Source organism: Fistularia commersonii, chromosome 25 (assembly GCF_037954325.1).
Source record: "Fistularia commersonii isolate RoL2024-O1a breed Wild chromosome 25, RoL_Fcom_v1.0, whole genome shotgun sequence".
Classification (NCBI taxonomy): domain Eukaryota; kingdom Metazoa; phylum Chordata; class Actinopteri; order Syngnathiformes; family Fistulariidae; genus Fistularia; species Fistularia commersonii.
The window spans coordinates 8,065,252-8,188,280 of NC_141308.1; the positions used below are offsets into that span (position 1 = coordinate 8,065,252).

General features: G+C 41.9%; 5 protein-coding genes across 9 annotated transcripts; 2 read left to right on the top strand and 3 right to left on the bottom strand.

The window, feature by feature from the left end:
• The first annotated feature begins 36,558 nt into the window (after positions 1-36,558).
• LOC147219082 (cullin-3-like) lies at positions 36,559-42,910 on the top strand. Of its 4 annotated transcripts, none has more exons than XM_086172615.1 (16): positions 36,559-36,618; positions 37,447-37,632; positions 37,713-37,823; positions 38,275-38,435; positions 38,566-38,680; positions 38,764-38,992; positions 39,095-39,240; positions 39,823-39,999; positions 40,102-40,272; positions 40,394-40,501; positions 40,751-40,875; positions 40,973-41,071; positions 41,148-41,295; positions 41,705-41,891; positions 42,171-42,316; positions 42,488-42,910. In XM_086172615.1, the coding sequence occupies exons 1-16, from the start codon at positions 36,559-36,561 to the stop codon at positions 42,617-42,619; spliced, it is 2,301 nt and encodes a 766-aa protein (XP_086028741.1). In that variant the 3' UTR covers positions 42,620-42,910. The 4 variants fall into 4 exon arrangements, with proteins under 4 accessions (XP_086028741.1, XP_086028740.1, XP_086028742.1 ...); XM_086172614.1 differs by having other exon boundaries at positions 40,973-41,065; positions 41,139-41,295; XM_086172616.1 differs by having other exon boundaries at positions 40,973-41,055; positions 41,147-41,295.
• Positions 42,911-46,106: 3,196 nt separating this feature from the next.
• Positions 46,107-48,497, top strand: gadd45aa (growth arrest and DNA-damage-inducible, alpha, a). The gene is made up of 4 exons (XM_086172319.1): positions 46,107-46,278; positions 46,688-46,789; positions 46,930-47,152; positions 47,465-48,497. The coding sequence occupies exons 1-4, from the start codon at positions 46,229-46,231 to the stop codon at positions 47,576-47,578; spliced, it is 489 nt and encodes a 162-aa protein (XP_086028445.1). The 5' UTR covers positions 46,107-46,228; the 3' UTR covers positions 47,579-48,497.
• A 4,071-nt stretch (positions 48,498-52,568) lies between these two features.
• Positions 52,569-80,176, bottom strand: gng12a (guanine nucleotide binding protein (G protein), gamma 12a). Of its 2 annotated transcripts, XM_086172113.1 has the most exons (4): positions 79,812-80,176; positions 78,207-78,308; positions 53,892-53,999; positions 52,569-53,808 (listed from the first exon to the last, which is right to left on the bottom strand). In XM_086172113.1, exons 3-4 carry the CDS (start codon positions 53,982-53,984, stop codon positions 53,683-53,685), a joined length of 219 nt encoding a protein of 72 aa, XP_086028239.1. In that variant the 5' UTR covers positions 53,985-53,999; positions 78,207-78,308; positions 79,812-80,176; the 3' UTR covers positions 52,569-53,682. The 2 variants fall into 2 exon arrangements, with proteins under 2 accessions (XP_086028239.1, XP_086028238.1); XM_086172112.1 differs by lacking the exon at positions 78,207-78,308 and having other exon boundaries at positions 79,812-80,175.
• A 626-nt stretch (positions 80,177-80,802) lies between these two features.
• Positions 80,803-100,240, bottom strand: wls (Wnt ligand secretion mediator). The gene is made up of 12 exons (XM_086172748.1): positions 99,975-100,240; positions 96,125-96,397; positions 91,182-91,306; positions 90,387-90,548; positions 89,924-90,060; positions 85,448-85,616; positions 85,087-85,184; positions 84,938-85,001; positions 83,565-83,708; positions 83,340-83,423; positions 83,080-83,248; positions 80,803-81,738 (listed from the first exon to the last, which is right to left on the bottom strand). The coding sequence occupies exons 1-12, from the start codon at positions 100,078-100,080 to the stop codon at positions 81,629-81,631; spliced, it is 1,641 nt and encodes a 546-aa protein (XP_086028874.1). The 5' UTR covers positions 100,081-100,240; the 3' UTR covers positions 80,803-81,628.
• A 1,184-nt stretch (positions 100,241-101,424) lies between these two features.
• On the bottom strand, positions 101,425-118,555 carry scinlb (scinderin like b). Its single transcript, XM_086172553.1, has 17 exons — positions 118,450-118,555; positions 116,691-116,878; positions 115,711-115,865; positions 113,161-113,322; positions 112,415-112,564; positions 111,636-111,725; positions 111,160-111,292; positions 110,893-110,981; positions 110,538-110,753; positions 109,890-110,023; positions 109,630-109,720; positions 108,537-108,707; positions 108,035-108,209; positions 107,283-107,398; positions 106,955-107,032; positions 103,408-103,468; positions 101,425-102,206 (listed from the first exon to the last, which is right to left on the bottom strand). The coding sequence occupies exons 2-17, from the start codon at positions 116,869-116,871 to the stop codon at positions 102,046-102,048; spliced, it is 2,163 nt and encodes a 720-aa protein (XP_086028679.1). The 5' UTR covers positions 116,872-116,878; positions 118,450-118,555; the 3' UTR covers positions 101,425-102,045.
• Positions 118,556-123,029: the final 4,474 nt, after the last annotated feature.

A 123,029-nucleotide genomic window follows, 5' to 3' on the forward strand; every position in this document is an offset into this window, starting at 1 on the left:
CGACCTGTCAGTTTCCTCTAAAAGCTGAATAATTCCCTCCCTCTCCTTTCTTTTTCTCTCTCTCCATCCCGTGCTCTTTTTCTTCTCGCCCTCTTTTCTCCCTTGTCTCAATTCCTCTGTCTCAGTTCTTTTCCTTGCCTTCTCTCCTCACTTTCTCTCTCTGGCCCGGATCCCTCTGCACAAGGGGCCCCATTGTATAGTCTTAATCCAGAGGCAACACAGCTTTAGGGACATGCAGGGATAAAAGGCCCATCAAGCCCACAACTTTATGGGGGCAAATCTCTCCCTAATCCTTCGCTTTATCTAAACAAAAGCCCCTCTGCCTTAATCCACCTATGTGTTGAAAAAAAAAAACTGGAGAGTGACAGAGAGGGAGAAAGAAAAGGAGTGAGGGAGAGAGAGATTTTCGGAGGAAAAGAAATCTCACACACTAAAGAATTGAACAGGGAGCGACCATACAGGGAGGGCTAAAGCTTCCCGGAAGAGCTGAATCACGGAGAGAGACCCGCCGCAGCTGGAGGGACGACTCACGGGTTATTCACCTCCATACTGCACCTCAGACACACTTTGAGCTTTAAGCCTGTTCAAATGTTCACGGAGACACTTCCAGAAAGATGATCTGGCTGTCCATCTATCGAGAGCGGCGCCAAGGTCACGATGCTAAAATCAGAAAGTATGTGGAAAAGAATGAAACTTTCTGGCAAAAAAAGTGAGGGCGCATATCTGGAGATAAGTGACATATGCAGTCAGTTCCATCACCAAGCGCCGCGAACTGTAGGGGTTGACCCGGTTCGTTTTGCGCGTTAAATGGGAAATATCAATTTCAGGCTGTCAGCAGGTTTTCATTAGTGGTTTTGCCCTTGAATTGAGCTGATCAGAATTTGACTATAGTGGCAATAAATGTTCAAGCGTCATGAATCCCTTCTCCTGCTCCCAACTGATCCAAGAAAATCTCATATTGCATAAATATCCCATCTTAAGGACAGCATCTCCTCAATTCCTTTATTTGCTGGAGTCAAGGCGGCTGTGACTCGAGGCGTGGTTGTCGTTTGCATTTCTGAACGCTTTCAAAGCACAAAAGCAATTTACTTTGACTGGAAATCTTCTTTGAGAAATTGTAACATCTGGGAACATTCGAGGAAGGGAGACCAGATATTTACCCAGATGCTATTTTTTCGAAGTAGTTGTCATTTTTTGAAACGACTGGAAATTTTCAGCTAGCGTCATCGTCAAACCCCTCCGCGTAATCTCCGTGGATTACGTGATCTTGTGTTCTTCTGTTAATAAAGGCGCGGACCTGCTTCGATTCCTCCCTCCGTTAAAGCGATGGGTTCACGGGATGAACTCTTGACAAGGCTTCTGACAATGTTATTCCCTGTAAAACTTCTCTGCAAAGCCGGAATCCCTTCACTTCCTCCCACAACATGTCTTTGCCGTGGAAAATCCCACTATATCTGCTTCGCTGTGGACAGTCAGACCCTAATCTGGAGATGGATTTGAGAAACTTAGAGCTCTCGAGGTTTTAGTGAGAGCTCTGAGGGATAGATGGTGGTAATAAGTCGCACCTGCTCTTTGAGAGGTAAATATTAAAATTCTGAGACCTCATCCTATGCAATTGATGGGATTTGTCCAGGATTTTACATTTCGGTCGTTTTCCGTCATTCCTCAAAGTTTATCAAAAGCAAAAGCGTCACTCTTTCACTTTTAATTTTAGACACGTTCAGCATGATAATCACCTTGTTGCCTTCATTAACACTCTCAATCACAATCTCCTCCTTGGCTCCTCTCATTCCTAATAGAGCTAACAAAGCTAATGAAGTGAATAGTTGGGACAATTCACTCATTACAGCCAATTAAGACAATCCAATGCAATCCAACCAGGAGACAAGCAGAGTTGTCTTGGAAACCAGCCACCCAAACCAACGGCCCTCAGCGGAGTCAGCTAGTGTAGAGAAAGCTTTTGACTGGATTGAAGGAATTTTCCCTCTGGTGGTATCATTCGTAATACTTGAACCATTATAAGGCTGATCAGCAGTTGGCTGAGGGCATCTTTGTTTCCACCATGCAGGGATTACACCTGGCCTCAGGAGGGGGAAAATGTTTCCCAAAGAGGCAGGCAGACAGAGAAGGAGACGCAAGGCGGCCTCGATGCATTCCTTCACAATAAAGTATAAATCCTCTTCTTCACAGCGTATTACAGGAATGAACATAAGGGATTGTGTCATTGTTGCCCTATAATCTGGATCAAACTCCTTGTTTTACAAATGGCCCTCTTTAAAAAGCTCCTTCTTTTTGCATGGATCTATTTCTCTTCCCTTCATCCTGTATTAACCTGCTATTTCCTCATCAGCAGCCTTCCTTTTTTTTGTTCCTATTCGAGCCAGATATGAAGGTCGAGTATCATAAATAACAAGGAATCCGACGCAAAGGCACCTATTTGTTACCGCGTTGTACCAGGTGAACGTGTGGATGTGCTTAATTACACATAGTTTTATGGAAAGTGTGTTATTTGAGTTAGCAGTGATAGCATGCTCCATATTTGGCATGTCACCAAAAGAGATCATTCAAGCTGTCACTTACAGTATATGCTTGGATATTCTAATTTTCCAAATGCATTTCCATGTGTCCTTGCCCCCAAAAGCCAAGGATAATATCCTATCCTGCTCTGGAAGTGGCGATGGAGGCACTTTTTTCTGTTCGTTGAACAGGCAGCTGGCATGAAATAAACCCTTATAGAAATGCTGAAGCTGTCATCCTGCGCCTGTCCCATCTCGGGCATCTGACCACATTACATGGTTTTGTGATTACCAGTATTCTGAAGGCATCTCAATAGTGTTTTGCAACTCCATGAAAAAGTTGGTCATGAAATAATCTATATTGAATGAAAGGGTTGATCCTGAGTAAAAGTTGCCATCGATGAAAAATGATCATTGCAGCTGTGCTAATCACTGCTAATAATGGCCGAAATGTTAAAGTAACAGGCTCCTTAAATACTTTGAAATACCACCGACTGATGTACTGGCCTTGGTGTAGGTCAGAGGTTTCTGAGTGCTCCAACTACTTAATTCTGATTTGTTTGTTTGCCGGTTTGCTAGTTTTTGGACAAAATTGATATATTTTTAACTGCATTGCAGATTAGTATAGATTGACATTTTAATATTTGAGGATTAAAGAAACAAGCAAATAGTGAACAGGGCATTGAATTATGATATTGAATTGAATTATAAGTGCTTTTTCCCCGAAAATTCCAAATATGCCATTATTTTGTTTGACATAAATTAAGCAATTTTAAACCGTCCCTGCTGAAAAAATATGCTACCCAAAGATCAAAAGACTCTCCACCATCACCAGCTCAAGTCTGATCCCCCCCTGACTTCTCAGTGAGCCACCGCACCAGGGTTAAGACATCCACCGCAGTTGAGCCAGAGACCCCATTTGTGAACTTAAACAACATTCTATGCATGTAACATTAATATTTGATTTATTTGCTAAGTTTCTTTGGGAAAAACTGTAATATTATTGTTCACAAGACAATACTGTTATGCAGATGACACCCCCTATTACCAGTCAATGAAACCAAATGAGTGACTTAGTTTAATATAACATTCTGCAGATCTGAATCCCTGCATAAGTTCAATTTTTTTGCCGTTTCAAAAAGGCAACACCCAGAACCATGTTATTTAATTATATGCAAGGTGGCAGTTAATTTTAAGATACATCCTTTATGTGTTGCACAAAGTTTTAATAGTTTTAAAGTATTACAGTTATTACACATCCCAGCTGTCCATCTGAGTCAGACTTTGGCCATGTGTTTCCTGAGAGGTACTCATATGCGAGATGTATTGGCTTTTGTGCACCAACTCCCCTGTCAAATCCAGACTTGAATTTTAAATCCTTCTCACCTACAACGCTCTTTAGCTGTCAGGTACCATCATACATTTAAGTCCCTTGCTTCCCCATGAGAGCATGGTGATCCCAGAGTTCAGGCTTACTTTTGCTCCATAGAGTGTCTGTGCAGAATGGGAGGAAAAGTATTTTGAAATATGGCTGCGTTCATGAGGAACCTACCACCAGTGTGGTGGTCGGTTGTTGGTAAATCTTAGGATATTGGTGGTGACTGCCATGATCACTTCCCAATATTAATAAGGGATGCCGGATAGGGGACATTTCAAACTCCCAATGTAAAAGATGGGGTCTGTGGGAAACTATAAATATTAAATTAATTGAACTCAATTCAACTGATTTGATCAATTAAAAAAAAAAAACGAAGCAGAATTTTTAAAGATTGTGAATTGAGATAATAAGCAGTTTTATGGAATGCTCAAAAACCCATTTAATCAAAGTATTTTCATATTTTTACTGCCCTGAAATGGCTGGTTTTCTGCATTGGATGAACATTTAACATCCTGTTGAGATACCTATATACTAACAGACGGGTGTGAGGCCAGGCAGCAGGTCTGATTTCAGCCCCTGGCTTCTCCCTTGTTTTCCTCTTTCCTGCTCCTTGTTTGAATTTCTCCCCTGCTCTCCCGCCTCTGCCTCATCTGCTCTCTCCACCGCTTCTGAAAGGAACCTTGCTGGGCCCAACTGTCTGTGTAACAAGCTGGGCTGGATAGTCACAGTGGGGAATGTGTGTGTCAGACTGTTTACATTTGTGTACATGGGTTTGAAGTGAGAACTTGGTGTGCGCTTTTCTTATTTCAAAGGAGACACCCCAGGAAAGTGTACTTAAATCCTTATGATCTGATTGCACAGAGAAACACACACATGCACCTTTCAGTGATCTTCTAGTACTGCAGACGCAGGAGGTGAAGCCAGAAGCTTATGGATATGTTTGTTTACCTAATGGTCCTTGACATGATCAATTGATCAGTAGTGTAATTCACTGCCACATGAGCTCATTATATTTCTATTTAAATTGTAAATTGATTCGTTTTGAGTTTTTGCCTTTCATACAAACAGAGTGCGTACTGTAATTGTACATGTGAGTGAATGTGTGTTCATTGGCCCCGATGGAGTTCAAATGATACCCCAAAAGAAAATAATTAGATTTATATTTAGGTAACATGACAAAGCAAAGCCCTAACTTCTGTCATAGCTTTCTTTTTTTTCCCATAGCAGAGAAATAACCCATCGAACCAGGGGAATTTCAGTTAGTAATTGGTTGAAAAGTGGCCAGTTGGCTGGATGTTGTCAAAGGGTTGTCATCAAGGCAGACACACTAACACACACTCTCAAGAGAGGAGGGTGAGCTGATTCCAGTGTGTTAAAAGCCCGTGATTATGTGTTGCCTGGGAGATTATAGTGAACGATTACTGATGAAGAATTTAAACAGTGGGGAATGAACAGTCAAATTGAGCAGCAACAGGAGATTGCTAAGCTAAACGCTAATTGACACTATCACAGCTTTTGGTAAAGCGCTTTGCGCCGGAAAGCTGCATTTGGAATACATTCGGACACTTGGGGTCAGAATTTGAATTTACCCGCTCAACTTGTGCCCTGTTTTAAATTCATACTCCAATATATGGGAAAATTCACATTTTTACAGAGCCTTATACTGACAGATTTAAATATGATTTTATACATTTATATATATATATATGCATTTACCAAATAAAGGTGTAGGAGACCATTAGAATAGCTTACCAAAGGACTAGAAACCGTGAGGAACGGCTCCAGCAAAATCCTAACACCCTTGTTAAGAATGATCGTTTCACCTGAATGCAAGTGCCCTGAGCCTTATTTGGCCTGTGAGGAAACCATGACACTGGATTTGTGTTGTTTATTCCTGAAACATTCCACAGTCGAGAGACTGCTGTTAATCATCTACAGCCTTAACTGCAATGTAGTCAATAAACAATAATGGATGATGCTTTGCTCTAAAAAATGTCCAAGCTCAATATATTTGAAACTACCGTTGCCTATGGCTGTGACATCCCCTCATGTGCATGTGCAGGCGCAACAGCAGAGAACTAAAAAAAGACAAGCGTTTACAAGCACGAAACTTCTGGGGCATCATTATTGCACCGCTCCAAAGATACAGGGTTGGATCTGAAGGACAGTCATTTTAAAAAGTGTTGCAAACCAGTTTTATTAATGACAGCAGTTTCCAGGCTCTTGCCTAAATAAGGTGTGCATTCATTAGGTGTGTGTTCTGTGTCCTCATATGAGAGTAATTCTGACCCCATATACACTTAAATCAACAGATCCTACCCAGAATGGTTCAGATAACTTTTTACCAATACCATTATCAGTCATCATTTTTGGCCAAAACTCCAAACTGTTATTAAATGAGACCTAATGTGTTCTACTGTAGTATTGCATTAATGTTCCAGAGCAGCCAAATTTTGAAAGCAAATTTTTTTTGCATAGGTTTTTGAAACATGATTGATCATAGATAAGGAGCAGAATATAAATAAACTGCTGAATTCGGATCTTCTTCGGCACCTAGTGATAGAGCCGTTTGCATTTTCTCGTTGTTGGAAATGTGGAGTCTTGTATTGAAAAATATGTTAGCACTAGCTTATCAATATCTGTAACTTTTAGGCATGCAAAATGAATGTGAGCATTTTCCTCACTTTCCCTCAAAAATGGTGTTTACACTTTTCCCTGCTGTTTGAAAGTTGAAAAATAGTGAGATAATCAGAAATGGATAAACGTATACACGGATACATGGAAATATGAATAGCATAACCCTTTCCGTGACATCTCGGGGGATCCATTTGTTTTACTGGCTTGTTTGGCCATAATGGGCTTTATATGATGACTCTTCACCCCTGTCAGATTCCACCATGATCCACATCAACACACACATTCATCACGATCCAACACACACTCTCATGCACACACACACACACACACACACACGAGCTCCGATCAATGGTCATAAATTTGATCAGTGACAAGCCTGACACTTGCACCCACGAGGCCTCTGGTCACCCTGTTTTGTTGACCACTCCTAATGCAACACACACAGAAACAAGCACATCTTTCCCTCCCTCACTCCCCCCTTCCCCTGACACACTTGTCAAGAACCTCGTTGACCCCTGACCCCGCCCCACTTGGTGCTGTTATTGATTTTTCCTCCGACCCTCTCAATCTCGGATGAAGAAGGGTGAGAACGGGGGGAATTAGTCCTCATAGTCAGGTATAACGGAGGTGACGCTGAGGATGAAGGAGAGCGATCAATGCGCGCTGATGGTTGAGCTTGCAGCAGCAGAAACAACAGTCAGCCATGGAGAAAATCAAAAGGGCTGGAGGCAAGATGGGTGAGCCACTCTGATGGGGTGAGAGGCAGAGAACTGGCCATGCAGGGTGGAAGGAAAAGGGACTTGTTTAGTTTATTATGTCAAGAACGCTTGGAGATTTTTTACAACATTCTCTTGATGCTAAATAAAAGCAATGGTAAACGTGACTTACTTTTTGTATACAGGTTAGTATGTGGATGCTTATTCATTTTAGCGCTCCTAGCATTCTCCTGTATCCTTGTAGATGGTTACAAGTTAGTGTGTGTAGCCTTACCTGCTCACCTCAGCGTGTTTGTCACATTTTTAGTATATGTGGCATGTGTATGTGAAGTGAATTTGAAAAAGTGTCAAAGTCACGTTTTCTGAGATGCTATTAAGTATAGCCTAGAAAGTGACCGTACGTAGATGTGTGTCTTGAAGGCCATCCGTGATACAGGATGCAAGCTTATCTGAAAGGATTTTTCCGTTTGGATGACACATTCCTCCTCTTTGTTTTTTCAAGTCACAATCAGTAAACATATGACTTGGACTTTTACTTGAAATGCACACGCGCGTGCGGTGAATAAGTGGTAAGCAAAAAGCTTTTCAAGCAACCATTTGTCCCTTTTCAACACAGCTTGCAATAATCCATTCTCACTCCTCCACTCCACCGCCGCCTCCTCATGGATCAAGTTAGAGATTTCACAGCAGTGTTTGGAGGTGACACACTTAAACATAATCTTTTTTTTTTCTTATTTAATTTCCCACCATCCTCTCAGCTGATTCTCTTCCTGTCACATTAGACGCAGCTGAGAGACTGATTTGGCTTCCGTAATCTCTTCTTGCTCCCCCCCTCCTACTTAAAGAAACCTCGAAACATCATAAGGAGATTATTTTATTCGTAATTGATTGAGTGGCTCCTCACCTCAGACCAAGATACTTCAAAGTGTCTGAATTAAGACTTGGGATGGGGAGATGGAGCCAGGGAGGGCTGTGAAGGCGATGTGCCTCCATGAGGCCGGGGTCGTGCGGCTGAGCCTCTTTGGCTGGCAAATAAGAGATGAATCTGATCCTGTGATGGCAGCTAATTGGCTAAAGGAAAGACATGTCGGTCAGGCGAACATTTAGATGAGGCCCCTCAGCCTTTTCAGATTGGTGTTCAGGCTTCAAAATGGGTCACTAAGGCTGCTAAGGACCAAGAAGTTTATAAACTCAAGTCACCTCTCTGCAACTTTTTGTTTCAGAGTTGTTGGGCGGGTTTTTTGCACATAGTTGGATTCTACTAAGAAATGGTCACTGACTTTCTTAACAAGAAGTGAGGTGACTGATACCACTCTATGTTCTATATGATAACATATATGATAACATATAACAAAAATGAAGATGAAATGTCATATTTGTGAAGAAATAGGAGTTTAAGAATAGCTGCTTCTCAGCCCGGAGAGTTCTTTCCAGACTTTCTTTGTTACATTTCGATACATTTCTTTATGTATATTGTAGCAAGTCACAAATGTCGGGGTTTATGTTGATGCATGTTTTCTGTGTGATTTGGGGGTTGCTGGTAATTTTGTGTGTGTGGTTTGGGATGCAATGAATTCCGGGTTTTTTTACCTGGCATTGAGCGGGAACACTTAGTTGTATTGCAGGCTTGTGTGGCGTGGCTGTGGCCGACAACAGCTATTGTTCTTTAAACAGATGTTTTACCGTCACACGGGTGTTTCCCTGACTAAAACGCTACAATATATAAGAGCTTGTCTTATGCTTGACAGAATCATAGAGACAGTTACACCCGTGCTTGATGCTAAGATACGCAACTAGCGACTGCAGATTCATATGTGAGAGGGAAGCTGAGAGCGTTCTCCTATCCTGAGAAGAATAACACATGCATTTCTACTTATTTCGGGAGAAAAACCCACATTTACAAATTCTATACAAGTAAGATTATTAGAATTCTCATGCAGTCCAACAGCATTTGGAGTTGATCATTTTTTCCTTCTGAGTGTTGGCTTGTGTAATTGATCCATTTTTTTCATAGTTTTAAGGTTAAAAAAGGTCTTGCAAACATCCCACATTTTTGTGGAATATGTTATGTGCTTTTTGTGGGATATTTCAATATTTTGTGGTGTAAACCTCAAATGTGATCCTTTAAAAGCAATATGATTTAGCGCCGCATTAAAACAACAAAGGGAATCAGGTGTTCATGTACTGAATGCTGAGTGATTTTGCAGATTGAACACTTTTTTAATAACCGTGAAGTCTTCATGTCGGTGTCATCCTGGAAGGGATGTAGAGTTTCATGCCCTGCAATTTTCATTTGCACATCTGAAAAAGCTCTGTTTTTTGCCCAGAAAGGTCCAGGTTCAGGTCTATGGCTGTAATTTCTACCCCTTCTTATTGAATATTGAGTGCATTTTCTGTCCGCAGGCAGGCTTCACAGAGACCTGCATAGACCCTCTATTGCATTTAAATGCTTGATCTGGCTAAATTCTTCGTTTCTGGGCATTTCAGCTCACACCGTCCTGCAGCCATCAAGCCCTTCCTCGGCGTAAGAGCTACTGCTGGCTCGTTTCCTGCAACCCTCAAAGTATGAGGTTCAATATGATCATGGGGCTCCTTATCAGGGCAGCGCTCCGATCCCATATGATCACTTATACGGAGTCTGGGGCAAAATCTTTGGGTCCTGAAAGAGAGGATGAGAGGGAGAGTTTCCACATTCGGAATTTCACATTTTCGCCTTAAATCACCCATCTCTGTCTAATTTTCCTTATATCTCGCCTTTTCTCTCCTTTCTTTTTCTCCCATTTTCATTCCTCCTCTACTCATCCTTTTGTCCCGCCATGTCCCCCATTCCTCACTATCAGTCCTGACCCAAGGCTGATCTTAATCCTCTTACCTCACGGCTCCATTACCCACTTCAGCCATTTTTGCATACACACCAAAGAAAAAGGGGGCTCCTGTGTCTTTCTCAAACCCCCCATAGCTCAGTCACCCAATCTCTGCCAAATATAGATCCCCAAACCCCCTACCTCATATTTCTCATTGTATATGATTTCTTTTTTTTTTTTTAATCAGGTGAGGGCGTTTCTAAATCTAAGGAGACAATTTCATGGGGCCTGACGCTTTGGCGGGAGGGGGGGGGGAGGTTTTTCGTGCCCTTTTGCGTTCCTGCGGCGCCCCATCCTTCCACCCGACTGATAAAGGTGTGGGCCAGTTCCCAGACGAGTGTGGCGGAGCAGCAAGTTATCCCCTGGTTTGTGGTGTTTTTAATCTCTAAATGCCACTTATTGTTCCCTCACTGCCGGTAGGAAAATGCAAATGCCATTGTATTGTGCCCGTTCTCCGTCAAGTAATTTACAGCATTGTTGCTAATAAAATAAGCGAACAAGTCGTCATCCTTCGGGCAGTCGCTTTATTTACATGATATATGCTTTTTTTTTTTTCTGTTATTTGTAATCCATCACACTAGCTATCACCCATCCAATCCAACAGAGCATTTATGATCTCTTCTTTTTCTCCCCTCTCCTTCCTCTCTAATTTACTGCATCTCTCCCGAGGGAGAGATTAACCCTTAATCCCCTGATGGCTCATGGTTAATTGATATGATTTAACTATTACATGGCTCTGTGTGGAGCCACATGGCTTCCTTAGGGTGCTGGGAAACCTCCACCTTCCCTCACCGCCTCCCCCTGCAAGCCTTAGCGCTGTTTTCTTTGCTGCCCCCCCCCCTCCCCGCTGAACTCTTTCATCCCCAATGTTGTTGTGCCTCCCCTTTCCCTCCCCTGTGTCCCCTCATCTGTTCTCCCCCGAGGACCCTCCCTCTTACCCAAATATTTCAGCACGCCGGGAGTTTGTCCACGCCACAAGACCAGAAGTTCAAATGAAACCGACTGGCTTAATCGCCTCTGGGCAGTGTGAAATGTACATAGTGTGTGGTGCGATTTACGTTTATGAGATGCAAAAAAAAAAAAAAGATAAAACACCATCTTTACCACAAGAAACATGTCATTGCACCCGATGTAGTGTGTGGATTTAGTACAGTTGATTTTATAATTATTTATGTTTAGGGGTTCATCTCAGGGACAATAACTTCATGTTGACACAACAAAAAAAAAAAAAAAAAAATCCAGGACTTCAAGATTTGTTTGCAAATTGATTGGTTTCCCCTTGTCATATCTTGTGTTTTTTATTATGCATAGAATTTGTGCCACCTTCATCTTCAGTCTTTCTCATTAGAGAATTTTTCTAATTTCCTCATTAATGAATTTATCACATACAGTATCTGAGAAGCTGTGGTGTAAAAAAGTCATGCAGCCCAAAAATGAAACCACAGTGTATCTCAGGCTGGATTTACGACCGAACCAGTGGAAAATCTCTGGATTCCCAGGCATTTCTCACTACAAATCCGGCGATTAGTGTTTATCTGCGTTGCTCATAATCTCCAAATCTTGTTTGTCACACAGTGGGATGAAGGCACGAGGAGCTTCTTTGAGGTTTTGATATTTATTAACTTTTCACACACGTTTGTGCCGCTCCAAATAATTTCTAATCCAAGGAGAAACAGACTTTCATTAGTGTTTGTTACAATTTATTATGTTCAGTATCAGTGTAACATGTGGCTTTTCAGCTGGAACACATCCATCTTTGGCGAGAGCTGCACTGATATGTCATGATCTGAGTTGTCTGAGGTGGGGAAATGTGTGCCAGTGAGTGTGCATGTGTCTGTGGGGGAAATTTTATTTGACACCCTTACATTCCTCATATACATCCTCCTGCCTCTAAACCCGTGCAGAGTGTGCTGACTCTATTATCGGTCCAGTGCTGAAATGTTACACCCCGACTGCAAAGACGTAACATGAATATCCTTTTGCTTCATCCACTTCTTCCCGTCCGTCTCCGGCGGCCCGTTTGTCTTTTTTTTTGCCCCATATCTCTCACTCTCCAGCCTCTCGTTTTATATACATAACCATTCCACCAGTGTCTGACTCATGCATTCACTCACACACACACGCGCGCACACATCCTTGCCTACCGCCACTGAAACCTGAGAGTGTGTCGGCGAAATCACCGTCATATTTCTCATATTGATGGAACATTCTGCCCGATCCTGAAAACATAATAAATAGAAGGCCGCACTGTCTGCTCTCGGGTTCGGCACGTATTTGTAAAGTGATTGCGGGCTTTTTTTTTTCCGCCCCACAGCTCAAATCTAAACATCCTCGCTTTCATTTCTAAACATTCAAGAATTACGAGCATCAAAAGTAAATGGTTAGCCTGAAAAAAGATAAATAAAAAATTAATTCCACTGCAAAGAAAAAGATTTATATCCGCGGAAGTCCGTGTGTGAGATCAAGTATCCTCAAAGGAAAACTTTGCGTCCATACTATAGAACATATACCATACTTTTCTAAGTGTGTTTCATACAGACACACATATTAGCCTTTTTTCAAGAAGTGTAACTGAAGCATGAAGGTCCTATAAGGAACAATGTGTTTCTTCGTTTCTGTGTGGAGATTTTGTGTCAGCTGAGGACTGAGCAGCGTTTTCATCAGGTGGTGAAGGAACATGTCATCAGGGGGATGGAGGTGTTTTGGGCCGGGGAAGCTAATGGGGGGCTAAGACAGTATCGCTGTGTGTTTGCGTTTGTGTGTAGTCGGAACTGTGCGCGCAGGCATTGCCCCCCAGTTTACCTTTTGGCTCACCTTAACGTCTTCATCCACTCGTCTTTCTTCTGCCCTGCTTCTCGAAGAGCCTGTAAGTCACTGAGGTATTTCCACAGCAGTGTGTCAGTGTTAATATTTACTCTGATCTCACGGTTGGACAGGGGTGATCCTCCTCGACGCCCAAGGTACACCTTTCTTACCTTGTCTGCCCTGGTTGTGACCCGGAATGCCACAACTGCACTCACACTCTTGCCAGTTTATTAGTTATACGTGGATAAAAACAATGTAGTTATCATCTCTGACTTTCCCCTCATGACAATTATGAAGCAGGCTTTTATGGATTCTGTTTTCTCAAAGGGCATTTTGAAGGCATTGATTCGTAATCAATTTGGAAAAACATGCTGAATTGTGATCCTAAATATTTGAAGACTGACATTTAATGGATGTAAGGAAAATAACACTGACAACTGCTGCACTCAGTTTGTAAATTCAAAGTTCTGATGATGCACATAGTACAACTTTGTTATATTTATATGGTTAATTGGAGCCACTTCCTAATTTGATGCTCAGTCGACCAGCGGAAACTTGAACGCTAATCTGGTCACTCAGCATGCACAGTTTTAAGGCCCTGAAACATACTACTGAACTACAACTATAACTAATGATTAGCATTACTATTGCACCTCTTCTTTTACAATTCCAAACAAGTTATTACTAAGTGTGCAGTGCCACATTCAGAAGAACATCCTGCAGAAATCCAATTTCTTAGTAATAAAAAAAAAAGAAGTTTGGCATGTTCATCTGCTTTTAGATCCAGGCTGTGTCTTTTCAGAGCCAGTAGCACGGTGTCTGGTAAAAACAAACAGCTTGCTTTTCCTTGTAAAACAAATAAAGATATTTTGCATGTCATTTAATTTGTTTTGTTTTTTTAATGGTTCCTTTTCCATTCCTACCCCTGAATTTTGCTCATCTCATTTTGGTTTAGTTCTCTGTGGTTCAGTTTGACAGTCTTATTATCTATTAATGAAACCGTAGCATCTTTGCAACTCAAATTCTGAATCCTATAATTTCCACAAATACTCAAGAGCAGAAATGAGCAAATGAGTAGAAATGAGCAAATAAATCAGAGATGGTCCTCTCCATGCACCCTAACTGCAAAAAAAAAGATATATATATATATATATATATATATATATATATATGTGTGTGTGTGTGTGTTTGTGTTAGTATATATATCAATATATATAACATTTACATAGCATTTGTAATAATCCATATTAAACCATAAATATTCATATTGCTCTTCCTTGAACTTCATTTTCAAACACCTACTTATCTATACATTTTTTCTAACTATGTATTCGGGTCCATATTGCATTTAAGTCTCCTTTTTACAGATATTATACCGAGGACAATAAACGCCGACCTCAAAACCTCCCCCGAAGCATTCTGTATCTTGAGCCCTCCTCCCAAAAAAGCCCTTTCAGGCTGGGACTTTAATTCCACTGCAGTGCCTCGAGTTCACAGAGGCAGAATGGTCAGCCGGATCATTTGGCCTCTTATCCAGCCTGGGCGAAAAACACAGCATTGTATCGCCGGCACTGTGAGTGGAGCGGATAGAGCGGTGGAGCAGGTTACTCGAAAGGGCTGATTTTGTTATGTTTACCTGTTTTTAACGAACAGTAGGTTGCTTTATAAATTAAAATGCTGGAGCAGATTGTTTGTGCCGGTGTGAACACACAAAGTACTGCAGTATACAACAGAAATTGGCAGTAATATCACCTCAAAAGGACCTTAAAGAAAGCAAGGACCCACCGGAACGTCCTCACTTGTAGTTTAAAATTAGTCGCCAAATCGATAAGACACAGAGGAAGAGAGAGATTTAGGAAGTGGATAATCTTCTACAGGTAAACTGAAGATGTGTCACTTCCTTTATTTGAAACAACAATGCATCATGGGATAATTGCGGCGACTGCTCTCGCAGGAAGTCGCGGGTTGTTGTGTTTTAGGATCTTTTTTTTTTTTTTTTTTTATGTATAATGTTGCTCCCTCTTCATTCACGTTCCCTGTGTGTGTGTGTGTGTGTGTGACTGTGTATTCTGTGTGATGTCGGCGTGTTTAGCTTTTCAAAGCGCCGTCTCCATGGAGCTGAGTCGTCTCGGTCAAACCTCGGGGTCACGGGGTCGCGAACCCCTGGTAAACTTCAAGCTGCTGCCACCCCAGCAGGAGAGGCCCGGTCGGTCTCTCGGGCGGCTCAGCTGCAGATCAACCGGAGTGCTCTGCCAAACACCAGCGGACCCACTCAGAGAGAGGAAACCCACTGCAGTACAAAGGAATTAACATCACACCTTGGAGGGAGGGTTTTACTCTCAGACCAGAACAAGGGTAAAGTGCCAAGGAATGGCTTAAAAGTAAAAGTGAGAAGACTCTAATAGTACTATAAAAGTTTTTTCTTTCTTTTTTTTTTATGTCTTTCATTCCAGTCAAACCCCCAGAAGGAGTTTAATAGCGATTTATCTAACTTCGATTATGTCTCACGTTATATCAGTTTCATTGTTTTCCTTGCTATCACAGCAGACTATCAGGCTCTTAATTGGCCTCCGGCAACAATTTGACAGTCGATAGACCAACAGCCTCCATTAAACACCTATTTCACTTCCATTAGCTATTAAGAGGGAAACTGAAAACAATCAGCTGACTGAGTCTGACTGCTGATTGAGAACAATGATGATTTAGTTAAACAGAAAATCCAATGCCCACCGCTCTCAGCCCTGCGATCAGCACAGAAAAATACCTTATCCAGTCAATCCTACAGGAAAAAAAAAAGAGAAAAGCTGGCTCATTTTCTTTATCCCCAAAGCAGGATAACAGCCCGCGTTAGGGGAATATCCACGCCTGCCAATTGCGGTAATGGCCCCTAATTCCAAATTAATTCAGTCTAAATGAACTGTCAGAGGGAGATTGATTTGTTGGAGCTCCTGTCTTGATGAGCGCTGTCATGGGAGGGGGTGATTAGGCACCGAGGCCTGCGCCGCTCTCTCCCGGAGCCCGAGGCGAGTTTATTTTATTTTTTTTATTTTTCAGCAGACCTGAGCGGTGGCAACTGCGGCTCTGTGAGATGACAGGTAGAGGGGGACGCGTGGCCACCTGGGGGGGACGAGGTCCACCGAGCGGGAGAAATAAAATTTTTCTGAAATTAACCGAACGATCCGATGCTTAGGGGGAGGTTGATGAGGGTGCGGGATTTGTATAGAGGGTGGACTTCCGGTTTCCGGGAAAAAAAAAAAAAGAAAAAAAAAAGAAAGAAACGGCAGCGTTTTCAGTCATTTCCATAGTTACGCCGTTTTATGTTTCCTCTCTAAATTGAATTCCAGCTTCTCCAGCACCAAAAAGTTCATACTGCATATAGTTTCAGGCTTTTTTGTGTGAAGACAACCTTATTAATAGGCTCTCTTCAAAGTTAATTAGCTGTGGAAAGGAGGCCAGGGGCAGTGGCGTTTCTATCCCGGGGGACTTTGGTATCCCTGCTGATTCCGGGGCTAGGCTAATTATTTCCCAATAACCTTACTTACTGGCCATGCTCCCTCCTCTGGGCCTGAGCCTAACAAGCGTCACCCTGCGAGTCGAGAGGCTGTTCTGCTTGGAAGTTTTGAGCTGCCCGCCTCCCTGCATGGCTGCCACCTCGGAGATGATTTTCCTCCTCTTCCTCCTTCTGAGAGTTCAGAAGCTCTGCGGCACCCAACACGCGGAGGCGAGAGGGCGGTGGCTTTCTAAAGGCGCTGCTGTTTGATGTTGAAAATTAAATTCCTTCAAATTCGCCATTAACGCTATTACTTAAAGTATTGGACACACTCCTAAGTATCCCAATGGCATTATGTCTGCTGTCATTAAGTTTGCCCTCTCCTGTAGCTCTCCCCGCAAATATCAATATCAAAATAATCTAAATAGTTAACCTTATTACCCTGTTTATTTACTTTCTTATTTATATACTCCCCCCTCACACCCAAAGTAGAATAGTCTGCTCTCATATACTGCACATGTGAATAAATATGGCCCACATATTTATTTGGAGGGCTGAAAAGCTGTTTATCATGCAAAGAGGGAACATCAGAGGCTGAGAGGGGAGGTGGCTAAAATGGGCTCAGCTATTAGAACGGATATTAGAATATATTAGAATATTGGAAATTTAATTTGAACTTACATGATCCCTTGACATAGTTGGAGATGAAAGGGGAGGAAAGAACTTGGAAAAAAAAAACAACGTCCAGATCGGAGATTGGCTCTCTGGTGTGAAAGTGTGTTATACAGGTAAAAGTGACAATATTTATTGAAATATATCTTCTTTTTGACCAGAAAAGTCACAAAGAGAGACAAAAAAAACGATAAATCAATATACATATGATTTTTTTTAACGGGGCTGGGCACAGTGGCTCTCTGGTTAAACTTTGATATCAACTTTTCATAAATTTCATAGTTTTAATTTGTGATACATCATTTGACATCCAGACAGAGATCAACAACTAATCCTATGAGTGTTACTCCGCAGAGAAAATAATTATAATACAACCGTCAAACAGTCAAGAAAAGACCCTAACTCACAATTACCAAGGATTTGCAATCCAAAATAGCTAAACAAGTACCGTAAAAGAGAGTATCAAAAAAATTGGAGAAAAACATTTTGAATACTTTATTTAATCCAACAAATGAAACAATTAAAAGGTCAAGACTGTGATTCTCTGACGGACTCTTTTAATATAAACATTTTCTCTCTTTCCCAAGCGTTCAAGTGAAGCTTGAATCAAACTGCTCCTCATGCTGTAGACATTTATTTGTATTCATGACATGATCTCCAGCACAAACGATATCATATTTATTGATTTTGCTAAACAGATGTCTGAATATCATATTTTCTCCATTGATCCCTTCCTGATTTCCCCCATAGCTATACTATCAATTATTTCATTTGTTTGTGTGTACAGACCTTCGCCAGGGTGTTTTTCTTATTTGCTCATAACGCATTAATCCCCCTTTAAATCTGTGCCACCACAATCCCCACTAAGCACGTGGCCGGCGGCCGGCACTCTGCCCCAACAGACCGCCATCACTGACGTTAAGAAACATGTTTTTCTTCCTCATTGATACCGATCATAACAGATTAAAACTGAATTTTCTTCATAATAACCGACGGTCGCATGACACTTATCTTTCTAAGTTGTTTGTTTTTTCTTTCCCAACTTGTCAGCTTGCAGCTTTGCAACATCCACCGGATGTTTGTCGGGTAAGAAAAATATCTGTTTGACATGAGATGCCACTTTGTTGTTCTTGTAATCTGTTTGCCACGAAAAGTATAATTCTTAGATCAACCATACGGCTTAAAGCGAGATGAAAGTTGAATATTGTGGAACTTAAGGGGAATGTAGCAGATATCTCGAATAACACAAAACATTCAAATCACATGGCTATCAATGTCAGCACACAGTATTTGCATGGATTCCAAATATGCGCAAAAAAGAAACAAGCTGTCTTTGGGTGAGTTTATAATCACACAATACATATTTTATTTTTTTATTTTTTCATTGACTGATCGGCTTGTTTTATCAGCCGTTGCCTGTAAATGCATATAAGCAACTTTTGTCTGTTTCAACATGATGCAGGACAAGCATTTGTTCTTGAGAAAAACAGAAACAGTAGATCCTACAGAAGAAAAAAAAGAAAGAAATATTAGAGGTGATTGTGCATTATCTCTGCAGGAGACAAAAAATGTGTTTGGTTTCACTGTCACATGTTGAAAAATAAAAGCCGACACACGGGATGAAGATTCTTCTCTTTCTTTTCTATAATTTATCTCCTCAAAGGCTCTCATTGTCCTCCGTTAATGTACCCGGGGCCATAATAGAACTCCGGCATCTCATTTCCCTGATGGACTTCCACTCTGCCCCACACCGCTGTCCACACACTCATTAACAACTTTACTCCTCCTGTTGCCCCGAGCAACCCGTGCACTGGATGGATAGCTGGCTACGGCATCATCCCCTAGTCAAATGCAGTCAAGTCAATTTTATTCATGCGTTTTGATATCAGAAGTAGAAAAGATAATACACACAATCCTTCAACCTGAACCTCTGCTGACACATTATTGTTAGACATCACAATATACTCTTCAGACTTACATGGCAAAATAAAGTAAAGGAATACTCTAAATGGTATTCTAAATGGTATTTATGATTTTTGGCGCAGAGAAAGCTAAAAGAAATTATAGGAAAATTACAATGGAGTCAGAAAACAAGGCATACCTGGGGCTCAATGGCGCCCCCAGTGGTCAGAGATGATATTGCACACCAACGCAGAATGATTTATGGTCCAAGACAATGTAACAATATTAAGACAGAAAAAAATTATTTTAAAAAGCCAAAAATTAATTACAGCTACTACAGTCCTCAAATTACCTTCATTTACTTTGTGAATTATGTAAAAGTCAGGGCAACACGGTGGCGTAGTGGTTAGCGTGTCGGCCTCACAGCCCAAAGGATCCTGGTTTGATTTCGACGCATGTTCTCGATGCATGTTCTCCCCGTGTCCACATGGGTTTCCTCCAGGTTCTCCGGTTTCCCCCCACATGCAGGTTAAGTTCCCCCAATAATTGGGAAAATTGCCCAGAATGAATGAGTGAGTGAATGGTTGTTTGTCTATATATGTGGCCCTGCAATTGCCTGGCAACCAGTCCAGGGTGTACCCCACCTCTCGCCCTATGACAGCTGGGACAGGCTCCGGCATCCCCTGCCACCCTGAGTGCAGGATAAGTGGCAGAAGATGGGTGGATGGATGTAAAAATTACTTCTTTTTTTTTTTATCAAATCATCATTTTATGTTAAAAAGGTGACAGTGAAATTAGAAATAAATACATCAATGGACTTCACTTCATAAAAATGAATTAGGCTTTTTTACAATCATGGAAATGCACACAAAATGCAAGAACCCAAGCACAGTAACATCGACCACACACACACACACACACACACACACACACACACACACACACACACACATACAAGACAGGTAAATGGAAACAAGAAAGCACGAGAGTGCGAACTCTTTTGTCATCGTCTTTCTCTCCCTCTCCTCAGCCGTTTTTATACCTTCACCTCCTGCACGGAAACAATCTGACTTATCTCTCGATGCTGCCGTTCTCATTCCCTTGTTTTTTCCTAATGCACCCGAGAAACTCTGAGCTATTCCGCTTTCAGCATGTTCTTTGATCGATACGGAGTGGGGCTTTCTGACTGCATACGTTCTACACCTTGGCAGCTTAGCTTATCAATACTATTTAAATTCTCCTTATAGCCCCAAACAAGCCACTGCATTATTTAGCAGGCCTAGAGTCAATTGCACATTATCTACACCACATTAACAAGTAAATGGCCTTCGTGTGGAATCTGTCTTACAGTAGCGGTTGAACAATGTGGCCTCGAGCATCTTTGTCACAGCGGACGGTCAATATAAAGGGTTTAGGGTCCGAATCCAATGTGTAGATCTCCTTATTGGTCTCTAACTTATATGACATGTTCTTAATTCAAGTGTAAGACAGAGGGAAAGCCGGCTGCTTTTAGAGCAAAAACTAGTTAAAAAAACTTCAGAGTGAAGCTGTTAAAGAGAAGAAATGCAGATTAGATTTGTCCAATCTAAAGCAGCTGTAATGTGCCTGGAGATGTGGGCGAGGATGGGCTACAATAAAAGCCGGGGGTTTCATTTAGTGTGGAAATGTTTTCCCATCTCCTGAGTTGAAAGGGGAAGTATTCATTAAGGAATAAATCAAATGAGCCGTGACTGCCACAAGGTTGCAGTAGAAATTCAGTAGAAATTCAATTTGTATTCAATTTTTATAAACAGCCACGAGCAAGGAGGTGATAATTCAAACAAGTTGTTTTTTTTTTCGCCAACACCGTAGCTGTGTGCGACTTGTTATTTAAAAGACCCGTGTGTGTTGCGCATGTACACGACATCCATTTGTGCAGTTATGTTCAGCAACGTTTGGCTGAAAAATAATGATGCCTCATAGTTATTTGTAATAATTACTTCACAGGTATTGCTTTAACTCTAAACTCATTCAGGTTTAGCAAAACTGATGTTGTTCCATTAATACAAGGTGAGCAAGTTTCATTTTTGGGGGTGATCGTTTAATAATGGCAGTAAGTACGTGGGCCGGCAAATTCTATCTGTGAATTATTAAATTATAAACTGCTCACGTGAAAGTCACGCAAATCTTTTGGAGGAAACAAACCTAAAACACAGATATAGGACCGGGATTTAGGTGTAAACTAAGATTTAGGTCATGAATATTCAGTCCAACAGTCTAAAAATACTTGATAAATATGTCAAAAGTGAAAATATTTAGATCTTCGTCAGGGCGAGAGGATCAGAATGCAGTATTATTCACATGGTATTGCATAAACACTCACTCACACACACACACACACATCAGATACACACTAATCACCCCGCATCTTCTAATCCAAACATGCCGTGTCAGATGACCTCCGTCTAGTAACAGCCTGCACTCGGTGTCTGGAGCGGTGAGGAGCAGATAGGCACGCTTCGGGGTTTAAACCCTGGACTCGAGTTTATTTCATGCAAAATAAAAGAATGAAAGAATAGTAAAATGGGGAGACGATTGCAAAGGAGAGACATTTGATAGAGCGGTACATCCTTTAAGATTTTGTCAGTGGTGTTTTTAAAACAGACTCATATGTCTGTGTGTTTTGTAGTTTGAATAACTGAAAAAAAAAAAAAAGATCTTGGTTTTGAGTTTTTAATTTCTAAGAGGTTGGTGTGAAAACTTGTGTGTATCTCAAATACATCAATGGTTCAGTGTTTTGATGATTCCATCGTGTTAATGTGCGAATTCAAGGATTGAACTAAAATAGATCGTATTCAAAGCCCAGAAAGTGTCGTTTTTAAAATCGCCTTCAATTCTGGTCGAAAGAAACCTATCCGCCTTAGTCACTCCTCAACCCCCTCCGCCACCTTCATTGTAGTTTAAAAACTTGTGAATGCACGACTCCTTTGTTTCAGTTCGTCCTCCAAACCCGCTTCTCTCCTCAAAGAATTTCTGTTCAGGAGAAAGAAAAAAAGACAAACAAACATATTTAGAGCAGACAGAAGAGAGAAGCGATGACAGATTGAAAGAGGATGAGTTCTCCGCTGTGCCGAGGAGGCTGCCAAAATCCATTACCTAAGTGTTCTTTATCTTTTCCATATGCTTTTGTTGTCTAATCTATCTCTGCAAATCCTGGATTCACAAAACAAACAAATGGATCAGTCCCGTCGCTCTCGGCAGCCAGGGGGCAAACACCAAAGAGGCAGCGCTGCCTAGTGGCCGGGGCCAGCGGTGCAAGGGGGGGGGGGAATGTGGAAAAACGTCTGGAACGGAAGGGTGAACGTGGGGAATCTGAGCATAAGAGGAGGGATGATGGAGAAGATAATCACACAGCGGTTGGAGGAATTCAAGGACTGGAGACGGAGACGTTATAACTACATTCTGCTCTGTCAGATCCTCTGCTTTGGCCCTCGCATCCTTGATCCTCTCAGCTTTTACCCCCGCCACCCCACCCCGTCCGCCCCCCCGCCCCCTTCCCCTGCACTCTTCTTTTAAGGAGGATTGGAGTTTATTCCAGACAATCCACCCCGGTTCAGGAAGTGGAACGAGAGGGACTCAGGGAAATGCGGGATCATGGACAGACTTCCGAGGGGGAAAATCGTATCACAATAGTGCCGGGACCGCTATCAGATTTAAGTGAAAGGGGCTGGGGTTTGTGGCTCGAGCTCAGTGGTAAACTTGAGATCTTCGGGGGGGGGGAGAGGAGGGGTGGGCTGATTACTGAGATGGGGAAGAGAATAAGGAAGGGGAGCTTTTCGGGCCTTCGAGGGGCCGTCGGAAGTTTCTGGCAGCTCCGCGCCTTTCGACAAATGTGCCATCTTGACCGGCACGGTGGCCTTGTGTGAGTCTCTCCAATACAGAAACTGTAAGTTTCAAAACCAAATAGTCTTCCGGTTTGACCGTGAAACCAGGCCAGTGAGATACTGGCAAAGATCTCGTTCCATGGAGACACGTCCGGCAGTAGAGATGATTGTCTATCAGTTGTCTGGTGTGTGACTGTGCTTTTTGACACAATACGTCGGTGGTGCGACAGTAACCCCTACGGTTTGCGTAACTATGTAGTACATTATATAACTTCCGTGCATCTTGTCCAAACATGCACAGAGAACACTGAGAACTTCAACTTTGACCCTACCTGACTCAGGTCTGAACTGCAATGACATCCAGTCTTGAAACCTCCCCCATGAATCATCATTGGTAAAAAAAAAAAAAAAAAAAAAAAAAAAACTTAATTTGATGCGAGCCATCACATTTAATAACACTGGGATATAATGATGCAATTTAACTACACATCCTCCAACCAGATTGTAAAATCGGCGTATTTCGTCCAGGGTCCTTATAAAAGCTTGTTGCTACATCACACTGTGTGTTTGGTTTAATAGTTAATTAGCCGCTGATTAAGAAAGATAACATTTGATAATCTGATTTTCAGACCGATTTATATATTGGTGAGAGCCGGTAACACGCTGTCCCTAAACTCTAAGTATTCAAGTCACAACTTGGATGTCTACATATATCCTGATATGTTTCTTTTTAAATATCATGCACTACAGCGATCCGTAATAAAATGAGGTCACATGACGAACATAGGGGCCCTGAGTTATCAGGGAGGTTGACATGCATGTTTTATTAGATTTATTGAGGGTTTTTTTCTCAAGTAGGAGGTCGTGGTCGACCCCCTACCATTCTTTCATGCTTCAACCCTCCTCAAACCCCGTTCATGCCGTAGGCTAAACCAGCTAGTGATCGGCCTAGACCATTAAGCAGCAGCGGCGGCGGTGGCGGCGGGCAGTGGGAAGCAGGCAGCAGCCGCAGTGACGGTGGCGGCGGCGGCGGCGGCGGCGGCGGCGGCCCTGCTGTGTGAACAAACATCCCTAATCACAGTTTCTCAAAGGCTCCTAATGAGTCTCTGCTAATTAGGCTTCTCTCACTGTGTCAATCTTTTCCCTCCCCGCTCCATCAGCACAACCTCATTTGTCTGCTATAGATTAGTGTGTGTGTGTGCATGTGTGTGTGTGTGTGTGTGTTGTAAATATTTTACAACCACATCTTGTGAGTATAGTGACATTGCGGGGTGACATGAAGTGATGTTGTGATAAAAAGACTGTTTTTGATATTTTAATTACCATGTCCACTGTACTGGAGGAGGCGGATGTTTGTTGTCTGGTGTCATTGCTGGTGTTTGACATGACGGCCATTACTTGTGTTGAATGTATACAGCAGCCGAAACCTGGCTTTAACCTAAAAATCAACCCGGACATGAAGCCGACTCAAAGCCCGCGTGCATCCGCCAGACCCTCCAGCCCGTGCGTCTGGTGCAGGAACTTCATCTGGACATTTTCAGCTCAAATAGGTCATCGGTGCCCTCCTTCCTCTCGGCAGAACGAAGGCTTCCAGCAGCAATCAGCAGACTCCATAACCCCCAGATTCATATTCAGCCGGAACAATACAAATCCTGGCCAGGAGACACTTGCAAGGGAGACCTCATTATCTGCCAACCTGTGAACCGTGCGTGTGTGTGTGTATGTATGTGTGTGCGCGCGATCTCAAAGGATAAGTTTGGAGATGAAGATGATTCGCCCCAGGCTTCCGTTGACCAGCCTCTCAACTTTTTTGTATCTCATCTGTTCTTTTCTTTGTTTGAGAGACGTTTTTTAACATAAACCAGCTTTAAATAGGGCTGAGCGGGGGACATTTCTCAACCGAAATCCGAACCAAGAACTCAGTTACAGGATTATGAAAATATCCACGGACAGCGGGGAACGTTTACTCGCTCCCAAGTGTTTAGAAAAATTATTTTAAATTTGTCATTTCTTACCCTTTTACAGATAAAAAGAGTATTCAAAAACTCAGTTATTCACACATGACTTTTGTGTTTCTAAGCGCAGACTCCCCAGCCAGGAGAGTCATTAGATGATAGAAACGCCATTTCTTGTTTCTCCCGGTAGCCAGTGAAGGTGTCGACAAAAATCTGTCTGAAATCTAAAGGATTTAACTCGGAGGTCTTTTCTGCGGGGTGTGATTTGTCATATCGCCACCGACCACGGTCATTGATAGGTGACCTGCCAAGCCGTGGGTGGAAACCACACTCACCTCAGCGCGCACGAAGCCTCGCCACGGCGTCTCCTTTGAGGAGAGCCACAAATGGCTTGTTGAGCCGCCATGGGGTCGGGCCTCGGGCCCGGTCGGACCCATACCTCATATGGCATTGATCAGCTAAGAGCTAAGTGTGGCCCAGAGCCCTTCTTCGTCCCTTCCTCCGTCATCTCCCTCTCTCCCCGCTCCTGATCCCGTAATGTTATAACCGTACTCGTGTCAGCCGGGTAATTATCATTGATCTGCGGCCGCAGACGGTAATTCATCCCCGCTAACTGAGCTCTGTGCTTCGTCACGGCTCGCCCGCCCCGACTTCGCCACGACCCGAGCAAACACTCATCGCCACGAGATTTGACCCCAGCCCGATTTTGTTTTACTTTACCGCAGAATCATCATCGGACACCGCGTTGAGTATTTAACGTGTCTTAATTAGCGAAGGTGAAATCTTACATCCAGGTTAACTGAAGAACCGACATGATGACCTTTGCTGACCTCAGCCAGATTTTCACCGGGACTTGTTTGGCCTCATCGGTTCACTTTATTAAAGAGATTCATCAGGCTCCGCTTAAGGCTCCACAGCCATTTATCATAATAATCCTTCAAAGTGTAAATGCTCTAACAAGTACAGTCGGAAGCGCTGGTTTTATTCAGGGGTAGAAAACAGGGAGGATAGTGGCCGGCCCCTAAATTCTGCCCGCTGATGGATCTGGAAAAATTGTAGCTCAACGCTATCATACAGCATCCTGACATTTTCATCCCACTTACCTGCCGGTACACACTAGCAGAAAGTTCATCATCGTGGAAAAGAGTCTAGATGGTGTCACATCATAACAAATTAGGCGGACAGGGCAACAGGGCAGCAGATTGGTGCATTCATCACGGGAGAAATAGATCATGTCAGCCTTGTCTGTTCTGTTGCTGCTCTGGGCCTGAAGAGAGCGCGGCCAAGGCACTACATCAAATACAAGTGTAGGAAATGGGGCCTTTATGACAAGTAATGGGTTTTATTGAGTAGAAGATGAGAATGTTTGAGGTATTTCAGGAAAGCCCAGTGCACTTTCTGCCTGGTTATATTCTCCCTGATTACTGCGGTGCGCAAGATCCATTATATTTGCTCTATGCACTTTAACCTTTGCATGTTCTGACAAATAGTTGAGTCTACATGTCTATAGTGGTATTTGGCAGTTTGGTAACTAAGATCAATAATAATAATAATAATGATAATAATAATAATAATAATAATAATAATAATAATAATAATAATAATAATAATAATAATGATAATAATAATGATAATAATAATATAGTACTAAATATTATTGTTGTTGTTGATTGGTCTGAAAAATATCTAAAAGTGTTAAAAATGTTCCCAAAACTCAAAGTGACATCCTCCTGTGACGGTTTGATGAAAGATTTGAAATCTAAGTGTTTAGAAAAGGAAAAAAATAATAATTTTAAAGGGTAGGGTATGACTTGATTATGATTTTCTGGTGATGTAGTTATGAGCTGATAATTATTGAATTCACCAGTTGAGCCCTAATTTTAATCATTTGTTTTTATCTAAAATGTCTTTTCAGTTCATCCACGAGCGGAGAAAGTCCCCGCCGTCATCCCCCCCCCCCCGCAAAAAAAAAAATCGCGGTTCCATAATGGCATCACGGGGTCTCCGTATCCTTTTGTAAAACACGGCTGACAAATTCAGTTTTTGTAACCTCAGCAGGGTTCAGCGGCCACGTTCGCTTGACTGTGAGAGAGGAAGAGACGCGGCGAGGAAGAGTGACAGGCAATCATTTCTCTGTGCGAGCGGCAGAGCGGGCAGGCGAGCAGATGAAAGCCCATTTTCCTCTGATTAAGTCCTCTGAAAATATTCCATTTGTCAGTGCCAGGGCCGCTGAGACAGGCCCAGGCCCGCGCAGCCAGCCGACTGTATCTGTTGACTATGTAGCCTCTGCGATTTACATCGCTCACTGACAACATCATCATTTCCTCCCCTAATGTCCCCCTTCGCCGCTGTCCACACCTCCCCTCCATCCCTCCTTCCTCCGGTCCTTCCGCAGTCGCAGACGCTTCTCCCTCCTTCGCTCCTCTCCTCTCATCCCATCCTCTACCACCCTGTTCCCCCTCCCTTCTGCCCCCCTAACAGCCTATTTTTGTTTGATCTGCCCTCATTGCAAGGTTGAGTGCTACCAAAGAGGGGAGAGCAAAGAGGGACCTGGCTCTGTCTCCGTCATAGTCATTTTCAATGTCATAAATTTCAATTTCCAATCTTTTCGACCCTGTTTTTCCCTGCTCCTGTTCCTCAACCCCCCCACCCCCCCACCCACCTCCTCTCGCGGTGCACCATCATGGGAATTTGTCAATTCTGTTTCCCTGTGTCTTTTTTCCTCTCGCTCCGACTCCCCCCTCTCCAAACACGTATTGGCTATTATCCTGTCTCACGTCTTCCCAGACTTCTGCCACACAGAATGCAATTTTACCGCGGCCGCATCCGTGATGAGATCCAAATGAAAGATCGTTAACATTTACTTCGCAAAGGAATGGAGCTGTGTCTCCTATTTTGAATATCGTCCCCATTCACTTGTCAGCGAGTGAGATGCTCCCTCTCCTACCGCATCAGGTGAAGGCTGATGATTACAATTTTTCTTCACCCCCCCCCACATTCGCCGGGCGCGTGTGTGCACGGCGCGCTTTGCTCGTACGTGTCGTCGCTCCGTCACAGCTTTCCAGGAAACCCGACAGGCATACAAGCATATTTGCTCTTCTTGTCTTCAGTTAGTCTTTAACTTTGAGACAGTGATGGGCGCAGGTGAAGCGGATGTGATTGCTGCGGTGTCAGGGAAGACGGAGCGGCGCCATTAGCGGCGCCCGGGTCAGGCCTTCTGACAACTCCGGGACAGAATGATGAAGTTCAGTTACTGACAGCGCTGTGGACCACGCTTTGCCTCGTGGAAGACTCACACTCATATCAAACTTTTTCAAATGACAACACAAGACAGGTTGTTGCGTAACCCAGTTAGAAGTAGTATATCACTTGAAATAAAATCATAACAGGCCAAATGTTGGATTTTATTTATGGTACCGCAGGTTTTCTGTCGCTAGGTGAGAGGCGGATTCTCCCCGGACGGGTCGCGACAGGACGCAGACGTACAAGCATTCAGCCTCTCATTCACACTTCTGGGTAATTCGGGGTCTCCGGAAACTGGAATTCCATGCAGACGCGGGAAGAACTCGCAAACTCGGCACTGAAAAGCCCCTCGTATCAAACCGGGTAGTTTCTATCCATGATACAGATGCGCTAACTTTTCCATAACAGATTATAAAATGAACAGATTCCGTGTTGCTGTGTTGTGTTTCTATTACACACTCAGCTTGTGGAATAATCATCTAGCTAATTGAATTTTATTTACGATTTTGCCGCAACAGTGACAAGACATTTTGAAACACACGGTGACAACAGGAGTAACCTGCCATCACCAATCATTGTCGCTAGTTGATCAAAATTCTTTTACAGATGTCCATTTTTTTTAAAAGTGTTTCAATACTTTCATGTAGGGGTTGCAGTTGTGTGTTTGGGACACACAACTGAATATAGAGTGTCTTTTATTCATGCACCCTTTGCTACGTTTAATATTCCAGGATACCAATTTTACAAATCCAACTCAAAGGGTTGAATCTGTGCGACAAAACACACATTATCACAATATAAGATATGACAATATCAGCAGATAACATTTCAACTGACTGTTTTCTATGCTTTTTTTTTTTTTTTTTAGTAAATGAATCACAAAAAAGTGAATAGAAGCTGGAACTTCAACGTGTTGCGGTTAGACTGTCTCTGCTGCTTCAGACGGCATTACACCGCAGTTTAATGCTGCTTTAAAGAGGAGCGAGTACACATTAATAAACAAACAGTACAAGTGATTTAATAGACAGAACATTGGTTTCGATGGAGAGAGAGAGAGAGAGAGAGGGAGAGAGAAAGCAACAATAAAGTTGGGAAATGTAATTTGGGAATTAATCAGCATTCATTAGCCCACAGGGTCTCCTTCTCTCGTCTCTCCATCTCGCCGCTTAATGTTTCCTCTCTCATCTCGCCATCACGGGCAGCCCGCTCACTGCTCACCCGAGCGTTGCCCATCTGCCTGCTGTCTCACCAGCTCGCTCTCTAACCAAACTTTACCTCCTACCTGACACGCTCCCCCTCATTAGCATCACATTAGCATTTCATTATCGCGGTATCAATCTAATTCCGGTACGACTGCTCTGCTCCTCGTGTGATTTTTTTTTTTTTTTTTTTTCCGGAAACCTCTTGCGTTGTGAACTGTGCTCTTGAACTTGAAGCAACAGACATTTGTTAAGGAGGTGAAAAAAAAAAGGTTTGGCTGAGTTTAATGGATTTTTTGAGTAATCATAAGCAACTGTTTTAGTCTATAAAGCTCTGTGTTTTTGCATGTTTCAAAAAGATGACCATCAACATGCTTTCATAAGAGCCTTTTTTTTAACACGTGCAACGTGAAGCGACATAGACGGGTGTAGGATTTCACCAGAAGGACAAACCTGCTAAAGTGTGTTATGACAATGTCACTAACCTCACATTTCATGCCGATGAAGCTTGAATGGAGTCAAATTCATTTCCATGTCTTGTCTGGAAAGACGCAGTAATTAGCCAGGTGAGCAGAGCGGGCCGGGGTCACGCTCCGGCAATTAAAGAAGTGACAGCCCCATTCAGCAGTGACAGGTCTAGACACACACACACACACACACACACACACACACACACTCACACACACACACACAGATATATGTCCCCAACATCCATGTTATGACTACTGTCTCTTGACAAGCTTATTAATATTAAATAACTGGATGTTTTTTAATCTTTTTTTTTTTTGGACTTTTTGAAATTAAATGTTTTTATGAGGAGATACCAGCTGATCACTTCTCGGTAGTAAAGAGAATCCAGTTTTAAAGTTGCATTACTGGCTTTTCTCGGTGGGACTGGCGACGGTTGATGATGAGGGACGGAAAATTGAAACGATGATGATACTGTTGTTTTCGGTAACCGCTGTAAAAGTCCGGCACAAATGTGTATTTGTGGAAATCATCTGTCATTGAACTGATCACAACTGGCATGTTTGTTCTTAATCATCATTTCTCACATTACACTGCCCCAAAATGACACACACACACACACACACACACACACATACACACTCGAAAGCCACACCTTTGTGCAGAGTTCATCTGTGCAGCTGTGTGTTATTGTGTTGGTGACATTATAGAAGAAGGGTGCACTCTCCCTTTGTCTCTCATCATTGCCACCTGAAAAGCACATGTGTGCGTGCGTGCGTGCATGTGTGTGCGTGTCCGTGCATGTGTTTGATAGTGTGAGGTGGAATATGGCGTCAGGCAGTTATAAATGGCCATCATTTCCCAAACCACTCTGTTCTCCATTGTGGAGCGCATGTCGCCGCAGGGCGGGTGGGAGTTGATGTGTGTGTGAGTGTGGGAGGATGTAAGGGTGTGTGAGGGGGTAGCGGAGGAAGGGAAGGGGGCTCGGAGTCCCATTGGAAAACTATGACAGCGGAGAAGCGGAGACGCGCCACTCGGTCGTCTGAAAAGCCGTGCTGAAATTTGTGTGTCGACACAGAGACAATTGTATGACGGTAAGACATGAAACGCAGGAAGCCGTGTTCGAAACCTGATGTCAACATCTGGTGCACATCTGCTGATGGAGGTGTGTTGAAGAAACTGTTATGTATTCCTTAATTTTATTGAATCTTATTATCCTTTTGGGAATTATAAATCAGAAGGTGCCGCCGTTGCTCCCAAGTGAACGTGGCTCATGGTTCCCTCACCATGGTTTGGACGAGGCCAAGTTGACCTCACAAAATAACAGCGGTCCTCAGAAGGGCGGCGCAATGTTTTCTCTTCTGTGTTTGCATCTACATATTCAATTATTTGCGATGAAAACAAAAACATTCAAGAGCATCTTTGTCAGCTGCTTATCCTGATATCCATTTAAAGGTACGAAGCCCCCCCCCCCCCCCCCCCCCCCCCGTTGCTCTCGATCCTCCACTCGTGTTAATGGTTCATTTCAAGTGTTAAACCTCGTCGTGCACAAAGCCCACTAAACCTCCAGCCATATTTGTCTTTTGTTTTATTGTTATCTTCCTCTTTTCCACCGACTTCCCTCGGAACCCGGTCCAGCATCCGTTCACTTTACTCCTTTAACTTAAGAGTCTTTGGTTAATGGTGTTATGTTTTCGTTGGCAGTCATAAAGTTGCGGATTTAAAACTGTTAATGATTTCTGGCATCCCGCACCGACCACGGGCTCATATTATCCTCTTTTCTTTTAAAGCAGTTTGGTCTCACTGAAAGTCCAACCATTGTCTTATTTTGAGCTTTAAAAAAGAACCGAGTGAAAGATAAACACTTCGACCAGGATTGTCCGGTGATTTCGACTTATGTCAGCGGATGTGATCGTCAGAGATTTCCAGAGCCGCTGTCCTCGTAGGCACAGAATACGCAGCGGACTCTCAATGACTTTTTCACAAATACTTTTGTTTTCTAAAAGTACGGCATCTCCGTTTATCATCCAGACATGTTTGAATTACACACAGCTCGAATCCACTGTCAGTCTTGGACGTGACCCGCACGTACTTTTCCTCTGGTGGAAGACGAAAACCTTCTGGGATGGTCCTTGAAGACTAACCCAGTAATGATCACGATATTTAACACTAATAAAGCACCCAATGGGAAGTTTAAACTGTCTTCGCTCAACATTCCCGATATTTTTCTGTCAGCCATAATTCTCTCTTCTGTTAGCCGAAGTACATTTGGGCAAGAGTAGCACCAGTTGGCACACACTTTGTGTGTAAGTGTGACGAAGACGCTAATTTAGTGTGGATCATTTGTTTGGACGGTTCTGTTTACCTCATAATTCCAAATTTCATGCTAATTTTTGCTGTTTTCTTTAATATCAAAAGTTCTTAAATTCAAAAATATGTGACTTGACAGATCTATAGATCCATGAAAGTTAACGGTTGAAAATGCTTTTACAAAGAGTGAAAACTCTCCTTCCGCTATGATAGATTCAGATTCTACATCCCAACTCTGCGGTCATTCGGACATTTTCCGTTGTAAACCCCCCCCTCCCGCCCTTTTCTGTTCTCAGAAACACCATCATCTAACAACACTCCGTCTTTCCCTCGTCATCACAGAAAAGATTGGAAAATTACACGGCAAAACGGCAGGGGACTAAGTGTGTACACCCGCTACTATATATTACAAATATTAAAAATGCCCTCCACCCGGGCCTTTTTTTTTTTTTCTTTTCAACCGCGGGGGCTGGTTTGGTTTTCATAGAAGAGACAAGTGAGGGGAAGAAAAAGGGGGAGCCGTTTAAGGGGGGAAACGGACGGTGTTTGACAGGAGGCCTTTCTAAATCCCACAGTCATCCATCATAAGTGGCGTTTGCGCACTCGGAAGGTCTGATAATAGCCTTTTGCATTTTCACACCTCCTGGATTTGGTCGGAAGGAGAGAGGTGAGGAGGCTGGGACGGAGGAGGCACACCTTCATTCATTCCCCCCCTTTTTTTTTTTTCCTCTCCCTAGCCCATCATCATCACGGCACTCTCGCTCCTTCAAGGCCGCCTCTCCTCTGTCCTCCTACATTTTGGGGGAAAATCACTCTCTGAATTGGAAAAGAGACCCTGGGGCCACCGGCGCACTTGCCCGTGTTTTTTTTTTTTTTTTTTCTCTCTGCCTCTACTTTTTCTTCTTCTTCTTCTTCTTCCTCCTCTTCTTTAGATAATTGACTCCGGGTTGCCTGGTAATTCATCGCCTGCGTATAATTCATCAGTAGAAAAGAAGCTGACGACCTCAGACCATACACACACACACACACACACACACAAACACACGTCACACCTTCAACCTCTTGCGCGAGCGCCCCGTGCATATGCATGCACACACACACACACACACACACATGAAAGAACCCCCCCTTCCCATCCCATCCCATCCCACCCCCTGCCTTCTCCACCTGCCCCAGAGGAGCCGGGAGCTCGGAATGAGAAGAGGGAGCAAGCGGCAAGTTAGCGGATGAAAAAAAAAAAAAACCCTGAGATGATAGATGGGGCGCATTGTGGCATTATGAATGAATTATACCTCCCAAATACCTTGAGCAGTGCAGACTGTCAGCCGGTATCTATACTAATCTGGGAGGAAATATAGCTGCTCCCACATTAAAGGGGGGCAGCCAAGAACCGGGCCGCACAATTAATTGAGCATCCGGGCCATTAGAGAGAAACATTACATCATCATCCGCGGGCATTTATCACCGCTGACCAGCATCCCAATGCCACCTCTCCCTCTCCTCTTCCTCGGCTGTTGCCCCGTCCTCCGACAGATTAGGATTATCGTGACAAGACAAAGGTGTCTGTTGTCTTTTTATTTTTTCCCCGTCGAATGCCCGCCGCATTCATCATGGTTGTCACGACGTCTTAAAGCGTTAAGCTTTCACACCTTGCCCTCCGCCCCTCCTCCTCCTCCTCCTCCTTGCAGAGAGGAATATTGTTTTATTCTTATTCTTTATTTACTTAAAAGAACCCCCTTGATAAACTTCAGGCTGTTCATTTCAGATTTTCGTCTATGGAGTAGATTTAAAGTATATACATATTATACCATCATCCCTCACCCTCCACCCTTGAGTGGTTTATCGGGGATGGGATTCGGAGATAGATCTGGTGAAGAGTTAGGGACTATCTGACAGGAAGAGGATGTGCTAGAGATAAAAATCTAAACAGCCTTTTTTATGCTTACAGATACTCCTGCATGGTGGAGCCCTGAGCTGAAACCCACTTTTCCAGTACATGTTACATCATACCTGGAGGATTTGGAAGGGCCAGATATGTGCAGCCTCGGCCACAGGGATTCAACCTTGTGTTGAAAATGATACACGACCTCATTATTATATCCTCTAATTTATATTCAAGTACTTAGAGATTGCATCTAAAACAAATGTAAATGGGTTTTTAAGGGATCACTGTGTTTATACCTGTGGCACAGTGAAGGCTTTGGAAAGGATCACTTGATCTGAACCTTCAGTTTTAAGCACAATCATCAACATCATTATTTTTTTGAAGTCCATGTTTTGTTTTATTGTGACTCCAAGTCTTTTGACAAGAAAATATTTCAACGCTTGAGTAGAAGGTCAGCTCTGATATGGGACATGTATTGCCCTCTGCGGGCCATGAGCAGCAACTGCATCAGATTCAATAAAAGGCTTCAGAATGCTTCCCCTCTGAGAAAGAAAATGAAGGTTTCACAAGAGATTGGCAGCACCTACAGAGTCTGCGGTGGATTAAATTTGAGGTATCCTGGAATCGCTCGGGGGCAAAAGGGGAGTCTAGTGACAATATAAAACCAGAGTCTATGTATACTTTGATAGAAGCAGACGTTGGATGATTGATTTCATTGTTGAAAATTCAAAAAAAAAAAACACTGTTCTCTGAGTCACTTAACACTAACTTTCTGGGTCTGGACAGGTGAAAAGATAAATCGCCTGAAGTCAGCAAAGTAAGATGATGTTAAATGTACCTCTTGTGTCACATTGCATTGGTTGGATGGTCTTACTGCTGGAGGGCAGTGTGATTCTGGAGCTCAGTGGTCGGGGCAGAGTGAACTTAAGACTGGAGGTTCTTGGAAAACAGTGAGTTTTATTTTATTTTATTTTACATCCACCTCACAGCAGGAAGGTCAATTCGATTCCAAACTGGAATCAAGTCCAAAGTTGAACGTTCTCCCCGTCTCTCTGTGGGTTTTTCTCCTGGTTCCCTGGTTTCTTCCATGGCCCAAAAACATCCAGGAGGTTCTTTGGAGACTCTAACTCGCCCATGGAATGTGAATAAGAGAGCGAATGGTCGTATGTCTCTAAAGGTGGGCCTGTGATCATCCGATCAATTTTCAGCATTGCTTACACGAACGTCATAAACTGGACATCAGCGAGTGTAATTGTCTTTCACACATGCAAGTTCGGATCAGGTTTCAGCCAATTTGGTCAGATTGGTTTGGCAGTAATTGGTCTTTAACAACCTGTGTTATCACCGTATCAGCATGGTTGATGCAAGAGATCTCCCCCCAGTGGATCCCCGGCCGGGCAAGTCCGTGATTAGATTAAAACCTTGAGAGGGCAACCCCAGTCCAAATCTAAATTCTAGAAGATGGAAGTGGCAGAAGATGGATGATTGGTTGCGTTGTTGTCCAATTTTGTCCAAAAACTAATTCTTCTCGATCCCAATCAGTCTTTCATTGAAATCATCCAGTGAAAGAACACACTCCACACTTTCACCCTGTGATGAAAAGGTCTTGATGGATGAGTTCAGATGACTGTCCAATCGTCAATTTGCCCGTTATCGCTTGTTCTTTGCATTTCAACCCTTCTCTTCTCCTGGTTCTGTCTAAAACTGCCTCACTCCCCCTGAACCATCCCACTGCACTGATTTCAAATGACCCGCATTTGATCGCTTCCATTGTTAAATTTGATGCCAGAATGTGCTGGAAACCTCCAGTCTTAATGTTTATGAAGTGCAGACAGAATATGAATATTGCTATATACCTGTCGTGAGCCAACTCTCTCAGTGCTAAAGCGACAACATGGCAGATTTCGACTTCGGCCAAACGCAACGGAATAATAAGGGGCTACGTGTGCAGCACCTTTTGCCCATGTGAGGTTTCTACAATCTGTTGGTGACCACATAGCTGAGGTCACAGGGGGAAGGGGGGGTCACGATACACTATGAAAGGGGAAGCTATAATGACTTAATAGGAAAGAAGGCATGGAACTGTGGAGTCATATATAGGAGGCGGCTCGGCGGATGTGATGTCACATAGGGACCATAGTTTCACAAAGACAAAGGTGATGTCAAAGATGTAAGTGAGAGGTCACGGAGGCGGCAACGCAGCTTCTTGTACAAACTGTCGTCAAACATCACCGGTGAGGAACAACCCGAATGCCAACAGCCACAAATCCTCCCAGAAGAAGGAAGAGAGGAACAAGGGCGCCGCCTGTCCATGGACACCAGCTGACAGAAGGTCATTGAGAAGAAGAAGACCAAGTTCAGGGAGAGTTGAAAATGATATAAAGGAGATTCATCTGTTCAGTGGTACCGGTGAAAGTCCATAGATGCCAACTGTCCTGAAATCTGGCAAAAGAAGGAGAAACATCTGTGCAGCTCACCTTGGACCTCGGAGGCGAGCAGCTGAGTCAGAAGACGCGCCAACAGCTGGTTTAGAAATTTGATTCGAAGTTACAAAAACCGACCCTTTACGCTGCTTTTCTTTGCAAAGGAAGAGAACCGATAACTGCCATCACTTTAGTCGCTCAGTTCACTAAAAAGCAACACTTGTAACCCATCATGTCCAACCTCAAGGGCAGAAAAAAGAAGGACACCAAGATGAGGATACGCGCCTTTCCGGTGAGTGTTTGACATAAAGGTGCTGCAAGTCAAAGGACAAAGAAATGTCAGGCAAAGTTAAAGTGAAAGGTCCTCTGCCAATACTTTCTTACTTTATTCATAAATTTCAAATCAATAGCCATGTTTCTCTTAACTCCTGCTTAAAATAGAGACACACACAGTCTGTAACTTATCCTTATGATATTTTAAACGCTTTCCTCAACGGATTTGATTATCGTATTAAATTCTCTAATCTTCCTATTCCTGATTATTAATATATAATTTCTCTGATGTAAATAACAATAGGACGACTTGTATAAAATTGGTGACAACAGCAAATTAGAGCCAACAGAAAGTTATATCTCTACCTATACTGCCACTGTTTATCATCAAGTCGCCGATGAAAGTTTGTTATCAAACACAAATGATTCAAAAGAAAATATATTTTTGCTTCCTGTGGTTCAAAAATCAAAATTGATTGAACAATATAGCCCGGGACTTGTGTTTCAAGATTCAAGATTCAAAGATTCATCGTGTTTATTGTCACGTGTACAGTCTGGAAAAATATTTTCCTGTACAATGAAATTCTTACTTATCCGTCCATAGTGAAGACAGATAAGTAGTGATAAATAATATACAGTAAGCATACCCTTGTAACTAGATAAAAACAGTGCAGGGAAATGTAAACAATATATGCTTTGCAGTGAATTATGCATCTTTTTTAGAAGTAGGGGTTGCACATTACTTTATGACACAAAGAAATCGTCTTTTCCGGCACATACCACATACTATGCGGCTTAAAAATGGAAAAAAAAGGTGAAAATCTCCCGCTTTTCCACCATTTCTTAGACAACCATGAAGAGGTACGTCAACAACATCTGGGATCCCCTGAAAACCGCCATCCAGGACATGAAGAGGAAAAACAGCAGCGGCCCGAGCTTCGAGGAACTGCACAGGACTGCCGACGCCATGCTGCTCCGCAAGCATGGCGAGAAGCTCTACACCGAGGCCATCACAGAGCACATCATCAACAAAGTAAACAGAAGTTCTGATTTTGTCCCCGGATACAAATGCAATTTGAAAATGTAACATTGACGGTCTATTTCTATTTACAGGTACGAGAAGAAGTCCTGAACTCTTTTAATAAGAACTTCTTGCAAACACTGAATCGGACCTGGAATGATCATCAGACAGCCATGGTGAGCAAACTGCTTTTACATTTTGCAGTCCAGTGCTGTTTTATTTGTCTGGGGTGTGTATTGTTTTGTTTTGTAACTGATAGCATCACTTTACGCTTTATTAATTTACGCTTTATTTTTGTCGGTTTGTGGATTAAAAATGTAGAATATGCCAAAAGTCGAGCAACTGTGAAGCCCTTCAGGAGACAAATGTTCTGCCGTTGCGTTTGTCAAAATCAGAATACAAAATTAGAAAGACCACACATTATTTTTAATATAAATGTAAACCATGTGTTGTTTTATTTCTCTCTGACCCGGTCTGCTGGCATGGTCTGCTGGTCATTTTTGGGTCGGTTCCAGTTCACCTTTGAGCCCTTTAGACCTTGGAAATTCTTTAAATTTGCTTAAAAGTGCCACAAAGCCCTCGAAAAAGAAACAGTTTTGGATCACAGCTTTTCAGCTAGCATTTTTATCCCATCCTCCTCTTGCATAATTTAAGGGCCGGGTCTACGTTCAGCGCAACAACGTGGAGAACGTGTACAACCTGGGCCTCATCATCTTCAGAGACCAGGTGGTGCGATACGGCTGCATCCGAGAGCACTTAAGAAAGACGCTGCTGGACATGATCGCACGAGAGAGGATGGGAGAGGCGATAGACAGGTGTGAAGGAGTACTGCTAGGCTTCTCTGATGAAACCGATTACCAACTAGCCTGATCAGCGGGATAACATAAATATGTGCATTTTTAGGGTGCACTTGTGAAAGGTGATTTGTTACATTATCCTCTTTAGACAGGCCATCAGGAGCACCTGCCAGATGCTGATGATTCTGGGCTTGGATGGCAGGGCTGTGTATGTGGAAGACTTTGAGGGTCCTTTCTTGGAAATGTCGGCTGAATTCTTCCGGGTGAGTCTGCGGTAAGGTGTCTTTGTAACCACGGCGCTCCCTGAAAACAAATAAAAACAACTTTACGGTGTCTGCTGCCATAGATGGAGAGCCAAAAGTTTCTTGCGGAAAACAGCGCCGGCGTCTACATTAAAAAGGTGGAGGCCAGAATCAATGAGGAGATCGAGCGAGCGCTGAACTGCCTGGACAAGTCGACCGAGGAGCCCATCGTCAAGGTGGTGGAGACGGAGTTCATCTCTAAACACATGAGGACAGTTGTGGAGATGGAGGCCTCTGGCCTCATCTACATGCTCAAGAATGGCATGACAGAAGGTAAAGACGGATGTTCCACTCTGAATTTAGTTGGTCTTACACTAACTTTGCAGGCAGTTGAAGTTCACCTGAAATTAATTCTTCCCCATGTTTCTCTCTCAGACCTGGCGAGCATGTATCGGCTGTTTAGCCGTGTTCCCAGCGGCCTGAAAACTATGTGTGAGTGTATGAGCTCTTACCTTAGGGACCAGGTCAAGGTGCTTGTGTCAGAGGAAGGAGAAGCCAAAAACCCCATCAACTATATCCAGGTATGTAGGCTCAACAATGAGTCCAATCGGAACACCGTGGCTGGAATAAAATATAATGTACTTGGCATTATACAGAAATCTTCTCCAAGGTTCTGTTGTTTTTGTATAATGTTCAGCGGTGAATCTGTAAAGTTACATTTTACAACACTGAAAGCGTTGACAGTCATCACATAAGATTGTGTTGTCATAACTAACCCTGTCTCAATACACAACCGAGACATGAATGAATCCATAATAATAATAATAATAATAAAACTAAGATGGTTTAATGTTTTTACATTATTTTGAGAGGGTCATTGTAACCCTTGATTAGCTCTTTGTAAATCTGTGTCTTCATCATTAGTTTTTGATTAACACACACACACACCTATTGAGAGACACACAGGCTAGTTCATAGCAATACAGTGTGGTATTTATTTAGTATACTTATTTTGTATATTAAAGGATATTTTTGTACTGTCCAGCTGAACTGCCAGTTCCAACACTACAAAAACCCATATGAAAATTAATCTGAGAAAGGTGGTGTTTTGCCTGTTTAACTTTTTTCTAACTCCTTTTCGATTTGTCTTCCTAACATAACAGGGCTGGTTAGACCTGAAGCCACAGTTTGAGCGTGCCCTCGTCGAGTCCTTTGGCAACGACACACTGTTTAAGCAAACAATAACCGGAGATTTTGAATATTTCTTCTACCTCAATCCCCGCTCACCAGAGTACCTTTCCATCTTCATTGATGATAAGCTCCAGAGGGGAGTCAAGGGGGTATGTGGTTGCTTAGACAGGAATTCTTCATATCCGTTATTCGGGAATATTTTTTTAACCGTTCATCGGTTTATCTTTTTCCTCAATGATTCCTTCGATCAGTCGACGGAAGAGGAGGTCAAGGCGATCCTTGACAAGGCGATGACTTTGTTTAGGTTTATGCAAGATAAGGATGTGTTTGAAAGATACTACAAGCGGCATCTGGGCCGCAGGCTGCTCAGCAACAGGAATGTCTTGGACAACTTGGAGAAGCATATGATCTCCAAGCTGAAGGTAAAAGAACTAGTAGGGTATAGGATCCGATGCAGGATCTCCTGATGTGCTGATGTGTCGTTTAACCCTTTGAAAACCCCATCATCCAAGTTGATCTGTTGTTTTTTCTTCGTCCTCACAGGTGGAACGCGGCTGTCAGTTCACCTCAAAACTGGAAGGGATGTTTCGAGACATGAGCATCTCCAGCGCCATTATGGACGAATTCAGACAACACATGCAGTCCACAATGGTGAGTGGCACGTCTCATTCGAAAACAAAACACCACACATCCCTCACATAATACCAGCCGAACAAAACAACTTAACAAATAAAAATTGATATCATGTCTTTATTCTTGTCAAATCTCTCTCACATCAACGGAACCTGATTTTCTTCCCTTGAAAAAGTATCATTGGTATCATTCAAGTATCTGTTGCTGTATGCTGGATTGGTAAGACTGGATGTTGGAAATATTTTGAAACATTTGCATCTTTATCAGGCATATCTAAGTGGCGTGGACCTCACGGTACGAGTGCTCACTTCAAATTACTGGCCCGTGCAGTCGGTGACGCCCAAATGCACCATTCCCCCGTCTCCCAGACACGCCTATGAGGTCTTCCAGAGGTGGTGCTCTTGACCCCTTTACTGTGCATTTGAGAAGTACTTTGCATTTCTTTGTGTACAGTCTGAGGAACTGTATGTCCTGGCTTTCACTCTGCAGGTTTTACCTGGCAAAGCACAGTGGAAGGCAGCTCACACTGCAGCACCACATGGGCAGTGCAGACCTACATGCAACCTTCTATGACAACGTGAGCATAAAATACCGTATTCAAAATAGTATGTGTTGTTACTGTATAACGTACATGTCTCAATCGTCTTACCGCCTCGTCTTTGTGCTTGGTTGTCCAGGGCGTCGGCTCCCAAAAGGGCCGCGGCGGTGCCCATGTGTTTGGCTCTGACACCCGTAAGCACGTACTGCACGTCTCCACATTCCAGATGACTATCCTCATGCTCTTCAACACCAAAGAAAAATGCACATTTGAGGTGGGAACTAAGCGTAGCACCTTCACCTCATCCCTCTTTTGAATAGGTAGTAGAATAGTAGTAACAGAAAAAAAAAACACAGTTGGGTTTTGGGTGCAGTGTAATAATTAACACATCATTTGCTTGCTTCAGGATTTACATTGTGGTTTGGTTACTACTGTTACTGTGTAGTGGATGTTTTTTCCATGGATAATATAACAATAACTCGCCAAATATGACAAAAACTGACAATAAGCCAGTGATGACTAGATTATTTCCCTTTATAACATTAACAGTGGAAGAATTACACGTGTTTTGCATCACAAAATTGGCTTGAGCGAGTCGGTCCTGATTTTCACGTGCATGAATTCAATTTTGGAATGAGCAGTGTTGTCTTTATTCGTATCCATTCTCATGTGTCTCTTCTTAGGAGATTCAGCAAAAGACTGATATTCCAGAGCGGGAGTTAGTTCAAGTCCTGCAGTCTTTGGCCTGCGGGAGGCCAACACAAAGAGTTCTCACCAAAGAGCTCAAGTCCAAGGACGCCGAAAACGGCCACGTGTTTACAGTCAACGATCAGTTCACATCCAAACTTTACAGAGTCAAAATTCCAACCGGTGCGTAACATTCGTCTCGCTGTTCACCGCTCATGTCCTGAGCCTCTGTTGGCTCAGTATCTATCCGGTGTTTATTCTCTCCTCCTCTTTAGAAAAAAATGAACCTTTCACATAAGATTTAGTAAAGTATGTACCATGAGTCCAACAACCCAGCCTTTTCATGTTTGCTCATGTGGAATGAATGCCCCCTCTTTTGCCAAAATGCTTGTAAGAATCATCATAAATGTGTGTCCTATCTTTTTGTAAATCATCAGGTTATTTTCTGACTTCTTCTTACAGTTGTTGTTAAACAAGGAAAATCAGATCTCGTGAGGGAAGAAACATGGCAGAAAGTGGACGACAACAGGAACCTCGAGATCGAGGCGGCAATTGTGCGAATCATGAAGTCAAGAAAGAGGATGCATCACAACCTCCTGGTGGCAGAGGTAAGAGATGATGACTATTTGAATTCAACCATCCACCGTTGAACCCAGAATTTCTTGGTAACTTCGCTACTCTGTAGAGAAATGTCTTGTAGGAGTAATGAAACATTAGCTGAATATTTGCATGCTCAAAATGTGCTTTATATACTTTCCATTCTGCGACTTTGTCCTCAGGTGACTCAGCAGCTGCGTGCACGCTTTCTTCCGAGCCCCAGGATAATCAAAATGCGCATAGAAGGACTGATAGAAAGAGAATACTTGGCAAGAACACAGAGGGATTGTAATACGTACACCTACATTGCATAGAGGGAACAGTCGAGAGGTGGATGGGACCGGAAGAAGGAGTGTAGGAGTGATTGTTTTCTTACGAAGGGTTCTAAAGATGAAACTTAAGTATACACATTCATGGTGAAATAAAATATCCAAAGAAAACAAAGCCTATAAAATTGACATGATTTCCTTATCAGGCCTTATCAGATCCCCATTCTCTGTAAGATAACCTGAGTGGATTTAGTTTCTGAGAAGAAAACACTTTTACAGAGAATACCGGAGTTAAAAAGAAATATGCTGCTTTTTCCCCTCGCTGTTGCTGTTTGAACACAGTATGAATGTTAAATAAAATCAAAACAAATATAGCTATGCTTTCCTAATGAAAAAAACGTCTGATTTCCAAACATATTGTACTCACTCACAGGTTTATATTCAAGCCTTGGTCGGAAAATGTTTTGTATTTGCATCGTTGACATCCTCCAATTTCTCCTGTTTGTCAATACTAGGCTGAATGTGGAATTAAATTGAAATGGCAATACAAGCTAATGCTAAGGTCAGAATATGAAGATAAAAATGTGCCTTCTCCCTTTAACATAGTTAAAGTATTACAATGGAGGAATTGGGAGAATTTCTATTGATTTATCTTTTTATTGGCTTTGTGTAATATTTCCTTCTCAATTGCTCGACAAACTTCTGTGGATGTGTGCATACCGTCATCTGCTGGCTTCAAGAAGAAACTGCAGAAATATTGCCAGCGTACAGGACTGTATATCAGAAAATTAGAATATTGTGGTAAAGTTCTTTATCTTCTGTAATGCAATTAAAAACACAAAAATGACTTTCATGATATTCTAATATTTTGAGATAGGATTTTTGAGTTTTCTTAAGATGTATGCCGTAATCAGTAATATTAAAATAATAAAAGGCTTGCAATATTTCAGTTGAGTTGTGATGAATCCAGACTGTATGACATTTTTGTTTTTGTAATTGCATTACAGAAGATAAAGAACTTTATTAAAATATTCTAATTTTCTGAGACAGTCCTGCAGAATTTGCACTACATTCAAATAAATATGACAATCGATACAACTTCTCGAAGGACATTCACTGTTCATTTGTTATTTCTTACTTACAATTCTGGGATTAGTTGTATGGCTCTCATGGTGATGTTTACAGAAATTGAATCTCAGCTGGGAAAATGAATGCGCTCAGATAACCTGGAAAATGGGACACTGGTGCACCTTTGTGGCTGAAACGAGTATTACAACACCAAAGAACACCACAAAAAATAAATTCAATAAACACAGCCGAAAAATAAAAGCTACGGAAATACGTGGAAATTCAGCTTGTCTTTAAATATGCTGATTACATGTAAACCAAATGTTCTAACCGTTATTTAACAACTTTTCCTGCAACGAATCAACAGTTTTATAAAATTGAATATTGAGAATCCTGGTGAAACGTAAATAAAGCAACATGTGGTGGTGACACCTACAGGAGGGTCTTTGAAAGCAAAATTCTTATATTGCATCAATTACATGTATTCAATTGTAGGGACAAATTATTGTATTTCTAAAAAAGGGAACAAACTCATGTGGAGTATGGTTGCCATCATCCAACTAAGTAGAGTTCATAAAAGTGAGTTTTAAAAAAGCAAGATTAACTTTGATCCCCATAGGAGAAATTCCTTTGTCACAGTTACATCAAAAAAAGAAAGAAATATGAATATAAAATATGAATAGAAATAGAAAGGAAGAAGACAGACGATAGCAGGACAAAAAAAAAAATCCACAAATAAATAGACTACAACATCAGGGATGACAATGGGCAACATCAAGAAACAGTGAGGGTGAAAAATACACAACTGGAACTAAACAATATAAATAGAGTGACAAAAATAAATGCCAATGAATAAAATAAAGAAAAATAGGCAGGATGTGTGCAGGCTGGGACAAACAATGAGAAGAGAGACAGCAGTGTTAGGACATGACATGAATGGGTGAGGTAGTGAATTGAGAAGGGTAGTGAGATTGTGGAATTGCGGAAGAAGCACAGTCGCAATCGGGCCTGTCAAAGCTGTGCGGCCTCCAGACTGCTGCATAGAAGTATTAACTATCTACTTCAATGAAACACACAATGCATGATACATAAAATGATTTTCATACATGTGGCCTGTTCATGACCTGCAGCCAAAAGTTTTGAGCAGTGTTCCTCTGCATCCACAGAGGGGAAGCATAACGCCACATTGCCTCTGCAGCAGGCCTCCTCGCACACCTGGCAGGTGATGTCATGTCTTTTTCTTTGAACAACTTTCCAAAGATGTGGTCATTTGTCTTCAGCGGTTCCTTGAGTGCGTGCATCAAATGTGGGAGAAATATGTCATCTACATACCACAAGTGATGTTAAAATACTTTTTGGATTACCGTCTGCTTAAAATAAGCTTTTTTTTTCCAGAAAATCCAAAAACTAGGTCATATATTGAAAAATGAGTTGATTTAGGCAACCAAAAGTCTTTTTTTGTCTAAAATGACTTACGGAATTATTTTTAAAAAGGTGACCATATGATTTATCACCTCTAATCCTACTTTCAGTCATCATTTATGTTGCTTTAGCTCAATCGAGCACTTTGTTTATCACGTCAGCAGATTCAATATTTCACTGATTCCCTTTTTTTTTTACTATCACTGAGTCATTATGTATCAGGTCTCGAGGAAGACCAAAGAGAAGATTTATGGACGTAGTGAGAGAGGATATGAAGGTAGCTGGTGTGGGGGAGGATGATACAGCGAATAGGGTTAGATGGAGAAAGTTGACTCCCTAACGGGAAAAGCCGAAAGAAGAAGAAGAAGAAGGAGAAGAAGAAGAAGAAGAAGAAGAAGAAGAGTCATTATGTATCTACCTCCCAATTTTGAGTCAGCATTTGTGTTGTTAAATCTATATTTTTTCATATCATCGCTGGATTTACTCTTTGACGGGTTATTTCTTTTGATTCTGACTGAATCTGAGGTTTGTTTACATCCAGCAGGTGAACTTATGATGCTGCTATTTTGAATTTTGAACAGATGGTCCTGCTGCTCCGTCTCGCGCGCGGTATCCGAACCCCCCGCGGACCAATCAGAGGGCAGCTTTCCCCCTCGCGCTTACAGGAGCGTCCCGTTGCTATGCAGCTGTCCGGATCGCCTCAGTCACAAACTTGGCTGCGAAGTGCGCAGGACTATCGGGACTCAAGTAAGTATTATTTTGGGGAAATCTTTTCATTTGGCCGTTTTGTGCAACTTCAAACAACAAACACCTGAGGTACACTCTCATCTGGCCGCCCATGGGACTACATATAAAAGTTGGGATTTCTCCGAAGTGTCCGGGGGAGTGCAGTTACGGTAGCAACTCGGCCGGGGGGGACGGACACGCCCGCCGGTCGCCGTCCGCCCAATCCCATCAAGTGAGCCGCGCCGGAGAATGAGGGCAGGCACCAATAACCGGAGCTATGCAAATGTCCTCCTGACTCGCATTGTGCCGGACGGATTTATAGTGAAGCTGCCAGATGAAGCCGTCAGTTGCAGCGCAGAGACAAGAGTCGAGTGTGACGTCGAGGAGACACCTGGATCACTTTACCGGCGCTTCGCTCCAAAGCTGGACTTGGATTTTATGTACAACATGACATTTGAGGAAATAAGTGGGGACTATTCTCAAGAAAGGTAACCAAAGTGGCAAAACGACGATGGCTTTTCGAGTGACAACTAGCACGGGAAATGTTCCCCCTAATCGATAATGATTATCGATGCGCGATGGAGGTGCACGCTAACCAGCGGGCTGCAGCGGCTGTTGAAACGGTCGCGAGACATAACACTTTCCACGATAGCTTGCTAATTGAACGGAACGTTGCTCGCTTATTAGGAATAACTTTTACTTGAAATATTCAACATTCTCAGATGCCCCTCTTTAAAATGATTTCTACTCAAGGAGTAATAACTCACCGTCTTGCCGTTGTTTTGTTTTGTTCAAGGCAAAATGTTCGACTGTTAGCTAACGTTAGCTTAACAAAAGAGGACTTTCCTTAGTTTGCTAACAGTTTGGTGTTACCTGTGTGTTCCCTCCCGGCTGCAGAATGGATACAGTGGCGAAAGCTTTGGAAGAAGTCCTCACTTCTGCTTTACCACAGGGCTGTATAACTGTGGGGGTGTACGAGGCAGCCAAGTCACTTAACGTGTAAGTATACCGGCTTCTCCGCGACACATGACCCTAACATCTGCTCCGCATCTCTAAGCCAATAGTGATCAGCTGCACGATACGTACCGGTCTTTATTGATAACTAAAAGCCTCTTTTTCTTTTGGTCTCCCCCCTTCAGAGACCCCGATAACGTGGTTTTATGCATCCTGGCTACTGACGACGAAGACGTAAAAGATGTGGCCCTGCAGATCCACTTCACCCTCATCCAGGCTTTTTGCTGCGAGAATGACATCAACATCCTGAGAGTCAACAACACCCGGCGCCTGGCAGAAATACTGGGTGGAGGAGCTGGAAAACAGACCGGGGGAGAACCTATGGACCTTCACTGTGTGCTGGTCACTGTAAGTGTCTGTTTTACAAGTCCACATATATTTTATTCCCAGGCGACGTTTTTCCCCAAACGTTTTCACGTTGAAATGTCATAAAAGAGGTTGCGGTGTTTGCACATTGGTGAAACTAATGGAGCCTGTCCTTACTTGTTCTTGTGCATTTGGTAAACATGTATCTGGCTCCTCCCTCGTATGACTTCTGAAGAATTTTAGAGGAAAGGAGATATCTTGTACTTGCATACTTTGGGGCTGTGTAATTGAAGTGCAATGGGGTTGACCACATGTGTTTTCCTATCATTTATCCTCTTTTCATTTACATTTCAGAGCCCCCATTCATCATTGTGGAAAGACCCAGCTCTGAGCAAAGTGAACCGCTTCTGCAGAGAGAGCCGCTGTATGGACCAATGGGTACCCATCATCAACCTCCCTGAGCGATGAAGTTTTTTGCAGCATAAAATCTGTGAAAGGACTTTTATCTGCACAGGAATGGACATAGAACCGCTGGGAGATCAAGTTCCAAAGCTCAGCTGAGGTTAAAAAAAGACCCCGCTGTCTATGCAGGATGTGTTAAAAAGAGAGAAAAAAAGCTGGGTGGGGATGGATTTCCACTTGGGCAGGCTTGTTTGGAGTTGCGTCTGTCAGTTTTGGCAACCGAATGACATGGAGGCACTTGTATCGTTGTGAGATGGATATTCAAAGAAAGCATGTTTGCTTTTTCCTGTGAAGCCGGACACTGTACAGATGGATTATATCATGTGTTTGTTTGGTAAAGCCTCTGTGACGTACCAGAGAAGTGGGGAGAAACCAGAAAATGGAGCTGTTGAGTGGACCAAGGCCTCGGCCTCTCTGCAGAAACAAAGCACTTGTGAAACACTGGACCTTTGCAATTTCACTTATTTGATTTAAATTGTTAATATTGACGTTCCTATTGTCATAATTTAAGAAGGGAAGGGCTAGACATCCAGTGAAGACATTGTGTGTATTTAGTATTTCCGATGCCAGCTGGTTTTTTGCCACAAGTAAAAATGTTCATTTGTTACAATTTAAGTTATTTCAATGATATTTAAGTGTATTTATGTTTCATTTTTTTACATTAACTATTTGCAAATTCTAAACACAAGACACATGTGTATTGTTGTCAATAAAAAAAAAAAAAAAAAAAAAAAAAGGTATTTTTTTGGATCCAAAACTACATGTGTTTTCGTTTTTCATTTCTGGAAAAATGGCAAAGCAGATCTGAATCCTGACCTTTAGCACGCGGTTGTAAAGAGGAGTCACGTGCAGATCACGGGGGTCATGTTGGCCTCTGTGGCCCCGGTGCCATCTCTGAGCTGAAGAGAACAATAATCCTCAGCTCTCTCTCTCTCTCTCTCTTTTTCTCTCTCTCTCTCTCTCTCTCTCTCTCCGCTCAGGCTTCTGCCTCAGTCAGCAGGACCATGTTCATTCATCCAAACCATTTCCCTTTTCACCATTTCTCTGCGATTTGTAGGCGAGTTTAGTTTGCATTTCCAACTGCTGACTTCCTGAAAAGGGCATGTGACCACTGCTGCAAATCGGTAAAAAAAAAAGCAGGACGAGGAGGAACCGCTCAATCCAGAACCACTCTGCGGCATCGAGTGGGACGCGCGCCGTCCCCGGGACCGACGGGCATGGGGTGGCTCACTGCAGGGCACATGATTGAAACTCCTCGGAAAACTGACACAGAGGCACGCAGGCCGTTGTGCAAGGCGAGCTCAACTGCCTCCCCCTTTTCCTGCCTCCCATGCAGGTTATCTGGCCAGTGTAAAGCCGCCGGCACCGTCACAGGGTTGATGCAAGGCCGGCAAACCCCTCTGCAAAGTGCGGCGTCACAATCACATGGAGTTGAAGGTTGCCTTGTGCAATCCAGTTCGAGTTTTCATCATGACATCATTAAACAGTTACTAGAAAAAAACTTTCCTCAGTGAAGGCTCTCACCGGGGTTTTTTCAGTCTCTCATTCGCAACAAATAACTGAGTGAAATATTTGCTCTGGTTTCTTCTACGCTGATCATCTTAGCTAATAAACAAATCAAAATCCTTAACAGGAAAAGCAGGTTTGAAACAAAAGTGAACAAGGAGAAAGAATTGTCTTACACTGACAAACAATTCGTCCATTCCCTTTCAAAACAGCGTGATACAGTCTCGCTTTTTAAAGTGCAGGGTGTAACTGGTCTTATTCTGTCCTGGTAAAAGAAGCAATTCACCCAAAAAAAGACAGTATACATGTCCCTGCTCTTTAGTGTCATTTATCCACTCAGGTCATTTTAGTAAGACTCTCCCGCAGCTACGAATTAAGAACCTTATTGACGCCTGGCTTCCCCCGAATGCAATTGAGGTGGGTGACGTTCTCACCGCGGGACTGGGAGCACCCAAAATACTCATGAACTTTCCAGAAAAACCTTCTGGGCCCGGTTGCTCGCGATTCTCAGCCCACCTTCTGATGAGCAGTTTCATGTAAATGGGTGTCGGTCAATTGAATTGAAATAGTTCCTCGTGCTCACAGCGTGCTCCAGCACGTGGTTTCCGGAAAGAGACTGCTGCCAAATCTAGCACAGGGATGGCAAACGGAAGGCTATTACTGGGGGGTGGGAAGCCTTTAAGACCAGTAAGTTAAATAAACATGTATTGATGATTAAAATACACTCCTGAACAACTGATTGGAGTAAGTATTCTGAGTTATCCCCCAGGTTGCAGAAGGTTGCATGGTTTCAGTTGGCAGTGTGTGAAAGGTTGTCTGGCAGGAGTGCAGGGTGTGACTTGGACTGAAGTAATGTGGAATCATTGCGGTGGACGGGGGGAAAAAAAAAAAAGGTTATTTAAACTGAAGCAGCAGAGCGCTGATGTGAGTGTGGTCATTCCACTTTGGCCTTTCCCGTGAAGTCGGTCAAATAAATCAAAAACAAGAAAAGAAAACTGAACTTTGGCCATTGTTGTTGCTTAAACTGCGGTGCTCTGCGTTGTAGGTCAGAGTTCATGTGCAGCTTTATCTTTACGTTTCTAAAATAGTCAAGAATCTGGTCTTGATAAGTCACTCTGCACTTTGAATTGTTCTATACGGTGTAAACTAGTGGCATGTTGCATAAGCACATTCTGCCGAGCATAGAAACCCTATCACGCTACCCCCCGCTCCCCGTGCCAAAGTTTAAGAAGGCGAGGATTCCTGATCATTGCTCTCAGCTGATATAAAAATTCCTGCACCTGGGTGAGGTCCGGAATACAATACAAAACAAAGTGCAAAATCACTATAAATATGAGATACACTTATTGCTTCATGTTTGTTTAAATGAGATGCACATTCAGTTTTGTGCAGAAGTTGTGGATATGCAAATGCAGAGAAAAAAAGCCACAGAATTTTCAGCCACAAGGTGCAACAGGAAGCTGTGAATATGCAAAATGGGAGAACGAGCATCGAATTTTCAGCCACGGGGTACAAAATCCAAATCCTTTTTGTAAAACAGAAAAACAAGAGTATGTGGCAAGCTCGGGTAAATCCCAGCCTAGTTTGTGAGAATAATCCACCTCAAGATATTTTACTCCCTGCATTGGAGGGACTGCAGCCACATGGAAAACCCCTGGATTTACAGCTGCATTTGAATGACATCATAATATGGCAGATTTTGGTTTTCAGTGTAAAATAAGACACTGCGATTGAAATCGGGCCGCTGAATGATGCAAACTTTTTTTTAGCATAATCTCTTAAAGTTCTAAAATGAGATGTTAATTCCCGTGTGCCATTAACTGAAACGCTATCACGTTTTTTTTTTTTTTTTCTTTTTTTGACAGTTTGTTTTTTCAAGCATGAGGGCCAACTAGGGGAAGACAGCTGCCACTGCGGCCCACTCTGTCAGCCCACACACTCCCGCCCTGCCCTGTCCTCCCTCCCTCCCCTGCCTCTCCCCCACATCAGCACATTCCAACACACTGACACTGTAACTGCCAGGGCCGGCCCTCGTATAGCGGCTCGCGGTCAGCGTGCCAGTGTGCGCGCCGACAGGCTGCCGTGTCCTTGACGGCCTTTTTGGGGACAGCCGTATGCAAAGCCAACATCCACGCTGCTGCATTCTGTGGAAGTGCAACCTGGTAGTTTGTGTGGAGAGGAAGGGGTTTGTTTTAACCGGACGATGCAATGCTTACTCACCCGCTTCTCTCTGTAATAGTTTTACATCTTTCTGAGAAAGTTATTCGAGATAGCATTAGAAACACCAGGTGATTTTATTTTCACATCTGAGCTGTCAAGATGGAGTTTGCTATTTTTATTTATTACAATAGGTGACAATAAGCATTTTTCGCCAAGTATTCTTACCCATTGTGTGCAGCTGAATAAGCCGTTTAACCCCCAGCTGGCCAGAAGCAAGGTCAGAGAGACCCGAGCGGCCACCAACTGAGAATGAAAACAGACTCCCAGGCAAAGCAGATATTTTCCCAAAATAGTAACACTACTCTCTAAGAGGGGGGAAATCAGGGTTTGGGCCTTTCTATATTTTGCTCTCATGCTCTCTGGTTTCTGACAGCCATGGTGAGAAGTCTGAGGTCTCTCCTCTCCCGAGTTAGATATATTTAACTGCCAGGCCTGGAACTAATGGCAGGAAACGGCCCAACACACACACTGTGGTATGTCAGCGGTGCCAGGATCCATCGGGACTCCATAAGAGCCGAGGCAGACTGCAGTTTCTGCAGTGAGAGTCAAATGCATGTCGACGTCAACACCACCTCTGATCCTCTGACTGTGCAGCACAACACATCTTTATTGAGATATTAGTACAGTATTGTACCGGAGGGATGCTTCACTTAATTCATCTTTGTTAAGTCTTCATACAAAGGTTGGTATATTAATAAAGACATTTATCAAAATTTTGACAGTTAAATTAAATTCTATCAATGGTAAAATAAGGCTTTTACAAAGTTGCCGGACGGACAGATATTACGTCATGGCAGTGGTAAATTTCAACATTTCCTTAGAAGGCTTACAGAAATCATTTATTGCAAGTAAGAAGTGACTGTTAGCGACAATTTAAAAAAAAAAAAAAAAAAAAAAAAAAACAGATCTTGCTGCTTTGAAGACCTGAAAGTACCTTTGGAGAAGGTGACAATACCTACACTGCTGAAAAGCGGAGCACCACCATGTGAACATGTTTCACAAGCCACGTGGAGACAAAAAGATGGCACGATATTGTTACAAATCACTTTCATCCTGCCGGTAAAAACATTTGATAGAAACATATATTTTATTTTTTTCTTTTCCTCAGAGAAACTACTCCCAACTATGTGTTCTTCAAAATACAAGGCAAATGTAAGTAAGGCTTTAGAGTGTAAGAACATTTACTTTAAACCATCCATTCTGCGTGCGTTAAACTTTACCGAAGCGGACATGTCACCCCCCCCCCCCCCCCGCCCTCCACCCACCACCTTTTCCGGCAAATCACAGGACATGTTAGAGGACTGAGAACTTCCAAAGAACGGCACAGACGAAAGTTAACAATCAGCTTTCTGAGAGAGGTCTTGGGAAGAGTGGTTTTAACACAAATGTACCAATAACACTTCTTGACAATACTTTGCACGATCTCTTGACTAAGACTACGTTAACAGCTGACGGACATGCTTTTGTGCAGTGTCCTAAAAACAGCGTACCACAGTTCGATTTCTCAAAAGGAATGGCTAAAATAAGCTAGGCGATTTCTGAGCCTACGGCTCCGGTTTGGTTTGGTCCCCGCAGAGAATATCACCGCTGCACGGAGTCGGCCTGCTGATAACACCACCTGCTTTGGTGACTGACCGACGGGAGAAGCGCGATTCACCCGCACCCTCGACCCAAAGCAAAGCATAGGTGGCGTTAGATTTACAAAAAAAAACATGCTTTGATGGAAGTCTGGGAATTATGTTTCGGCAAAAATTGCTGGATGAATGATGGAGCTTTAAGACCGGCTGCAGGGTATTTAAACATCACAACAACTTTAGAGTCTGACCTAAATGAGAACCCTGGGCTGTTAACTTGGTGATCGGAAAAGGACATCATTCGGAAAAGCCAGTAAGAACTAATAAGAGATGCAGGTTTCCGTCTTCGGACAAATTTTAGGGATGGGTGAAACCTCTGCTGCGTGAGTTTGCTTGAATCAAATCGAGCTGAGAATAACAGTCACTGCCGAATGGAGTACAGACGTCTGTTTAGGTGCTTGCAAACAGTATCCCGACCTCTTAGAAGCAACAAAGTACGGCGTCACAACTTGTGCGGCCAAAGTCTGGTTAGTGGTCATAGCTCGGACTGGACGGTGGCACGGCCCCGACGAACAGTTTCAGTGGCAACAGAAACGATTTCTATTCTAACAAACAGACTTTTACGAAAATCACGGTCGGATTGCTGATTTTTTTTTTTTTTCTTTTTCTAACAGAACAGATAAACACACGGTAACGGCACGACCAAAGTCCAACCCTTGCTCCTCCTGACAAAAAAGAAAACAGCAACATTAATAAGCAAAAAAAAAAAAAACAAAACAACATAACCCCCTAAAGGCTAAGTGGCATCCACTACAATATAGTGCAAGGTTTTTTGTCTTTGAAAGGATTGTCTGAGGCGGGGACGCCCATGAGGAGAGGATCGTTCCTGGCGTGTTCATTGCAGTAATTCATTAGATCTGCAGAGGCCTTGGAGACCTGGACGGACAAAGAGAAAGAGAAGTTTAGCCGGGATGCTTCGGCATGTTCTCTTGCAGAGTCGGCGGCCGCCTGTGCCTCACCTTTATCCTCTCAATACTGGCCTCTATTCTCAGCTGCTGCACTGTCCGTCGGGCGTGAGCGATGTTATTGGAGCTGTGAGTCTTCGAAGACATCCTGGGCAATCAACACTGCACGAGGGGGAGGGGGAAGCTTTCATTAGCACAACGCGTCGATACAATTCCACATATTAAACAAAATCATGACAGAGTTGAAAGAAGTCAGAGAAACATGCATTTCAAATCTCGTTTTTAATACACAAATGGAGAGACAACTGGAAATGTGAGAGAGTGAAATTTTGTGCAATTCCACCCCCAGGACTCACTAAGACTTTCTGGTTTGGAAAGATACAGCTCAAGTTTACAGCAGTCTGAAGGCCTGAGCCGGAAGACACGCTATGTTGAGTAATCATTTGAACATTAATTGTCTTGTTATTGATAAGTCAGACGAGTGACTCACTGCTCTGACTCCTTCGACACAGGTTTTAGGAAATCCTTTGTTAGATGTGAAAGTAAATGGTGATTAATATAATACATAATACAAACAGAGGAAAATCTACTGTTGTTTTACCCAATTTGCTAATCAAGGTTGACTAATTTCTTTTTTTTTTTTATAATAGATGGAAAAGTTGTCTACCAGCACGAACCATGTCTGCCGGTTGTTTTCTACATGCTGCAGATGGGACTGCAGTTGAATGTGTAATGTTAACAACCTCTACTCTTTACTTCCTCTTACCCTCGTTGTTCCCAAAAGTGACGTCAGCTACTGCTAGCCATGCTCAGGCCATAAACACACTTGCCATGCGTGCAGGATACACAACGCATTTATGAGGGGAAGAGTTTACTTGCATTTGGAATGATCTGGTTTGTTTATGCTTGGTTTGAGAGGTCAAAAGTGGAGCCTTGATGCAGTGTGGCGATATGTGGGTAAAATATAATGCTGCACTGTTCATGCTGTGTGTGCACAGAGCGATAAAGGCCCCACGACGGCTGAGAACCTCACACTGCCGGTTCAAACCCAGAACCTGCAGTGAAGCCCTCGGTGTTGAAAAGTACGCAGCCGAACGGCTGACAGCTGGAAGCTGCAGCAGAGCTTCGGATTTGCATTCCAAACTCCTGAAAATCATTTACAGGCTGGATGGGAACAAGCCCGGGCACGCTCTGCAGTCCACGTGGGAGTCCCAATGTCATCCCCCCACACCTTCCTACTTCTCCAAATTTTTTAATATGAAAACCAAAAATGAGGAAGCCTCTCGGAAGTGAGGCGAAATGTCTTCTAGGGGAGAAATCCAAGTCCAGTTGCTAAGAAAATATTTCAAGCAGAAAGAAACCAGAAATACTCGGTTTGGTTCCTTTGTACACTTCTGCAACATGTGTCATCATGAGAGACACCTTCTATTTCACTGAAACCTTTTCCTCGAGTGCAAATTTCTCGGAAGTTTGTTGAGAAACCAACAAGTTGACATTCATTTCAATGATTTCAGTTCATCCGCTGGAACTGTGGAACATTCTTTCCTGGCTGCATACTGTAATTGTGACATCCGTAGAGCGACTGATTAAAGAGTTTGAAAGATAAGCGATCATTCCAAATCAGAAAGCAACTTAGAAAGCTGAAATGTTATTGAGAATAGGAGGGAGACATGAAAGTACAGACAGTAAATGAGTATTTCCTATTTATTCATAAAGGCAAAGCACCACTTTTGACAAAGGTCAGAAAATCCTTTCATCCACATACGATGAGTGAAGGAATCCCCTCTATGGGCCTCCAGACGCAATGAGTAAATGTTGCTTTTCTGTTTCTTTTTTTTCAGAAACTCTTTGAAATGAGTAGGAGTTGGCGTTGCTTCGTTTTTAGTAGGAGAATTGTGTTCCTAGTACATGTAAAAATAGAAATACTTAAAAAAAAAGGAAAATGTCAACAGAAAGTCGGTGGCTTGCAGATATTCCAGGTTCCGTTTGATGCTACTTGTCTTATCCCGAATGTACGGTCTAGTTGAAGCGGACTTTTATGAAAAGGATGCCGTTTTCTGAATATGGAACCTACAATTTTGAAAGCTGTTCAACTCCAAATATCTATCAGAGGTTTGCAGAAATTTTAATAAATCATTAGAACCAGAAGCATTGTAAGACACAGTCAGTGTACTTCAGTAATGAAAATAAAAAATATTTGGGTTTGAAATGCATGGAAAAGATTAATAACGCTGCGTTTCACGTCATGACATTGACGGCCGGATCTGTCCCGCATAATGCTCAACTCTCTGAGCTGGCTTATCAGGCTAGTCTTCATTTTTGCACCGAATCCTGTGTGACAAACACTTATCTTAAGAGTAACTCAGTACGACACTTAGGTACTGATCTGCATTCAAATGCCTTTCTCAGCAACTGACACCGGGAAAAAAAAAAAAAAAAAAAGTTAAAGTCCAAGCAATTCCTAACACGGGGGTACACAAAAAAGCACAAGACATGAAGCTGCTGACTCAAATGCAACTATGAAAATAACAGAGAATTTGGAAATAGGCTTCATGCAGGGGAAACAACGGGGCAGGAAGGAGAATTAGGCCTGCAGGTTGTTTCAGAAAATGTTATCTGTTTAAAAATGAAGGGATAACAATCTGTGACTGGATGTGAACTTAAGCTTCCCAGCTGACTGTTAATATCAACTAATGCTCATCCAACATCATTATGCCCGGCAAAAAACAAAACAGACTGAAAAAAAAAAAAAAAGAAAAATCACACCGTATTGGGTGCAGTGAAGTAGAGAAACTGGGTTCTTGAATGTGAACTGCCATAGAAAACAAAAGTGTAAAAATGTATCGTAGCTCCGAGTTGACAGGCACGTTTATGAATATTTCTGTGTTGTATTTGGGGGAGTTTGCATCGATGTGTATATGGAAATGGTTTCCAGCCGGAGTCGCTAGTTCTGTGCTTGCCTGTGATTTGTAAACTGTGTTTTTAGTCTCTCATAGACAAATATTACAGGGTATCGAGTCACATCTAATTCTGCCACTGGGGCATGATGTCGTAATATCGGTTGTGATATTTTGGGTATCTGCCTGAAAGCCTTAATTTTTGTCTTAGACTCTCAGACTTCTTCTGATGCAATTCTCTTAAATGTATGCGCAAAAACACAAAAAAAGAAAAAAAAAAGCTTGGCGTCAAGCATCACAAATAAGAAAGTTAAACCATGCCAAAAAAGCCAAAAATTCCATCACAAAAACCTCTGCAGCTGTACTCTTAAAGCAACTAAAGAGAGAATTAATAGTCCTGTGCTCTCTGGCGCCCTAAGATCAGTTCAGCCAGCATGTGAAAGTGCGGTAAGACTTTTTAGGGCTTAACTCCCAGCAGCGACTGGGAGGCGACTCGTGCAGGCGAGCCAACTGTGTCATGTCAACCGAGCCGTACGGCTTCTGTGATGTGATGCCAGCTACTACCAGCACGACCCATCTTACAGAAACTCCACGGGAGGACCGCTGTGTGTGCCAGTGACTACGTGCTGCATCAGCATCCACATGTATGTTGGACCTTTTTTTTTTTTTGTCTAAAAAAAAAAAAAAAAAGGAAAATTTACCTCAAAGGATCATAAACAGACCACCCCCTTTCAGCCCACCCTATCACAACACACACACACACACACACACACACACACAGCCAGGACCACCAGAGCTGCGCGGCTCCACTGCCGTGCTGTACCTTGCACACACAGACTCACCCACACACATGCAATTCATCAGCACGCTGGTTCAAAGTGCCAAGAAAGGGGAACCATTATGACTCAGTGGCATTAACACCGACTCTCCGAGATGAAAAAGTGTGCGTTAGATCAGGCACCAGAGAAGTCTCTTAAATTCACTGCTGAGGAATACAAGCGACATCCATTGAAGTCTTAAAGAAGAGCCACTCCTGTCAACTGTACAGTATGTGTGGTCTCTCTGGTGTGTGTCATGAGCCTTTTAGAGCAGGGCAGCTTTTGTAATGAAATTACACCAACTGGCTTTGGTCATGAGTATTGCAGGCTGCATTTCAGACTTGACTGACAAAGTTGAAAGGAGAGGGGCCAAACCCAGGGTTTATATTGTCTTTACTTTGAATAGTTTTCTATTTGACGTTGCAGTTTTTGAGATCAAACTGATGTACTTCTGAAGATACCTTCATCCTCCTCCATGACTGAGTCACCTTGGGACAGGGTTGGAGGAAAAACAATGAGCAGCTTAATGTTTTTCAACCTGGGCTACTAACATTTCAATTAATATTGACAATATGGTATTAAAAATATGACGGAAGTTGAGAATGCAAAACACTGATGCATGTATCCCCATTTTTAATGGTTTCGACTCTGATCGGTGGATAAATGAATGGATTGAGTGAGTCCTGTCGCCTGTTTATTGATCTCCACAGAAGAACCAATAGGTATGAAGATCCACTGTCGTGAAAGTCACATTTCCAGAGCTCACTACAAAAAAAAAGTAAAAATTCACCCCCATTGAATTCTGTGTGCCAAATAAATGACACAAAAGCCTAGATTTCTTGCATTTTATCCTAAAAATATGTATGGATGAGCATGTAATGTGTTAAGTAGTAGAGAAAAGCATATTGATTAATAACCATAAATAAATATTTTTTCTAACTTATCAGAACCTTATGACTCATAGTGTCACTGATTATATTGTTTATAGTTGTACAAATTTGCAATTCTCAAGTCAACTATTTGTGAACACACAAAGTATACTGATGATTAGTTTGACTGGAAGTGCTGTATACTATGATTTAATATGCAATGTATAAATTTGCATGGACAAGGAAAGTAATAGAAAAGTGACAGAACATGTTTGTGCCAACACAGCAGCTCAGCATATTCACATTAATAATGTGGGAGTCGTTTAAAATGGGATGGATAGAACTTGGTGACACAGCAGTTTCACGGTGAATGAAAGCCAGATATCCCACACACGCTGCAGATTTACAGGATCATGCAGAAAATATTACTTCATTATCCACTGAAATACCACTGAGCGTTCACATTTTACTGCCTCTGTAACTTCTGGGGATCCAGTTTAAAAAAAAAACAAAAACTAAAAACTCATTGGATTTGACTTGATGCCCAGTTGATGAGTGAAGAACAGTGAGAAGTGGAAAGACGATATTTGGAGTCTAGACAGATGTCTGCTGCTTTGAACAAAGGGGAGTTCAAAGACCTGGGTCCCTGCCACAAACTAATATACTGGTTTTCCCTTGTGTATACACACGCACACACACACACACACACACACACACACACACGCACGCCCGCGCACACCCGCCCACGCCCACACTATCGTTTCTCTTACGTCCACCCCCATGCCTGTGATCCCTCTGTCTGCAAGCAGGAGTTGCCCGGTCTGCAGGCAGGGCTAAGAGCAGCCTTCTGATACTCTCTGCTGCCGCCAGTCAGCACTCTTCCAGCTGAAGAAGAACACATCTCCTCCTTCAGAGTGACCTCGCATTGTGTTTTCTGTCTTTCTGGGTTTTTTTCCAGATCAGATCAGTGCCATGGTGCAGTCCTGCTTTTCTAAAACAAACACTGCACTCACCTGGTTACCCTGTTTATCAAACTCAATAATACTCAGTCATCAGTCCTGTTGCTGAGGGATTGTGTTTACGAGCCAGAGGGAGGTGGTTGAGGGCAGGGGGAGGGGAGTTGCTGCTGCTGCTGAATTTCTCAGTGTGTGAGACAGATAGACTGGTTCAAATTGTGAGAACCGCCAGACTGACATCACATTTTTCCCACAAGAAAAAAGAAAGCAGTTCCTGTCAGCAGCCGATTTTTTTGGCCGTTGCTTTCGTGCAGTAAACGCTGGAAATATCATCTGTACGTTGGAAAATATGGAGCAATTTGACTGGAAGACCCGCAAAGGAGTCACATTAAACATTTAAAAGCATTTTGCTTTTTTCTCAAAACACTTCAGCATGTCTAAATCTTTGCACTGCATACCGAGACGCAACCCGCCCCTCCTTACTGTCAGCATACACATTTGCACAATACTGAATTTGCCATGCGTACTTCTCAGGTATTGTCTGCACAAAAAAAAAAAAAAAAAAGCTGTCTACGATGACAGTGGTAAAGGCGATGTACACAAGGACGGGTTTATCAGTTGCACACAGTAAAGAGCAGACAGCTGAGCGAAGCAAAAACCTAGATCATGTTGTGGTTTAGGGGGAGCTATGGTGGCAAGAGCTGCAGCACCACCCAGAGTGGCAGGTATGGCTGCTGAGATAAGTGAAGCTGACAGGACCCCACCCAGGCCGATGGCTGCACATCTAGAACAAAGGAATACTGGGAAATACAGTGCTCTCCACGCCACTTTGCAAGAATGCTTTATTGTGATCGGCTGAAGGTATCCATTATACCTATGTAAGCAAACATTTCCTGGAAAAGTTGGAAGGGCTGGAAAGGTTAATGGAAAGTAGTCCTGGTTAAACATGCGGGAAAGCAAATAACACAACTCTGTTATTTCTGCATCACTATGAATAACCTTCAGTTTAACATAAACCTCAATACAGTAAGTTGCCAGAACATGGCAAACTGCATGTCTGTAAGTTCTGACTGTGCCTCAAAAAAAAAAAACAATTCAGCATATTGTGACACAGGAGCACAGTGTCTAGACACGAGACTAGTCTAGACTCATTTCTAAATCCTAGATTCATGTGTAACTACTCAAAGCTCATTCCTCTCCAAATAAACTATGAATGATGCCTTGTTTTACCTGGACCTCAGACTCAAGGGTTGACAATTTTGGTGCAAGTATTATAAGTCATCCTAATTTATTATGACCTCAGTCAGGGTTAGTCAAGATTGGGAGATTATCTTCCTGGGCCAAGTAGCCTCTCCTCTTTCACTTTTATGGCCCCAATGCTGTATGACAAGCACTTATTACTGTACAAGTACACTCAGCAGCCAGAACTCGATGCATGCTGCATTTGTACATGCAAAGCTACTTCATGGTGATCATTTTCTGCTCTATGTGTGTGTCGAATTATCCCAGGCATGGCTGTTAACGATAGGCTTGTGAGAAAGAGACAGTCATATTGAGTTAAGCCACGAAGCTCTACAAATCAAATCTGATTTAATGCATTTTAATAATACAAGAAGTGAAAATCAATATGTGGCAGTCACACTATCATTGCATGCATCCACAAATTAATCCATGTGCAGGGAGCACTGCAGAAGCTTTTCATTGTGTACATTTTACAGCACAGAGGGCTGTAAACTAGATCAGGGGGTGTTTAAACCCACAACTACTTCAAATTGTATAAAGCAGCAAAGCAAACATCAGCTCAATGAATTTGTAGTTTGGTTTCTAAGAAACTCATGCATAACTGTATTGTCCAAACAGTGGTGTTACTTCCGTGTTTACTCGACCTCCACTGTATGTACTTTGTGCAAGTGTGTGTGTATGCATGCGTGCATGCAAGGAGGGGATTTCGAGTGACTTTCCTAGGAGCAGCAATACTGACCTTATTAAGTCCATAACCTACCTGCACGTTTGAGTAATTCATATCTTTGACAGCCTTTTTACACATGCGGTTACACACTGCAGCGAAGCAGCAGCTGACAGTGGCAGTTACAATAAAAAATTTATAAATAAAAAATAAATAAATAAACAACAACAAAAAACACTCCTAGGGTGAAACGGCCCAGAACAGCGGTGTCAAACTAATTTTATCTCAGACGCCACATGGTGGAATCTCTATTCTCAAGTGGGCCGGATGGGTGACTTGAAAAAAGGTAGCTCATTTTTATGCTTTGCAAAATAATCCCGCAAGATGGATCCCGCCCCCGAACTGTTAATCCGTCCCGCGGAGTTTGACACTTGTGGTCTAGAATGATCATTTCCAAGCCTGACCTTAAATCAAGTGCACTCTACAACAAGAGAAAGAAAGAGAGAAACAAAACTGCATGTCACGTTAGATAAGGGAAGCACATCAGGGAGATTGTCAACCACAGGAGCTAATCAGTGTTCTTAACATGGTGATACTCTGAACAGAGCCCACTGCAGGGACTGGTACTACTACACTTACAAGGAAGAGTATGTGTGTCAGGGTCTCTGACTTCCTGACATAATGGCAGATAACTGCGATAGCACAAGACGCAAGCAACACTCTGGTATGTAGGCCTTACACTGAGGAGCAGTTTGAATGGTAAAAATATAGAAAAAAAAAGTCTACCTGCGTAGGAGAGAGTTGTAGAAGAGAGTCCCTTTTTGAAAACCTGAATTACCAGAGAGAATGGATTAACGGTCAGATGCTTTTGCAGACAAATTAAGAGTGTGATTTACAACAACCAGCAATCTGTCCTTGACTTACTGTATCTGTCCTTACACAGTGTGGACCTGGGTGGTAAAATATGGCTCCTGAACTGCTGAGTGGGACATTTCGGGCTAGCAGGGTCAGCCATGCTGTTGGGCTATTGTTGAAATTGCAAAGAATCTGTTGTGTAATCCTAACTGTGGGTGCAGCGTGGTTAAAGTGGGGCTGTAGTGTAAGTCTCCTGTAGGTGTGATGGATTCCTAAAGCTTGTGTAGAGATGAGTCAGCTTTAGAACCCAACAGTATAACCCTGAACACCGAGGGGCAGCCATGTTTCCAGGTGTATCGAGTGGAGTTTAGTGAAGACACTGGCGGACAAATAACCAAAACAAAACGATATTTTGCCATGGTTTTAAAAAAAATGTTTCGATAATAATACCGGATATTCCTTTTCCTCTGCCTCTCAAAATCAGGGATTTTCGGCATTTATCAGCATAATATAAGTATCAATATATATCTATATATTACGTAAATAAATTATTCTTATGACCTTTGCAGAAAGAGAGAAAAATAGCTTTGTACAGATGAAATAGACATAGATAAAACAGAAGCATCAAACAAAAAAGTATTTTACATGAAAATCAGATGAATCACAAATGTACGCACAAGGAACATTGAGCGAGAGACAAAACAATAAAAACAGAGAGCACAGAACAAAGGGTGACGACAATCATTGGCTGTTGATGCAACTGTCGACGCCGCTGCTTGCATTCTTTCCACTAAAGGCGCCAGCAAATGAGCCAATTCTGTGAGGGGCTTTTTTTGATGTTCAACAAATACTCAAAAATGTCTTCCAGCTTTACAACCAGCATTGCAGGACTTCTGAGTAGAGGGGAAAAAGGAAAAAAAAAGAGAAACAGCACAAAGTGCAGTCAGCACCCTGGTGATATCATTAGCTGCTAGAGTATGTACCTAAAAATAGCCAGCAGGTCCATGTTTTGCTGGCTACCGTGGAGTTGGTGTCAGCTTAGAATGGCAGTGGCTAACTATTACCAAGCTGAATGTCAGCTGGATATCATCCAAATTATCAAGGTCTGTGTAGTTTCCACAGAGGATCCTCAGAGTGGAGTCTCTGGTTCCCCAGTAAAGAGTCATTATCAAGCCCTGAGTGCCCAAAACAAACATGGCCCTATGGCAGATAATGCCCTTAAGACGTCACTGCAGACGCACAGAGGGTGACATGCAGGAGACACAGGCGGCCCAGGTGGAGAGGCTGCCAGGCAGCATCTCTCTGCACTGCCCTCAACAAACAAATGGCATTGTTGTCCAAAACTGCACAAAAGAAAGCTTTGCACAAACTGCGTGGAGTTTGCTGGAAATGGATGCACGGAAGGACTGAATGATGGAACAGAGAATTATAGTAAGAGACGTGTGTCTGCGACGGAGGGGAGATAAGAGCTTGTGTGTGTGTGTGAGGGAGGGCATTCAGCAAGCGAGAGCAGGCTGTGCAGCTGTGTGTATGTTGCATTTGGTCTCATGCCAAGAATCTACTGTCGGCGACAGGAACGCCATAAAACTTAAAGCTATTGTGAGTCCTTTGCCTTTCGCCCCGGTCCCTCTTGCTTGTGAAAGCTACTATTCATGACGAAGGCAGAGAGATACTACACAATAGATCTCAATCTCTGGCCTAGAGCTGCCCTGCCTATATGGAACAATAAACAAACGAATTCAGTCTTTCCAGTCTCCACCCAACAGTGTGTCTGACTGCGTGTACGTTAGTAGTCAGCGAAGGTGGATCTGAGAGGGCCAAAGGTCTGCAGTGTTGCCCCTCCTCCCCTGGTGGCGATGATGTAGGGAGGGCTAAACACCGCGCATGGCCGGAATAACTCATAATGGCTTCAGACGTCACAGGGCTCATTAGAAAACAACGTAAAGGTTGTAAAGAGGAGCTTGTGTGCAAGTAAAGAGGAAATGGGATTAGTCACACAGTGATATCAGTGGTGGTTGAGTTCGGTTAATGGATACATATTTGCATGTGACTTTTCATGATACTATGTTAGAAATAAATAGCAAGCAATATATTTGTCAAAATAGAGCATGTTTGACACTCTGCGTGTTGTGTCCTAGAGTATTCCATGAGAAAGCCTCCCTCCCGTGACGGATGGTCTCACACTACGGTAGTCAAGAGAAAGCAAAACACCACACCGGGAACAATAAATTCTGTCAGGAAACCCAGAGAAGCAACCAATCTTGTCAAACAGGACAAAGGAGAAAATGCAGGTTGCGTGATTTCCTCTGTCGGGACGAGCGGAGAGGCCCGTGGAAACAAAAAGACAGATACTGGTGCTTTTTCCACATGCTCCAAAAAACAGAAACATTTTTAAAGTCACTTCCTGCTTTCATTACAAGGTATTTTCACTCTTAATATACCCAATCATAATTTTCACAAGGCATTGAATGACTGTCCCAATGAACTGGGTGGATAAATGATTCTGCAGCAAAAGCTGAAAGGTTCTCAAATCCCAACACCGACTTTTTTTTTTTTTTGAAGATTTGCTGGTATGTTTTTGGTCAGTCTCCTTTATTCAAATGTATAATGCAAATCCTGCCGGAGCATATTTTTGAACATCGACAGTTAAACTCAGATGCTCCTCCAGCAAATGTTGTAGTTGTGACCACAAGAAAAGGAATAGAAGAGAAAAAGAAAAAACTATCATTCAGATGACGTGCATGTGGAGAGAGAAAGTCATCTTCGGGGTGGCATATTGGTCAACCAAACCCTAAACTGTGCAACAGGAGGTGGGTGTCTGACGACGTTTGCACCAACCACCTCAAAGATTAACTGTGAGTCAAGTCTTTAAATGCACACATCCAAACGCAACACACACATATGGAGTTTGTGCCGCCCCGCACACAATTGCTGCACACAAGGGCTTTCCATGAACTTTGTAGAGATAAAGGGGGGAAATACTAGTGAACCTGTGTGCCTGATGTGGCAAATCAAGGGTTCAAAAAAGATTAAAGACTAAATAACAGTGTTTGTCCGATGCCTCGCCGATTCGTATTTTCACAGTTCTACAACATAAAGGGGTTTGCTACATGTGTGACATGGGCAGGGAAAACCCTGAAACAATAAAATCTAGCATGATGCGTCATGGATGCATCATACATTAATCCTCCCTCCAAAAAACAATAAGATACATTGTCAGTCCTGACATTGGTAATAGAAGTGTGATTTGAAAATATGTACAATATGATAACTACAATGAACAAAATAAATAAAATATGTAAAAGATGGCGCAAACAAGTGTGTGCATCCAAATTACAGGGTTTTTAAAAACTTGTGCTGGAGAAATCTTAATTCAGTGTTTAGACACCATCATCTCATTAAATCAGTTGATGTTTGAAAAGCTAATATTGTAAGAGTAGAATTTATTTGTCTACAAAGTGTTGATCTTTGTCAATTGCGGTCAGGGTTCACCAAGTATGTCGTGTCAGTGTGGATATCATTTTATGTCCAGAGTCTGACAGATTTCTCTTCTTGTGTGTGATCTCTGCACTTTGACACAGGGGGAGAAAGGGCTGCAGACAGACAGGGATCAGAGTGCAGGGGACACAGGATACCCGAAACATTAGGCACCTTCAACCGGGAGAACTTGGGCCCTGTATCACCATTTCAAGTCATAAAGTACCGCAAAGACAGCATCAATCCATTGTGATAAATGGGGGTACACTCACAAGATGCCATACTTTCATGCCCTGTTCGGTTCCTATTGTCATACAGATTTGCAATACTGAAAAAGACACCAAAAAACAGAATTGCTATTTCTTGAGCGCGAGGACAACATGGGATATCTTGAGAGCTGTGAGGGCCGGAAGAAAAGGACCATTCCCATGCCTTTATCTACAGAACTGCCTGGATGTAGCACAGCACCCGATGATCAGAATTAACTGCACAGGAGAAGAGACATTTCTGAACAAACAAGGACAGGAATGACAAGCATGTGGATAAGAGACAGATTACTGCACATGACTACTCAAGACAAGCTGCATGAGAAAATGCATTGTACAGCAATTATTACTTTGACACGCACACTTCACAAAAAGAGGAACATGTTTGTGGAAAGAATCTGAGAGCATGATGTCTTTTCTCACAAGATCAAGTTGGATAAATACGACTGAGTCAGTCTGACAAATGCACTTTCATGACATTTATATGGATTAGTGAAACTTGTAAACAGCAGAGTACTATTAGAGTTAATGACTGCTGTTGGATCTCCATTCCAGACTGACACAAGCAGGTCAAGCACCTACTGCGTGTGTTCAAAAGGCCCTGAAAGTGACTTCTGACAAGCAAAGGTCTCTCTGGACAGAGCCAAAGCAGAGAGCACAATGACTGGGGTGTTGAAACTGAAGTGAAAGGCCTAACCTTTGAATCCCACTGTAAGACACAATCAAGTAATAAGTCTGCATGATGAACTAGAGGAGGAGGTAGAAAAATAGAATTAGAATGGAAAATTTAATGACCTGAATCATTTCAGGGACTACTTTTATTTTCATCCTTCTGTCATGTAATTTGAATGGAAAAAAGGAACTATTTGCGTGTGCGCTTACCATTATTTCATGTATTTTTATCTTTTCCACAGACAATCTAACCAGTGACAGGGTTCACCCTATGTTGAGAACTTATTTCCAGGACATTTTCAGCAACAGCCTACCTCTTTTATAACCAACATTATTTTCCTCTAGGCTTTTTTTCCAAAACTAATTTTCAAGTAATTTCTTCTTTATTATGAGGGAATCTGCTGACAACTTTTCTTACAAGCTCTCTCTTGTTTAGATGCAGCAGTAAACTCAATTCAACTGACTTGATATTAAAATGCATATATCAGTTTCATGATAGAAATAGCCCTTTCATGTTTTCATCCAGAACACTGTGACCACAGAGACTTGCTTCACTCTTGGTTTTGGGACTTGAAAACAGAAGTACGTTTCAATCCCATTTTCAAGAAAAGACATCATTTCCCAGGACATTGGTTTTTCTCTCACCTTCTGTTTTTCTTGACTGAGGAAAAAAAAACTTCCGGAAAGCATTGGTAACCATGATTTTGCAGAGAGGCTGCAAACAGCCAATAGCCACAATAAGAGATAGTTTTATGAATTATGGATTACTTTCTTGAATAAAATACTTAATTCATAAAATGCCTGAAGATGGGGATGAATTTCAAAGCAGTATCCTAACATCCCAGAGGAGTGCTTGCTTTATTTTGACCAATAGCCTGAGACCCAAAGATAAGGAAATAAGGAAACCCGCATTATCAAATAAGTAAATAAGTAAATAAATGAATGATGCTCCACTTGAGGCATTAAGTGTGACTGCAGCACAAGGTCACGTTGAACTTTGTGTTTGTGTCTGCGGGTGCGCAGCAAGTGTTCTAGACTGTCTTAGAGCTGAGACCACAAATCAGACCGAATCAAATTAAAGCAGCTCATATAAATCGACTGGGTGTGCTTACAGGACAGCAGGGCATTAAGTTCAAATACATCAAGGGTCAGACTCACTCTCACACACACACATTAACATACACACAGCCAGATTAGACTTAGAACTCAGGTCAACATACACACACACACACACACACACACACACACACACACACACACACATTCACACAGCATGGTCTAACAGACTATTAATCAAGGGAACACATAAATAGCTGCACCTCCTTTCAACCACTGGAACTCTGTTCATCTAACCATTTCAAAGAGGAGGAAGAGGCTCACACTGTGGGTCACAACAAGGCCACTTCCTCTGCAGCCCACCCTAAACCCTTTCAAAAATGATGATGCCTCCTCCTCATGCTCCTCGTCGCCGGTTACTTCCCCCTCTCCATATTGACTATCCTTGTCTTAGCCAAGTGGGTCACAAGGTGAACATGAATCACCCACGTGAGAAGCTGTGTATGTATCGAGGGGGCCATGTGTGGTTAATTTGCACTGCATGAATATATTCCTCGCCGTAGTTTGATTATTACCAAATAAACAAATATTAAGCTTGTATACACTAATGCCAAAAAAAAATTATTCTGACACCTTGTGAGGGAGTAAAAGCAAGACTTCTCTTAAAAATATTAAGTCTTGAACATGCAGAAATGTTATCTTTTACCCCCAATTTAAGCTGGTATAAAATGCTTGTATTGCAGATCCTGTAGCTGATTATGCATGCCTTGTGAAAAAAATAAAAAGATCCAGCACAATCAGATAACTGTTTAGATTTCAAATTAGAGGGCTGAGCAAAGGGAACATTGCCTTTTTGTTGTAGTTCATGAGGTAATTTCACAGGGAGTCACTGTATATGAACATTTTCTGGACAAAATGTGATGCCTTGTTCTGCAGGACACCAGACAACAATAAAGGACTATAACTCACGATCCAACAAAGCCTCCAAGCTCTTTAAAAATTGATGCATCTGAGTGTGAATGAGACACCTGACTGAGGCGTCGCTGTGCACGAGCAGAGAGGGTGCCACTCTGTTTCTCTTGACATCTGCTCTTGCTAGTTGTTACAAAAACCTAGTGTGACCTCAGACAAAAAAAATTCAAGCCCAAAGTCTTTAAGGCATCAAAAAAAGGGTGTAGTTTTGTCTTTCATGCCCAGCGAAGACACTTGCTGATGTGTTCGTCCTAAGACACAGGTGTGAAGCTCTTCTGCAGGGTCATGATGAGGCCACGGCCTAAAAGTACCCCTCCCTCCCTATACACAAACCACCACACACACACACACACAGCACACAACAGCCTTTGTTTGGGCAGCCAGCGAACCTTCCCGTAGTCTCACTCATAAAGGGCAAGGAGACAACGCACATGTACACACAAATACAAGACACAGAACTTTGTTTGTCATACTTTGATGAATCTTGACTCCCTCCAAGCCCTGCAGTTCAGTGCACAAGAACATGCATGATGTATGATGATGCATTCAGCACCTGCAGACATGTTACAGTTGAAAGGAAATCTCAACTTTTTCCCTTTTCTTACCTGTAGGACAGGAAAATGTTTATCACTGGCTGGACTCTTTCCAAACCCACCAGGATATTCCCATATTTGGCTATTGCCTCATGCCTTTTATGTCAGGAAATAACATAAGTGAGGAGAGTCGTGTCCTCACAAAAGGTGCCTTCCTGTGTGTGGGAGAGGGAGTGGTGCTTTATTACACTTTGCATAGTCCAACTGCGAAAGGGAATGGCTTCATAACCGTTAAAGAAAAAAAGAAAAAAATGTTACTGGAATGTGGATGAGCCAGGAAACACTGCGATAATGTGCTGAGATATTTTTAACACAGCAAGGAGGGAAAACGACTAGGCAAAGAGTCCTTTATAGTTCATTATCTTGTGGTTTTCTGCACTTAAAAAGTACTATCATAGTTGATCCAAACACCTTATTTCTGAAAATAATCTACTTTAAAGGTTTTCAATATGAAAGCATGTACAAATTTATTCACAGCATTATTTCAATGTTTAAGGTCTGCTTATTGTGCAAGAAACTCCATGTCTGGCACTACAGAGCCCTTGCAGTAAATATCTTAATAGTAAAGGCACACACACACACACACAGCCTGAGTTGCTATGCAAAACTAAAAAACAAAAATGAAAAACTGATTCGAGTCACACAACCAGCATCCCCGACACACACTCTCTGGTAACAGGATGCCTGTTTCAGACAGACACACACTCATACTCTGTCTCTTGAAAATAGTGAGAATGGGCTGAGTACAATGGGAAAGTTTTAATGGAAGCTTATGGTGGCACCACCTGGACATGCCACAATGACAGATGGTGTATTTTTGTGCTGTGTGAGAGAGATTGAGTGTTAACAAGAGGGAGGGAGACAGGCTGACAACCGCAGTCGGTCTCCTAAGAAGAGCAGTCGCGGCGCACCATCGTGTGGCCAAAAGATGTAACTGAACATTTTAAATGAACAAAAAATCTTTTGACTTTGAAAATCTAAGGTATGAGTGGAGAATCCTTGTCATCAGGTGTAATTGTCCTCTATTTGATATTGCTTATTTCTACTACATCTCTCATCTTACTGGTAAAATAAAATGTACAATACATTATTATCAAATCCAACATGAGAGTGTGGGCCTGTTTTAGAGGCTGACATCAAATTATGTAAAAAAGAATTACATAAAAACCCCAATGACTCAAATAACAGCCCATAAAAATGTGCTTGAAGGCTGCTGCTCTATGAGAGACACTTTGTTCGTAAAAAAATTGCTGCTGGGTGTTTAGACACTGCGCTGATATTACCACCATGGAGGAAACAGCAGACCACATGCAGAGCTGTGCGCTTGTACTATTGAAACTTTTCATTCTTGCATTTCTGGGAAGCTGTCAAAAGGTGTTTTGTCATGGTTATGTTGCAAGCAGGAATGAAACTGCATCCTTAAAGCCAGCTTCAAATGTGATCTATTTTCCTGTGGACCTTACCACTTCAAGTAAACTTTTAATAAACAGAGATGTCTGAATGTTGGCAGTATTAAACACAGACCTTGATGGTATATCAAAAAAAAACTCAGAAGACTTTTCATGGAGTCAGGACTTTTTGTACAGGACAAAATTTGATCAGGATAAGGCCACAGACAATGAACAGCACTCACATACTTGAGGTTATGGATGACCTGGGCGCATTTATCAGCCATCACAACAGTGCATTATGTATACCCTCCACTAAAACCTTTCAAGTCAATGAGACGAGGGAAAAGAAAAAGAAACACAACAACTCCATCATCGGGGAAATAGAGATTAGTGTATTGTAATCCATTTACAATAAACTGTACCTACTGGTAATTCCTCAAACTGACTAAGTAAACAAAGAAATGAATGAAGAAATAAATACAGGCACGTCTCCCAAGCCTGGAATTCACCCAGGATTACATTACAAAGTTAAAACACCCCAACATTTCAAAACAAAATACCATCTATACACTTTCGAATCCTCGGGGGTGAAAGTAAACATAACAAAACATGTTGAATACTCAAAAGCATAGGAGATATTTTGGTTTTCTTTGACATTACCAAACATCCCCTCTGATAATGCAGAGTCAGACGAAGCTGGGAAAACACAAATCAAACTCACTCCCAACGTCATAAACAAGATCATCAGGAACAAGCAGAAAATAGAAGTTCACAAAAATAAATAAACCAATTAATAAAAAGAACAGGGGGAATAGGGAGTCACAGGATTTATTGGTTTTTCTGCATAGTGCTCATTTTTAGGAAATAAGTATACCAAAAGAAAATATAAAACGTTAATCATTAATTTGTAAGCGATCAGACCCATATCTCCTGTCAGGCTGTACTCAGTAGAAGCATAAATAGTCCACTAGATGGCACTTCAACATTCCACCTCTTAGAAGACCTAGACCTCAACACATTTCTGAAAAAGTGGGCGTCCATGGCAGACATCAGTAAGTCTGAAAAAAATGAAGTCAATATTAACCCCTGAAACCTCCAAAACATTCATTTAGGTAGAAATAATAATCTGGTGCTCATCTTGCAGAAAGAAAATGGAGACATCATATTAGAAATACAGACACCCTGAAATAAGGGAACTTGTGGAAAAAACAACCGAAGGATAAACTCTCAACAACCTCAGAGAACATGACTCTTTACTGGTGAATGATCGACTTGAACATTCAGCAACTGTAACATTCACTTCAAATGCAATAATAAATCAGGAAAATGATCTTGGAATGGAAAACAACAATTCAACTATGAAAAGGCTTTTGAGGGAAAGATGTGTATTTGACCAAGTTTCAAAAGCCATGGGTATCAAACATTAAGCTATGTGTATCAGGCTAATATACACCAGACAATAAACCAGACATTAAAGTTATAAATAACTAGCTCAGTGACAGAGATCGAGCCAGCATAAGTAAGATCAAAGATCAGACAGAAACACTATTCAGTGCAGAAGAATTCCACAAAGTTCTGGAACTGATACCCCCAGTCATCTCGTCTTTTTTCACAAGATGACGTGAGACGTGATAGAAACTGGCAAAACTCCATCACTTCTGAACCCTATCAATATTGCAGCTATATTGAAAGAAGAAAAAAGACCCAGCCATCAAGCAATGCAAAGAGGGAAATAAGCAGCAAAAATGTCGATGCTATAATACAAATGATTACTCCTTTAATTTATATTGCTCAAAGGAATGCAGACATAGAATGATAAACACAATAAACTTAATCCGATCCGTCAAAAACAAAGTAGAATCAATAAGTAATCACTTGGCACAGTCACTTGGAAGGCTCAATTGCTTCTGAACATAAATATAAATTCAGAAGATCGTTCAACATTTGGGTCAAAACATCATCAAGGGCACCAGCAGTCCACCCTACTCACATTTTGGCCATAAAATCCCTTGACTATCCATGCAAAAACAAATACTGAAAATGTAACAGAAGAACATACAACCTGGAAAAACACATACATTAATTAATTCATACACTTCTTTTATTTCTGTTGGAAGCATTTATAATGCAAATACAGCATCTTTCACATTGACCATCTACAAAGTGCTATGTGGGGAAAATCAGCAGCAACTTATCTTGAATGACAGAACGTAGAATCCCTGCATGTGACAGTCTGAAGAGAACAGCAAGTCTAATAATAGATTTCAATGTGTCACTACTCATCTATAAATAACTTTTGCGTTCTCTCTTCTATTCTCACTGATTTACACACAATTCCCTTGTCTATCAACCAGTGACAACAAACAAAAACACACTTTATATACTTTCAACATTCGGCTATCTATCCTCCTATTGATAGCCACTTGGTCTGATCTTTTTTTGGTGGATGAATAATTTGACTTCTTGAGTATCACAAATGGACCTAACAATTTCCACAAGTTTTTGAGTGAGACATTAAAATGTGCATGTTATGCAGCCATTTAATCCATGGTTAAGAGGAAATAGCAACAGCAGAGAAAGAAGTCGTTTGTGACAAGACCAGAAAAGGTTTTGCTTTTAATCTGATAAGGATAATGGCGGGCAAAGACTGAAAGATAAACTGAGCAGTCAAGTAAATGTTTCAGGACTTTCTAGAAACAGTAGCGCTTTTGAACTTTCATGTCAGTTAAATTTAATCTTTGTTGAAGACAGCCAATGATCAATTTCATTCACATTTTTCTGAAAGATAGTTTTCTCTATTGTAGACGAGGATATTGTGAAAATGACACTTTCAATGCTGCACTCAACATCACATTGACATATAAGTATTTTTTGACAGAAAAAACAAAGAATCAGTGGCCTTCAATTTAAAGTTTATTTTATAGCTAAAACTTGTTTGGTTATTGTCATTTGCAACGACCAAATAATGATTAACGAATGCACATTATGTAATCTATAAAACAAAGAAAAAAGCACTGGTGTTCTTCATTTTGTGAAGTGAACCCTAACTTGTAACTGACTTTATACCAAAGTCAAGGGGTGGAGGGAAAATGTAATTGCAAAGAGGAGGACAGTCATTCTAGGATATGCAGTACATCGTGCAGGGTGTGATGACCAAAGTGTCCCAATTTAACAACCACATTCACTGATGACGTTAACTTAAGGCCACCACTTGTACATCAGAGTAAAAAAAAATCGCCATGTTTGTAGTGTGGAAAAAAAAAAAAAAAAAGACCTTTTACACCCTTTTTGGTGAAGAATATAAGCCACAAGCTTGACCTTTGACCCTGTTTCAGTGCACTTAACAGAGAGAACATTAATCAGGGGACATAATTGAATGAGATATTTTTTGCTAGTAATTTCTAGGAATTTTCCAGGGATTTTCCATGACAGCAAAGGGACTGATAGTTTTCCAGGTTTTCCCAATTTTGTCTATGGTAACCTTGTTAATGAATGCAGTTGGAAGCTGTTCATATGTGAAAGATCCCATCCCTGCGCCGCATCTCATGTAGTACCGCTGCATCACAGTGAGGGATTTCAATCTTCGGTTTATACTCAAAACACACCTGTCTTAACTGCTTCCTTCTGTTTATCCAATCTCAGTGGAGAATGCCCTGACAGCCGAGTCCTACAGACAAAGCCGGAAGACAAGAAACTTGGAATAAAAAAGGTAATGACTATTTTTACACACAATGCACTACAATTGGCTCGAAAAGAAAGAAACTGAGAACTCTGTTTTACGAATACAATTTTCCTGAATACCTTGACTAGGATAGTGCAATTTCTAACTGAGCCATAATAATCGCTTTAACTCAGTGTAGAATTATTTGTATGCATTGCAAACATGAAGCACTACTATAAATACTGTAATGTTGCACTGGGGTTTTCGCCACATCTGTTAATATGTGGATTGGTTCCTCGCTTAATGATACATATTTCTAGCTTTCAGTTTGTTTATGGAGGATTATACTGAGGATTTTTCTGTTTATGCAAATGAATAAAAAACATTGGTACTATACTGAAGATAACACTTGATTTGATTAAAATCCCAGAATCAGAACTACAATTTGTATTTACAACTGGAGTCATTCTCAGCATGTATAGGTGCAACTAGAAAAAAAAAAAAAATTTCTCCATTACCAAGATGGGGGATGTGTGTCCAAAATGTTCTCTCAATACATAGATCACGATGTACAAATTGTTCTACAAATTTGAGACACTATTTCAAATAAGCATAATATACTGCTGCCCTTTTCTGACCAACAAAAACAACTGCAGCACGGCTTCCTCTCCTTGATCTGGGGTTGGGTGGGATACCTCCTTCTGCTTTGTATTTACACAGTCACTCTCCACCGCCATGTGGTTTGGGGAGAAGTTTACCTCAAAGCTTTTCTACCAGATAGTCTTACTAACATAAATGTTCCATCCAAGTGAATATGGATTTTAGTGTTTTACATCACTATAAAAAAGAACAAATTAAGCCACTTGGTACCAGGAAGCCTCTGCCGAGCATGTGAAGGCTTAAAGAGAGCTGGTGTTCAACAGTTGGGGGTTTTGAGCTGCTGGTTCGACTTAGAAAAAAAATAACTGATATGAATCCGAACAAATGAAAAGACATCACCTCATACACCTTGTGGGTTCCGCAGCATCTGCCACTTCAAATCAACCAACTTTTTGTTAACCCGAATGCAACTATGAAGAAAAATGAAGACCATTATCTCTGTTAATGAAAGATGAATGAGGAATTGAATAAGGCTTTATAATTTGGTTTCGCCACCCACTGGAGTTCGAGCTTCTCATTGTTTCCTTAGAGACACAAGTTCTGCCTTCTCTCTGTCAGCTGTCTCTAACAGTCGCTCACCTTGACAAACATAACGTTGAAAAATTGTGACCAGTCTCAAGTAGAGATTAATAAATAACTAAATGTCAGGGGAAGCAGACAGAAACTGTAACATGGCTCTAGGAATCAGGGACCGGAGGTCATTCTTTCCTTTCTTACCCATCTGAGATGGTTGCTATGACAACACTTCAAGAATAGTCTCTGTAAATCTGAGGGGGATATATGATTAGTGCAAGTACCTTACTTCCTGACAACCATGGTAAAAAAAAACATCTTTCAATTGGGATTTAACTGTATCGTAACCTTTCATGCGCTGTTGTTTACGAGTAATTCTCAGATTAAGGACTCCCGTTGCAGAAAACACTACACTTGAAAATGCTTTTGCTTCAGAGCAGATATCTTGCTGAAATGGTTTCTTCTAAGCAAGAAAAAGTTCAAGTAATGTTTGGTATTTCATGAAAGCAAGTAATTCAGTTGGCAAACCAACATATGGGTGTGACTGTATATCCGCAATGTCACCACCATTCCTCTCAGTACATCTGCTCCTGGGTAGGGAGGAATTCAAGCAAAAACCAACCACTGTAGGCTGAGCCTTGTGACTACCAACAAAAACAATGTGGAGCGTATATACACACACACACACACACACACACGCGCGCGCGCTCAAACACACACGTACTCACATGCACAAAGGGCCTATGGGAGGGACATTGCTTCTTTGCAAACCACAAGAATCATAGCTGTTTTCTGTGAGAAGAGAGAATTAACACTTTTCTCTATTATATGTTTTGAATAAAACAAAAAGCACCAAAATGGCAGTTAATGAAATTGAGTAATTAAAAACTGTCCTTAGTTTAAATAAATGAATGAATGAACGAGTGAATTAATGAAATGGAAGCTGTACCTCAGCCTCTCAATCTACCAAAACATGGACCACCTACAGGTTTGCCTTCAAAGGGTAAGGCACAAATTTTCAAATCATGATTTCTTTTTTGCTTTTAGAAATATTACAAGCAGCTTCAGGGATAATTTTTTTTCTGTGCACCCTCCCAGCCTTTTGCAGAGCTTGACTTGCAGAACCCTGTGTTTTGCCCATAGCTTGTCTTACATTAGTCATATCTTTGAGCACTTTTTGCCCTTACATTCCAGTAACTGCCTTCTAGCCCCAGGTAAAGCGCATTATAAAAACTTGGACAGGACTGTATTTAAAGGTAAATTAAATGTGCACAACACCCAAACCTATTAAAAATGTTTTCATCTCCTTTAAAGCACTTTACACAAGATGTATTCCCAGCTACTGGGATTTATGTTGTTCTTTTCTAATGCGATACTTCTAAATCCATAAATACATTAATGAAAAGAGGACAGGCAATTGGAGCAAAGAGCACGACTAAATACATCATATCTTGTGTTGTATTGAAATATTAATGGAGAAAGCCGTCTCCACAAATTATGAAACTTAAATGCAGTGTTTTTCAATCATATGAAAAAAACTGTGGTAATTACATAAAAGAGAGAGTGATCACACACATTATCAGAGTGTCAACAACAAACAGACGGTGGCAGATCATCAGAATCATTTTGTGATCATTTTACTAAATCTCCTATTAGCCAGGTCATACAGCTGGGCTTTATTAACTTAATAATTGTGATATCATGTGAGTATGGATCAAGAAAAGCGGAAAATGATCAAGCAAAAAACACTTTTGATATTGACATTTCAACAAATTAATGAAACAGACAAGAATAATGGTTTCTCCTTTAAGGAGCATGAACTGTCCTGTATGGGAAATTTTGCACGCAAAAATAAACAATCAGCAGTCGACCAGGGCAAAGGTCTGATGACATGATATTGATCATTTAATGCACTCTTAATTTATGTTGAGTCAGAAAAAATTCTGAAAGAATAATGAGTGTTTTCTGTGCAAACAAACGTGTTTTTGTGATTATTTAGCAGTGGTTTATTAATTCAATTAAATTACATTATAAAGATCCACAGTATATCAACACTACTGCTTCAGACTGAGTCTGTATTCCTGAAATACAAGGGTGAACTGCAGCCCTCAGCTATGCAATAATCACAATTAAAGGTTATACACTTTCTCCAACTATAGGTGGATCAGGAATTTGGTAATTCTTTCTTTTGTTTACTTGTGGGTCTGATTACTGCTGGAGTCAATAATCAAATGACAACATAGGGTAAAGTTTAATAATAATATACCCATGTGTATGACAATTGTCTGATCCCAATGATGTACTTCAGACTTTTTGTTTCATCTTGTGAAATTTGATGCAGATAATTTTTTGGATGATTAAATGAGTGCCTGCAAGTTTATTGCCGGGACTTGTCATAGAATGTTATTTTTTGTGTGTTATTATTAGACACACATATGTGGAAAAACTGATTTGAATTAAAAGTGCTTGTTAGCACAACTTATATATTGCCTGCCCCAAAAGCTGTCAGCAAACAATTTTCGAATATATCTCACTGTGAGGACTAATTAGTCAAGTTGTAAACTCTGTAACTATGGACGTTTTGGGTGGTCAGTCCCTTTCATGAAAATCATGAGGAGTTAACATGAATCCTGGATCCATCCTGTGATCCACATCTGCTCCAACATGTAATGTTATTTTCATTTGGCCCATATTCCATGAGAATCAGTTCACACTTTTTTTGTGTAATCCTGCTGTAAGGCAACGTAAGAAGCTGTAACGAGGACACAAGCTTCTTGTTCGAGGTAACAAAAAATACAAAGACAGACCTGCAGGAGGGGGATCCACAGCTCTATGAGGAAATAGATCCCAGCAGATGACGCTCACTCAGACGGCAGTAATGGCTGTGTCCTCCTCCCGCATCAAACAGTCTGTTTGTCAAAAAGACAGAGCAGCCCCATCTAGTCAGGCAGCATTCTGTCAGGAGATGCACGCAGCTTCCAGAAGAGCCAGTTAACAGATAAGGTATTAAGGCATTGGCTACAGCTGCGTGTGCCGACTTAAGGCATTGGCTACAGCTGCGTGTGCCGACTCCCACATGACCCGAACAGTTCACCCACTGTTCCACAACTCATACGGAGACAGGGGAAGGAGATCAAATGGATCCTCCCCTCGACTACAAGCCGCACAGGGGAGTTCCCTTCAAACTAATCCTTTCATTAAACAAGTCAGTGTTGCCATCTCAATTTACATGCAACACACGTCACGTTAAATCCTGCCAGAAATCCAGGCGAACCTATTCACATGTCCAAATGAAACCCACGGTCAAAAAAGCCAGTGGACTAGAGAAAGGTAACAAGTTTAAAATAACAATCTCCTCGAGGCATTCTCAATGAAGAGACAGCAAATAACTGAAAACAAAATAAAATATCTTTCCGAAGAATGTTTATGCCAAGACAGGGGGCTAGTGTTTGTTCTGAGAAATTGCACCAGACAGCCTTATGACCAGAAATGACAGCATCAGACAAGGCTGCTCTTATTTTCTGTTTGTAATAAAACAGAAATAAGGAATCTTCCGGAACCGGTATTAAGGTTATAAGCGTACACGTGCTTTTTTTTCTCACCATCTATACATTGGTGTGTCTTCATCTTCAAATTTGTGGCACCCTGCCCCACCCACTGGTGTCTGTCATAAAACTGTCTTTCATTATAAAACAAAAATCCGCCTTAAACACTCGTATGTGTGTGTGTGTGTGTGTGTGTCTGTGTGTGTGAAGACAGGAAGTGTGTGTGATCCTGAGCCTCCAGTGTGTGCAATGCAGCCCACTCATGTTGAGGAGAGGCTTGGATGGGGGTGAATGGGGTACTAATGAGTTGGCCTTATCAATTGTCCGCCTGTCCTCTGTCCTCCTAATGGCTGCGGATCATCAACAGAACTGCTGATGATCCATGTCAACATCTCAGCCTCTTTCCAGTGCGGGGCCTCCACAAGGTTTAAAATGTAGTCGTTTCACATTTGGACTATAATAGCAAAAATGACAACGAATACTGCGAACAAAACAAAACAAAAATGTTGAGGGAAGCGGCGGATAGTTTCCTGCATAAGTGATCTGTTCGGGAACAATCAACCCAAAATAAGTCATCATGTGGCGGGCACAGTAGGTGGGGCCTGGAGGGGCATAAGGCCGAGGAACCCCGCACTTTACCTCCAACTAACACCTGTTGAACGAGCAAAACTTGCATTCCTACGTCCGCGCCGGCGGCTTTTCTCTCTCATAGCGAAATGTTGCCGGATGACGGTACGCGTCGCGTTAAAAGCAGGGCAGGGGTTTGGACGCGTCTCACGGTAACGTTACGGGAGCGCAGCAACTGTTGCTCCGGGAAGGTTGGGGGGGAGGGGGGTCCGAGAACGTCGGCAGCCGCGGGAGTCTTACCTGGCCTGGGCAACGAATAGGTTGAGAGGTGTCTCCTTTCACTGGAGCCGAGCTGTATCCGTCAACAGACTGGGAGGAGACCTTTCCCTCGGCGCAATGTCACAACTAACGTGTTTACAACACACACCGTGAAAAACCACTTCGACTATCATTACATGAATCACACGGTCGACTCGGGAGCTGCCGAGTTCACTTTCCGCTTCAGTATTGAAGGGTCTTTCACTTTTTTTCGCCTCCTAATACGACCGGTATCCACCTCTTCTTCCCCTTTCCTTCTCCGCTTGGACGCTCAGCGACAACACCCGAATTTTGACGGGAGAAAAGGCGGACCAGGCGAAACATTTGCGAAGGGCTCGCCGCGGCAAGCTAGCTGCTGCCAAACACACTGCTTCCTGTTGGGATTTTCAAAATAAGATGCTTGTTTCGCCTCTTTCTCGCGAGTAGCTGTTAAAATGTATGGAAATGTGAGTTCCCTCAGTCCGAAAGCGAAGATTTGAAATGACAAAAATAAAAATTCTTTAAACATCGATATATAGCTTCGTTGAAAATAATGTTTCATATGTTCAGTGCATATTTATAGTATTCTCGTGGCGGCGAGAAAAAAAGGGATTCTCGTGGCGGAAACTGTTTTTAAATGTGACAGTTTACGGAGTTTTCACACATTCAAGTTGACTTATGAAAGCACAGCCATTCACACGAACTGCAACGAGAGTCAAGACCTCTGTAATGTGTATACGGTATATAAAAATAAAGATTACCGTTATAAACTACAATTTTTGACCACATTTCCCTTTACATTCGAGTCAGCAAGACGGACGATGAAATGAAGGGTGTTGTTCCACTGGGCGCCGTGTGGGGGCGCTCTTGCTTCAGGAGCTCCTTAACGCAGACCACAGACCGAATCTGGATCGCTTTTTAAGCATTTACAACAAATTAGTGACGTGATGACAAAACAGACGGGGGGATATGTTGGAAAGAATCAAAATACAAACTGTATTAAGAATGTTTTATTTAAATTAAAATAAAAAAACAAATTAACAAACAAACAAAAAACCCAATAGTGTAATAGACTACCATCAACCCTCTGTTAACATTGATAATTTGATGCATATACTCTTCAGAAGTCGTAAATAAGCATTTTATAAAAAATAGATATTGACATTGTAACAATGAAACTACAGTATGCACTTTCTTAAGTGGATATGTGTCTGTACATTTACCCCAATAGTAAAAAACAAACAAAAACAAAAACAACTCCACTACTTAAAGACTAACCGTGTGCCACATGGTCTACATTTCTATGGAAGAATATGTATTTGTGACAGGTTCTAAGGCGTTTACTTTGAGTATAACGATTAAAATTTTTTTTACCATGTCCAAAAAACCCTGCTATTCATCTACTTCATGTTGCTCAGATTTCCACATATGGCAGTTGCTAGTTGTGACTTTCTATCAACACATCATTGAACCAGTCGTTAGGATTCTGATATGGTGGCGAAACTGTTGTGTAAAAACTCAAACCCAACATTGTGTATATAAAGTATGTAACAGTAAATCAAAACTGAAATGAAAAGGACTGATAAGAGTGTGGCTAATATTGAGCAATCCAGGACACAATAGGGACTCAGGGGACAAGTTGGCACAGAAAAAGGCCGCAGAGCTGAGGATATGAAGCTGGGAGGAGGGCACTGGAGGGTTCATGCAAAGGGGATTGTTGATGCAGTTTTGGAGAAAAGCTTTTTAGAATACAAATGTTAGGAAGGGGGGTCAGTGGAGCAGTAGGTATTTGAGGGAAGTTCTCAATAACAGTGGGAAATCTACTCCTGTGCCTCTTTGCCGGTCATTTTGTAGATCTCTGTGGGGCCGTCTACATGGGTGATGGTGGTGGTCAGCTGGATGTCCTCTCCACTGTTTGCTCCAGCATCCCCTGTGAAAACAGAACGCTTTATCAACACTGCCTTTTGGGGTGACAGGAATACAAGACTGGCAGCCTGTTCCTGCTGAAAATATGCTGTATCACAACAGGGCTAGGGTGAATTTCTCCAACATAAATACTTTCAGCTCATTGCAAACTGAAGTGAAGGGCTGATAAGATTAAACAGAAACTTGGAAATATACCTCTTTCCCATTAAAACATTTCATGTGCTGCAGAGAAAGCTTCCAGAACTTCAAACTCACTTTCTCTCTGCATGACCCTGAAGTCGGCTGATGGATGGTTTTCATTACTTCTATGCCCGCCCTCCCCCATCCTCTGCTGCCCCTTCCTTTCCATCTGGAAGGATGCCTGGCAAGCCATTAGAATCACCCTCGCTGGCCAAAGAGACCCCTCTTTCACCTGGGAATCTGGGTCCTTCTCAACCCTTCAAGTCTTACTCCAAAAACAACCTTGAGATGAATAGGCAGTTTTATAGGAAAAGACAGACTAATGCTCTCCACTACAATGAGATGTGAGCTGCGAGGACCCCAATACAATGTGGCCAAGCTCAATCACTACATATGACAAAATGATGTCACTGTACTACCTCCTTTTTTTTTTTTTAAGTCCACCACTCTTTTTCCAACATGACAAACAAGTCTTACAGGACCTGTCCCTACAAACTGAGTTGCAATCCAAGCAGGCTGAAAAGTGAACCATACTGAGTCCTGATGTATTATGACTCTTTGAATAAAACCCCAAAATATTTTTGAACCCATAACTTACATTTCACAACTGCTACGCAATAGTCTTAAAGCCTTAAACACAGGGTGTTGAGAATTGCGTCACAACAATCACAAACACATCGAACAAATCAAATCTAAAAGACCAATGGCCCTAACCATTCAAATAAATATAAGGCAGAACTGGTTCTACAAATATTTTCTGCACCAATATTGCTAACCAATTGCTTCAGTTAAAGTTGTAATGACAGGTTTGGAGAACCATCTCAAGTCGCTCTGAGATTCTTATTCTGTTTCTATATATACTATAGAATACTTCAATTTTCATTATACTCGATGCCTACCTTGGATTTCTCATTGCACCAATTTCTTGTGTTTTCATTTTGTGTGCTTGATTTGGTTCTTGTTACCACATTCTCCGAAGTGACTTAACCACTACCATAGATTAGAGATGATTTGTTGTCAATGGACAATATGTTGGAGAGATACCAACTTTTAATGAATTATGCATGAAGAAGATTTTCACAGAAGGGTCTGTCCTCATTGTATGTCAGAATGATAAATGAGTGCCACTTTCATATTTCATTAATGGGCAGAAATTAGTAGTTACCAGTGATGCATTGAGCGCTTGACTGGTCGTCTCCATATCGTTTGTGAGATGGGGCATAGAGGAACATGATGGCGAATACATACAGGTTCCACATGCCATAGATACCAGTGAAGAAGGCACTGTTCACCTGCACGGTGTGGTCTCCCCAGTGCCAGTGACCCTCATTCACCTGGACATTTAAAGACAGCAATAAGTGATTTGTGTTTTTAGAGAGTCATGCATGAGAACAATGAATACATTTATGGCTTTATGAAACTTACCTGACTAATGATAAAGAAGATGACTGTCATAGCAGCACAAGTCAGTGTGACCAGCATGAGAAATTTAAACCTGAAAATCAGACCCTAAAGAGCAATGAGAAGAACAGTGAAGAATTAGCAAAAATAAAAAAAAAATAAAAAAACAACAATGATTATAAATATTTGATTGTAGCAGCTTTGAATTGAGAGATGCTTATATAACATTGACAAATTAAACTCAATGACCTCATAGTGAAGGCGCCTGGCCTTGGACATGGCAGGCAGTGAAGTCCTTTTACCACTGATGTTTCGGAACACTTGAAAAACCATGAAGCAGAGGAAGAGGAAGTAGAGACAGGCACAGATCCCTGCCACAATTATGAATGCCATCTGAACAAATGGCCAGTCAAGGACAAAACAAAATATTAGCTTCACTCAAAAGAGTGATCTGGCAGCAGAGCAATGTTGTGTTCTGACATAATGCAGTTACTCACAATGCTGGTTTCTAGTTTCCAACTGGTGTGTTAAAAATATTGCACTTAAAACTGCCTGACAAATGCTCAAGGTTAGCAAATTGATTGACAAATCTAAATCTAAGATAAGAAACACATTACGATCAGTGAATTTACTATAAAAATGTTAGGTTATTTATGTGACTGGTTTATAAAACATTTACTTCAGTTGATGGAACAGCAGAAAGTTGTCAGTGGGCCTCATAAAGATTTGATGAGTCTGGTTATAGACACTGTGGTAAATGTCTTAGAACTCTGAGTTTCACTTTTCCTTCTGTGGGAAAGGACAACTAGAGAAGCAATGTAAGAAAATACAGAGGGGGAAAAGTGGGTTCTTTTTGCACTTATTCTTAAAGAGTTCTAATGAAGAACACAAAGCTAGGGGTACTCACAAAAAAGGCAATGCTCACATATGGTATTCCTGAATCATTTCTAATTTTATCGATGAAGACAACAGTATTCAGCTCAGAGAATCTGTTTTTCAGCACACAGAAACTCTGAAATCAACACCTGCATGATCATGTGCTGAACTAAAAACACAATTTAGCACTTAAAGATTTTTTACACTTTACTTACGGCTGGATACTATTTAAATGCAAATGGTATAAAACAGCCTTAGCCAGATTAAGAAAAATAAATAAATCATTATTTAAATGTATCATGATCATATTTGCCAGACCTCAACTAAGGGTGGTCTTGCTCTGATTGTATCCTGAGTAAGTGTAAACTAACTCCATACAACTTGCTGCTGTTCTTCTCTTTGCATCAATGTGACCAAAGGCATTATTGGGCCTTTCCCATATGAAAAGTTAAAAATGTAAAATGTACATAATTTCTGCCCATTAATGTCAAAAAAACTACATTTTCAGGCACTGGCAATCACAAGCTTTAGAAAATAGATAATAAAGTCTGAGAAAAACAACAATCTATTGAAAATTCTTAGCATAAACACAACAGGTAAGACCTGTTTATCTCCCAAAATAAATGATGTCAGATACAGATCACATTTCAATATTAAGTGATAAGTATATTTGATTTATGCCTAAAGGTGCGATAGGGTGTCCTGTTTCTATTGTTCTCACTCAGTGACATATTCAAAAAGGATACAGCCAGCTCAGTTCCAATATCCGACGCCCAGATGCTATAGAAGGGGTTTTTTAATTGGACACCCCTGGTGAAAAATAAAGAAAATAAATAAATAAAGTTACACATTGCAGTAACTATTTATGAATAACAAAATACATCATGGAATTTACCTTTCACACATGTCAAAGATAAACAAACAGAAGGAACCAAAAACAATGGGTCCGACTTGTTTCCAATACACTGAGAAACGATTCCTCTCCATCTGGTCCTGTCAGACAGACAAAGGAAGGATGACAATTTACGAAGTGTAACATTTGTTCATAAATTGCAAAATCTTTTATGAAAATTGTTGGGACCAAGTTTTTTTTCTCACAGGCAATTTATTGTGAATGCTAGTAAAACACCAAAAACATGATGTGAAATGGGTCGATCAAATGCACATTTACATACTTTGGAAATACAGCTGTAGATGAAAATTTTATGTATTTTTTTTTTTTTGTGTAATCAACTAGATATAGTCATATGTTGTACCATGAGGTGCTCCCCACAGAAGATGATCCAGAAGGACAGCAACGTGGAATAGAAGATGCCCTGCCTGATGTCCCCAAAAAGCAGCATCCAGGTCCAGTTAAATCCAATAGAGAACCACTCCACTGGGATGTTAATAAATGTCATGGAGATGCCCAATGCCAAGATAACCCTGAAGGATCAAAATATTTTTTAAGACAAAAAAAAAAAAAGACATGTTTTGAAGCAATTTTAGAATAAAATGTGTCAGTAACAGCTGAGAGTGGCAGGAATAAAAATCTATAACCATGTCTTCATGAAAACAATAAGCATTTTTTTGTTTGTTTTTTTTAAGATCATGTTTAAACAGTGTAAAATTACTAAACCCTGGTAGTTCAGCACTGTCAATGTTACCATTGATTGCCAAAAGAATGAACAACATCCTGTCCTGAAAACTTCAAAATAGCATTTAAGAAAGTCATTTGGGATCAATTGAAAAGTGTTATGTTAGTAACTTTCTTTTTGGTATTTTCTTGAAGATGTTTCACCTATTATCCATGAGACAGAACTGAAGAAGTCTCAGGGTGAGAATTGAAAAAATATGCAAGTCCAGTTGCCAAGATAAGTTTTGGCACTACTCAGTTGGGGTAAGAAATTGAGTCAGACTTGAGTCATTTTTTCAGGTAAATGAGGAGGCACCCTGTTTAAATACTATTCCACACCAGCCTGAGTTTTTAGTACGGGGACCTTTAATGCATTTGTCAGTCTGCAAAATGTATGTACTACATACTTTAGCATTTATCAACATGACTAGCAAAGCAAATTTAGATCAGTTAGCTTACAAAAATCTGACAAACCAGGAGATCATCTTCCTGGTGTCTAAACAGGCCTCTGCATGCCACCCACAGATGAAAGACAATCATAAACACAGTGAAGAGGGCAAAACAGAACCACAGAGTGCAAGACAGACAGAAGAGAAGTATTCAGTAACCTGTGCAAGTATTAGAGATGCATGTGTGGCTGTTTCAAAGTGTGAATGTACTTTTAGGCACATATGGGCTTCCCTTAGGCACTTCCTACTACAGTGGGGAGAACAAGTATTTGATTCACTGCTGATTTTTCAGCTTTTCTCACTTGCAAAGCATATAGAGGTATGTAATTATTATCATAAGTACTCTTCAATTGTGAGTGACAGAATCTTAAACAAATATCCAGAAAAACAAATTGTATGGTTTTTATGTTATCAATTTTATTTTTATTGCATGACATAAGTCTTTGATGTCAGAAAAACAGAACTTAATATTTGGTACAGAAACCTTTGTAAAAGTTAGAGATCAGACGTTTCCTGTCGTTCTTGACCAGGTTTGCACACTGCAGCAGGAGTTTTGGGCCCGCTCCTCCATACAGATTTTCTCCACATCCTTTAGGTTTCAGGGCAGTCACTGGGCAATATGCACTTTTAGCTCTCTCCAAAGATTTTCTATTGGGTTCAGATCTGGAGACTGGCTAGGCCACTCTAGGACCTTAAAATGCTTCTTACAGAGCCACTCCTTAGTTGCCCTGGCTGTATGTTTCGGGTCGTCGTGCTGGAAGACCCAGCCACGACCCATCTTCAAGGCTATTACTGATGTAAGGAGATTGCTGGCATAGATCCTGCGATACATGGCCCCATCCATCCTCCCCACCATACAGTGCAGTCGTACTGTCCCCTTTGCAGAAAGGCATTCCCAAACAATGTTGTTTCTACCTCCATGCTTCGCAGTTGGGATGGTGTTCTTGGGGTTGTACTCATCCTTCTTCTTCCTCCAATTAGGCAAGTGGAGTTCAGACCAAAAAGCTCAATTTTTGACTTATCAGACCACATGACCTGCTTCAATTCACCCTCTGGATCATCCAAATGGTCATTGGCAAACTTCAGACGGGCCTAGACATGTGCTGGCTTGAGCAATCCTGCGTGAGCTGCAGGATTTTAATCCATGACAGTGAAGTGTGTTACTAATGGCTTTCTTTTGAGACTGTGGCCCCAGCTCTCTTCAGGTCATTGACCAGGTCCAGCCTTGTAGTTCTGGGCTGATCCCTCACCTTCCTCATGATCATTGATGCCTCGTAAGGTGAGATCTTGCATGGAGACCGAGCCCCCGACCACGAGAGATTAATCTTCTCACCAAGCTGCTTGCCTATTGTCCTGTAGCCCATACCAGCCTTGTGTATGTCTACAATTTTATCGCTGATGGCCTTACACAGCTCTCTAGTCTTGGCCATTGTGGAGAGGTTGGAGTTTGTTTGATTGAGTGTGTGGACAGGTGTCTTCGAGTTCAAACTGGTGCAGTTAATACAAGTAATGAGCGGACAAAGGAGGGCTTCTTAAAGAAGAACTAATAGGTCTGTGAGAAACGCAATAACATACATTCAATGTGTATGTTTTACATTGCGTCCCTCACAGTTGAAGAGTGCCTATGATAAAAATTACAGAACTCTACATGCTTTGCAAGTGGGAAAGTTGAAAAATCAGCAGTGCATCAAATACTTGTTCTCCCCACTGTGTATAAAAGGGAGTAAAGATGGCAGCGTTATCATGGTTGGGACAATATTCCCTCAGCAGTAATGTAACACTAATGAATTCCCAGTATAAACATAGCATTTTTAACAATTCTAGCCGAGTTGGTAAGATTATTCCAACTCAGTGTCTTTGGTATACAAAGTACATATTGTTGCTCTCAGAGGTTCCTCTTTTCATGGAAGTGATTGTCTACTTTGAACTTTCATTCAGGGCGAAGCAGTGTTTTAAAATCCCCCTAAATGGACCAAAAGTGGGGAAAAGGCAATAAATTGACCTGAGGGCGGGACCAGTTTTTCAAAGTATTACAAGTAATGCAATACAGCTTCTAAATAATTGAATTTCAGCCAGCTTGAGCAAACAGAGCGAAACCACACTTGGATGGTATGCAAAGAATGTTTCCCGAGCAAACCGATGAACAGGAGAGCTGAGGCTTTAATCTGTGTGAGTGAGTGTCTCTGTGAAATCAAAGTACTTTGTATGAAAAGGAGTTGAGTTAATGAGAAAGCGGTCCCCACAGTATACCTTAACAGAAAGATATACTTTAATGAGGCATTTACAAGACCCACTGATGGTCTGTGATGGCTAACTAAAATGTACAAAGATACAGAGCCATTGTTAATGATTCATTTACAGCAGCTCTTTTGTAGCATGATTAACATGTTAGCTGAAAATGTTTGCACACCCACCCTCTCTCTCCTGGGTCAGATGGGTTTCTCAGTAGGCTGGCTGGAAAAACTGATGATGTTAATCAACACAATTTGATGCATTTTATGAATTTTGCCATAATGAAAAGTTCTCACTCACACACATCACTTTCAGAGGAAATCTGAGGTTTACCATTAATATACCTCAGTGGGGCTAGCATTACAGGGAACCCTGGTAAAGCTTTTACAGCATGAAAAAAAAAAAAAATCCGCCGCTGTCCACAAATAGGGTACGAGTCGTACTTCCTGAGAGCCTGCTGGTCATCTGGGAATAAGAGCCTTGAGCCGGAAAAGACAGAGCGAAGGGGAGAGACAGTCTGTGTGTGTTGTTGTAGCTAGTTGGTGTGTATGTACTGTATGTGTCTGTGCAGCATGTGTCGCTTGAGTGCTGGCTTGCAGATTTTGTAACGTGTTTCACGCTTCGCTGGGCTCTTCCTGCAGCGCAGAATGCTGCCTCTTACTGATCTGTCTTCCCAGCACGGCAGGGGGTTAGACAAACACTAAGCTCTGAGCATACCATTCTAAATATCCACTTGAGGCAGAACTACCTATATTTGCATTTCAAATATTAGTTTAGCTTATGTCTCCTGCTTTGATGGGCTAGAATAAACTATTACAGATGTTAACATATCTGTAACCATTAATTTAATAAGCTCGCTGAACTGAAGAAGAGAATAAAGGATGAGAGAGGTATAGAATTAAAGGCAGAGAAAGGTTGTTGTTATTTTAGTAGTTTATCTAATATGTCACAGGTATACTGGACTGGCGTCATGGAGGGTAGAGAGCTGTTAAACAGATCGAACAAAACGTGCATCAAGAAGCCCGGTCACATGCACACTTTCCTGTTTCTAGTATTAGTGGCTTTTGACTTGACAGCTTACATCCCATTTATTATGTGCTTTAAATTCAATTAAGGATTATTATAGCTCCTCAGACAGTTAATGAACATCACTGTCTGATCTCAGTGACCTTCAATGCACTCGGTTAGCATGACCTACTTGTACGTTTCATTCATTGTTAATATGTGCTTTCACCCAATAGACAACCTGATGCCAAGGTCCCAGAGCTTTTGATGAAACCACAGTAGGTTCTGGGTATAGTTAGGAGGTACATTTTTTTGAGATGAAGACTTGTTCTCAAGAATTGTGATGACAAATCTGAGCAGTTTGCTTAAAAGAATGATCAATATTGTCACAGTACAGCAACACAGCAATTCAAAGAAAGATGCAGCCTTACTTCTCTAGCAGCACAGGGGGTCTGCTCATGAGAGTGATGCGCCTCCAATACCAGATCATGATGATAAGAATGCTGGGTGTCAGGAATGTCTTCATGGCAAACCAGACTTGCGTAAATCCTCCATTCTGGTGGATGCTCTTTCAAGACAATCAAAAAGTCATTTATATATTTATGATCCAATATTAGGCTCAATAACATAGCGTAAAGTAAACCTTAAATAATTTCTGTGCCTCTCTTTTGAATAATGGCAGCTGAGGTAACTGGCTGTTACAGAATAGTTACTGTTCTAAAATTTGTTAAAAAAAAAAAAAAAATCAGCCAAAGATGAGTGTCCAAAAATCAAACACCCGTCAACTTTATTCTTACACACTGTCACGCTTGATAGAAACACTCAGCTAGTGTAGAGGTAAGTTTCAGCTTCAAATGTACAGCAACAGGAGCAATATCAAAAATGTCCACTTACTGTCACTTGTATGTCTTTGATTTCTCCAATTCCAACGTTGATCTTCTTGCGCTCGTTAACCGGTAGACGGAGGTTGAGGAGGTAGTACTTATGAGCAACACTGCCTATCTCCATGAAGGGCATCGGTTCACAATCGTAATTACGGCCCTCATTATCGATGGTCTGGAGAACATGTATGTACTGCTCAGTTTAACAGTATGGACACAAGCTTTAGGCAGCCACAACAGTTCCTGTCTCAAACACAACTGGCCATGAACACAATGAATTAATACAAAAACGTTTGATGCAAAACCTTGAGCATTGGTGAGTTCTTCTGGAAATCTTCTAGTCTTGGCAACTGGACTTGAATTTCTTCACTTCAAGATGTTTCACCCCTCATCAGAGAGGCTCCTTCAGTTCTTCAAAACCCTTCAAGAGAAGACGTTCAAGTCCAGTTGCCAAGACAAGAAGATTTCGACGAGAATTCACCATGACCAAGAATTTACCATGACCTGGACGACTGAGAACCTCCAGACATTGAGCAATGGTATTGATCACCAGATGTAACAAGAGGATTAATGTCTGATTGAAATTACTAATTGAATATTTGTAGCTCATCATGTAGAAAGAATAAAAAGGCAACTTCATATAGCTTCATAAAACAAAGAGATTTGCATATATAAATGATTTCCTTTACAACAGAAAGAGAGAAAAAAAAAAAAAAAAAAAAACAATCAGTGCATCATATGCACTGTTTCGAGATTTTTTTTCAGTAGCAAGTAGTTGTGCCAAAGTAAAGGGTGTCATTTTACCTACTTTGTCAATGTTAAAGCTACAGTTGAGTTTCCGCTGTTCAAATGAATGAGCCATCTCTGTCCACTCACTGATAGTGTCATCTCTGTAGGCCAGGCCCACATCAATGGTGACCATCGCTCCTTCCTCTGCATAAGAGTACAAAGTTACTTTTAGAGCACTATTCTTTTTAAGTGCCTTTGTTAGCATTTAAGTCATACCCATAATTATCAAAATTATAATTATGATTAGGGCTTAAACTAGGAACAAAACACATCATTAAAACAAATCATAGTTGTGTTGTAATTAGTTGTGTTGAACCAATTGTTAAGTTGAAAAAATGGTAACTGGCATGAATCCTTTTCCTCTTCGTATTCAATTCCTATCTTTGCTCCTATCGAGAGCTACAATCTTGGTAAGGGAATTAATTAAGTCCTGACGCATGAATGCCATGCAGAGACTGTGCTGTTTTCACTGACACAGTCTAGCACAGTCTAGAACATAATTTGTTAGTAAGGAAAGTAAGTATAATGGTGTGGATTTTATTTTGAGTTACTGAAAACTACTACGCCCGCTTAAGAATGCAGCTGGATTGATTATCAAATCCATATTTTTCTTTTTTTACTAGATTTGGTGGATTCAAATTCAAAAAACTATTTTTTTTGTCCCCTTGGTGCAATTACGAGGCACGTTGAGTGGCGTGTGTGTGTGTGTGGTGATGGAGGGTCATTCAAGAAAGCATTTTACATGTCTACATGGTACTGTCATTTCAATCTGAAACTGACTGACAAGGTTATTGCCATGTGACGATAATCAGTGATTCATTATTCTTTGCGCCATATCCCAAATCTAGGTTACTTCCTTCTTTACATAACTTAAACAAGATCTTGAGTTGGCCTCCAGCAGGCCAACTCATTGAATATAACAAAAAGATGCTAAGCCAAGCTATTAAAACTGCATCTTCAGATCTCATTACAAAGCCAAGTGTTCTCTCTTCCAGCCCTCCAGAGTACCTCTTGTGCTGTTATGAAACAAGCTCGAATGAACAGAAAGAAACCCGGTGGCCTGTGCTTTTAGAAAGGGAGGGAAAAAGTGTAAAGGACAGGAAAAAGAAACCAGATGAGACAGAGATAGGCAGCAGACTATCTTTGTAATGCCCTTCACTGTGCCATTGGTTGAGCCAGACGCCCTCGAATGTCAGCCCCCTTCATGCAAACATTCCACTCCTGTCCAGCAGCCATCACCACAGAAACTAAGCCTCCTCAACAGCTGTGTTATTGCTGGCATCTAGCCAAGGAGTGCTTGGTGCCCGAGTAGACTGGGGCAGGTGGGTGGAGTGGTTAATAAGGGCAAAGCTCTTCTCTGGTACAAACACTGTTACATAGATAAGGTATTCTAGGGGAAGGGATGGCCTTGTTTTAATTTTCCGTGAGGAGCCGCAGAGAAGAATTATACTTCCTAAGGCACAGGCATAATAAATCTACCGATACCATTTTATCATTTATAGGATGTCTTTGCAGTTTTACTTCTACATCGAGCTTATATTTCGTCTATTTTGACACAAATTAAACTAAGGAATCAGATTTCGAAACGGCATTCTCCTAAATGTCCTAACACATAACATACGTTTAGTTTGTGCCTAATTCCAGTATCAATTGTATCAAGTGATTTAAGAGCCTACACAACTCCTGATTCTCCATGAGGTGAGAAGGAATGTTTAATCTCCCATGGTTTCTTATGTCAGTCATGTGATGTGACACTGGTTTTGAATCAATGAATTTGATAGATGCAAAAGGTATTCTTCTCAGCAGTCACTATTCGCCAGAATATGTAAACAAAATGTTTCAAAATGCCAAACAGTATTAGAAATATACAATAATTTTGGAGGAAAAAAACTGCCAATTCTTTATCATGCATGGCATTCAGAGTACTATGGGATCTCAACAAGCTCTTGTTATCAAGACACTTCCCATGGCTCACAAACATCAATGAGACTGAACTGGCTGAATCATTGACTCGTCTGGCATCCAGGCAGTAAACAACCCACAAGCCCCTCACACATTTCCACAGAGGCTGAGAATGCCAGCAAGCTAATTATGCTGAGGAGTTACATTACCATGACATGATTGTTTAGACAAGGAAGGCCAGAGAGGCCAAGTCACAGAATTACACCACTGAAAAAGTAACTTTTTGTCCTGTTAGTTTAAGTAGCTTTGTCAGTTTTCCTTAAGCCAATGTGTCATGGCATTTTAGGAGCAGCTGTTCTGACATGACTCTGCACGTTATGCATCACATGACCTGTTATCACATTTTAGATGCTTTCTCATGCCTTCAGACAACTCCTTCGCGCTATCCATTAGTGGAATCATAACTTATCTAGTTCCACTTGATAGTTAGACCAAGATATCTGAATGGAACTTGGACCATCAGAGTTCATGGCACCTTTATGCCTGAGTTGTCTGTGTGTCTATATTGGAGAATGTTTTTGAGAGGCATTACATTTTCTTCACCTAAAATCATGAAATTAATTCCTCCATCATCATTCTCTCCAATTCATCTGTTCAGGAAATAAAGGCAACCCACCAAGATACCAAACTCTGTATTTTTGAAATATGGTATCCCCGTCCTCCTCTTTTTCCTTTCACTTGAGCACATGTCAAACACTGAAAAAAAAGCAAGCTGGTAGGTCTCTTCTTCCCCTCAAAACTATCTGAAAACACAAAATGGAATGTAGTGTCGTTGATAATAGTTTTTCTCCATGTAATTGTAAACTAAGTAAATTATGTTCAGTCGCAGGACATAACTAGCAGGTTGCCTTCACTCCGTCTCATGTCATTTTGATTCACACTCTTGAGTTGTTTCTCCAAATAAGAACTCAACCAAATGAAGAAATTATAAAACTCATTAAATGGGCCAATTGCATTTTAGAGTGATATAAAATGACACCTACATGTCACTTCTCACTGACTTATCACAGTAACTAATCATTTATTAATAAATTGTGTTCTTTATTTTGAGATTGACGTCTTTCACCAGGGTGACACAAGAAAACCCCACCTTCTTTTGCTCATAAGTAATCTAACTCCTAAATGATATATCTGGGGTTATTGGGAACAAGGGATTTATCTCAGCCATGACATTCTCCCATGCTGCCTCTAGACAAGAGTGTGACAGGGGTCTTGCTTGGTACATTACTAAACTGTGATTTTTGTCCCCACACATTATTTTATTATTGCCTCATGTTCACTGGTTTATGAATGATCAAAAACACTACATAGAGACTGGCCACTGGTTATTTTCCCAATAAATTAAAAGACGAAGTAGTAATAATATGTGCATGGAAATAAAATTCAAGGATATACATTTAACAAATAGTAGCCGGTGACTGGGCTGCTTAGCAAATTGTTTTGTATATTCAAACAATTTCTCATCACAGTAGATATTTGAAATACATTCATATTAAAACATCATTTTAATGTGATACACTTTTTCTTAAAAGAGACTAAATACAACTATTAAGGCTAATCATATTTGCAACAGGAGAATGCAGCAACAGGTTCGACCACACCTCCTCACTCAAATAGGAGTTTTTAAATTTGTATTAATCTATAAATATTTGGGCAGAGTTGGGAGCTCTCGGAGAGGATTTTTAGAAATGTTTATCAATACAGCCCCTGGCACTTTAACAGTTTTACGATCCAATACTGCGTTTGTAATCCATTTGCTAAAGTAAAGGGTATGGGGATTTTAGCACTTCTTCTCTGAAAACTGATTTGACGAATCATGAGTGAGTAAACTAAGAGACAAGTTTTGGCCACATAACTGATAATGGACTGTAATTACTGGGGATTAACCATGGTAAGTATAAACTATGATTCTCTCAAGAAGGTGTTGTCTTAGTGTACTGGTTACTTTAAAACCAAAGTAAATGGTGGTGTCTAACTTTATGAAGAGAAATGCCCCTAATATTTTTTTCAAAGTAATCTAAAGAAAATCATCATATTATATCCACTGTTTGACACACGTTTGTTGTATAACATCTTACGTAACACTGTTTTCATAAAGAGGGTTAGCTTATTCCACCAGTGTAGATGATTCAAGAATTACATGGTAAATCAGTTAGTTTCAATATAAGTGAAAATTTAGGTGAGACAGAAAGTTAATTGAATGTTCCCTAAAACAGGCCTCGCATGTATTATTGGTAAAACTTTGGCATTGATGCTTTAACACATGGTTGGATGGTGACTTTGAGTAATGCAAGATTTATTTCAATGAGATCACCTCATATCCAAAGTATCTGAATCCTTCACTTCTGGGTTCAGCAACGCCTAACAGGAGTTTTTCTATGTTCAGAGGCAACGGGGTTTTGAAAAAAGATCCAGATTACCTCTCCTCTTGCTTTTATAACCTGCCAAGTGTCTTGTTAAGCCCGTCTAAAAAACCCCAGGGCCTATGCCAATTCAGAGAACAGGCAGGAGGACATCCATCTTTGTTTGCTGCCTTTCAGTGTTACAGAAATCCACTCTACTTAAAATAAAAAAAGATATATTCCTTTAGGTTGCTCAAGCATTCATCATGATAAACTGAGCTATGAATGAGGCAACAGCTCTTCCCAACGTCTTGAGAGTCTTGAGGGTGATGTACTAAAAGTGAAAAAAATGTATGAAAACTTAACACCAGTGTCACTGTTAAAACCCTATGACTTAGCACTTGAATTTACGATGTGAGGAATATGAAGTGACAATAGGAGTTAATAATTCAGAAGCTGGCTTGGTTTCACAGTGAGACACTGCAAATATATAAAAAAAAATTGAAACGGAGATATAATTAGCTTGAATATTTACAAAAGTGAAAAACTAAGCATGACGTAAAAAATAGTATAGATGTGGTTGGGGAAATTGCAAAGCACTCACAATTATATAGAATTCAAAAGCAATTTATAATAATAACAAGAAAGCAGCTCTTACCTATCTGGTTGTGCATCTTGAAACCAATATCAAATTGCAAAAGAACCAGCATGAACTGGAACCAGGGGCTCATCTCATTCTTCATCATAGGAATGTGGATAGCAAACACAATGTTATTGGCCTCAATCTTCTTAGCCATGGCCTCATCAAAGTTACGGATCTTGTCACACTGGTTTGCGCCCCATGGCATGAACCATTGTTTTTCTTGGCGGTGCTTGGCTGTGTCCACACATTTGGTGGCCATGTAGTTGACCGCAGAGGTGGGGCTGGGAGCTAGTGAGAGAGCAAGAGGAGAGAAAAGAAAAAGAAAAAGAAAAAAAACAATGAGGGAGAGATGTGAGACTTGTCGTTAAACTGAAATATTGCGGTTTCAAGTTCCTGCCAAGACTGCCTTCCTCTCAAACTAATAAATCACAAATAAAGTTTAAAAAGCATCTTTAAATAAATGGAGGCACTGTGGATTAAACTTTGTATAGATGATATTTATTTCTTAGCAACCGTTAAGAACCTTCAACAGGTTGCGCTTGAGCCAAACTCAATCCAAACACTTCAGCAATTACTTTTTACAATGTTTAGAAAATGCGTTGTAGCAGAGCCTCTGTCTGTGAAATGATGTGGAGAGAAAATTCCCGTAGGTGCAATTATACTGTTTATCCATTGAGATTCATGAGCTTGACAGCACCAGTGTTTGTAGTCTCTACTCACTAGGTGTTTTCCTGGTGCTTAAGAAAATCCCTGTCATTGTCATGTGGATATTAAACCTTAGCTGCTCTTTTTAGCTAGATGGAGGATTTGAAAGGTGAAATGCAATGTAGTCTTCAGGCATGAAACAAACACCACTTCTAGAATCATGTAGCCAAGGTGATTAACATTTTGAAGATCTATGTGTTGACTGAAGTTGTGCAAATTTAATTCAACAAATGTTGGAATAGTGTGTGAGATGTCTCAACTCTCCTGAAGGATGGGTAATGGCCAAAGCCAGGTACGGGGCAAGATGCAGCACCAACCAGAGCGGTGTTGGGGCAACCTTACAGTCTTTCAGGTGTTAGCAGGCTGAGCTTTAAAAATACAGAGAAGATTCCTGTGTCATCGCCTGTCAGAGGGAGAGGTTTATAATGCTCCAACATATGTTTCGAGTTCCAACTGAGAAATAACGCAATCATTTTTTACAATGTGTTCCTTACAACTTAAGAAATACCAAGAATCTTTCGTGCGCAATGATGTTTTAAATTCACCTTTTCTGAAAATGTAGTGTTGGCATTAAAATGATTACATGAAAAATGATTTTGCCATGAAAATAGCCTCTTGATTCCATGAGCGTCACAGTATTTATAGTTAATGATTGTAAAAGATCATAAAAGTCATTGTTTGGAGACCTCCTCTCGAAACATGACCTCGCTATTTTGTCCTATAGAACAATCACAGATTCGACAACCACAGACTAGAGACTTGGGTCGTATGGAAGATTCATGTCTGCCCTAGATACAATGACAGTAAGGGGATTTCCGGACAATAAAATTCTCACCCATCTACTTGTGAATAATGTACACGCAAATCGTATTGAAAATGCCACGTCAGAAGTTTTTTCAGGAAATTCCACTGGTTCGTGAAATTTCATAGGCGTAAATGTAACTTGGAGACTGAGAGGAAAACAAGGTCTCCTTGATGTGATTTCAGAATAAACGAACCTGAAAAAGATATGCCTTAAGATGATTTAGGTATCAGAAGTACCGTGGAACCACACATGACCGTTCATCTTGGTAGATCATTCATCAGAGGGTGACTATATGATCACAACTGTGCAAAGCTGTAAGTTGTATATCAACAAAGGCTCCATGAGCTGCAATCCTTGTCAGAGGTGATTCTGGGAACCACTGACTCACAGGGATGAACATCAAAGGCCAGATTTTTGAGATTCAGCTGGTGAGGAAGATTAGTAACACATTTCAGACGATTCAAAGCTTTAATCACGCTCACTGTGCTTCTCACAAGCAACGGCTATGTCTAAGCTTTGTATACAGCATTTAACAGTATTTCCAAGTGGTACCCCGAACACAACCATTGCAAAATGTTAAAGCATGTAAACTCTACAACAGCTTAGTCCCATTCCTGCCTGAATCATATCAAAGAATACAAACTTAGGCTAGCTGACACATCACTATTAAGAATCATCTGATAATGAATCATAGATTTTAAACAAATGTAATATAAACAACTGGGAAAGGCTTTGTAGCAACTTTTTCATTCATTGGAAAGAAAAGTTTTCATTATTTTAAGCTTTATTTCCAATTTTAAGGTCACTTCTCCCTTAACTTTTCAGGTATTTCATGAAATATATGTGATAGGTAGCGGGAAACTGATGAATTATTTCACATCCCGTAAACCTAATGAGGTCTTTCTGATTACCAGAATCCCATCGGCCCATCGGGCTCCCAGTTCCCCTACCTGAACACCCATTGTATTTGTTCGGGCACATAAAAAGAGTAAACGGGCAGAGGCCACGAACACCTCAACGAATCACGTTCCGTGTAAAACTCGACCAAAAGGATCACTGATATTTGTGTAAGGTAACATGCTTTCATATACACACCCTGGCAACCAAAGTGAATTAACCCAGTTATCTGCAACCCCTTGGAGTTCAATTATCTTGTGACCCTGTGAGTCCGTCAGCACAGCTGCTCCTCAAGTCCCAATCGCAGTGTGTCCAGAATAATGGCCATCCCCTCAGCCCGTTGACCCCATGCCGTGTTCCCGGGTTTGTTGGGAAACAAGTGGAGAACAAACCCTTTCTACTCAATTACCCCTGCCGCCCCCGGCCACCAAGCAAACACAAAAGAATCTGGCTTCATTAAAACCATCTCAGCTAGGAATGAACCAAACAAGCTAATTTGTCACCAGCCATCGAGTGAGCGAGGGGACTGACCGGATCTGCTTCCATACAAAACCCACTGGATATAGACATCTTTCACACAGACTCAACTTTTATCCTGCCGTGCCAGTGGTTGTGTGTATGCATGTGCACGCAAGTGTGTGGGTGGATTTTGAAGAAATTTGACAGCAAAATCCAATGCAGTCCTCAAGGCACGATGCAACTTTGACAGCTGTTGGTGCATGTTTGTGTGTGTCGCTGCAGCTAAAAGTAGAGGAAGAGGAGGATGTTCAAAAATGCACTTCCTGCGAGGCTATAGGGATTTGGGGAGATGGGTAGTGGTGGTGGGGATGCGTGAATGTACACACACACACACACACACACACACACACACACACACACACAGGAGAGGAAAGGAACGAGTGAAATGAAGATGTTGCCCGGGGCCCTACACGGCAGACAGACATTACATGTGGGAGGAGGGGTGAGGAAGAGAGGGAGATAGGTGGGGAACGCGGAGGGAAGAACATTCGAGTTTGGATCAAAGAAGTGACAAAAAAAAGGCACGGAGAGGTCGGTCGCACGGCGAGTTCCTGGTTAAATCTCACGGATTTCGCCCCCGAGTACGAAATGCGGCGCATTTCCAGTCGGACTCGCCGGCTGCGCCGCGGAGACAGGAAACACCTTGATTTGAGAAAAGCAGTGATTTAGCCAAGGTGTCAAAGTGACTGTTTAAAAGCAGCGCGTTGTTTGTTTTGTCTGCGCTGCTTGCGTTTAACTTGAGTTTTCCATACTTGTGAAAACACATTGACACCGGCATACGGTCAATTTGAGCCATTTTTTTTTAATAATTTTCATCATTTGGACACGTTAACGTTCGAAAATCCGAGGGGCACGCGCGCACCGAGGAAGGCGAGCTAACGTTTTGCTAAACGTGATAAAAGTGACTGTTGAAAGAAAAAGAAAAAGGAAGAAACTTACCAATTAGACCGCCTACCATGAAGGCAAACGCCTGGAACAAAAGCAGAATAACTCCCACTATCACCAACTTTTTGGTGCTCATATTTTCAATAATAGCCCCCGCCATCGCCGATGGAAAGGTCGGTGTAAAAATATCCCACCGAGCGGAGAGGAGGGAAAGAACTACAATGTGGAGGGAAAACAAGAACTGGGACGAATCCGCTGCATCAACAAGCTGGGCCCCCTCCGCCGCTCTGCTCCTGCCTTTCAACTTCGAAGGAGGAAAAAGAAGAGAGAGAGCGGGGGAGAAGGGGGGGAAAAGCAGGAATCACATGACCGAGTAGCACTCGGCTTTATCCCCGAGCAGCCAACACAAGAGCTGGGGGGGAGATCCGCCGAGCGCCGCCGCATTGCTATACAGGCGGCGGTGATGCGGGTTACCGTGTCGTCCGGCGCCGGGAATAGCGCCGCTGTTGTCCGGTGCTATTTAAAGTAAGTCGTTTTCATGTCTACGCTTATATATTGTCGTCAACAAACGTCAAAGGTCTGCCCTCCAAATCTCCTCTCGATTCGCGTCTAGAGGCGAGTGCGGGGGGGTTGTTAAATCTCCACCGTGAAGCATTGCAACCTATCAAAATCTCCTTTCTGCCATCCTGACTTCAACTTTGTAACCTTTTAGAAATGATCCAGATTAAACGACGATTAAAACAGTGATCCGAATAACGTACCACCACCATCACCCAAAAAAAAGAAAATCCTAGAAATAGGTCTAAACCCTCTCCGACAGCTGGGGAGGCTCCTTATACATGATGCCTGCTGTTTGGTGGACTCAGACATATGAATATGAAATATGAATAATGACACAACTGCACTCCTGCAGGAATTCAAGGTTTTAATCTGCAGCCCCTTATCCCATCCCTGAGACAGACCGCTCTGTATCCCTCCCTCGTTTTAAATAACAACTGTTGACTATCCTGTTTTTGCTCGTAAAACAAAAACAAAACTAGTTTTCTTTAAAATTTTCTGTCATCCTATTTCCAAACGCAAACTTTAATCAATTCACCGGATCAAATCTTGCTTATTACCCAGCAGCCGAGGCCATGAGTGAATGTTCTCGTTTGGATTTGGCTTGATGTCAGCCAGTGCGGATGTATGTATTCACACACTGTACACGAGTAACACGGTGTGTGAGGAAAATCTTGGGCATGTCATGTTTGCAGCTGTTTCTTTCCTGAAAAGAGGACCTGAGTGTCTGTACTCTCCACTTTCATGTCCTCCTTTAACTCAAGACAGATGCTGTGAGATGCAGCGAGATCCCATCCTCTCTTCTCAAGAGAGAGAGAGAGAGAGGAGAGAAAAATGAACTCGGTGAGCTCTGTCTCATAAAGCCAAAAGTCTATGTATGCCGAATTTGGATTATTGCACATTCAGAATCCACAGTCTCTGAAAATGACCACACATAACACATGCCTGAAACTCTGGGAGTTTTATTCAAAAGCCATCCATCTGAGCATTTCAGCTACATGTCATATAGAGTTGAAGAATACAACTGTAGGCCTTTCTGAAAGTCACTGGTAGAGTGATAAAAAAATGCAGCATGCAATTCTTGTAATACAATAATCCAATAATGTAGTACCAATAATAAAAACAAAAAAAGCACAACACATATGGACACGATATGGCAGTGGAATAAATGGATAGATGATGTTGATGATGTCCTTGAAACAAACATGTATTTTTAAGGAATGAAAAAAGAAAAGAGTCTGAATAGGTAATGAGCTGAATATTTAAATTAGAGCCTCAGTGGGCGACATGTGAAGGCGACAAGCTGCTGGATGCGTCAAATTAATAAACCACGTCTGCCAAATAAAAAGTGATGCTGCAAGAGAAACTAAGGAGACAACTGGTGCGAAACATTCGCGTCAATGAAGCCCGGTGCCCTGCACCACGACCAAAGCAGAGCAAGCCCTTCCAGTTTGCAGTGATTACATTGTTTCTGGCACTTGGGGATTGGAGGTGCAATAACTATATCGCAATAGCGGCTGGATAGGCGAGGTGTGGAAGTGGAAGAAAAGAGTCTGTAGTTTGACGTTTAGAATTTGCCACGGATTCTTTCCAGTGGATCTTTGTCCCACATCTTGCTGTCCCAACCCTGGAACCAGCCGATGAAGGTTGGAGGCTCCAGCCCCTGTTTGATGGTGGTGATGGGGAGTCCTCTACGACCGGACGGGTCTGAGTCCACGTACTCTTTTGCTACAGAACAGATACAAGAGCAGGAGCATGTGGTAAAATATGAAAGTCTCACATCACTGTCATCATCATTAGTATTCTGTATTGTTGGAAAACAAATTTCTATGGAAAGTTTACAAAGCCTTCTCTCAGAAACTGATATAAAATCACAACTTTTGCCTTAAAAGGAATATGACAAGTTGCTTACTTCCAAACTTATTTAAAATCACTTAGGGAAGAACCTAAAAGCATTTTGTTACAACATGACGTCACAGATTTAATATGCTTATTTAATTGTTTTGCACCTTATTTTCTGACACTGTCCTGGTCTCTCTTTTATTCGGTCTCACTCATGTTCTGTTCCTTTTCTTTTTACATGTATTAAATAAGGGTCAAAACCTTTGATAACTATAATAACTACATTATCTTTGAAAAGACATGATTCACAATTACCTTTATTAGTTTACGTGACTCAGACAGGTATGAAGGTTCATCTGAATTTCCATAGAACAGGGTTTGTTTTGTGTGAAGCCAGACAAGTTTTTTTATCATCCCTCTTACATTGTTATGTTACATTTTAGAGACTGTAAAATCATAACAATATTCATCTAACAACGTGAAAAGTCATGTCCATGAATTGGCAAATGTTTATGAACCATCTCTGCGAGTTGGTCACAAGTAACACATGGTGGACATCAGCATCACTTCATATCCAATACTGACTGTCTTATTCTGCTGGCGGGAGATCCTTAAATAAACAATGGAAACACAATGAAATGGCCTTTTCTAAAGACGTATACCTTGTTGGACACAAATGAAAATAACAATAATTTTCATACAACTCACCACTGAACGAAACATGCAGAATTAGAAATTGTACAGTCTTTGACCTAGTTATTATAAGTCGGACCTCTTTTGCCACTGTAACTGCCTTATTCGGCAAGGTGCAAAAATAAGCCTCAGATTAACATATTTAGAAATATTTTAAGCCTCAAACTGAGCTGGAAATTGTGCTTAATTCCGTTTTAGTGAAGCAGTCAGTGTTAAGCATGGACAGAGCTAAATTCTCCTTCACAAAGAAGATACTGTCATCCACTGTGGGACGCAGGATGACTTGAAAACCCTACTTGATCTGTGCTCAACAGCTACGGTGTACTTTCTGGCAGCAAATGTCCAATTTAAGACATGTATGATTTCCATCTGTTAGAGTTTTAGTGCGACCAACCTATTTTGGGAGCGCCACTCCTTTCCACTGCATTGGCGTCACTGCCTACCCAAAGGAAGATCTATGGGGGAGGAGGAAAACAGAGTGACTTAGATGAAGTAAACTAGAAAGCTTATTTAAGCCCAATGTAAGCAAATGGACTGGCATAATTTAATTCTAGCCAAAGTGTTCTTATTCATTTCCCAGAACAGTTTACATGCACAGAATAAAGCCATATAGTATAGTAATGAGTAATAATGCAGCCTCAGGGCGGCACTGGCCCGTGCCTCTCCAAGCCTGCCTTGGGGGGGCACGGAGCAGTGTCTCCCTGTGCCGGTCCCAAGCCCGGATAAATGCAGAGGGTTGCGTCAGGAAGGGCATCCGGCGTAAAACTTTTGCCAAAACCAAATATGCGAGACAACCAAAACTATACCATACCGGATCGGTCGCGGACCGGGTTAACAACGACCGCCATTGGTACTGATGACCTACAGGGTACTAATGGAAATTGGGCTACTGTGGGTCGAAGAACAAGAACAAGAAGAAGAGGTGGAGTGCGTGTTCGGAAGCAGAGAGAGAGGAGGAAGGGAAAGAGTCTGGGACTGAGAGTAGGGACTTTGAATGTTGGGACTATGACAGGAAAAGGTAGAGAGCTGGTCGACATGATGCAGAGAAGGAAGGTGGATATACTGTGTGTCCAGGAGACCAGGTGGAAAGGTAGTAAGGCTAGAAGCTTAGGAGCAGGCTTTAAGTTGTACTATTATGGTACTGACAAGAAGAGAAATGGAGTAGGAGTTATCTTGAAGGAGGAGTTTGTTAGGAACGTCCTAGAGGTGAAAAGAATGTCAGATAGACTTATGAGTCTGAAACTGGAAATCGAAGGTGTGATGCTCAATGTTATTAGTGGCTATGCCCCGCAGGTGGGATGTGAATCTGAAGAGAAGGAGAAGTTCTGGAATGAGTTAGATGAAGTGATGCAGAATATTCCCAGAAATGAGAGAGTGGTCATTGGTGCAGACTTCAATGGACATGTCGGTGAAGGCAATAGAGGGGATGAAGAAGTGATGGGCAGATTTGGTATCCAGGATAGGAATGCAGAGGGACAGATGGTGGTAGATTTTGCAAAAAGGATGGAAATGGCTGTAGTGAACACCTTTTTCCAGAAAAAACAGGAACATAGGGTAACTTATAAGAGCGGAGGTAGGAGCACGCAGGTAGACTACATCTTGTATAGACGAGGTAACCTGAAAGAGATTAGTGACTGCAAAGTAGTTGTAGGTGAGAGTGTAGCCAGACAGCATAGGATGGTGGTTTGTAGGATGACTCTGGTGACAAGGAAGATGAAGAGGACAAAGGCAGAGCAGAGGACAAAATGGTGGAAGCTGAAAAGGGAGGAGTGTTGCATGGTTTTCAGGGAGGAGTTGAGAAAGGGTCTGGGTGGTCAGGGTGAGCTTCCAGATGATTGGACAACTACAGCTAGTGTTATCAGGGAGACAGGTAAAAGAGTACTTGGTGTGTCATCTGGAAGGAAAGTAGATAAGGAGACTTGGTGGTGGAATGAGGAAGTGCAGGAGTGTATACAGAGAAAGCGGTTAGCGAAGAAGAAGTGGGATACTGAGAGGACTGAAGAGAACAGACAGGAGTTCAGGGAGGTGCGGCGAAAGGTAAAGATAGAGGTAGCAAAGGCAAAACAAAGGGCTTATGATGACTTGTATGCTCGGTTGGATAGTAAGGAGGGTGAGAATGATCTATACAGGTTGGCGAAACAGAGAGATAAAGATGCAAAGGATGTACAACAGGTCCGGGTGATAAAGGACAGAGAGGGAAATGTATTGACAGATGCTAGAAGAGTGATGGGAAGATGGAAAGAGTACTTTGAAGAACTGATGAATGTGGAAAATGAAAGAGAGGCAAGGGTAGAAGAGGTGACTATTGTAGACCACAAAGTAGCAAAAATTAGTAAAAGTGAAGTGAGGAAGGCATTGAAGAGGATGAAGAGTGGAAAAGCAGTTGGTCCTGATGATATACCTGTGGAGGTGTGGAAGTGTCTAGGAGAGGCAGCGGTAGATTTTCTGACTAGATTATTCAACAGGATCTTAGAGAGTGAGAAGATGCCTGAAGAATGGAGACAAAGTGTGATGGTGCCTATTTTTAAGAATAAAGGGGATGTGCAGAATTGTGGCAACTACAGAGGGATAAAGTTGATGAGCCATACAATGAAGTTATGGGAAAGAGTAGTGGAAACTAGACTGAGAGCAGAAGTCAGCATTTGTGAACAGCAGTATGGCTTCATGCCTAGGAAGAGTACTACAGATGCAGTATTTGCGTTGAGAATGCTAATAGAAAAGTACAGAGAAGGCCAGAGGGAGTTGCACTGCGTTTTTGTAGACCTAGAAAAAGCATATGACAGGGTGCCAAGAGAGGAGCTCTGGTATTGTATGAGGAAGTCTGGAGTGGCAGAGAAGTATGTTGGACTGGTGCAGGACATGTATGCTAGCTGTGAGACACTGGTACGGTGTGCTGTAGGGGTAACAGAGAAGTTCAAGGTGGAGGTGGGACTCCATCAGGGATCAGCACTGAGCCCCTTCTTGTTTGCAATGGTGATGGATAGGCTGACAGATGAAGTTAGACAGGAATCCCCATGGACCATGATGTTTGCGGATGACATTGTGATCTGTAGTGAGAGCAGACAACAGGTAGAGGAAAATCTAGAGAGGTGGAGGTATGCTCTGGAAAGGAGAGGAATGAAAGTTAGTCGCAGCAAGACAGAATATATGTGTGTGAATGAGAGGAACTCGGGTGGAGCGGTGAGGCTACAGGGAATGGAGATCAAGAAGCTGGAGGATTTCAGGTACTTAGGGTCAACAGTCCAGAGCAACGGAGAGTGCGGAAAAGAGGTGAAGAGACGGGTCCAAGCAGGTTGGAATGGGTGGAGAAAAGTGTCAGGGGTACTATGTGATAGAAGACTATCGGCCAGAATAAAAGGAAAGGTGTACAAGACAGTGGTGAGACCAGCGATGATGTATGGACTAGAAACTGTTACAATGACCAAAAGACAGCAGGCAGAACTAGAGGTTGCAGAGATGAAGATGTTGAGGTTCTCTTTGGGAGTGACCAGGATGGATAGGATCAGGAATGAATCTATCAGAGGGACGGCACATGTTCGATGTTTTGGAGAGAAGGTCAGAGAAGCCAGACTGAGATGGTTCGGTCATGTACAGAGAAGAGATAGTGAATATATTGGTAGACGGATGCTGGAATTGGAGCTGCCAGGCAAGAGGTCTCGAGGAAGACCAAAGAGAAGATTTATGGACGTAGTGAGAGAGGATATGAAAGTAGCTGGTGTGAGAGAGGAAGATACAGAGAATAGGGTTAGATGGAGAAAGTTGACTCGCTGTGGCGACCCCTAACGGGAAAAGCCGAAAGAAGAAGAAGAAGAAGTATAGTAATGAGTAATACCTCAAGATGGTCATTGGCTTATAGGGATGAATGTTCTACACACATTTATATAATCCTCTATTTCATCCATGAAGAATTTCTGAATTTGACACCAGAAGGCTCATCATACCTGGTCCCAGGTATCCAGGAGCATGACATCATCGGTAGCCAAGTCTGACTGAGTGAAATCCCCTGGTACTTCTTCCACCTGACCATGACACAGGATGTGTAGGTTTGAGCACAAGCACATTCACATAGAGTTCATTCTCAAAAACAATCGAGTCGCACTGTTAAAAATGGGCAGAAGGGAAAAGAAAGGGTCAATTAAGTACAAATAATTAGATGACATACTTTACATTGTTGTTTAGAATGAACTATTTACATATTGACACTGCAACCGAGCTCATATAAAAGGTTAGCTCTTAGTTAGGGAGGAAAGTAGATCCTCTGCGACTTACGCAAAGCCTTCCACTTTTGTTGGAGCAGCCGAACAGGCGTGGAGGTTTGATCACGTTCCGCAGACTTTTGGATGTCTGGTAGTCCCTCTTGCCACCCAGAGCTGACCAGAACGCAGCTGGAGGAGAGAAAATTCCAACATCAGCTCCAGTTACGTTATCTCAAGTTCTTTGCGCTGAACAGGATGCAAAACAAGTCTTCCAGACACCCGTGATTCTTAAGGGCACTTAAAGCAGCCCGATTTCTGTGACCTATTGACTTATTTGTCGTCCCGTGAGCCATAGACTCAATTTGTAAGGAGGGATAGATCTTTTGGAGTGATTCCGTTATATTAATCTGGCTGCGTGGTGGTTAATAGTCTGAATTTAAAAAGTCTGCCACTTCAGACACGTCAGTCAAAGCAGTTCATGTTAATTTGGAACACAGTCCAACACTAAGTAAATTTTATGGCTGTGCTTTTAAAATCAAAATGCAACTGAGTCCAGAAGTCTATTATATAATTAAAAAATTAAATCCTTTTAGGTTTTTATGCAGAAAAATGCCACTTTTTAAAATGTAGCATCATAGTTTTTGCGTAGAATTTCTGCAAGCGCCATCCCTGATGTTCAAACTGTGCTTAGCCATTCAAAACCCTTATTCCTTCGTGATTATGACTTAAATTCTCAGGTTATTTACGAGGTACCAAACATGTGAGGCTTTGCTCGAGGTTTTGAAATGGTTTTGGTAAAGTAGTTGACCCCTTGGGGATGCGTACCTGGCTCCTTGCCCTCTGACACCTGACTGGGGCTGCCGCCAAGGAAGCCCACCACATGCTTGGCAGCATCCATCTCGTCATCGCTGGCCCCCTGGCCCCGCCACACAAACAGGCCGCTTGGGGATTTCAGCACAAACACATCATTTGTGTTCAGATTTGGGGCAGAGGGCTCCACCTGTGGAAACACGTGCAGAAATTAGCTATAAATAATTAATAAATCATTGAAAATTTTTTTTGACCAATCTCTCCAAAGTCCAAAAGAAATGACCTCGAATTTGATAACAAATCACCCCAAAAAAGGCATGAATATACCTCAAATTAGCAGAAAATCAAAGTGATTTACAAAAAAAATAACCTCAAAATTGAAATGACATTACCTGGAAACAACAAAACTAAGGATTTGCAATAAATGACCGAAGAATTGTTTGTTTGTCGTCAAGCGGAAAGTCTGAGAATCCTCCCCGATTAAAACGCTGAAGCGCCTTGGCAGAACTTGGCTCACCTCCACAGCTCGGGTGGCGTTAGAGGAGCTCTTCCTGATGTGGAAGAGGCGGGTGCTGCCCGCCTGAGTCTGTCCACCTTTACGTGACGTTCCCCCGCTGTGGATGACCATGGGTTTACCCTGGAACAGGCTCATCAGGTGGGGCGGCTCCTGACCCTGGGTCACTCTCACCTGTGGATCATTATTAATTTCTCACTACGTTGAAACAATTTAGTCCTGACGTCTGATAAATGCAACTGGATATGGTTGAGATCATTTTTCTCTGGACCGGTTACAGTATTTTCTGCAATCCAAACTGCAGACAGGCAGAAACTTGCATGTGCTGTGATTCACTGTCAGCATTGCTTTCTGATGTTTCAGGCTGATCTAAAAGAATGTTATTGTTTCAAAATGGAGCAGTTAAATTGACCATTATGAGTCTCGAGTTGAATCCACTAAGGGTGATGTATCACCACTTGTTGGCCGACTGTTGGCAGACAGAGAAGCGATTTGTACAGGGATGAGCAGTGTGCAATTGGAATTTAAACAAACATTGCCCTCTGCTGGTTTTCTTGTGTCATTTTAATTTATAGCGCAAAGTGCAGGAGTCGAACCTACCAATACTGGCACAAAGAACGTCAAGGGGAGTCTGGCTTTTTTACTTAAATCAACACATTCCCTTTTCATTTTTGAACCATTGTTTTGTTAATATCAACAATGGATTTTTTTTTTTCACAAATAGTCTGTTAAATGTTATTTGTGCAAAGGATGTCAATTTTGAATTGTGCACACAATTGGTTTTGTCATCGCTGGAATGTAAGATGATGACTCTGTTTGCCAAACATCTCCTAGAGAACACCCTGGGTTTTTTTAAGATCTTGAGAAGCGGACTGTCTAAACAAAAAATCTTTTGCCAAATCTTGTTTGTCTCATTGCATCTCCGGCAGCAGAAAAAACATCTTAACGGCGGTTATGTCTGGAGGTAAAGGAGATGAGTTCTTATTCTAATCATTTTTTAAGTTTTTAAGAACACGAACGGCAACCCCCAGTAGTGAGTATGCAGGAACTTTTGGTCAAACTAATGTTAATAAAGTGACAATGAACAAGCACATACCTGAACTGGGGCTCCTCCCATTGAGTCATCCAGTTTTACTGTAAGGAACGCTGAAGCAGCCAGCTCATCCTGTGTGCACTTCAGCCCCTGCCTGACCAAAGAACACACACACAGTTTCATGTTTTGCAGGCTGGCTTAATGAGCACTGCTTCTAACTCATAGTATTGAAGGGAAAGAACTGCGCATGCAATATTGCCATTGATTCTATGCTTGTGTATTTACATATGCATGTATTCAGACACAGACTAATGCATACACACCAAGTGTATATAATGTGTCGCTCCGGGCCACCCAGTCTGTAGCTGTACAGGATGAGGTAGCAGTCTCCTCCATAAAAGTGGCCATAAGAAGACGGATCCACAGCCACCTTCTCGCCGTTGTCCACGCGCCAAATCTAATGGGAGGACAGACTACTTAGTCTTCACTATTTCATGAGCAGGTATCCAATATGGTGTTTAGATCATTTGTGTCAGTAAAAGCATGAAAAACCTTAACAAGTCCTGTATTTTGAAAGACTTTAACCATCAAAATGTACTTCAAGTGCCATGACTTTTGGAATATTGAGAGCGCCTGAATATTAGAAAAAAAAATTGCACCTATATAGGCCGCACTTGTCTGTAACCTATCCGTTATAATCCATTTGTAACATGAGATATTTACACGGAAGGATTTTTTTAAACTTTTCAAATGCTTTTTCTCCGAACCTGAAACAAGTCTGGTGAAAAAAATAAAAAATACAGTAGCCAATATTACAATATTGCAATTATAACTAATTTCATTTATTTAACAAATGCAGTAAGGGAGGATGTATAGTAGTCCCCTCTGGAATGTCATAGCGCAAAAAAATAAAGTGACTGTACAACTAGAACCTCAACCTCTATGGTACGGACATAAATAAATAACCTCACCTGCACTTTGCCCTTGCCATCATCCACCATGCCATGCTGAGCGGCCATGGCCTTGTTGGAGTGCAGGGAGGACGCATCGAAGGGCACCTGTTCCACTTTGGCGATGCGTCCGATGGTGTAAGCCTTACTTGGGCCGGTGGTCTCATCTTTGTCCCTCCAGTCACTGAAGAATTGCTTGAACAGGGTCGTCTCTGCTCCGGCAGGAATCACCTGGATCTGCAGGAGAAACCGTCCAGACAGGGTGGGATTTCACTGATTTGTATTTGGAAAATTGCAAGAATTACAGTGATGTACGTTCGAGATGCATCAACATCAGTATTAACAACATCAGCATGTAACATTACGATAACTTTACCTGGGTCTTTGCAGAGTATCCTTTGTCCACGATGAACTTCTGACCGGCTGACATGGCTGCTTTACGCTCTGACATGTTTGCCTTGGGACCTGATTTAAAGGAAGAGAAGGATGACAAGGGGGATTATAACTCACAAAAGCGCCATCACGATTTCACCGTCCTTGATGCTACTTCGAGAATGCTCGTTCTCAACAAGCTCAAGACACAGAGATGGGGGCGGGGCGGGAGGTTGGCATCTTTAGTGCAATGGGACGATAATGTCGGCACCTTTCCACACGAATACGTTCCTGTCCACTCCGTTGTCCAGAATGTAACACTCTTCAGGAGACAGCATCGCCTGTTTGAAAGGACTAGTCGGAGCCACAGCAGACACTTTCATTGTGCCGGATGCATCAGAGATCTGCAGAGCACAGGAGGATCATCAGATGATTACCAACGTCAGACACTAGAAAAAAAAAACAACTGAAAATTCTGCAAGAAAAAAAACAGTCAATTTCATACAATAAGGTAAGCCGGTCTGAAATTGAAATGTAAATATTTCCATGTTAAATGTCTATTCCCAAATGTTGTCAATGGGGAAATCAAATGACTTCAACAGACTTGATTCAGTCCAATATGCTGATGTCTAGCTTCAAGTTCCCTCCAGCTTATTTTTTGAAGATTTTAAAATGTACATAAATAGACATCCAAGCACAATGTTTGTAATGCTTTGATTTAAATCAAAAGGCGATCATGTGACTCACCATGTAGAGGGCGCCCTTCTTCCTGTTGGAGGTGTCCACCTTGTCATCGTCCGGAGTACTGGGAGCGATGGCGGATTTTGGCCCCAAAACCTACAGGAAAAAAACAGAAATCACTTTAGTGGTGAAGACTTCACCATACAGTGAAAAATAAACTGACTCTGGTTTGCAATCATGAAGTTTTTTTGTTTTTTTTTTGTTTTTTTTTTTTGCATCAAGCTCATGTTACCTACCCATGCATTTTTCTGGAAGATTCTTTGCAACTCAAGTAAAATTGAGTCACCTTGAAATAAAGAAATACGTGAAAACCTATTTGTTTGTTCCAAGAACTCGTCTCACTAGAAACAGTACCTTTGTTTTTACATTCACATTTACATTTTGAAAATATAGCAGAAAACACAAACGTGCGTTACACTAAGAAACCCTTGCCAGTCTCTTTTGGGTGCCATGTTCCAGAGTGATACTGCACGAGCCCAGATTAACATTGAATCTCTTAGGGGCTGAATTGAGGCTACTATGGAGTTTACCCTCCTTGTTTGTAAATCATTATAATGCCGCTTTGGCACGGAGTTGGCACATGAGCAGCATTACAAAGGATGGCATTGTTGCCTTTGGTTCCCACGCTGACTAGCACACTGACTGGGAAACACATCAACCGCACTTGTAACATTGGGATGAAACAGTCGGTGAGATCCGAGGGAAAAGAGAGAAAATCGGGAATATGCATGCACCCGTATGTGTGTGTATGTTTGTCCATCTGTTGCTGCGTGCGTGCCCATCACCTGTATGATGGGAGGCAGTTCCTCTCCCTCTTCCACCATGTGCAGCTTAGCTCGGCCGTTTCTCTCATTATCTCGAATGTCAATGGCGACCTCAGAGGCCTTCAGCCTCTCGAAGCGATTACACTCGCTGCCACACCACTGATAGACGTCCTGCAGGGGAGGACAAGAGGCAAAGGAATGTTGATGAGGTCTACGGATATAGAGGGGAAGAAAACACAGACAGAGAAGAAGCACATACTAGTAGTAATATGCAACTTTAATGACAGGTTCTTAATTCCAACCAATGTTGGACCACTTACTGTACTGTTTTTATACTGTTTTTATTTTGAAATCTTTAAATTGTATCTGTTGGCTGTTGTAATTGCTCCTTAAATTAATATGGCTTTATAAACTATCCTTACTTTTAAATAGACAAAACAGTAGTAAATAAGGAGGCATTAATTAAAATTAAAATAATATCAACAAATACCTAAAAATGTTGAATAATAATAATTGAATATCACCTAAAATAATTATAGATATATAAAAATGTAAATTAAAAATGACCTTACATGCATTTCAACTTAAATTCAACTCAATTAAAAATAAACAAATGAACACTTGCCAAACAATGGTAAAACATCAAAAGAAAATTAACTAGAAATGAGGAAAAAAAGTGGCAGAAGTTCACCAGAAAATTTATCACGCGATGTTGCGAGTGAGTGAATGCATCTGTTTGCGTGGAAGTGAACGGAAGCTGCAGTCACCTTTCCCAGGTCAATGATGAAACAGTCTCCTTTGTTGAAGCTGGCCCAGGACATCTCCACCTCAGTGGCTCTGATGGCCCTCCGACCCTTGATGTGCAGCAGACGCTTCACGTTCATGTCGTTGGTGACCACGTGTTGAAAACCGGACGCGACGCCACCTTTCTGCCAGACAAGGATTCATTGCGCGTGTGAGTTAATGTCACACGGATCTATAAGTTACGCATCGCTGAATATGTATATTTGTTCAGGGCAGGAAAACATGCTCGATTCTTTTATCATACTAAATATTTGGCTTGGAGCTGCAGTGATGTTGCTGGATGTACACTCACACTGAACATTGCCGGGGGCTTTGAATGGAAGGAGTCAGACGATTGGACGGGACGAAAAGCTCAAAACATGGGGGGCGGTGAGGAAGAAATTCATTTTATAACCAAAACAAAGGGATGGGCAAAAACTTGTTTGCCATGTAAGGAGATCTCCACGTGCACTAACACACACACACACACACTAAATGTGGAGAAATTCAAAGTGGCATAATATCAGACTTTGGACAAAACCACGTCTGTTCTTTGTTGTACCTTGGAGGGAGGGCCGTCGCGCAACGTGCCATCCTTAGCGAAGCCATAAAACAGAACAGGTATTTACAAGACACGCAAAGAAACGATGAAGACATACGCTTCCAGAGTAAGAAATGTGTACACAGCGATGGCTTATGTTTGGAGAACCTTTCGATGTGAAGCAGCTAAAGCCAGCCTGTCAGGTCATGAGAGTGCAACTTCCTTGTTATGAAACTGTCCATTGAGGACTTGGCATTTAACCACAAAGGCACTGAGTCTTGTTAGCATCTGGAGGAGTGCCTGCTGAACCACAAAATGGAAACCATATTCAGCCTGCCGGCCTTTCTTGAGCGAGAAGCAGTAAAATTTTCCATGGAGACAATACAGGCACTGTTTATTCCAAAAGAGGGACTGCAAAGGTACCAAAACTAGTAACAAGTCTTCATAAATAAACTTTTCACAAGATCTGCACAAAATCCTGCAATCTTCCGATCGTCCGAAAAAAAAACAAACTTTCTTCCGCGAAGGTCTGTTTTAAACCAAAAAAACGAAGAAATCAGCCCCCCGCGCCCCTCCCTTCACAGTGAAATGGATCTGGCCTTTGGCAAATTAACTGGAATGAGCTTGAGAATTTTTGCCCGATTTTTGTGGGCTAAAAAAAACAACAAAGAGCTGACAGTAAAACATCTTAATAGCGCGGTTCAGTTCTCTAATATCCATTGCATAGCCATTCCAAGCTAATATTGCATAACAATAGCTGGATGTGAGGGTTTCTTCTTCTCACATGCAGGGCAGAGTTTCTACCTTCTACTTTTAGTTGAATATGAGTATCTAGGTTAATCATTTTCAACCAAAGTTAGAGGAGAGCATTTTAATTAGAGACAGCCGGTTGAAAAAGTGGGTTGTGTCTCTCAAAACGTTTCCTTTTGAACAGCCCGGTTGCCTTGGTTACAGACTGACACGCCCCGAGACGTAAACGTCTGAGAGGGAAAAGCAGAGCGAACTTCAGACTCATCGGCTTATTTAGCTGCCAATCATTAGACACAGCACCTGGGTCAAAGAGAATTCTGAGGAAATTTGCTGCCACGTTTCAGTCACTATCGCCTTCAGTCTCACCGTCTCTGTCGGGAATATTATCTCACTCTACGACTGATTTCTGCGTCTTCGTCGGGGACTGTTTCATTATTGCGGTCTCTGTTCTGAATGGCCCACGCGCTTTGTGGATGTTTCATCCACTTTAGAGGGCCTGCTTTGAATTTGGCACATTCAGAATCGGTGTGTTCTGCGCCAACAGCAGGGGAGGGGAGCTACCCGCTGTCACCTGGGTTACTCACTACAAAGTGTCTACTTCTGTGTACAAAAGTACTGCCAATAACCCCCTACTTAGTCTCTTAAGAACCGTGTATTTATGTGCTGTCTTGCAGTAAGCTGATACTTAATTTAAGGCCAGCCTTTTGTTGTGGAAATGAAATACAGCATCAGATATCTCAAAGATCTCACCCTGACCAAATGCTAAAGTCCTTACAGTTCAGCTATATTTGATTTTTCGCAGCTTATTGTAATAACACGAGGTCCTGACATGGTGCACTGAGACTGTCTACACAGCGAACGCTGCAGAGGGCAAACATTATCACAGTCCTCATGTTTGCATTTAGCTCAGAGACGGGGGGTTGTTATGTACACAGAACCGCCGGTTTTAAAGTCCTGTTGGGTTGTAAACGTGAATCTGCTTCCTGAAATGTCACTTTCATGGTTTCCCCGTGGCCTCTGAGAGCTCCAATTACGTCATATTTGAAAAAATGAAATAAAAAAAGGATAAAATCTGAAAAACATAACTTATGAAGTTGTGCTTGTTGTGGTACTTCCTACCAAATTAGCTACCATGAATGGCTTGATGATTTTTCCATCTTGGTGTGGTGACGATCCAGGGTATTCTTCTTTTCCACCCCCCTTTCCCCAACACACACACACCTTTTTGGACACTGATGCTCACCTGATACTTAATGCCCGACTTGAAGTATCCAAGGAAGGCGTTGGATTCGCAGTTCTGCACCTCTCTGTACTGCACTGGCCCGCCACCCAGGAAGTCATCCAGCTGCATAGCAAAGATAGCCGCCGCTCCGCTCTCATCCTGCGAACACTCGTCCCCTGAAAGGAAGGAAAAAACCGTATTGGACTGTTGTTGCCCTCAAGTGTTGCTAAGAAGTCGCCCGCGGCCCGCTGCCCGCTGCCGGGTCCTGGATTAGTCTCTGAGTCAACCATGGAGCCTCTGAATCACGTCGGCCACACCTGGATGCCGACACACGACATGGATAAACTGTTCCATCATGTCAGGACAAAGAATTAATGCATTGTGTGCATTTGCTGCAGAAAGCTCACGGGTCTCCTGCCTGCTGGGTGAGGAAAACTTGCAGAGACCGGTGGCGGTATTCCCCGTGTGACTCAGCCTTGTTTGTATTATATAACCCAAAATCTAAAGAGCATGAGAAAAGTCATAGCTTCCAAGCTGAAAGTAGAAGTCTCCTCCTCGTCATGAACGGCGTCGTATCAGAACAGGAAGAGCGATGCGGTCGAAAGTTGTTTCACAACCGGCTGCTGCTTTTGAAGCATTGTGGACGGAGACTCTGACGACAGACGGCGTCGCAAGCCTGAGCTCTGTTCTCGCTAAAACCGCCGCCATCATCGTGTACGAACCTGCTCATCCCTGACGGCACGTTCTACATTCATACGCAGTCAACTTCAGAGGAAGTTTCAATTCTGTTTTTTTGACCACCTTTTTATCGCTTCAAGATTCACTTCTTAATTCCTGAAACTTTTCTGAGCTCAGGCAACAAAGCTCATCCTCGCGTACAAATCGATCTTCGGGCGTCACGTTAGATATCCGATCCGAGAGTCAATACTTCCAGGAATAACGTGAAGAAACACTGTATGTTTTTTTTTTTTTTTTATTCATCCAAACCGAGGGTGTCTTACCAAGCCACATGTGTATGTTGTACGAAGGGGCTGAAGTGGTGAAGAGCAGCAGGTAGGCATCTCCGGTGAAGAAGTTCCCGTGGAGGGCCTTGGGAACGGGCTTCAGGTCCATGTTCTCGATGCGCCACACCTGCAGCCCGGGCTGCTTCCCAGCGTTCACGAACTCCTTGTGGGAAACCATTATAGCTCTGGGAGAGTGAGAAAGAGATGGAGATGGAAGTAGGGATAGGCGAGATTCGATTAAAATGTTTTTGCCTGGAAATAATTTGTCTCAAAGCTCGAAAATTCCGACCAAATCGAAAATTTGACGGAAGACGCGCATGATGCGACAAAGAATTGTAATTATGGTGATTTTATCGGTGAGATTCCTTGCAAACAACGGAGGGGGACAAGAGGCTACTCATGATCCTTGGAGCGTGAGTATTTATAACCAAAAAAGTCCTTTAACTGGTAAACAAATACCTTCTATCCACATTACATAGTGCTCACAATCAACTGAGACAACGCATGTTTATTTACCAGGTGTAGAAAGACCGCCAATCAAATTTTGTGTCTGCTAAACATCACAATCGGCTCCAAATTTGGTACCGACTCGGTTCCAATTCCAAATAACTCATCGATATCCGGCCACGCCCGTTCAAGGCGGACGGCTGTGCGAGCTTTCTCCCAACCGAGTACTTGCCCACGGGGGAATGTTAGGTTTCTGATAATCTTTTCACCACTTCTTTCAAGACGCTATAAATTAATCAAACAAAATCTGACTTGAACGTATTTCAAGGGACAAAATGTGATCCTGCGATGGGAACATACTTCTGCACTTGCAAGATTATGCAGATTACTGGTTGGCCCGATTACACAAGAGCAAGATTACAAGATGCTTTAAGGGGATTATTGCTGCAGTCAAATTGACGGAAAACGGTGATGCCACAGCGCCCACATCAGTTTCCACTTCCTCAAAACCAGACAGGACCCAAATGTCGCTCTATATCCTCCTGTACACAACTTGCATCCATACTTTCATCCTTGCGTCTCATTTATTGTGCATTGAAGACTTAAGAGGATTCAATCCGACTACCCGGACGCAATCCGAACAACCTCCTCGTCCCCGGTTTCCTGGAGTTGGTCCGGTTGTGTGTAAACTCTGCAGCTCAGGTTTCAGCTGGCATCAAACCCAGCAGCCTCCCCGGTCAGTCATTGGTGCTGCATCATCAGTCCTCATGCACTAATGGAGGCTTCCCGGCTGCACTCACAGCCAAAGCATCTACCCAGGCTTGTGCAGGAGAGGGGGGGAGGGGGTGCTGGGCAGGAGCTTGATTTATGTGCAAGTAAAAGCGTTTGAAAACGAACAAACCAGGAGATCATCATCATTATCATCTTCATCCCACCCATGCGTGTCTCCTTTAGTTTTTACGCACTAGTCCTTTACTTGTATTACATAACCACCGCTCTAATTCTTGGATGCCCCAAAATAGGGAAATCTCACCGTTTCGCAGAGAAGAATTTAACATATAATAAACTAACACAAAACTAAAACAAGTTAGTCCTTTTTTTTTATCATATTTTTCGATTTTCTTTTCTTTTCTTGCGCAGCGCGGCACATCTGGAAACACCATTTGCGGTGATCAACTCTTGGCAGAGCGCATAAACACGAGAAATTGAGTTTCATGCATTTATAAAATAAGAAAAAATAGAATTAAGTGAACAAAAGTTCGTGCATAGATGTTTAAATCTGCAGATAAAAGAGAAAAGCGGAACTCACAGTTTGAACGGCGATCTTTAGAGGGGCGGAGGAGGAGAAGACTGGCGGAGGCTCTGAGGGAGGGAATGAAGCCTCGCTGCAGGAGGAGGAAGAGGAGGGTCTGTATGGCAGAAGGGGAGGGGGGGGGGCATCTGTAGGCAACAAGCTGTGGGTGTGTGTGTTTGTGGGTGTGTGTGTGTTTGTGTGTGTAGGGGGTGATCGTCTGTTTTGACTTCCGGTAGGCGGTGTGAAGGATAACAACCAGATTAACATATGAATGAATCCCTATTAAACTCGGATTAATAGAGCAGGATCCAAGGGGCTCCTCTCATTTGTAATGAGTGTAAAAAAAAAAAAAAACTCAATTCAAGAAAGGAAATATGCTTGTATTTCTTCTTCTTTTCCTTTGGGATTTTCCCTTCAGGGGTCGCCACAGCAAATAGACCTTCTCCATCTAACCCTGTTCTCTGTATCCTCCTCTCTCACACCAACTATCTTCATATCCTCTCTCAATGCATCCATAAATCTTCTCTTTGGTCTTCCTCCAGACCTCCTGCCTGGCAGCTCCAATTCCAGCATCCGTCTACCAATATATCCACTATCCCTCCTCTGTACATGGCCGAACCATCTCATCTGTTCCTCTGATAGACTCATTCCTGATCCTATCCATTCTGGTCACTCCCAAAAAAAAACCCAACATCTTCATCTCTGCGACCTCCAGCTCTGCCTCCTGTCTTTTCATCATAGTAACAGTTTCTAGTCCAAACAGCATCGCTGGTCTCACCACTGTCTTGTACATCTTTCCTTTCATTCTGGCTGATAGTCTTCTATCGCATCGTAAAATCTGTTTGTATTTAACGAAGAGGAATCAGGCGTGGCACCATGAAGCGGAAGCTAAAACAGATAGCAAGATGTGATATATAGTAAACAAATGTCACATTTTCTTCATAAAATGTTGTTTTAAAAAAAGAATTTTGTCCTGCAGCTGGGAAGTACTTCTTTCCCTACTTTTTATACACTGTAAGTAAGAGTGTTGAGAGGTGAAAGTACTTTCCCGTCCGGCCTGCATGTCTCTATCAAAACTATCATCGGAAAAATGTCCTCATAGTATCGGAACTTGAAGTTTTTAAACCGGCACTGCTGTATTCAGAGTACAAAACATTTTATGACTATATCCGTGAGGGTTATATAGCAATGACTGCATCATTTCTATATATAAGTGTGTGTGTTAATCATATTTTCTACAGCTTGTTTTAACTAGTTGGTCATAACACTTTTAGAAATAATAATGAAATGCTGACAATCTTAACATTACATCAAAACATAATTATTTCATGAAAAAAAAATCAATAATCTGAAAAGCTGCCACGTAAATGTGAAAGACCAGCGGAATCAAGTAATAACACGGTAGTTACAAGTCGACCAAACATGTTTTTTCACTCGGGACGCAGCAATGTGCAGAGTAGCTCAAGTATCATTCCGCTACTTTTAAAAGAAATTTGCTTTTTCAGCCTTTTGGATGTTACTTTTTCAAAATAAGAATACAAATACCATTGTCAGTGTGTGTGTGTGATGCAGAGAGAATGATCCGGAGGCAATCGGTTAGACATGGATGACTCTCGCAGCTGCTCATCGGCCGAAATGATCGCATACCAGAAACACGCGATATTCCGTGCACTCCTCCACGAGCGTGTGACTCGTCTGGACTTAAATTGCATTTTGACCGTGGACTCGGGAGAAGGAGAAAACATCTGCCGGTGTCGACGCGGCCTCCGTCTCCTGGAAGCGACCGCCCTTGTCTTCATATACGTTTTTTTTTTTAACGCCGCTGTTGTCTTTCCATTGGGTTGTGTCAGAGGTGAGAAGGCTGCTTCCGCTCTCTGCAATCATTTGTTTTTCATCTGTGGGCTGGTGCAACAGAGGGGGAAGCTGAGCCTTTTTTTTTATTATTATCATAATGCGACAGGACGTGGAGTGCAGGCCCGACGACAAACCCCTTTGTGCGCCGACTGATGCACATCCCCCGGCCACAAAGCCGCGAACCTACAACAGATTACAACCTAAACACGGAAGGCTTACGCTGAGAGGAGGGAGGCCACCAAAGATGTCGAGCGAGTTTTCCTGTGAATTACCAACAGAAACATAGTCAAACAAAATGACATTATTGGTGTGATTCTTTAAACAAACTCAAAGTTGGAAACTTTGTAGTTCCTAATAATAACAGGGGAAGACCGATAACCCTCTGTTTAAAGGGGGGCCAATTAGCTTATCTTATAAAAGGCTTGAAATACGCACAGATAAACGTTCAAAGGTAATGAAACGCATGTTGAAGCTCAACCATTAACAAAGCAGATAGATTACATTGTCCAGATTGGGGAAGTAGGGTTGATATCTCTCCCAGCATCCCATATTTGTGTCCTGAGCTCAACTAAAAGGGTGCTGATCAGACTTAACGTCGCAAGATGTTTCCAGAGAAACTGTAAAATAAAAAAAAATAAATAAAAAATAAAAAAGAGGTCCGACATCCACTTTGTTTATATGTTGCTTCTAATTCCAAGTCAAGAATATCTTGACTAGATTGGTTAATCTAATGATTCATAAAAGACAAAGATTTATAAAATCACCCCATTAAGACTTGTTAAATTATCAGCAAATTGCTCAAAAGTCAGGATTTCTTCAATTAAATCTTGATTCAATGTCTTTGTCTTTCTTTAGGTATATTGACATTTTTTTTTCTCAGTCTGATTTCATTTAGGATAAGAGGCGACCCGACACCCGGACACTTTTACTTGACCTTTAAAACTTTCATTCTTTAATGTGTTGGAAGTTAAACAAGTAGGCTGTGGATTTAAGCGTTGATCTTTGTTATTAATATAAAACCTCCCAACACCTTTGTTATCTGGGGAGAGGCTTTTCCTGCACAAGGTTAACACGGTTACCCGCTCCCACCTTTCCTGGTCGAGATAACAATGACTTCACGCAAAAAGTCAACTAGTTCTGTTGTTGCACGTCAAAACGACGCTGCTTCTCCCGCCCGACGACCACCTCGGTATCTGTGTCTGTCGTCCTTAAACCGCAATCAGATGTCGGGTCCGTCTGTCTCAAAATTCACCCCCCCCCCCCCTTCGATGATGTATTCCCATCTTACATAAGTCCAATTACCTGTTTCTAAACAGACATAATCAAACCCTTACCAGCTTATGCTGCTGCTAAAAGAAGAGGCCCAGAGATTTTTCCAGGAAGCCCATATCAAGGCTCTCAATTGGTGTGTGAATGTGTGTGGGCCGTCAGATAAGGGTTGTACAGACCCTTGCTAGCTGGCTTCGGCGCCAATCGATTATCTTCAGGGTGAAAGAGGAAGCCGTCAAGGCCGCAAAGGCAGATAAGCACCAGCATCTTTACATGTTACCTACATAGGTCACCTTTAGCAAGCATAGGGCGGTGGATAAGGAGTTAGACGGAACAGGATCCAGGGGAAGGTCTGCAGCTGTGCAGCAGCACAGCTGCAGACCCAACATCCGGATCATACAGTCAGCAAACAAGGATCCTGCAACCCGATCACAGAGTCGTTCTTTTATTGAACAGTCCGCCTCTCACATGCTTTGCTTGACAAACATGGTTGCCGGAGTAGCCACTAAAACCACACCCGGATAAAGCCGTCACACACACCTGGCTCTGACCTGGACAGGTTGAAGTGTGGAAAGTAAGATGTGGATGGTCTGTTCCAAAATGGGTCAGGTTCAGAACAGAGCAAAAAGAAAGCTTGGGATGAAACCCTGTTTTAAGTGACGCTCGTACAAAGTACGAAATTGCAGAAATAACATTAAAATCTTGTTTTCTCTAGACGGGTAAATCTAGGTGTGAATGGCGTCATGCGTCCACACCTCTCGCCCAATGACTGGAGATGGGCTCCAGAGCCCCCTGGGACCCTGAGTGCAGGATAAGTGGTAACGATAATGAAGATTTGCAACAAATTAGCACAAAAGACCCCCAAAACCAGCTAGCGATGACTTCAAAAGGCAACAAGGGGCAAAGAGAGTCTAGTTTGTTCAGAAAAAGTACTCTATTTGAAACTGTACTGAAGCAACTTTCACATGTACAGTTATTATTATGACATGTACAATATTTGGTTGATGTAAACCAAAAAGAGATGTTTGCAATTTATTCATTCTTGCGCAGAGAAAGCATGTCACCATAACTGACACTTGAAGGGAAGCGGTATTTCTGAGAATCTCCAAATGTCATCCACTTGTATTTTTGTCCATACTCAGAATTAGCAGGATTAATACTGTGAAAATACTCAAACAGGAGCTCTATATCGTGAAGAAAGGTTTGTTTTGTAAGGATTTGATGGGGGAACTGAATTGCTGACGAGCACTTGAGGTATAAAAACCTAGCAAAAACAAATAGAGAGGATGAAAACAAAAAAAAAAAGTGGCAAAAGACATCTTAAAGGAATCAACTTCACTTACCAGGCCATCTCAACAATCATCGGTTGACTCATGCGTGTGGTATTGTTACTTTTCCAGCAAATGGGAAGGAAGGCAACGCAGGCTTGCTCGTCTCCAGTGGTAACACACATGCACACACAAACACAAACA

What these genes read in the sequence shown, in the direction of transcription:
- gadd45aa (XM_086172319.1), top strand. Translation starts at nt 46,229, where the DNA reads ATGTACAACATGACATTTGAGGAAATAAGTGGGGACTATTCTCAAGAA. An exon ending in GGGGACTATTCTCAAGAAAG is followed by an intron (nt 46,279 to 46,687) that starts GTAACCAAAGTG and finishes TCCCGGCTGCAG; the next exon opens with AATGGATACAGTGGCGAAAG. An exon ending in GCAGCCAAGTCACTTAACGT is followed by an intron (nt 46,790 to 46,929) that starts GTAAGTATACCG and finishes TCCCCCCTTCAG; the next exon opens with AGACCCCGATAACGTGGTTT.
- LOC147219082 (XM_086172614.1), top strand. Translation starts at nt 36,559, where the DNA reads ATGTCCAACCTCAAGGGCAGAAAAAAGAAGGACACCAAGATGAGGATA. An exon ending in ACCCCATCAACTATATCCAG is followed by an intron (nt 39,241 to 39,822) that starts GTATGTAGGCTC and finishes CTAACATAACAG; the next exon opens with GGCTGGTTAGACCTGAAGCC. An exon ending in TCCAGAGGGGAGTCAAGGGG is followed by an intron (nt 40,000 to 40,101) that starts GTATGTGGTTGC and finishes TCCTTCGATCAG; the next exon opens with TCGACGGAAGAGGAGGTCAA.
- scinlb (XM_086172553.1), bottom strand. Translation starts at nt 116,871, where the DNA reads ATGGTTTCCCACAAGGAGTTCGTGAACGCTGGGAAGCAGCCCGGGCTG. An exon ending in CAACATACACATGTGGCTTG is followed by an intron (nt 115,866 to 116,690) that starts GTAAGACACCCT and finishes CCTTCCTTTCAG; the next exon opens with GGGACGAGTGTTCGCAGGAT. An exon ending in GATACTCTGCAAAGACCCAG is followed by an intron (nt 110,754 to 110,892) that starts GTAAAGTTATCG and finishes TTTCTCCTGCAG; the next exon opens with ATCCAGGTGATTCCTGCCGG.
- wls (XM_086172748.1), bottom strand. Translation starts at nt 100,080, where the DNA reads ATGGCGGGGGCTATTATTGAAAATATGAGCACCAAAAAGTTGGTGATA. An exon ending in GTAGCTTTAACATTGACAAA is followed by an intron (nt 90,549 to 91,181) that starts GTAGGTAAAATG and finishes CATGTTCTCCAG; the next exon opens with ACCATCGATAATGAGGGCCG. An exon ending in TCTTCTTTATCATTAGTCAG is followed by an intron (nt 83,249 to 83,339) that starts GTAAGTTTCATA and finishes TTAAATGTCCAG; the next exon opens with GTGAATGAGGGTCACTGGCA.
- gng12a (XM_086172113.1), bottom strand. Translation starts at nt 53,984, where the DNA reads ATGTCTTCGAAGACTCACAGCTCCAATAACATCGCTCACGCCCGACGG. An exon ending in CCAGTATTGAGAGGATAAAG is followed by an intron (nt 53,809 to 53,891) that starts GTGAGGCACAGG and finishes TTGTCCGTCCAG; the next exon opens with GTCTCCAAGGCCTCTGCAGA.